A 144,179-nucleotide genomic window follows, 5' to 3' on the forward strand; every position below is an offset into this window, starting at 1 on the left:
TAGAATTTAATATGAGAGCTAATCTTAGATAGTAAATAGAAAGTGGTAACACATAAGTTTACAGTTAAAAAAAAGTCGGGATCTTAGGGCTTCCAGGATCTGAGGTTTTAAAGTGTATTTTATACTATAAAGACAGGAGCTAGTGCACCATGTGATGATAGAACTGAAAGTTATGGGAAAATGTTAGAAAAAAATCTGTAATGCATATTACACAGTAATTACCACTAGATACTGCTACTTGAAAGAAATGCTAAAAATACTGCTACTCAAAGAGAAATGCTTATTTCAGAGGTTAATGTCTTGTCAGCAGTAAATTTATGAAAACTAACGAGTATTATGTTATGAAGAACATTTTTCAGGTTTGCACAAAACTGTTAGAAATTTCATAAAATCTGCAATTTTAATAATTGTTTTCTGATGAAAATGCCATAAAAATTAGTACCTAATAAAACTTGTTGACATAGCTACTGTTTATATTTGATCTGCCAAATCCAGGACAGTGTTTTGTATATTTTTCTTTCCAAATTGTGCATAAATGAAATATGCTGTCTGTGTTCTTAATTAAGTAAACTTTTGTGTATAGATAATGAAGAATGGAACAGTATAGTTTTGTATAACAATCTAAAATAGGAAATTTGACTGAGGGGAGGTAACTCAAACAATTGTGAAAAACTGAAAGACTGCATTAGAATTTTGTGTATTCAGAGACCTGAAGGGTTTCAGAGTGAATGTTGATGAAAGAAATGTAATAAAATTGCTGTCAGTTGTTAAAAATTACAAAATTCACACATTAAAACAGAAATAATTTAACTTGTTATATGATTGCTTACCACCATTTAGTAAGCCAACCCTTTTTGTTGCTCTAAAGGTAGACCACAAGACATAGAGGTAGTATTCACGATCTTCAACAAGATGATGGATTTGACGTAGGAGAGTAATTATGTCTGAATTCAGTCATCCCTAGTCACTGATTTATTTTTGAAATTATCGCCGACTTTTAAAAAACCAGCTGATAATGGTGCAAAGTCTAGGGACACTGGTTATTATAACTGAATGCATAACAAATTGTGAAATCATTTATTTTCATGGTAGATTAATTTGTGTTGTTGGGCCAATCCACAGCATGTAATTTCAAGGAAGTAGTAAATTTAATTTAATTTCATAATGATTGAAATACATTTTTTGCAAACAAATCAGACAAATAAAACAGGTGTCAGCTGTCTGAGTCTGGTTTCTCTTCTCAATAATTAGTTTTCATGCACATGCATTTAAATTATTTTTTAAAAATAGGTATACCATACATTCAGTAACTTCAGGTGTATTTGTGTAGTTAGAACATTTTAAGTATGCTACATCATAGCTAAACTGATGTAATAATTTGCTTTCAAAAATAATAGTTACATTCATGGGATGAACCTGTTCTTAGCATCAATCATTGAAGAAAAAATGCTCATTTATTATTTATCTTTTATCTATTAGTTTTGAATTTATCCACCATATGTGTTTTTTTTTCAACTGCAATAAATGGACCATAACAGATAGAAGTGTTATGTTGTATATGTGTGTTTAGGAACAATTCCCCCCCCCCCAAAAAAAAAAAAAAGAAAAAAAAAGAAGCTGCATTCCTGATGTACTTGCAATTCGTTTTTGCATTAAATAAGTAAAAAAAAAATACTTAAGAAAACTTAGATTTTCACCCTATAGGAGAGATCGCCGTGACGTCACGCGTTAACATCTGTTTATCTGGTGGTTGGCAAAACAAATGATTTTAACACCGTTTGCGTATTGAATCAGAATTTTTAATTTTTAATAACTTTTTTGCTCATTTATGGATTTTCAAAATTCAAAAAGATTTGAAATACTAACAATCTTCATATTTTTGTATCCAAATATCTTTTTTCAATCAATAACCGTTTTAAATGACATATAATTTTAAAAGCGGCGTAGTGATTTTCACAACCTTTAGAAAAACAGTGTAAGTTAAGCGTTCATAATTAATCCATTTTATTTCGAAATAACAATTAAAAGTAATCAATAAATTGCTTGTTTTATAACCTTTCAGTTGATCAAAAAATTATTTATGTAATTTGTGTTTTAAGAAAGTTTAGACCGTTAGAAAAACATCACTGTTTACAAAAAACATGGACGGTCGGCTTCTGCCCACCCGATCACTGTCTTATCAGTTCTAAAAATAGAATTTGTATACAAACACGATCTCTCCTATACCAAACAGGTAAACATAGCTATTTTTTGTCTGCCAGTATGTGTAGGCTTAGTCAGACTCTTAAGTATATACAAGACTGTGTTTGTTTGTTACTCCCAAAGTAAGGAATCGCAGATATTCTATAATAGTATGATCTTGTACCAATGTTGAAAGGATGGTTTTGATAGTTTTAAATGTTATTTACAAAGTAAATGCCAAAAAAGAAAAAAATCCAAGATACCTGTACACTAACTATAGATGTTTTCAGATTTTGATTTCTGATATGTTCACATGCCATAATATTCTGCAGGAAGTTTCTTATGTTGCCATAAAATCAAAATGGCCGTTTCATATCTCCAGAATATTTAGCTTATATTATTTAAGTTCTGGAAACTTTAGTAAATGCAAAACAATGCAATCACAGAACTAGTGGATGAACTAGTAATTTGCTATGTAAATTTAACAAAAACTGTTTCACAAGCTTGTATTCACTTTTTAGCTCACCATCATCAGATGGTGGGCTATTCAAATCACTCTGTGTCCGTGGTCCGTCGTCCGTCCATCCTTCTGTTAACAATTTCTTGTTATCGCCTCTCCTCAGAAACTGCTGGGGGGATTTTGACCAAACTGTCAGAATGAAGTATTGGTACCCTAGTTGTGTCCCCCTGAAAATCAGACTGGTTCAACAATTTTTGAGTGAGTTATGGCCCTTTGTTTATTTTTACAATTTACATAGATTTATATAGGGAAAAACTTTGAAACACTTCTTGTCCAAAACCACAGGGCCTAGGGCTTTGATATTTTGTATGTGACATCATCTAGTGGTCCTCTATTAAGATTGTTCAAATTATTCCTCTAGGGTCAAATATGACCCCACCTGTGGGGTCACATGGTTTACATAGACTTATATAGGGAAAAACTTTGAAAATCTTCTTGTCCATACCACAAAGCCTAGGGCTTTGATATTTGTAATGTAGTATCATATAGTGGTTCTCTACCAAATTATCCCCCTAGGGTCAAATATGGCCCCACCCCAGGGGTCATATGGTTCATATAGACTTATATAGGGAAAAACTTCTAAAATCTTCTTGTCCATAACCTAAATCATTCAAATTTGGACCACATGTATAGTTTTGAGTGACAAGATGAGCCTTGACATGAGTTGACCATGATCTTGACCTAGTGACCTACTTTCACATTTCTGTAGCTACAGCCTTGAGATTTGGACCACATGCATAGGTTTGTGTACTGAAACAAACTTTGACCTTGACATTGACCTAGTGACCTACTTTCACATTTTTGAAGGTACAGACTTCAAATTTGGACCACATGCATAGTTTTGTGTTCCGAAATGAAATTTGACCTTGATTTTGACATAGTGACCTACTTTTACATTTCTCAAGCTACAGCCTTCAAATTTGGACCACGTGCATAGTTCTGTTTACCAAAATGAACTTTGACCTTGGGGTTGACCTAGTGACCTACTTTCACATTTCTGAAGCTACATACTTCAAATTTGGACCACTTGCATAGTTTTGTGTTCTGAATTGAAATTTGACCTTGATTTTTACCTAGTACCTACTTTCACATTTCTTAAGCTACAGCCTTCAAATTTGAAGCACATGAATAGTTTTATGTACCAAAATGAACTTTGACCTTAAAATTGATCTAGTGACCTACTTTCACATTTCTCAAGCTACAGCTTTCAAATATGGACCACATGCACAGTTTTGTGTACCGAAATGAAGTTTGACCTTGATTTTGACCTAGAGCTAGTCTTAAATTTGGAACATTCAAAAATGGGTCAATGGTGGGCGCCAAGATCACTCTGTGATCTCTTGTTCTGGTATACATCTTGAAAGTTTTGGACTGTTATAGTTTTAAGAAGGCACTTTATTAGGCGTAAAAAAAAATTGTTTGTTTCCGGTATCCTGACCTACCTGAAATTTTTGGACCGACCCTAAATGTTTTTATGGCCTTGGAGAATTTTTTTTTTTCAACTTTTTAACGAAAAGTTGAAAAACTGCCTGAAGGGACATATTATGTTATACGCCCGGTGTTCATCCGTCTGTCCATCCGTCCGTTAGCAATTTTGTGTCTGCTCTGTAACTCTTGAACCCCTTCAAGGATTTCAAAGAAATTTGACACAAATGTTCACCACACCGAGACAACGTGCAGAGCGCATGTTTTTGATGTCTCGCTTCAAAGTCAAGGTCACACTTAGGGGTCAAATGTCATATCAGTTTGTTTTGTGTCTGTTCTGTTACAGTTACTCTTGAAGTGCTTGAAGGATTTCAAAGAAACTTGGCACAAATGTTCACCGCACAGAGATGACGTACAGAGCGCATGTTTCAGATGACTTGCTTTAATGCCCTTTTATGTTACTATAGATAGCTTATTTTGAAACTTTTTTATTATAAGCCGTAGGGAAAAACCAAGACCACTTTTCTGTGGTACAACATGGATGGTACCTCCAATTTTTAGGTGTATTTTGACATACCTGTACCTGGTAAGGATTTTTTTGTGGACTTAAAATTTTTTTGGAACTTCTTCCCTTTGCTGTTCCTCCCCTTTGGGCTTCAACAGTCAAGTTCTTTAAATTTTGCTCCCATCCTCTGATGTAACCCTTCAAGCGTATATTGCCCCACTTGGCAGAGATCTTGTTATACTTTAAACATGGTCAGTGATTTTAGAAATTAACTTTCCGATGCTCTAAAGGCATAACCCCCTTATTTGTATTCATTTTTTGGCACACAAAAAATTTCCGAAAAGTCTCACTTAATAAAACAAAAATCAAAAAATACAAATTTTTCTGACCTACCTACCCTAACTTTTTTAGCATGTTACCAGAATCAAAGAACTTTTTAGTCCCCTACTAGCTGAAAACCAGGTTCGGAGATTATAGGACTGCACTTTTCCGTCCATCATTCTGTCCGTCTTTCCGTCCATCCGCAATTTCGTGTCTGGTCCATAACTCTGAAGGGATTTTAATATTACTTGGCACAAATGTTCCCCATGATGAGACAACATGTCATGCGCAAGACCTGGACCCCTGGCTCTAAGGTCAAAGTCACAATTGGAGGTCAAAGGTCAATAGGGCTTTTTTCCTGTCTGGTCCATAACTCTGCCATCCATGAAGGGATTTTAATATTACTTGGCACAAATATTCCCCTTGTCACGTACAAAACCCGGACCCCAATCTTAAAGGTCAAGGTCACAAATATACTTCATAATAAGACGATGTGTCTTGCACAACTTTCAGACCCCTAGCTCAAAGGTCAAGGTCACACTTGGCAGGCAAATGTTTATTTGGCATGAACAGAGTCTGCTTTGTGTCCCGTCCATAACTCTGTCATTCATTAAGGGATTTTAATATTACTTGGCACAAATATTCCCCATGATGAGACGACTTGTAAGGTACAAAACCGGACCCCAATCTTAAAGGTCAAGGTCACAATTTGAGGTCAAAGGTCAACAGGTTTTTTTTCCGGTCCGGTCAATAACTCAGTCATTCATCAAGGGATTACAATATTATTGCCATAAATTTTCCCAATGATGAGATGACGTGTCATGTGCAACACCCAGAACCCTAGCTTAAAGGTCAAGGTCACACTTGGAGAACAAAGGTCAATAGGAATTTTTTCTTGTCTGGTCTATAACTTTGTCATGCAAAACAGGATTTAAATATCAGTTGACACAAATATTCCCCTGGATGAGACAACGTGTCTTGCGCAAAACCCGGGCCCATAACTGAAAGGTCGAGGTCACACTCAAAAGGGCTTTTTTCCTGTCCAGTCTGTAATTCAACAATTCTTAAAGGGATTTTAATATTACTTGGCACAAATGTTCAACACCATGAGACAGAGTGTCATGCACAAGAACCAGGTCCCTAGGTCTAAGGTCAAGGTCACAAGGTCAGATACAAGAACGACTTTGTCCGGAGCATTTCTTCTTCATGCGTGGAGGGATTTTGATGTAACTTGGCACAAATGTTCACCACCATGAAAGGGATTGTCCGGCACAAGAACCAGGTCCCTAGGTCTAAGGTCAGGGTCACACTTAAGGTCAAATTCAAGAATGAATTTGTCTGGAGCATTTCTTCTTCATGCATGGAGGGATTTTGATGTTACTTGTCACAAATGTTCACCACCATGAGGCATCCTCGCTTTTAGAATTACTTCCCTTTGTTGTTACTATAAATATCTCATATTGTAACTTTTTTATTACTGCCTGTAAGGAAAACTCGAGACCACTTTACTGTGGTATAACTTGCATGTTATATCCAATTTTTAGGTGTATTTTGACTTATCTCTACCTGGTAAAGAGTTATTTTTGGACCTATATTATATAGATTTTGTTTTTAGGATTAACTTCCCTGTGGTGTTACTATAAACTGGAACAACTGATACGGGGACTGGAAACCGGCATTTATCTTATCTTATGCTGACGTCCAATCGAAGCGTATGCCGTAGGTTATTCTGCTATTACTCAAACACTTACGCCTTACAGTTTAACTCGTCCTTTCAGTGAAAATCTAGGAAAGCATTTGTTGAATTTTTTGTTGAAAACAAAAGTTCTGCCATGAAATTATTGCCTGCATCTGTTTTTAAATGGAAAATATCTACATTAATGTTACTTTTCGCCCTGTGAAAATATTTGTTTATTATATTGCTCTGTTCTTCACCATTTAAATGCGTGTTAAACCTAGATGATTTTCTGCAGTTTTATCTAAAAGTTCGGAATACTAAATGTAACTTCGTTGTCGGCCTATTTAAAAAAAAATATTGTTATTTTAATTTCATTAAATTGTATTTTTCACACATCAGTTTTAAGATTAATTTTATTAAACTATTTTTTGGAGTTTAAACAACAATTTCGTTTGAAACATTCCCTACTTTCAAGAAGAATGTTTGTTTCTGTATGTAGAAATCTGACATTATAAACAATAATTATAATTATGGCTCTACAAGATTAAGAAAAGTGTCAGCTTTCTGTTATTTTCCATTTTTTTTATTCAACTCCAACAAAAATCGGCCCCGTTGATAGAGGTTTGAAGTTACGTGGTAAAATATTTCTTCAGGGAAGTGAGCTCGAGTTAATTCATAATAATTAAGCATATCACCACATGCAGTCGCATGCTGTTTTTGCTTCAGAATCCCTTTAGATCAATCTCTGATCATCTAATTATCGCCACTTAACATGTGACTGGTAAACCCTTTGAACAATAAGTGTTATATAGCTCCATGATTAACATGAGGTAATATGCTAATTACACGCTAATCGATAGTGGCGAAAACAAAATATCGATCGCTGACGACTGGTCGATATTTATAGGTATGGACGACAGCATCATACAGATAAATGTATTGATTTATACGGAGTTTCTACTCCCCGTATTAGACCTTCCTGCTATAAATAACAATAGAGAAAATTAGGGGACTTTGTATTGCATGGCAATACTTCATTCACTTGTTTTTTAAGGCCTTATGTCTCCCACACCACTTTGTGGTGGGAGACATATTGATTTACTCCTGCCTGTCTGTCTGTGTCCGTCTGTCACAAATTTTGTCCTCAATAACTAGCCAAATCAGCACAGGCACTTTGAAATTATAGCCCTTGAATTACCAAAAACACTCGGGTCTTGGGGCACATAAAGGACTCGTACACTAATAATCAGTAGTATAGGAGTCATTTATGCCCCAAGACCTAATCATGTCAGATGATTAGACAGTTGAGGTCTTTGTGCATGTTTGATTCATATACTACTATTCAGATGATTAGGTAGAAATCAGCCCAGGCACTGCGGAATTATGGCCCTTTAATTACCAAAAAACGCTCAGGTCAGTGGGCACATAAAGAACTCGTATACTACTAAATATTAGTAGTATAGGAGTCATTTATGCCCAAAGACCTAATAATGTCAGATGATAAGGCAGTTGAGGTCTTGGTGCATGGCTTACTCATATACTACTATTCAGATGATTAGGCAGTTGTGGGAGACATACGCTTTCTCAAAAGCAGCTCTAGCTCATTATAACCCCACAAAACGAAGTTTGGGGGGGGGGGGGGGTATATAGGAGTGAGCTTGGCGGTCGGTCGGTCTGTTGGTTTTCATGGTTTCCGGATGATAACTCATAAAAGGCTTGACTGATTTAAATATTTTTTTTACACAGGTGTAACATCAGAAAATACAGGTCAAGTTCGACTTTGGGGTCATTAGGTCAAAGGTCAAGGTCACAGTGACCCTGAACAGTTAAATGGTTTCCGGATGATAACTTGAGAACACTTGGGCCTAGGATCATAGATTTTGTTACACAGGTGTAACATCATGAAATACAGGTCAAGTTCAACTTCGAGGTCAGTAGGTCAAAGGTCAAGGTCACAGTGACTCGGAACAGTTAAATGGTTTCCGGATGATAACGTGAAAATGCTTGGGCCTAGGATCATAATCTTTGGTATACAGATGTAACATCATGAAATACAGGTCAAGTTCGACTTTGAAGTCAGTAGGTCAAAGGTCAAGGTCACAATGACTCGGAACAGTTAAACGGTTTCCAGATGATAACTTGAGAACGCTTGGGTCTAGGATCTTAATTTTTTGTACACAGGTGTAACATGATTAAATACAGGCCATGTTCATCTTTGAGGATAGTATGTCAAAGGTCAAGGTCACAATAACACGAAACAGTTAAACAGTTTTCAGACAATAACTTCACAACGCTTCGGACTAGGGTCATGAAATTTAATAGGGAGGTTGGTCATGACCAGCAGATGACCCATAATTATTTTGGGTTCTAAAGGTCAAAGGTCATTTAAACCTTTTCCGGACAATAACTTGAGAACGCTTGGGCTGAGGATCATGAAACTTCATAGGGAGGTAAATCATGACCAGCAGATGACCTCTATTGATTTTGAGGTCAGTAGGTCAAAGGTCAAGCAAGTTCAGCTTTGACATTGGCTTAGTTCTGTGACAAGGCCATATTGTGGGGGTATAATTCGTCACTCCTGTGACAACTCTAGTTTTATCTGTACTTATCTGCATGCTAGAAAAAAAAAGAACTTCTGATTACCTATTAAATGAAGAGGGTATTTTATTGTTAACATTGTCAGTACAGTCAAACTTTATGATACAGCCAGCCTTTTGAGCAACCCAGACTGGCTGGTTGAGGCAAGTTGAGGGAAGTTAACTGACTGACTGACTGCTTATTACAGATGGCTGCTGAAGCACGTTCAGGAAAAATACAACACAATGAGTACTGAAGAGAAAAAATTTACTTAGTCTAGTAAACGTCTATAAAAGATGAAAACACAGGAATGTGAATATGGCCATGTAGCAAATATGATGGAATCTCCTTCTGTAACCTATCACTGCAGACATAGCTACATTGATCAATAGTATTTGAACTCAAAACAGTTATTTCTAGTTTTTATTAAACATTCATGTATGGCCTGTGATTTATCACACTGAATGAACTGCTTTTCTGAATTCAGATGTATCTAAAATGGAACTATCTATAGCCATTTTTTTCACTAGTTTTTAACTACACACAATATAAATCATCTTATAGCTTCTAACAACCAAAATTTACCTACACCTAATCAGCCACATCATCTGTAGACAAAACAAAGTTTGAAAATATTTTCTCATGTTTACACTTAAAAAGACTAGATGCATAGATTCGACTTGAATAAAGACATAGTGGAAACCAAACAGTGGTTTTATTTAAAGCTGAACTTCATGTGAAGGTTAAAATACACTTAAATGTTTAAAGCAGAAATGACCCTAATAGTTACTATAGCCAGGTCATCATTGTTCACAGTCTTAAATATAAGCTCAACTGTCTTTCAGCATAAGGTCAACTGTATTTTCTAAACTTTCACCCCATCTGCATCAAACAAAGCATATTTTCTGTAACTGAGCAGACAGAATGAAATTCTCCCATTTTCTTCTCGAGAAGAACTGCCTCAAGCTGGTAATAGGTTAGCTAGGCCTAAACGGGACTCTAGTACTCTGTGACATTAAGGTAGTATATCCAGTAGATCATATTGAAGATCCCGAACGCTGCTGGAAACATGACCCTTGACGCGATATCCAGGTACGCTGAACACAGCACCACTTTGCTCCTAGGCTGTTGTCGGCTATCTATTGATACACGGCCGTCCTGATCCACTGTTGTCTGCAGCGGAAAAATAGGGATTCATTAGAAAAGAATGAAATGTTTGATTTGACAGGGGCAGGCGTAGGAACGAGAAGCCCATGCTAATGAAAATGATATATCTGAGGACATGGCATCAAAAAATCATGAGCTGACAGTGATTGCGTAACAAACAAACAAAACTTGCAATGTACAGTGAAATACATGTTATTTTGACATACTGTCTAAAAACATAATCATGTTAACATTGATTTTATATCATCAATAATTAACTCGGAGATTTTTGATGTTTGTTAATTTTCTCAATATTATTTCTATTACTGAGTCTGTTTCATGAAGCATACTTTTGACAAAGCTTAAACTATGTTAGATTGGTTTTAGGACAAATTTTAAGATATTTTTATGTAAAACTGATCCAGAATCTATATTCACAACAGGTCAAACTCTTATTTAAACCTTTTACAATGCACATACTCGTGTTTCGTTAAACTGCTTCACCTTTGGCTGAATGGCATCAAATTTTGATACGCCGCTCCAAATCACACAATACGGTTTCAGTATGTATCAAATTTTGATACGCCGCTCCAAATTACACAATACGGTTTCAGTATTAGACGGTGCCAAGCTTTAATGAATCGTTTCATTTTACACTGAACGAACTCGTGTTGCGTTAAACGTCTTTACACTGGACTGCATGGCATCAAGTTTTTATACACGGCTCTTAATTACACAAAGCGGTTTCAATATGCATTAGACGGCGTGAAATGATTTATTAAAACTTCACGCCGTCAAATGCATATTGAAAACGCTTCGATTAATTTGATCCTGTAATTGACGAATATATAGATTTTTCAACATATCACCATACCATTACGTCGCTAGTCACTGATACTACTTTTGGTTCCCACCTCTGTAAAGAAATTCGTATACAAATCGGCAAGTAGAAAGAGACATTGACAATCTATCGGTATAAGTACCTCTATTCATATCGCATAACCTTCATAAAACTGAAACCACGGAGGCATATAATAATAATAATAATAATAATAACTTTATTTTAAGAAGGTGACATATTAAGAGTACATAGTATACATACAACTTATTTCCAATATGGCCTTCTACATAAATGTTAAAACACAGTATCTACAACAATAAGAATATCAGTATCACAATTTTAACGACAAGCACACTTTAAGGTGAAGAAGGTGTAATTCAGCGACGTCTGGCGGAACGCCAAACGTTACGCTTCGCAACGTCGCGTCATTACGTTCTATTAAGAAACAAAATGGCGCTGAGCGATGCGGGAGGGCGATCGATACACTGGAGGTGTTATTTTGTTTGTTTGTTTTTTCATTCTCGGCTGGATAATTTGGTGGTTATAGGTGCCAAAAAAACATCTGTTTATAAAAACTTACATCTTTTTCGTCTTTCTCACCCTGTACCAGGAACAATGTCGCGAGAGAGAACCGTCGCCCTGGAACCTTTTGGCTAAGCACATTAACCACAGCAAACTCTATTAATGCTGCGAATACAAACACTAGGCATGTTGCCATCCATACATCTAAAACAGAAAAAAAAAGGTTGAAACATTTCATTAAGCGATCAGTATAACAGCTGCATATAATTCACTTGGATCTTTTCACTCGGCAACACGATTAAAACAATAAATTCATGGAAGCAGGAAAGGAAAAAGTGATAACAAAATTTGTAAGAAGATTTTTTGGAAGCATAGACTGCAACCAAGCAAAAATTATAGCAGGCTCGGTTTAAATGAGTGTTCATGAGAAATACTGGAAATTGCAACACCCATCACGCCCCTAGCACCGTCTTAAGCGAAATTCTGTTACATAGATATTGAAAGGACTGACTTCGAATGATAACAATTAAGAATTATCGAAAAAAAAAACTCGATTTGATCATTTACATGAAGGGTTTTGCCGGCATGGGTAAGATCACCGGAAACGGCATGGCAGTCCGGTGTGCAAGAAATTCGCTTCTTGGAAATTAATGGTACAGAGGCTTTTCCTTGCCAACTAGAACCGTTGCACCGTTTGTCTTAGGGTAAAGCAGGATTTACACAATAATGAGTAATTTCTTATACCTATAGCCTTCGTGTAGCTCACGCGAGGGAGTGATGCATTGACGCTGGAACTCTGAGTGGATATAGTGAGTACAGAGAGGACGCCGAGTGTGACACGCCCAGGGATGGAATTGACGTTCAACCAGAACGACAGCCAGGATAGCGTTACTATCAGGAGACTGGGGACATACATCTGTATAACGTAATACCCAATGTTCCGTACAAGGTGGAAGTCGGCTTGCAGACAGCTGTGGTTGCCTGGGATAAAAAAAAAAATAGACAAAATTTATGGTTAAAGAATATGAAATGAAAAATATATAGTTACAAATTTCATTTGAAGTCCCACTTTCTTGTCAAACTATTTTATAATCGGACCATTTCTACAGAAGCTTGCGGTCTGAAGGATCAGAAAACAGCTGATTTTAGGGGCAACTTAAGTCTTGAAAAATTCTTTCACAAAATCGGTTTTTATTTGCCAAAAATTTGTAGGTTTGAACAAAATGCTGCATGTCCGCTTCTTATGTTTGTCATCATGTAGCGGAAATGCACCATGCATGCTGTCACAATTTGATTAAAAATTTAATTACTTTGACGTCTGCTTTTGTTTAATTTTCTAATTCTAAACTGAAATTTGTAATTTATTGATTGGTAAATAATACACAAATGTTCAATATCATCTCTGAAATTATACTGAAAATTTTCCAGTTCAAAAATGTACTATATAAGAAAAACCTGATTCCATACTTTTTTCAATAAGATTATTTACATCTGAAGTATTTATTTACCAGTGATGTCGTGGAATCTGAAGAAATTCTTATAGTCTGTATCGATCATTCTGAACTGCCGCAGTTCCTTTATGTTGGCCGTAAACAGTGGGCTACTATTGTTCTCCGACTCGTCCCAAAATAAAATCAACTTGTCTGCTGTGTATCCAACTGAAGTACAGATAATAAACAGTCAAAAACTAAACTAAAGAGCCTCGTTACCGCAAAACAGTTACCCGAGAGCCAGGTATTTCCATCCGCACCTTCAACCAGTGATAGATTATTTTTCTTGCATAGCATATTATGAATTGCGATAAAACGAATGATTTCTTTTAAGCACTATTTTGTTATAGCAACGTATTAATTAATGCATTTATTCATAAATTACAGCACACCCCGGAGTGTAAGACTGAAATCATTCGTCCTCCACCTCTGATTCATGTGGGGAAGTTGGCAGTTACTTGCGGAGAACAGGTTTGTACTGGTACAGAATCCAGGAACACTGGTTACGTTAACTGCCCGCCGTTACATGACTGAAATACTGTTGAAAAAACGGCGTTAAACCCTAAGGCCACACCAAATTGATAAGTTGTTCATCGGATTTTTTTCTGAAAAAATTGAGGCGGCGAGCGAAAAAATAATTGAAATATTTGTTTAGGTTTTTGAGAAAATCAGGAGCGAGCGAAGAGCGAAGAAATATATTTATCTTCATTTGGCTCTCGGCTGACTAATAAAAACCTTAAAATAGAATGCATAGCATTTTTAAATTAAAAAGTAAGTCCCCAGGGATTGAGAAAATCTGAAAAAAATGTATTAACAGTGTCATACAGTACACTGTAATCAAATAATGCATGCTTTTGAAAATGCTGTTAGAAAATATGTAATAAACAACAATGCATATATAACCTTACACCATACTTATCGCATACATAATTATGTGACTTGAATATTTACTGCTATAGATGAAAATGTAGCATTCTTAGCTGACTTTACAAAGTTTTTGATACATCAAATATTAAGTTTTATATAATGACCTATAGCTCTGTACTTTCAAAGCTTCTGACTATCATGCCCCTTTTACTGGCAAAGCTCTAATTCAGAAAAGTCGAGCATGATGTCTTCTTGTAGCCTACAGCTCTTTTTCTAACTTTAAACTTTCATAACATATTAAATTTGTTGAAACAAAGTCTCAATTAAAGTCTGAAATGGAGATTAACGTGCATTAGCATTAACATTAGTCAACTAAATGATTGGAAAATTTGAAAATCGAAACGGTTCTGAAAACAACTCATAATGTAAATTCCTTACCGCACCAACTTTCGTATGCAAATCATTTGCCAAATGCTGATCATTTGGACAGGAAAAACAGATAAGTGACATGCATCAATAAGTATTTACCCTTACCAAAATAATGTAGATTGATGTTATCAAATAAAGTAGTAAGCTTTTCTTCATCCAGTTTTCAATGAAATAAATCGATTTTTTAGCATGTAATTTGGTAAACATTTGAAGAAAATGGCATACTGCATAAAGGGGAAACAACTTTAATGCAACTAAATATAACTGTTATGATTTATTACAGACAATGTGTGCGTAGTATGTATTTATTTTGATTAAAATCCATTTGAGAACAATCTAGGACTGGAATTATAAGCATTTATACACTTTTACGTCCGTAAAAGGTAGCACACCAAAAAATTTTGGATTGATTTTTTTCAATGGGGCGAGCGCAAGCCAAAAACAAAAAAAAATTATTTTTTTTGTGCTTCTGAAAATATACGAGCGGCAAATCCGATGAACAACTTTTTAATTTGGTGAGGCCTAAACAAACAAAACTATAAGAATCTGTCACTGGTTGAAGGTGCGGGTGGAAATATCTGGCTCAAGGGTAACTGTAAGACAATAAGGAGGCTTTTTTTATGAAAACGACGTGCATGTTCTCCATATTACATTCTTTCTATGCACCAAATTTAAAGAAAAAATCTCTTTCTTTTAAATTATCATAAGATCAGCATTTTGTCATATTTTTGGACTATTTGTTGCCATAGCAACAAAATGAAAGGACGGCCATGCTCTACATATTGCTATGTATGTACAAAGTTATATAAAAAAAATAGCTTGTACTTTTAGTAATTGCAGGATCCCATCTTGGCATTTTTGTCATATTTTAGGACTAATGGTTTAGCAACGAAATAAACTTGAAAAAAATACGCATAATCTTCGTACTGCAATCTATCCATGTACCAATTTTAACGAAAAATATCTTATACTGCATGATCCCGCTTTGTGTGACGGATTGACGGACAGATGGAGGACAAACCATATCGCCTCGATAGCCTAGTGTTAGAGCGTCCGCTTAGAGTGGGAAAGGTCGTAGGTTCGATCCCCGGCCGCGTCATACCAAAGACGTGAAAAATGGTACCAGTAACTCCCTTGCGTGGCGATCAGCATTAAAAGGTTAAATGGCCTCTTCTCTCATACTCTCCTGGCGATGGATTCCATCAGGAATGAGGTGTCGAGAGTGATTAATATAAGTTATAGAACTTCCTTCACAATCGACCTAAAATAAATTATGTATAAACTAAACCATATGAGCCGTGCCATGGGAAAACCAACATAGTGGGTTTGCGACCAGCATGGATCCAGACCAGCCTGCGCATCCGCGCAGTCTGGCCAGGCTCCATGCTGTTCGCTTTTAAAGTCTATTGGAGTTGGAGAAACTGTTAGCGAACAGCATGGATCCTGACCAGACTGCGCGGATGCGCAGGCTGGTCTGGATCCATGCTGGTCGCACACCCACTATGTTGGTTTTCCCATGGCACGGCTCATATATCAACGGTAAGGGACTAAAAGTTCACTTACAGCTTTCCATAAGGATAGAGCACACTTGTTTGTCAAATGGATATTTCCGTAGATCCATCTTACAGCTGAGGGTTACCGACACCCTAGAATAAGTATAGTTTACACATTTTTACTCGATTGTTTAATAGTGACCAACTGTTTGTAGAAAGACAAAATCTTAACATTTTTTTTGTCAAAATAAATAAGGATTCTATCAGTGCAAAGAAGAAAACCAAGAACGAAAAGAGTGTAGCACATTTTTTCTTGTTTACATTTTAGATAGTATCACTTAACTTTCATATGTAAAACAAAACAAAATCAAGAAAACTATTACTGATTACGCGTGTGAGGACTTTTTTGTCCAAAGCTTTTTTTTCTTTTTCTTTTTTTTTCTTTTTTTTGGTTGGTGGGGGGTTGAAGATGTCGGGAGACCCTACTGAAGTAGCCCCTCCGGACACTAGTTCAGGCATCAGCGGGCACATAGGAAGAACAACCGACATTCTGCGAACCAACGGGATGACGTCCACACATGATGACATGAACATATCTCGAACCCTCAGAGGTGAGAGGCAACTGCTTCAGAATCCGGGAACTGGACCACCCGACCACGAATGCTTGTGTCAACAAATCTATCTAATATCCCGATGATTCCGCAAAACTATTATGACGAAAGAAGATACCTTATTTTATAGCTGACAGTATTGTCCCTGTATAACCTCAACATTTTATTTGCCATCATGATGTTATGTACTGCGGCTTTCTTCTCGTTGGGAAAATAAATATCCGGCACCCATACCTTCTCCATATTGAGAGCATCGAAGTCGAGATAGTCGATGTCAATGTTCAGCCGGCTGATCTGGTTCATTAGTTCGGCATTCTTCCATGTCAAATGGAGACTCATGTCCACAGTGAAATCCTTTAAAAAGCCAAAAATAAGCTAACTAAAGGACGTGTATGTACGGTTAACGTTAAGCGATGATAGTTTATCTTATTTTAGCTCGATTGTGATAAAACCTTAACGGAACCCCTCCCGAGTCCGCTTCCTGGAAAAACCAGTACTGCTGTCATATGAAAAACACGTGGTCGTGACCCTAGTAGAGCATAAACCCACGACCCCTGGGTTGAGCGAGCGACACCACCGCCCACCTAAAGCAATAATGCTAAACTCAACACCAGGCACAGTTTGGAGCGCAATCTCTAGCATTTGTCTTAACAATGACCGGTGGTATTGTTGCATGTAATGTTGAATCAAATCTCCAAACTCCGTTTGTAAGTTTATAATAAGGTGTTCCGTTTGGACCATCGATATTCTTATCTCGAAAGTCGAAATCACAAAATACGATGATGAAAACTCGAATCTACGGCGGTGCAAGTCGAAACCACGATGATAAAAACGCGATATCATTTCGAGTTTTCACCATCGTGGTTTCGTCAGCGTGCTTTCGACTTTCGTCATTGTAGTTTCGTGGTTTTCGCCATCGTGATTTACAACGTAAGTTAAACCATCGCGGTTTCGACTGTCATCATCGCAATTTTGTGATTTCTACGATGACAACAGTCTAAAAATGAAAGCACGATGATGATAGTCGAAACTACGATGATGAAAGTCGAAGGTTTGATGATAAAAGTCGAAAGCACGATGACGAAATCACGATGGTGAAAATGCGAAATGATACCGCGTTTTCATCATCGTGGTTTCATGATATCGACTTCCACCATCGTAGTATCGTGTTTTCGACAACGTGATTTTGACTTTCATCATCGTAGTATCGTGTTTTCGACAACGTGATTTCGACTTTCACCATCGTGTTTTTGACTTTCATCATCGTAGTTTCGTGTTTTCGACATGATTTCGAGATTCACCATCGTGTTTTTGACTTCCACCATCATAGTTTCGTGTTTTCGACATCGTGATTTCGACTTTCACCATCATAGTTTCGTGATTTTGACTTTCGAGGGTATTGGATTAAGGAATTAAAACCTCGATGGTCCAAACGGAACACCTTTATATAACCTGTCGTGCAATGTTACATTTTGTTTTCCCATTTATCCGCGCAAAGAAATAGACCACCTGTTCATTTTCAAAACTTTGAGGAGGTATTTTAGTTTATAGACATGTATTTATAAACTGTAATAACAGAATTCTACATAATATGAGTAAGGTTAAAGTAATTCAGAGCAGATAAAGGAGGCAGATACAGTCTAACTTTAAAGACCAATAAATAGTAGTTTTATTTCCGATTTACAATATTACAAAACATGTATATTTTAACCACTTTTGTGCCAATACAATGTGTGCCTCGCCCCAGCGCGGCATCATAAACATATTATATATACAAATTATAATGTATTCAACTGACCATGTTGGCTTCACGTATATTGTCCACTTGATTGACATCTAGGTAGCAAAAAACCACTCCTGGCTCGGCTGTAATACATTTCAAAAAAGATTACAAAGACATCAACAAATATATCTACACAGCGAACCAATATCGTTAAAACGACATATGTTTATGATACTGGTTTGACATTACCATGATAACACCCACAGATACAGGCATCGGACCTAGAATGTAAAACATATGACCAACAGATAAAACCCTCTTCATCTGAAATCAAGCCAAAATGAACAAGAGCCATATCAGACATGGCTAATCCCCCCACCGGGCATATCATAATTGAAGGATGTGGTCCGCATCAGGGGTTTTAAGATGTGGAAGAAAGAATAAGTCAGTAGTGAGGTGGTTTACTGCTAAATTTTATTAATTTTCATGAAGAGTATAACTATGATGTTTTTCTATATGGCTACTGTAAAAAGAAGGAATGGAAAGCTAACAGGGAACAAGAGTGCCAGAATGTCACAATATATGCCCGTCAAAGCAAATTTCTTTACTCTAGCAGCTGTATTTGCAAATGGAATGTTAATTTTGTGGTTGTTTAGTAATCATTGTAAGTCTTTTGTTTTTTAAAGTCCACAAAAAACTCCTTACTAGGTAGAGATACCTTATATATAATAAAATTAATAAAATACACCTAAAACTGGAGAGTAACATCTATGCTGTACCACAGAAAAGTGGTCTTGTTTTTTCCCTAGGGTCAATTATAAAAATGTTACAATATAAGTTATTTATAGTAACAACTAAGGGAAGTTAATCTTGAAAAAAAAAAAAAAAAAAAAAAATTGCAAGTCCACACAAAAATCTTTATCAGGAAGAGACTGGTCAAAATACACCTCAAAATTGGATTAAGCATGTTTGTTGTACTACAGAAAAGTGGTCTCGATTTTTCCCTACGACTAGTAATGAAAAAGTTACAATAAAAGCTATTTAAAGTAACAACAAAGGGAAGTACTTCTAAAGAAGGGAACTGCGCATGACACTTCGTCTCATGATGGTGTATAATTGTGCCAAGTTACATCAAAATCCCTCCATGCATGAAGAAGAAATGCTTCGGACAAAGTCATTCTTGTATCTGACCTTTGGCCTCTTAGTGTGACCTTGACCTTAGGCCTAGTGACCTGGATCTTGCGCATGACACTCCGTCTCGTGGTGGTAAACATTTGTGCCAAGTTATATCAAAATCCCTCAATGCATGAAGAAGAAATGCTCCGGACAAGGTTTTTATTCTTGTATCCTTTGACCTCTAAGTGTGACCTTGACCTTAGACCTAGGGACCTAGTTCTTGCGTATGACACTCCGCATCGTGGTGGTAAACATTTGTGCCAAGATATATCAAAATCCCTCCATGCATGAAGAAGATATGCTCCGGACAAATTTCTTTAAGAAAATATGATAAAGGGGAATAACTCAAAAAATAGGCAAGGTAGAGTTATTGTTCTTGCACACTGCACTTCCTCCCAATGTGTTCTATCAGTGTATGAAGTTTGAAGAAAATCCCTCCAGTACTTTTGGGGTTATGCTCCGGACAAAATGTTTTAAGAAAATATGATAAAGAGGAATAACTCAAAAAATAGGCAAGGTAGAGTTATTGTTCTTGCACACTGCACTTCCTCCCAATGTGTTCTATCAGTGTATGAAGTTTGAAGAAAATCCCTCCAGTACTTTTGGAGTTATGCTCCGGACAATTTTTTTTAAGAAAATAAGATAAAGGGGAATAACTCAAAAAATAGGCAAGGTAGAGTTATTGTTCTTGCACACTGCACTTCCTCCCAATGTGTTCTATCAGTGTATGTGCCAAGATATATCAAAATCCCTCCATGCATGAAGAAGATATGCTCCGGACAAATTTCTTTAAGAAAATATGATAAAGGGGAATAACTCAAAAAATAGGCAAGGTAGAGTTATTGTTCTTGCACACTGCACTTCCTCCCAATGTGTTCTATCAGTGTATGAAGTTTGAAGAAAATATCTCCAGTACTTTTGGGGTTATGCTCCGGACAAAATGTTTTAAGAAAATACGATAAAGGGGAATAACTCAAAAAATATGCAAGGTAGAGTTATTGTTCTTGCACACTGCACTTCCTCTCAATGTGTTCTATCAGTGTATGAAGTTTGAAGAAAATCCCTCCAGTACTTTTGGAGTTATGCTCCGGACAAATTTTTTAAGAAAATAAGATAAAGGGGAATAACTCAAAAAATAGGCAAGGTAGAGTTATTTTTCTTGCACACTGCACTTCCTCCCAATGTGTTCTATCAGTGTATGAAGTTTGAAGAAAATCCCTCAAGTACTTTTGGAGTTATGCTCCGGACAAATATCGTTGCGGACGCACGGACGGACGGACGGACGGACGCACGGACGGAGAGCATTTCTAATATCCCCTTCACCTTTGGTGGGGGGATAAATAATCGAACTTTCTTTCTTACATCTGCAGGGACGACAGTATGACAGTGCGATGGCCCTATCGGAACACCGTAAATAGCTTTAGTCTATGATTAGTTTATGTAGTTTATACTAATTTATTTTTTTGCTCGATTGTGATGTCGAGTCAGCTTACTGGAAATATCAGTACCTGTGTCCTATGAGAGGGCGTGGTCGTGACCCCAGTGGTGCTCCAACCAACAACCCCTGGATTAAGCGTCCAACGCCTTAACCCCCCCCCCCCCCCCCCCCCACCACCACCACATACACACCTTTAATAATTAGACAAAACGTCTCAAGACCAATTTTAACTAAATTCTGTTGAGCATGTTCCAGCTTTAGTATCTTCTTCGGTGAAAACCAATACTTTCATAAACAAGATCTCACGAAAACTGAGTGGCTGAAAATTCAGCGATTTTGAATTTCCTAAGAAACTACATGCTTCACATCTAACTGATAACCGTTTTGATGGAATTCCGCAATGAAAATTTTATTTTGAGATGAAACGGAAACTTATGACACAAGTCCCTATGCCGCCAATAAGCAATAAAGATATCAGGAACAAAGCAGACAAAATACAGTGCTTTAGAGTATAGCGGATATCTAACTATTTTTTCCTGCATTCTAATTCAAAGAACTGAACTCTAGTAGTTTTTATCAAGTATCACCCTCATCCAACTATCATAAATGTTCATTCTTCCCTCGTACAGTATATCATTCGAATGCCTTGCCTTCAGATGTTGTCAACTCGTCTGGGCCAGTGTTCAGTCAGGCTGTAAGACAGATTGAGCACATCTCACCTTAAATACAACTGCCCTGTTTTTAACCTGCTTTTAACCATTCTCCTTCTTGTTTTTTACCGCTACCTTTTACTCGTTTAACATTCCTGCTAGTTGACGCGCAAAGTCTAGGTCCCCAGCAGGTGTTAAATAAAATGGAAGATAGATATCAGACAGAAAACAGCTATTCTTTTAAAAGCATTCAGCTTTTTATAGAAATTCCAATGTTTACATGTGCCCTGATTTAAGGTGAACAGGATAGCTTTGGTCATTGTTTCAATTATTAGTTTAAAATCCACATATAAAGAAACTTCCCAAGATTTTTTTTTACTCTAAATCAGAATAATAATGTCTTCTCTTTCCAAAAACAGTCAGGTTTTTAAATTTCTATCAAACACTTCATTCACTGATGTGTTTTTACTTATACACTGATTTAGTCAGTAGCCTCGATTTTCATTTGATGACATATGAAAAATAACACAATAAGCAAACATTTAAAAAGTATGTCAGAATGTATGTCTGCATGCCAGTAAAAGAATGATTATGAAAATTTAAAATAAAGTCTAAATACAAATGTTATCAACCTATCCTCTATACCCTAAAATCCGCTATGCCCTAAAGCACTGTCTCACAGATAAGGATTATTTCTGGTAATTCAATCATTCTGACGGAGTCATCAATCATATCTATTTACAGAAGACTATATCATAACGGATTTATAGCAGTGATCTGAGACTGATAAATACTGTAAATCTTGGATATATATAGCCATAAAGAAGAAATCATTTCTTGTCTTTCAACTTTGGTACTGGTTCTGAAGCAATTTTTCTTTTTTAAAACACTTTTTATAACATTCTTAAAGTGAGAAAACCAACCACCTGGGAAGTTCTACCCAGGTGCCCAGGTGCCCGCCCGCGATGAATTAATACCCGAATGGACCTCTGGAGTCTTCCTCCTCAAAAACGAAAAGCTACGGAAAACTCGCCATATGACTTTTATTGTGTCGACCTAACAAAAAAACAACAACAACAAAAAAACAAATAAAAAGACAAAACAAAAAACAGAAATCTATTTTTAAAAATAAAAAATTCAGCTGCCTAAGTGTCCGCATGCAGTGTTGCGAACTTTACTTAGAAATACCTTATCATTTTTTATATTAACATGCATGTGCTTGGTTTGATAAACCTTTACGTCAGAGGCAGAACGCTTCAAGCCGCTTCAAATTTACCTTGTATTTATTTGTACTTAATTGTTTAGAAACTGCCGAAGCTTTTTTATTTTTCCTGGAAGAAACCCAGAACTTTCAGCATCTGATAAGCAAAATCACACGATTTCTTCAAGGAGCGGTTGAGAATTATTTTCAAACATTCAGTAAAATCAGTTATTCAAAATGTACAAACATTGAACAATAAAAACTGGTTTTTCTCTCTCCTACGTGACTGAAATATGAAACAACCTGCGCTTCGAGCAATATACCCTAGCTACTAGCTACCCCTTTTGCACAAGGTACCCTGTAGCCTGAGTAGGTACCCTGCCTTGCTTGTCAGCAATAAAAGACTGTTGTCTTTAACTATATGGACCGTATGGCACCAATTAATGGATGGCCCTTATTAATCAGTATTCTCATAACCTTCTCAGTACTGTGAAATACTGATTCAATGCTGGAAAAGTGATATTTTCAGGAACAGTGTACCTTGTGCATAGGACTGTAGCGTGAAAGCAGGCGAGAAATACTACCGAGGCTTGTCACGTGATCTAACAGATAATGATTATTCTGGGAAATTCATTCACTCTGACAGATTATCAATCATATCTATTTACCGACGCCTTATACCATCTCGATCTACTTAAAGTAATTTATTGCAGAACTGTTTTAAGTAACTATGAGAAACACGATCATAAATCTTCAATAAATAGCCATAATGTAGAAATGAGCCGCGCCATGGGAAAACCAACATAATGCGTTTGCGACCATCATGGAGCCAGACTAGCCTGCGCATCTGCGCAGTCTGGTCAGGATCCATGCTGTTCGCTTTCAAAGCCTATTGCAATGAAAGAAACCATTTGCGAACAGCATGGATCCTGGCCAGACTGCGCGGATGCGCAGGCTGTTCTGGATCCATGCTGGTCGCAAACGCACTATGTTGGTTTTCTCATGGCGCGGCTCAATTCTTTAAAATGCTTCAATTTTTTTTCTTAGTTGCAGTTTTGATTCATTTTAGGTGGATTAATTTTACAATGTAGAATAATTACCTTAGTTTCCAGTTTTCTTAAAAATGACAGTGTCTCTATTGAGGTCAGATTTTGTTTAGTATTGCGATGTAACTTAAACCTTATGAAAATACATTTTTAGTCGTAAAGTATAAATAATTTAAGATATCTCCCTTCTTTCACTGAAGCCGTATAAAATAATTTACCACATGCACTTACAGCTGGTTGTAGTATAACTTAGAAGAAAGGTTTGAGAAAAAAATATGTAGAATCTGACAACGTTTGCGTGCTTCTCTGGTACGCAGTGAATATATAATTTTTTCTGAGATTAAACGAAACGTTATTACTCAGATCTAGTCCCTCGCCGTCTGTACCAGAAGAGAAAAAAAAACCGGAAGCGTGCATCACACGATATATAAACAGATCATTCCGGCATTTCATTCATCTGACAGATTATCGATTATGATCCATTTCCTGAAGCCTATAGTATAACGATTAATGAAATTATCTTAAGGTCAGAGTCTGCCCTCGACGATGAGACCTGGGTTCAAGGTAACAAGACTTAATGCGGAGGCCAGTCTCAACTTGACTAACTGTTTCTGAGCACAAATGGCAAGAAAACTCTCCAAACTCAGTGTTATACCTGAAATAACATGTTTTGTATTATCTATACAAAACGCACCGAGCTTACTTATCTTTCCTTAAATATCCGAAACAGTTTGTTTACACCTTCTCTAACAGATACCAACATTCTTTGTTCTGATAAAAACATCCCCGTTACTTTAGAGGTCTTGAAAGCATATATATTAGCATTAAATTGTCTAATGATTTAATTTTTCAGTAGTTTCATTTCTTCGCTATCATAATAATTATACACAATATCTGAATTTAATGATCTAATAGTTGAGCCGTGCCATGAGAAAATCAACATAGTGGCTTTGCGACCAGCAGTCTGGTCAGGATCCATGCTGTTCGCTTTCAAAGCCTATTGCAATTAGAGAACCTGTTTACGAACAGCATGGATCCTGACCAGACTGCGTGGATGCGCAGGCTGGTCTTGATCCATGCTGGTCGCAAACCCACTATGTTGGTTTTCTCATGGTGCGGCTCAGTTTATTTTTCGGTAGTTTTATTTCTTTTCTGTCAGACTATTATATATAAAGGAACTATAAGGCTCTTACCGGTATCATAGTTTGGTGGTGTTCTCGTTATCGCCACCTTATTCAACAGATTCAGAATATCGGTCCTGAAATAGAAACAAGAGGGTCAAGGTGGGCCTAAATAGCTCAACTGAGTTTATAGATTGCTTAAATGATTTTCTCAGAGAGTCGTACATAGAAAATATCTGTAAAATTACTTTGAAACAAGGAATATTTGTAAAGTTTCCACTATATGCATGAAGGAAATGTATACATACAATTATGAAAAGGCGACGCCTTGTGGTGATGTTTAGACCAAACTGGAATAATTTGAACGAACTTGGTAGGGAAGGGGCACTTCTGTGAAATTATTTAAAAGTAGAATTCATACATGCTCTTCATGTTTATCATGTAAATCAGGTAGGTCATTACCCAAGTAACCCAGTTAAAATCATCATAGAGTTTAAAGAGACAATCGTTCTGACTAAGTTTCAAGAAGATCGGGTAGAAAATGTGACCTCTAGGGCTTTCTTTGATTTGAACTTGAGATCTAGTTTTTGACCTAGATAATCCAGTTTCGAACTTGGCCTAGATTTCATTGAGCCAAACATTCTGACAACGTTTTATTAAGACCAAGTAGAAAAGGTGGCCTTTGGTGTAAACAAGATTTTCCTGTTGATTGACTCAAGTTAGTGACCTAGTTTATGATCCCAGATACCCCAATAACGAAGTCGTCCGATATTTTATGGAGGGTAACATTGTGACCAAGTTTCGTTAATGTTGGGCCAAAATTATGACCTCTACAGTTTTAACAGTCAAATAGTTGTCGACATACGACGACGAGCACAGTACGATCACAATAGCTGATCTTGGGCATTTTGTGCTCATGTGAGCTAACGACAATTCATGTACATTTTTTTTTCACTAGTTTTCTTTAAATGACAAAACTTAACTTTGAATATGCAGGTTTTTGTCGCTTCATCTGACTTTATAAAATAATAAACCTTTGATGATAAGTGAGGATTCTATATCCCGAACGGACACGTTATATTATTCCCGTCACCCAACTAAGACTAATCTCCCACTATATATTCTTTATATTGTTTGTAAAACCACTTTGGACAACTTCCTACAAAAAACCTTTTACATAACTATAAATGAAAATCTAAACTAATCTTACCTTTTTTTGATATCCTGGCCATGTACGATGTTTACGCAAAGAAATAGCAACAAAAAACGCATATTGATATTAACGTATCCCATTGTTCAAAGACAAAATATTCTCCATAATCACAATGTATAGAACATTTTGGCAATGGCGGCCAGTGATCGACTCAGTGAGCTTTTCTGAAATATTTCATTATCATGTTTTTCCAATATTCATGAAGTTGATTGTATATCCAGCATTTCCGCAGACAAATTCTTCACAAATCTGTACTCAGTTACTCAGATACACTGAATCTTGAGAGCCGCCGGTATCCGATTAGTTAATTTGAAAATCTTATTCTCTAGAATATAGACGATTTGGACAGATAATAGACCTTTCTAACGTAAACGTAAATCGGAAACGGAATACTGAATTCGTAAATGTTATTTGCAAATAATGGTCTAAGGGAGATACTATTGCATTACTATTGGATGAAATTGTCTCCCCTAGACCACAAATTAGCCTAAAATTTTACGAATTCAGTATTCCGTTTCGTAATTACGTTTACGTTAGAAAGGTCTATTAGGGGTATAAGATCAAATTCACTACACTACTACTCCGTACATGCATCGTTCAAACGTAAACTTTAAGTCGAATTTTCCAGACATATTTCTTCTTGAAAACTGAATAATGGTAATGGTGGACTTATTTAAGTTTGTAAAAATAGCACTAGAAACGGCAATTCAGTTTTTTGTTCATTTTTCCGTAACGGCAACGTCTTGAGATTTACACGTTAACAGTAAATGTTGCAATCAATGTCCAGGTACAAACATTTCGCCATTTTTATTTGTTACAAATCAGATGGAATATTTTTTGTATCTTTTATGACAAAGTTGGCTTTGTTGTAACAAGGACGTAAACAGATGAGTCCTTAATTGTAACATTTATGGTAAGGTTAGAACAGTGTCATTCGCTGTTACCATTAGGACAAACAAGAACTGTCAGTGGACAGCGCGCTCGATTATTCTCAGTGCTTGATAGTGTAATATAAGCAATGAGTAAAACTTTAACATTAAAATAAGCATATTCTAAGTCGAAAAGGGGCCATAATTCAGTCAAAATGCTTGATGGAGTTGTCTCCTCCTTTTTACAGACTGGGGTCATGATGGTAAACAAGTATGCAAAATATGAAAGCAATATCTCAATGGACTTTGGTAATATTTGGGGTGGTACGCAAACTTAAACATTTATTCTAAGTCGAAAAGGGGCCATAATTCAGTCAAAATGCTTGATAGAGTTGCCTCCTCCTTTTCACAGACTGGGGTCATGATGGTAAACAAGTATGCAAAATATGTAAGCAATATCTCAATGGACTTTGAAAATATTTGGGGTGGTACGCAAACTTTAACATTTGTGTGATGCCCACGCTCACGCTTACGCTCACGCCGACGCCAGGGCGAGTAGGATAGCTCCCCTATTCTTCGAATAGTCGGGCTAAAAATGTAACACCCAAGTTCTGCTGATACAGATAGTGGTGGTGTAACACGTGATAACGCGGCCCCACCTGAAGAATGAAATTATTGCCAGATATGGATGAGGCGTTTTTTACGTACTTGAATGTATGTATACATGTCACCATGCCCAGAGAACACTTGACTCATCTGCTTCAAAAGAAACATCGATATGAGCTGCGAAAACCTCCCCAAGAAAGACTTCAGGAAACGTTGTTGTTTTATTTTACATGGACACGATGAAGACAGAATATTATGATTATATTAATTAACAACGCAACACTGGTTCCAAATTGCCGCCATGATTTACAGCTGTTTCAAGCTGTTAGAACAAACTGTAAGAACAGGTGTTTTCTCAAATACCATAAAACCTTTCTCCCAACAATACAGGTAAAATTCACAATACGTATAAATATTGGCATTCAGCCGAAAACGGATTCGAATGTTGACGTATATGCCTAATTTTCGACGTGAGCGGTAATAAAATCCAGAGATCATGATAAACTTCAAATAAAAATTATTTGTTTTGTGCTATTTGTTTTGTGCTATAAATAATCGGCGAACATGTGTGCAACATAGCCAGGGCGCGGTAGTCTAGTGGTTATGGTGTCAGCTTCTCATCTAGGAGCGCGTGGGTTCGAGCCTCACTCGGGTCACGACCATATCTTGCGAGTCCACACCTGTTCACGCCTTGGTAAATTGTTTTTCGTTTATTTGTTATGTTATATGTATTCCATGCACGTAAAACGAAAATAGATAGCCTTGTAGCAAGAGAGAGAGAGAGAGAGAGGGTTTATTGCTGTTAGAAGTTTCACTAGCATATACATTGTGACTTGGCTATTTCTCGTGGTTCCGATTTCATAATATTGTGTGGTTACATGTATATCCTATATGGAATCGGTTCAACCTGATATTAACCCTTACTGTGCTAAATATTTTACAATGAACTTTTCCATCTTTATAAACTGTTTAAAGGAGTGCTTACCAAACAAGTACTGACTGAATAGTGAACAGTGCAGATCTTGATCAGACTACACGGATGTGGATGTGCAGGCTAATCATGATCTACGCTGGTCGCAGATGCAGAATCAATCGTGTTCAGCATGATAAGGGTTAAAAGAGTTTTTTTTTTTAATTTTACAAGATACAGTCATGAGTTATACATTGTTCTGCAGGTGTCGGGTGGGGGAAAGGGAGGAGGGGGTTAAAAGAACTTTTTATTTATTTTGAAGATTCTTTAGTGTTATGTCTGGTCCTTAAAATTTATATTTATATATCCTTTTAAAGTTTTAAAGTTTTTACATGAACATTTTCTATCAATATCAATCAAAAATTCAAAAATGTCTTATCATAACCTTTGGTCTGGAGTTCTTTAACAAATGATCTGAAGTAAAAATGATATTGTCTTATAATTAAAGAAAAATTAAGTGAAAACCTTGTAACGGAAAATGTTAATCAAACTGTAGTGCACATTTTGCCAAATTACAAAAGTCAAAGAGCTATAAAAAGTGTATTTTATAGTTCTTTGCGAAAGTCAATAACTGGGAAAAAACGGGACTTCCAAAAACTTTGTATACATACTGTCGGTGATCATCTTGTTTTACCACATGATAAACAAGTCGAAAGATTTCCTGCGGCCAGAAGTTATACAGACCAGAAATTGTTATTAATGTATGTGTGACCACTTCGTCTAAAAAAGAAACTTATGGGTGACAAACGTGCTTGTTTTTTTATTATACAATTACGCTTAGATGTAGGAAATAATACCCCATTCTACTAATTTACAGGTAGATATATGAAATATGTATTTCTTAATTCTGAAAGTTATTGTTTTGAGCAAAAAAAAACTATATTCCCTTTCATGTATAACATAACTTTAAGCTCAACTCACATTCCTTGACTATTGAAATACTTTACTAGAGCTATCGCAAATGTGATTCATGCTTTCATCTGGAATTAGTTCATATATAGAGCAAGACAACACAGGACCATAATCCAGGAAACTAAAGAGCAATTTGAAAAATCCTTTATGCACAACTAAATATCAATATTGAACATTCCTGAAAGTTTGAATAAATTATATGAAATAATGAATGAGTAATGCAGGTCACAAATATTTCCCTATATATCATATACAGTGCCAGCTTTATTGCAAAAACGGCGTTCCATAAATTCGATAAGCCAATCGCATATCGGTAAAAAGTCACGTGAAATCATCCAGTCCCCATGTGCTACACTACTTGTTGCATTCCAATATACCTGCTCCAGGCCGCAGGTAATGAGTTCGACAAACACGAGTTCATACTTTTGAGCGAGCGAAACTATCAATAGTCCATCACTCAAAACAACTATTTGCGCCATAGATGAACAACCTTATTGTGCTGTGAGCGATGGTAATGACAGTGGATTCATCACGATGGCTTTAAAGCATACCTTCACCGTCGGGTGGACCAAGACATAACGTTACTATAAACGTCATCTAAAATTGTGAAGTGGACTCTGTTAATTAAATTCTAATTTGTACTATGATAAAGTAATGCAAATATTAAAGCGTATGTCCCAATACCCTGTCGAGTGTAACCGGCTGCGTAATTTTCAGTACGAAGTATACTTTGACCTTAACCTTTGACCTAATGACGCTGAAAAATAGCAGTCGTCTACAGACTGCCATGCTACGAAGTTGATGGCAATAGGCCAGAGCGGTATCCACCAAAAAGGTCCAGTCATTTTAGTCTCGGTGTCGCTGTGACAATGACCTTTGGCCCTAAAAACGGATCATCTACTGACTAAAAACAATTTGATCCCAAAACAGGAGGGATAAGCTCTACCATAATAGTCTTCCAGTGAAGTTTGATAGTTCTCAGCCAAGAATTTATCATTATTGACCATCAACTGTTTTCAATCTCGGTTTCACACAGACCTTAACCTTTAACCATTTACTGACCATAGACAATAGTACTGCGTGTAAATAGTTTGATGGTCATAGGAAACTACTTTTAATCTCGAGGTCAGTGATCTTCAACTGTTACCTACTGATCCCCATTACAATCTTCGATCAAATGAAATCTAAAACAACAGGGGTAATCTACTGATGACTAAAAACCATGGGCCAAAGCTTTCTCCAAGAAGTGGAAACCATTTAGATTCCAGTCACTGTGATCAAACACTTAAGACACTGACCCAAACACAATACGAGTCATCTCCCGCCCACATGCGATCGTTCTACGAAATTTGAAAACCCAGGAAAGGTTTCCGATATTGACCGGGAACAGTTTTCTGTTACAAGGTCACTGTGACCCCACCTTCGACATACTGATCCCAAAAGGCAAAATCTGTGAAACATAGGCAATACTTCTCGAGACCAATGTAACCTGGACTTTTGACCTACTGATCCTAAAGACGTAAGACAATCATCTAATGAAGTCCGACAACTCTATGCTAAAGCGTTCTGCATTTATCTAGCAGAAACCGTTTTTCGACTGTAGGTCTCTGTGACTTCTACCTTTGACCTACTTACCCCCAAAATAATAGAGATCATCTACTGACCTCAGGCAATCACCTTTTTAAGTTTTTTTTAAGACAGCTGTAGGGCAATCTCTTTAGTAAGTGGACAGAAACATTTATTAGTCCCCGATGACTCTGCGATCTTGACCTTTTAATCTATTGACCTTTAAAACAATAAGGGTCATGTGCCGACCAAAGGCAATCATCCTGTAAAGTTTGGAAATCCTTAGACCTAACAATCTTCAGTTACTGACAGACAGACCAGCCAACGAACAATGAGCAAAGCAATATACCGTGCTTTTTTTGATGGGGGATTTTTACTGTAAGCTAAAGCCTTCTGCAGTTATTTATCAAACACTTAACAAGTTGTCTCCTGAATAATCAATGGACTGACCAACCTGCATAAAACAATACAATTCTCTTCTTTTGAGAGTGGCACACAAAACACTTCAAATATCTGGGAGACTGACAACTTTCCTTTCATAATAATAATACTTTGTCTGGCTTTAAACAATATGGCAGTATACAATATACTGGTATGCTGCAGCATGGGGAAGCTAAACAGACAAAAAAAAGAAAACATCAAACAGAAACCTCAATCGTTTCACTGTTTATGGTAATCATAACATACATATTTAACAAACTGGAGTTCAAATACTGCATACAAAAAGAACAAATATATGCTCAATACCATCAAAACTTATTAATAATCAACATCAAACTCTCTTATCATCACAGTACATAATTGTGTTGACTTTACTTTTACCTGCTCCCAAAAATTTGCCATCTTCCATCAGAAAATAGCTGGAACCTCCTTCATTAACAAAGAATAACTTTTTGATTCATCGATTCTATGTGTTCCAAAAACCAACCCATTCATTCTTCCTGAAAACCTCAAAATATATTTGTATCGAGGATATTACTGATCAAGTTTTTTTTATCAAAAAATAATTTTTCATGCCCGAGTAAAACGACTTTACAATGATGCTATAGACTAAAGTTGATGAAGATCCATCAAGTGCTTCAAGAGAAGTAATCATTTAAAAGGTGTTCTATTTTTAGCTCTGGTGGCCCATAAATGGGGCAAAGATAAATTCTTTACAAAACTTGATAGATGCTACTGACCAAGTTGGGTGTAATTTTGACCAATGTTTCTGAGAAGATGTTGAAGGGTAAAAGTTTATGCAGGATGATGGATGCCAAATCATTCAATTATACCACTTGAAAATGTTCATGTGAGCTCAAAAAAGGAGTCGAAATATAAGCTGTGTGAAAAAATGGATGTCAACAATAACTGAATGCTGTTCCAATACACCTACATAATGGACTCAGTTGGAATTACTTAGAATATAAAAATGGTTCTTCTATCCATCTTTAGAGTTACTTGAACTAATAATAAAATAATACCTTTCATCAAGTATTCAAAAAAACAGAAACAATGTAGAAAAACTTGTTATAAAATTGTTAAATGAAGTACGATTGGAACAACTGAAGACAGATGTCAAGTAAAAGTAGATAAACCCAAAAAGAATGTAAGCACATGCCAATTAGCATAATATGCACGTAATATGATAAGGGCTGGGCCGATTTCAAAATTTTGAAACCAGTTAATCATCTGTTTGAAATCAAATCAAACCAGTTAATCGGCCGCCATATTAAAAATGCTGTTTCATTTCCTGACGACCATATCAAGGTACTTCCGGCAGCTGACTTCATTAGTAACTTACCGACTTTATCGTTTGCAAGCAGTACGACAATTGATAAGTCATATTTTGGTGTATTTTATTTCAAATATATCACGACATGCAAATCCAAGATTATTGATTATGTTCAAGTTGATGTGTTTTAGCGGAAATATACTGTGGATCTATGTGCTGGTCAAAGAAATGTTTAAAGATAAAGTACGACTCGTGATGTTTATTTTTTGAGAGCGATTAGCAGTTTTGCAAAATTGAAACCGGTTTTACCTAGTAATCGAATCGAATCCGATTAACCGAGTAATCATCTCTGTCCTAAATATGATACATTAAAATCTGTAATGAGATCATCTGGAAGCATAGAACACAACTAAGCAAAATAATTGCGGCCTGTTTATGGCTGGAAGACTTTTAGTGGTCATGGCTCTCTACTTATATTTTCTGATTTTTTTTTCACACCTGCAACTCAAAAATTAGCTCAGTATCGGAGTTAAGGGTGCAAAACTATATAAAACTTCTCAAGTGCATTCGTCATCACCTGACTAGCAATTTTAAGAGTGGAATCAAGTTTAATCTGTAGAAACTTACTATACGCCAACCAAAATTCAACACAAAACAATCATGGTGGGTGAAAACACAAGAACATAAAAACTTGATATGTTGGTCCTCATGACACTCATTCTCATCAAATGGTTTATATTAGGTCAACATCTGCATGTATGGCAAAGAAAATGTGGATATCTCATCTAACAGAGACAGACAGACAGACAGACATCACTGTAACATAACTCTTGTGAAGAGATGTAAAACCACAACAATCCAACACTTCAAACTAGCCTAGCATATCTCAGTATAGATATTAATTTCAATTATTAGCCTTAGAACAGTCAAAACACCCAAGACAATTAATTATTTCAACAATTGCTTGTTAGTAGAATTAATATAATTTAACATGATTTAGCATAAATTATATAACAAGAAGAAACACTGGTCAAAACAGCTAACAATCTGGATTTTGGACAATAAAATAACTGGTATTTTGAACTTAACACCCATGATTATCAATTTTTCAAGATTTTCTTTCATCAAAACTTGTTTTTCAGCCCTAAGGTCACTGCGACAGTGCCCTTTGATGTTGTGAACCCCCAACACAATGCCGATCATCTTCTGTTCACTTTCACTTATCAATCTTTAACCAAATGGTCATCTGACAACCAGAAATAAGCAAAACAATATACCACCTCTTCTTTGAAGGCGGGATGTGTGTCATAAATATAGGTCAAATATCAACCAAAATTGTGGAATGCACAGCTAGGTAAGGCTGGTACCTTGCACAGCTAAGTAAGGCTGGTACCTATCAATCTGAATTTGATGGGAACAAGATGAAAGAGGAGAAGCCATCCAGAGAAGCAGGCACACACAGCAGGTTTTTTATCCACTACTTCATTATAACTTTACCAGATCCTCACCAAAAATCATAATGATATGTGTGACAGTATGTTTATTATTCACACAGAAAACAACTACAAACATAACAAACTTCAATGAATTCAAAAACAATGGCTCCTTGAGCATACTTTCCGGACCAAAGGGTGTAAAACTGTGACATTGTTCATTGCAGAGCTGGAGCGGTCTTCTGCGCATGTCTGGAAGTGATTATCAATAGGAGCGCATGACAAAATTATGCAATTTATTGCATGACCATGTCAGCACGCATTTAGTGTGTAATATGTATAATATACTGACTAAAGGTTAGGGTTAGTATTACTATGGTTATAAAATATATATATTTATGATACTTTTCGTTCAAAATTGTTTGAATCCGGTATTTACCGGAGTCTGTAATTCATACAGACGCTCCAGGTCTGCATTGAGTCACACTCCCAATTTTTAGAAACCAGTCTTAATAAACAGAGTTTGGAGACCAGTCTTAAAAGTCAGCATCTGACTGGTTGGTTGGGAGCTCCATAAATGACAACATGCAACTCTGTAACTGGTCTACAAATTCCCTATTAAAGATTTCTAGCCATTCCTAGTTTGCAAACAAGTCTATGGCAACTTTCAATGTGATAATGAACACTTCTGTTCACTGTCTGTCACAATACTTTTCAAGTTCTTTCATGACTTCCTGTTTGATCACTGTTTTCTTTTGATGATACACTACTTTGTGATACACTATCATTATTTTTGTCATTTTCTACAATATTTTGATCTTCATACTTTGATATCTGTGGGCTGTCTGGTTCTTCCCATTGTGATTCATCTGATATCGTTCCTGCATTTACAAACTCCCACGATGAGTAGGTCTTATGGTCCTAAAAAACATGAAACTGTGTGTTTTATGTGATCTCCAAAGCATCAAGCAAATTTTCCAAGACATAACATTGAAGTGAAATTCTCACCAGTAACTATGTAAATGGTTATGAAACAAGAGCACCACCTTGCGAATGCCGATGCTCATCTGATTTTTTTTGTGTAATAGAAAAATTGTCCTACCCATGATTTTCTGAGTCCAAAAAGGGCCATAATTCTTGCAAAAAGCAGGATGGAGTTACGTTTCTTGATGTACAGAGTCAGCTTATGATGGTGAACAACTGTTGCAAGTTTCAAAGCAATAGCTTTGAATAGTTTAGGAGAAAAGCTGACCTAAACATAAAACTTAACCAATAAATCTGATATTTTATAAGTCCAAAAGGGGCCATAATTCTTGCAAAAAGCAGGACAGAGTTATGTTTCTTGCTGTACAGGGTCAGCTTATGATGGTGAACAAGTGCTGCCAGTTTTAAAGCAATAGCTTTGATAATTTATGAGAAAAGCTTACCTAAACATAAAACTGAACGAAGAAATCTGATTTTCTAAGTCCAAAAGGGGCAATAATTCTTGAAAAAAGCAGGATGAAGTTACGTTGCTTGATGTACAGGGTCAACTTATGATGGTGAACAAGTGTTGCAAGTTTCAAAGCAATAGCTTTGATAATTTAGGAGAAAAGTTGACCTAAACATAAAACTTAACCAAGAAATCTGATATTTTCTAAGTCCAAAAGGGGCCATAATTCTTGCAAAAAGCAGGATGGAGTTGTGTTCCTTGCTGTACAGGGTCAGTTATTGATGGTGAACAAGTGTTCCAAGATAAAGCAATACCTTTGATAGTTTGGGAGAAAAGCTGACCTAAATATAAAACTTAACCAGGCAACGCAACGCTGCGCAGACAATCAAGTGATGACAATAAATCATCATTTTTTTTCAAAAAATTAGATGAGCTAAAAACTATAGTTTCAACAGGGAAAAAGACTAATTGTCACAATTCAGAACAATTTCATTATTTTAAAGCATCATCACTTAAAAGTAATATTTCTGACAAAATCTACTGTGGGGTAATTTCTTACATAATTTTTCATTTTGTGTTTAGGCAGCCTACTGTATCTGGCCTCAAAGGCACTCCCTTTAAAGTACAGTGCATACTTTTGATCCTAAGAAACAAAATGAGCCGCACCATAAGAAAACCAACATTGTAATGCATTTGCGACCAGCATGGATCCAGACCAGCCTGCGTATCTGCGCAGTCTGGTCAGGATCCATGCTGTTCGCTTTTAAAGCCTATTGTAGCTAGAGAAACTGTTAGCAAACAGCATGGATCCTGACCAGACTGCACGGATGCGCAGGCTGGTCTGGATCTGTGCTGGTCGTAAATGCACTAGGTTGGTTTTCTCATGGTGCGGCTCAAATCATGAAATCACTTACCTTAACAGATATTTTACAATGAGACAATTCAGATCGAAGGTTATCACAGCTTGTCAACAGCGGAGAGAAGAAATCACTCTCCAGTTTCTTTCTCTCTTTCTTTGGAAGTGATTCTGAAAAGATAATGCAAGTAAATCATAGCAAAAAGCAAAGATTCGGAAAACACAAAGCTCAAACCTTTAAACTCGCTCTACTATTATTTACATAAGAAAATGGGGAAGGGGTGGGGTGGTGGCATAGCTGTCTTTGTATATGGCAATGGAGTCTCCATAGACATTATTCTTACTGTCAAACTTGTAACTTGTTTGATCTTTCTTTTTTGACAAATAATGCAGGGGCAATGTGCAATGATTAAATTTGAACGCAGACTTGAATTATTGTTTTTATTAAAATTCCTTTGATCTCTAAAGACCTTATGTGTTATAGCAGATGTGTACCTTCCTCACACATGTTGTTCTAATTTTATGCTTTTCAGTGATATACTGTTTTATTTACTTTATTTTGTTTGGTTATTTCATCACGAGCGGGCACCTGGGTAGAACCACCGACCTTCCGTAAGCCAGCTGGATGACTTCCTCACATGAAGAGTTCAACGCCCCGAGTGAGGCTTGAACCCACCTCGGTGCGGGGCAAGTGATTTGAAGTCAGCGACCTTAACCACTCGGCCACGGAGGCTCCCAGTGATATACTGGAAAGTATCTGTGAGATATAATCCATATCAGTCACTCTGTGAGTGATCTACTTGTACATTGTATATTGATTTCCAATATACTGAAACTGTACTCACACTTTGTTCTTTACTGTACATTTCTCTATTCAAATAACATTTCTTAAAAAGAATTTCACAACGCTTTGCTGCAAATTATAAAATAAAACAGAACTTTGTTGTGTGCGACTTTGTAACATCAAAAGATGTCCAGTATTTTCATATACGCATCTCTGTTTTCCATACTGGGATAAAGTGTGTTACAATTAATTTATGAAAATATTAAAACTGACTCACTTCTCAGTGAGATATATTACATATTCATGAAAACAGAGGAATATATCCTCTACTTATTGTATAAGTAAAGTGAAGTACCTGTTCCTGGGAGGGACTGTTTGATTGCAAAATTTCTCACATTCCACCTGAACTTGACTGTATTGTCCAGTACCTCTTTTAACTTCATATTGTCGGGGTCTTGGGACATCTGTAAAACAGTAAAGTTGTAGTTTTGGAAATCAAGTCAGAATCTCCCAAGGCAGTATTCAGATTCTATATATAGTGAAGCTAAAAAGGTTTGTTTGTTTTGAGTGGTGTGTGTGTGTGTGTGCGTGCGTGCGTGCGTGCGTGTGTGTGTGTGTGTGTGCGTGGGAGGGTGGGGTGGGGGGTTTAAGAGTAAATACCCAAAAGCCAAATGCATAACTTTACTTGCTGAACATTCCTATCAAAATTTAAAGTTAATGACTTCAGGTCATACCCTTTTTGAGGTTTGTGTTTTTCTCCCATTAATGCATGTTTTTGAATAATTCATGGGCACTAACTCTGGTTCTTTAGAGTGTAATCTAAAATCCCCAGATGCACAATTTCTTATGCTGAGTTATATTCCTACATGCTTTCACGATTCTAGGTAAAATTCTTTTTGGGATGTATGTGACACAAACTTTTAGGCCCTTAAGCATATTTTCAGAATTCTGGTCTGTCTGACAGAAATCTCAAGCAATACCCCAATGCATAGCTTTGCATGCTGAAAAACAATCCATGTCTTATGACTCTAGGGGAAAATATTTTTTTGACAGACGTGTAACACAAGCATTTTGACCCTTATGTACATTTCTGGCTGTATAAAGGGCCATAACTCTGACCTATCTAAGTGAAATCTTAAACAAAACCCTAGGTGCACAGCTTCAAATGCTGAATAATATTCTGACATGGTTTCAAGACTCTAGGTCAAATACTTTTTGAGAGACATGCAACACATTAACAGTTTGGCCCTTAATGTGTATTTCTGACCGAGTCATGGGTCATAACTCTGGTCTTAAAATCCCAAATAAAATCCGAGATGCACAATTTCAAATCCTAAATAACAATCCTAAGATGTTTCATGACCTTTTTTTGAGATATGCATGGCAAAAATTTAAACAGACAGGTAAGCATCAGACAGCAATACAGTCATACAGACAAAGGCATATCGAAGTGCCCAACCACTCTACCCATCAAAAACTTTTGAGGCACAAAAAAATACAAAGCTTTAAGGATTTGGGTGAATAAATTCCAGTAAGTGTCATAGACCGCCTTAAACTGTGTATATTCTGACTTTCTGTGCTAAAGCATATTTTGATGTGTCATTCAAATTCTTCAATGTTCAAGAGTAGTTCCACAAGAACGAAAAACATATTTGACGTTTTTCACTATTATATTTCAATACTTTACAGAAAAATGTAATAGATGGTTTAACTTTGATTCAATCCAAAACAAATAACTGAATACTTGTTCAAATGCCAAACAGTTATTCAATTAAATCCCCTACTAAGGTCTAAACATTTTAGATATCTAAAGCTGCTAGAGTTACAGATCTTGCTAGAGAATGTTTTACCTTCCAGCCTTTCTTATGGAAGCCAAGTTTCTTACACAACCTTTTGACATAGACCTGCACAGCTGCTACCACACCAGGACTTCTACATTCACCATCAGTCTGTAAACATACAACTCTATAATTAATCTATACACAATCAATAAACTACCAAGGAGTTTTATCATAATTTTACTTACTGTATTTCATCACTACAAAATGTGATTTCAATCAAATAGAATAAATTTGGGATTATATTTGTTTGCTGAGATCCGATTTTTATAGACTGGAGCAACCTTAAAATTCACGAAAATTAGTCCCCAAAATATTTCTTTGAACCTTTTTTTTAATAGCAAAAAATCATAGCCTACCTTTACATATGGAAGTAATGAACATTATGTGTCATTTGGTTTCGTGTTAGAACAACACAGAGCATACTGTGACATTCCCTCTTTCAATGTTTGCATTGCTGTGATCATCTGAAGCACAGACTGGCACCCAAGTTAGCTGGATGGCTTTTTTACCTCTCACAAGGAGGGTACATACAGAGTAAGGGGGGTGGGGGGGGGGGGGGGGGGAGAAAGAAGAGATTTAGTAATACAAGTAAGAAAACACTTAACTACAGCAGCCTATGTTAAATACAAGCATATTTTACCTGACTAAAGCCTACTGTCATATTTGATATTAAGTCAAAGAGGGCTGTCATAGCTTCAGGTGTGTTGAAATCATCTTTTAGGTGTGTCCTCACTCTTTCCTCAGTCTCTGCCAGCCTGCAGCATAAAGAATGTAAATTGTAAGTGGAGGGAATAGACTGAGAGGGCTTATACACTTCCTTAACTTCTTCCACTGTTGTGTATCCTTTAGACAAAGCTTCTTGTTACAGTAGACTAAGCCTATCCAGCAATGACCTAGTTACCAGCCAGCTTCTTGGAATAAGGTATAATTGGTTTTAATAGCTCTTAAAATAGTATCACTCAAAAATTCTACAGAGGCTAAGATAACTTGCCGCAACTTTACAACCTTGAAACACTCAACTTTATTCAAACCTAGTTATTAATCTATGTTACATTTCAAATGAAAAATAATCCTTGCCTCAGCTTTTCCCTACATTTGCAAAAAATTTTCTATGACTTAAAAGAGGCACACATCTAGATGTGCATCAAATTTATCAAAGCAGCATCAATAAAATATCACAAAGCAATATTCAGTTGCGTTAAGTTATTAATATTAAATATTTATAGCAGCATATCTTACGTCAATTTTTCTACTGCTAACTAATGCATTAGATAAGGGTTTTTCACATGTAGTGCTGAAACTCTGTAAATCAATATGTTTACATTTTGATTCACAATTTCTAAAGATTGTATGAATTTTCTAAATTCAGAAAAAAAACTGACAGGACTTTTGATGTGTGCCTCTTTCTTTAAACTGATATACTAACTTCTGCATTGTTTCTGCCTCTGGTATATTGCCCCCTGGTGACTGTCCTTTTATGTAAGCATTACATAACTGTAGAAAATTGCCAATCTTGTTGTCCAGTTGTATTGCTTTTTCCATCTTCAAATCAGTAAATTCTATATCTGTAATAAATGAACATTTTTAAATCTGATGTAAAAGTTACAGCAAGGGCACTGCAGATGCTCATCTGATTTTTTTGTCTGTATAAAATTTTCTAAGTCCAAAAGGGGCCATAATTCTTGCAAAAAGCTGGATGGAGTTATGTTTCTTGCTGTACAAGTTCAGCTTTTGATGGTGAACAAGTGTTGCAAGTTTTAAAGCAATAGCTTTGATAGTTTAGGAGAAAAGCTGACCTAACACAAAACTTAACTAAGAAATCTGATTTTCTATGTCTGAAAGGGGCCATAATTCTTGCAAAAAGCAGGATGGAGTTATGTTTCTTGCTGTACAGAGTCAGCTTGTGATTGTGAATAAGTGTTGCAAGTTTTAAAGCAATAGCATTCATAGTTTAGTAGAAAAGCTGATCAAAACATAAAACTTAACCAGACAACGCCAACGCCGACTCCGATCAAGTGATGACAATACATGTAACTCATTTTTTTTTTCCCCAAAAAATCAGATGACCTAAAAAACTGGAGACATTAAATAATCAACATAGAGGACTAGCTTCTATAGACGCAATATGTTTTCCAGACAGAAACTCCTCAAAAACATTTTAAACTTTCAACATTCTCCAAGATGAATTTTTATACCTTGATTTAAGATATTTTTGCAGTTATCATACTGAACCTATTGACCTACATTTATTTGACACCGATTTAAGTCACAATGACACTGTGACCCCATAAAAACAATAGAGGTTTTCTGACCATAAGCAATCATCCTTTGAAGTTTGAAGGTAATAGACCAAAGTGTTCTTATTGGTCAGAAACCAGTTTCAGTCTCAAGGCTATCATGACTTTTACATTTAATCTGCTGACATACAAAACAATAGATGATCGCAGGCAATCATCCCAACTGTAGGTGCATGCATTCTCCAGTTACTGACTGGAGGCCATTTTGGTGCAAAGCTTTGATTTTGACCTATCAAACCACAAAATGTGGTCATCTACTGACCGCAGGCACTCATCCTATGAAATCTGATGAAAAAAGACCCAAACACTTTTCAGTTACTGAATGATATTAAAGTTCTGTCTTCTGTCTTCTATCTCAAGATCCTTGCAACCTTGACCTTTGACCCTGCTGACCCCAAAAACCATAGTGGTCATATACTTCAGGCAATCATACTATGAATTTGACTGCTGTTGGCATATACATTCTCTAGTTAGCGATGTGAACCCAAATAGTTTACCAGACCTGACAAACAAACCGACTAAAGACAAGAGAAAATCCTAAAGGGATGTAGTAATTAAGGTAGTGAAAAACCGAAAGTGATGGCGTAACATCATTTATCTGGAAAACGTAGAATAAAGCCTGGGTTTGGCGTACGGAAATGAAAATCAGTTTATAGATAAAATCGAAACCTGTGCGTAAATTTATTACAATGGCACTTTTGCTATATTTCTAAAGTCAAAATATGATATTAAAACATATGGTACGTTAAAATATTTAAAATAATGTCTTAAAATCAACGTGAAATGTCCGGTTCTCTTTAATCATGGTCAAATATCTCAAAAATAAGCACACGGACCTATACATTTTATTTCACCAAATAATAGGCTGTGTGTTTATTTACAACTGTGAGAAGTTTCATCAAAATCTACATTGTACAAAAAAATCTATTCGCAAAAATGTTATGAAAGTTATGATTTTCCCATAGACTCCCATTATGAAATATTGCGTGAGGTCCAAATTTTTCAAATCAGTCTAGCAAAAAATCAAGCACACGACCCTATCTTTTTTATTTGCTGTATTTTCAAGGTATATTCTGAAGTTTTGAAAAATTGGAGTTTAATCAAATTCTACATTGTAGAAAAAGTTTCGATCCAAACGTGCAGAACTACCTTAAGAAAACATACTTACTATTTCTGTAATGTGTGAGCATACAGAACATTCTGAACTGATTGGCCGAGTACTTCTCCAGTAGTTCTGATGTTGCAATAACATTGTTCAAAGACTTGGACATTTTATCCGGATCATACTGCAGGTGAAGATGACCTACAACCAAACACTTCAATGTTTAATTATGATGATAGTAACACCATTATGTTAATCCTTACCATGCTAAATTTCTTTAATGAACTTGTCCGTCTTTCAATTTGGACAATACTATTAACAGTTAAAAGGGGTGTTTACCAAAAAGATACTGACTGAATAGCGAACAGTGCAGATCATGATCAGACTGCATGGATGTGCAGGCTGATCATGATCTACACTGGTCGCAAAGGCAGAATCAATCATGTCCAACAAGATAAGTGTTACATTGACTGTCATTTATTGGATATAAATTTAAACTTAAATTCATGCTTTTACCATGTGACTTTGCCCTGCTTTGTTTCGTTCTATTTATTCACTATATATTGAACTAAAAGTGCAACATTGTGAAAAAGGTAAGTAGAAATGTTTTTTAGATATCATTTTTTTTTCTTCAAAAATGTTGCAGCCCAAACAAGCTCTAAAATGACCTATAACCCCTAAATGTGACATTGACTTCTGAGATAGGGACCTTAGTATGCATGCGGCACTGTCTCATGGAGGTGAACATTAATGCTGAATAAAACGAGCTGTCAATGATGATGACAAATGTCCCCACAGTGCCTTGACCTTTGACCTGGTGATCCCGAAGTCAGTAGGGGTCGTGTACTCAGTAAGTACTATCAGCATGCGGAGTTTGAAGGTCCTTGGTGCAGTGGTTTGCGAGTAAAGTGCCTTCATGCAAAAAGTTAACATTTGACATGGTGACCTTGACCTTTGACCTGGTGACCCCAAAGACAGTAGGGGTCATGTACTCAATAAGTACTATCAGCATGTGAAGTTTGAAGGTCCTGGGTGCAGTGGTTCGCAAGTAAAGTGCCTTCATGCAAAAAATTAACGTTAGACCTGGTGACCTTGACCTTTGACCTGGTGACCCGAAAGTCAGTAAGGGTCGTGTACTCAATAAGTACTATCAGCATGTGAAGTTTGAAGGTCCTGGGTGCAAAGGTTCGCGAGTAAAGTGCTTTCATGCAAAAAGTTAGCGTTTGACCTGGTGACCTTGACCTTTGACCTGGTGACCCAGAAGTCAGTAAGGGTCGTGTACTCAGTAAGTACTATCAGCAAGTGAAGTTTGAAGGTCCTGGGTGCAGTGGTTCGCGAGTAAAAGGCCTTCATGCAAAAAGTTAACGTTTGACCTGGTGACCTTGACCTTTGAAATGGTGACCCCAAAGTCAGTAGAGGTTGTGTACTCAATAGTACTATCAGCATGTGAAGTTTGAAGGTCCTGGGTGCAGTGGTTCGCGAGTAAAGTGCCTTCATGCAAAAAGTTAACGTTGTGACGAACGAACGAACAAACTAACAAATGGATGGACAGTTGAAAACTAATATGCCTCCCTTCGGGGGCATACAAAAGATTGCTCCATACTTACCAAATTTATGGCCCGAACAAGCTCTAAAATGACCTTTAACCCCAAAGTGTGACCTTGACTTTTGAGATAGGGACCTTGAGTATGCATGCAACACCCTGTCTCATGGAGGAGGTCATTAATGCTGAATAAAAAAAAGATTGCTCCATACTTATCAAATTTATGGCCTGAAAAAGCTCTAAAATGACCTTTAACCCCCACTTGTGACCTTGACCTTTGAGATGGTAATCTGAGGGTTTGTGAATGACACTCCAACTCATTGAGGTAAACATTCCAAAGTTATTGTCCTTGGAAAAAAGAAATTGCACTAATGCTGTAATGCAAATACACCAAACAGCCATTTGGATGACTATGTCTTCGCTCTCCGCAAGCAGCCTTGCCAAACACCTTATTAAAGATACTCCTTCTATACCTGTATGCATCCAGTAGTTTGCCCATTGTCGAACATCATGATAGGAACACGACTGGGCAAGCTCATTTTCATGGTGAGGAAACATTAAGTCCATACCTCCGGAATGGATGTCTATGCTGCTTCCAAACACACGGCTATGAAATAATCAAACATCTTCTGTAAAAAGTGCTGTCTACAGAGTTATAGGACAATTATTCTAAGATAAACGTTATATTACGAAGTCTAAGAAAAGTCAAATCTAAGGCGGCAATTGGGTAATGAATAACCATGTAATCCTCCACAAATATTAGTGTACTGAAGATTTTTTTCTACCACTTTTAATTATGGTGTGTTAGGTAATCATAGCTTCTCTTTTATCTGAAGCATTTTTATACTTAGCTGTATGGACATAACAGAATAATTCAGTAGTGGATCTGTTATGATAATCAGCAATTTTTCCCTCCCTTAACCTGCTAAATTTCTAAAACAGACTGGTCCATCTTTCAAACTGGGCAGTACCACTTGTTTATCAAAGGGGTGTTTACTGAAAATCTACTGACAGAACAGCGAACAGTGCAGACCATGATCAGCCTGCACGGACATGCAGGCTGATCCTTGGTCTGCACTGGTCGCAAAGGCAGAATCACTTGCCGCCAGCAGGCTAAAGGTTAATAAAGTGAAAACAGATATCAGAGAAAATTGTTGTGCAGACTACCAATTCAACATAATATAATAATTCATGAATTTCCAGTGTTTAGCATTGACAGTTTTACTATTTTAAACAGCTATCTCTACAATCTGCTTTATTTTACCTTGCCATTGCAGAACACTCTATATGCCAGCCAGGTCTGCCAGGGCCCCAAGGTGAAGACCAGTACGGCTCCCCAGGCTTTACAGATTTCCACAAAGCAAAATCTCGAACACTTCTTTTTACTAAAAATGCAGTAGTTTATATTAAATACTGAATATTCAAAGAGACAAAACTATCATAATATTTCTCACACTTATTGATATAAAAAAAAGAGATCATTATTCACTTTGACGTTGTGTGCACGCAATTTTTAAGATTTTGTTATCGGCTCCAGATACCCAATTTCTGGAACCCTAAAATAATACCGATACATATTTTTTTATGTTTAATATAGACTGCAATTTTGAAAATTCTGATATTAACCTTTACCCGGCTATATTTCTAAAATGGACTGGTCCATCATTCAATTTTGGCAATACCACTTATTATTCAAAAGGGCGTTCACTGCAAATTTTCTGACTGAATAGCGACTGAACAGCAAACAGTGCAGACCATGAACTTAGTCTGCACTGGTCGCAAAGGCAGAATCATTTGCTGGCAGCAGGCTCAGGGTTAAGATTTAAATCTGCAGATGTGCTTCTTTAAAAAGAACTATGGCAACTGACCTCCCGGGTCTCCTGGAGTTGCTGTATTGGCCAGACCGGGCACAAACTTGTCATAGTTACCATACTTGACTACATCAAAATAAACACTTTCTGTAATAAAAACAGGATATAAAAATATAAGTTATAAAATTCTTATATGTTATATCAATACTGGTTTGAAGTATACACTTAATGCCACTATAAAAAAAATAGAAGTACTGTGACACTGTGTTAATGACACTCAAAGTAATGCTTCATAAACTGCACATGAAATGTGCTTGTAAGGTGGACCTCATATGATTTGATATTTCCAGTTAACTGATAAATAAAATTATATTTACTTCTATTTCATATGCTTTGCTAAATTGGTTTTAGTAATAAAAGGACACATATATTTCTAAATAAGTGAAATCAAAGTTTCTTCACTTGTTTTGTGGGGATTTATGTCACACTGACAAACAATTCAAGTCTTATGACCCAAGTTGCATGTCTGGCATTATTTGAATTTCAGGCAAAGAAGGGCTTCTGGGAAGACCAATGACCTTCCACAAGCCAGCTGCATGGCTTTCTCACATTACAACCAGCTTGGCTCGAACCAAGGTGAAAGGCAAGTAAATGGAAGTCAGGGGTCTAAACTGCTTAGAAATGGTGTTCCCTTAAGTCAAAATGAAAGAGATTTAAATCATAACTCAAGAACTGTGCTTACTGTCTTCAGCTACGTATGCATGTCCTTTGTTTAGTATAGTCTGTATGAAGTCTATAATCTCCTGGACATAATCTGTAACCCTAGACGTGGCTGTTGGTTGCATGATGTTCAGCGCTAACATTTCTTGAAAGAATTCCCGCTCATAGTGAGATGTTATAGCCGTGAACTCCTGCTCAAGCTGTAATGTAACAATATTATGTGCATCAATACATCAATGGACACTAAATGTAAATTTGTAGCCATCATAAAAGTTAATTTTAAACTAAAATATTCTTTTTCATGATGAAAATCCATATCAAGTGACTACTTAAAATGCACTGAGCCAAACCAGTGTACTTAGTACTGATACGATTGGCTAAAACTTAAACTGTAATCTAATTTTCGAGTTACAAATTATCAAAGTTTGTGGGGGAATAATTTTTTCTGCATTTCATGTTTGTGCCAATCCATTAATTAAATACCAATAAAGAAAAGTTTGTTCTGCTTTTTTATGTTTAAACTCCGAAAACAACAAATTTAAGCCAGAGCAAAGTAGTTTTTAAATGAGGTTAAAAGCACAAAATTTTACGTCAAAGAGATTATACGATTTTTCAGTATTTGCAACTTGACTTAACAATATTCTTCTTTTCAATGTATCAATATTCTAGACATGGTAAATTGCCAATGTAATGTACTTACCAAGTTTGCTTTTGTGATTATCTTGTCATCAATGTCAGTAATTCCCATAAGATAGATCACATTGATGTCAAAGAAATTTGTCAGAATTCTCCGGACGATGTCGTATCTAACATAGTTACTGGCATGTCCTATGTGTGAAGCATCATAAACTGTGGGACCACACACATACCTAAAATCACAAGAATTTGTAACAGAGTTATCTACATCCCCCGCCTAAGGTCGTTTTTCAGAAAACATATTGCAAAAAGCATGCCAATACAACATCTTCTAAGTAATAGAGCAACATACTAACAATGTATATAAACTACCGGTATATGTCATATAATTCATGAAGACATTATGAAGTTTGAAAATGTCTGTAAATCTATAATTGGTAAATGCTTTCAAATGCTAATATCTGTATTTTAAAGATTTTTTTTTAATTGGTAAGGTAAAATAAATAAAAAATATAATGACAGAAATATTTTATCAGGGAGGTAATTAATAAACAAATAAAATGCATGTCACTTGCATTGTACCAACAAGCAAATTTGATGAATTGGTATCGCCCGCGGAATGGGTTTGTGGTGAGGAATGGCAAAGAAATATATCAGGCAAAAAGTTTTTAAAAGGATGTTACTAAAAAGCAAAATATTTCATTAGTCAGGATCAATTTAACAGAAAACGATTTTAAGTGTACATAATAAATGTATGTTAAGTTGATCCTGACTAATGAAATTATTTTGAATGGAATATGTTAACTGTAATAGGCTTAGCTTTTAGAATTTATTTGAAATGTGAGCTTGAAGTATAACAAGAACGAAATATTGTATTCGAGTAGTTTAATAAGTGAAGAACATAACATTTACATTGCACATCACTTTGTGTACTGCAAGACATTTTACTTGTCCAAGCAGTGCATAGTTGAGTGGTCTTTGTATGGAACTGGCTGACACAATGTATGTAGATCTGTAATCGAGGAGATGGGCAAATCCAGAGTATCACCAAGGATATGAGTTGGTGATTTTGTATGTTGCTATTTAACATGTACATTTGAACTTAAAAGAACAGATGTCCTTTTAAAGAGAGCACAATCTGGAAAGTGGGGAGGGTACAATATTGCATGTTGATAAATTGTCATGGAAGGTTTGTTTAAAAAAAAGAAAGAAAAAAATGAAAAAAAAAATGTGTGACCAAGGCCAATATGTTGATTTTTAAATAATTACTTTAAAGGGCAATAACTCTGAAGTTACTTAAGCGATCCTGACGAAATTATGTGTTGATCTAAATTCAATTTAAGTTTCATAGTTCTAGGTCAAATATGTCACAAGTTATGAAGCAGAAATTGCCATATTTATAGTACCCCATATAGTTAACACTAGAAACTACTATGGGCCATAACTCTGGGGTTACTTCAATACTTGGGCAATCTGACTGAAACTTGACGGGCCCCATTTCCCTATAGTAATGAATATGAAGTTTTATTTAAATATTTCAAACCACTTACTAGATATGGCTCCGGACAGACGGACAACGCCAAAACTGTATCCCTCCGCCTTTGACATGGGATAACAAAACTTGTTTTTAAATTACACTGTTGGTCAATGCAGAGCTGTACTACATAACAACCTACAGTAAAAGTTTAGTGCTGTTTCTTTTTGTTGGAGTGAAAATACAACACACAGTTTGATTTAGGTTGTAAATTTTCAACATGACTTAATTCTATTACAACTAATTTGACGCGATCCTAGGAAATATTGATTTATTTCCTTATGGGCAATATCTCCACTCGCGTCAGAGAGGAAATTTCCGATGAAATTTTCATCGCTACCGACACTTTGGATCATGCCAGGAATTTAGTAAGAAACTTGAAACTTAAGTTGAAACTTGACACTTATAATGCTGATAGAAAGTGTCTGAGAAAATAAACCAAAGTGTTGGACTTGCATTTGAACAAAATTGGACAGAAAACTTGTTAAGCAGTTGGAAACTGGTTGTGCACAAATATATCAATTAAAAAATGAAATAAGCCATGCTATGAGAGGCAACCAGCATGGATCCAGATCCATAGACCATGCTGGTCGCAAATGCACTATGTTGGTTTTCTCATGGCGCGGCTCAAATGTTACATTATACTGACCAAGAGAGTGTATTTCCTTTTGGAAGAATCAGTTCATCCTTTCGCTTTGTTAACGAGTTGTAAACCAAAAGTCCAGTTCTTTTCCCAACTGGCTCAATCCACTCATGTTCTGGTTTTGTGGCCACAGACATTGTCCGAACTTGATAGACATTGTTTAATATATTTAAATTGCTCAAAGTTTTTCTAAAACGATCAGATTTTCTAATCAAACATTTCAAACAATGAAAACACCGTGTTACTGTAGGATTCATAATTGTTGAAGTTTTGTTTTGGGTCAAAAGGTCACAAATGCTGCCGAGAAATTTCCATGAAACAAAAATGCGATTAGGTTTTCATTTTGTTAAGAAGTTATTCGGGATTGCAGATTTCAGGTGCTATCTTAGGAACAAAACTCGTGCAAACACCATATCTTTTATTTATCGTCTTGATTGGAGTGTCCGAAAAGTCGCCGATAGAAATTCGATTCGTACCAATGACAACACGTCCCCGAGTGACCTCGTACATTCTAGATATATTTCATATTCGGTCTATTTTCGTTTTTGCAAAATAGTTTGCATTTATAATAATCATTGATGCAGATAAGAGTAACGTAGTTGATATAATGCCTTATAAGTGTATCTATACTGGTTATCGAAGTTTGGTACGTTTATTATGGTTACGAATTAATTTAAATACGAATCCGCGTAAATGAACCCAACTGATTAAGTCTCCCTTTATACAGTAATGTAGAGTAATGGAGCAAACTAATGCGTAATGTAGCAAAATGTTGTGTATATAAGTGCGACAGTCGTAGTATAATTCGGCTGTATATATGTTGAGCGCAAATAACCAATCTGCGCTATTTACCAAACGCGCAGTGCATATAACAAATTTTTGTACGTTGGTTATATGCTGCACAGGATAAATTTACCCTGCGCGATTTACCAAACGTACAGCGCAAATAACAAATGTAACTTTAAATATCAGTAATTTGCATTTCGTGTTTGATAAATCATGCAGTTGGTCAATTTATTAATAAATATAAATGTCAAATGTTGAATATCTTGTTACTTAAATTATGTGTCATAAATTTGTTTCTACATCAGTAAATTCACAGCAGTCGGTCACCAGGTTTCAATATCTCCGATCTGATACAAGATGCAATAAAACTCAAACATGCGTGAAGGTGTGATTTCCTCTGGCTTGCATACGTCATCCTCTGGTATGTTTTAGGCTATTCTTATCATTTTCTACTTCGACCGAGCACACACTTAGCAAAATATCGTTTTTATTGTAATAAAATATATATCTTGAAATGCATGTACTTGTACCTAATTAATTTTAATTACAAGTCAATGAAGCATTCCCGAAGTTGTGATTTCATGTACTAGCACATGACATTTAATTAAGAAATAATTTATGGCAAAAGAGCGTTTTATCACTATTTATGTACGACGGGCGGTTATACGTCGGGCGTAATAATATCACGAGTGCGCAGCCCGAGTGAAATTATTTGTATGACGTATTAATGCCCGAGTGTATAAATAGTGTTAAAACATGGTTTTGCTATAAATTATTTCGATTCTAATATGCCCTTAATCTAAAACAGTAGATAAAAAAGAGAAGCTCTCTTTCATCCCGCGCAGGTTACAGATGTAACAAAATATTCATTTCATATTGGCAAAAGCTACAATTTCAGCCTGTAATAATAAAACAATGGTAAACTTAATATGGTTTATGAAAGATATTCAAGTTATCAGGATTAATTCCAGATTTTTTGTTAGCGCAGGGCACACATCTTGCGCAGATAACAAATGTAATATTTCGTTCTCGTTGTGACGAAAATCACTTTTTCTTTCAAATTATTTTCTACTCTGAAAACATTTTTAAAAAGTTACATAAATAGTATTTTTTTAGAATTGAAATATGTTTGAAATATCGGCGTCATTTCAGGATTTGCTATTAGTGCAGGACCGACATCGCGCGCAGGATACAAATGTGAAAAAATATTCATTTTGGCAAAAGCTACAATTTCAGCCTGTAATCGTAGAACAATGGTAAACTTAACATGGTTTATAAAAGATATTCAAGTTACCATGATTATTTCCAAATTTTTTATTAGCGCAGGACACACACCTTGCGCAGATAACAAATTTAATATTCCGTTCTCGTTATGACGAAAATCACTTTTCTTTCTAATTATTTTCTAGTCTGAAAACATTTTTTAAGAAGTTACATAAATAGTACCTTTTTGAATTGAAATATGTTTGAAATATCGGCGTCAGTTCAGGAATTGCTATTAGCACAGGAACAGCATCCCGCACAGACTACGGATGTAACATTATATTCAGATTTGCAAAAGCTACAATTTTAGATTGTAATCGCAAAACAAAGTTAAAGTTTACATGCTTTATATAAGATATTCAAGTTATTAGGTCATTTTCAGATTTTCTGTTAGCGCAGGACACACATCTTGCGCAGTTACAAAAAAAAGTGTAAAATTTTGTTCACATTTTGACAAAAATTACTAGTTATTCTATCGATCTTACTTTAAAACATTAAGCAAGTCGCCCTATGACCTATCATGTGTCGGTGCGACGTTAAATCCAACAAACAAAAAAAAAATAAAAAATAAAACATTAAAGGATGATATAAGTATTAAAGATCTGTAAGAATAGTCTTTTAATACTGCTTATTTTTTATTTTTTATTTATTTATTTTTTTTTAACCTAAGCCATGTCAAGAGATATGCTCACGTTGGTAAAAAGAATTGCGCTTTTTCAATATGATAAAAGCGATATGGTGAAATGTGCTAAGTGTGTGGCAATTCAATCTTTTACATACGTCTCCTTTATGTTCAATATCCGGTATAAAATGACTGTATGTGATCGAATGAAGTAAAAATACTTTAGTTATAAAAAATAGAGAGGATGATGTGTGTTATCCGAAGGAAATCACACCTTCACGCATGTTTGAGTTTTATTGCATCTTGTATCATATTTTAGATATTGAAACCTGGTGACCGACTGCTATGAATTTACTGATGTTGAAACAAATTTATGACACATATTTTTAAAACCAAGATTTACAATTTTAGTCTTAATTGTTAAACAATGTAAAGCACAGCGACCAAGTCAATTCACACCTTTACGCGTGCCTGATCACCGTCAGTTTTAAAATTAAACAATTTTATGTAGGCCTACAAGTCTAGCCCTCTTACGAGATTAAATTTTATCGGGAGATATCATCCATATGTTAAAAGCGCAGACTCATTTACCAAACGCACAAGACAGTTACCCTGCGCATATAACAAATGTAAATAAGGTTGCCCGATTTACAAATCGTTGCGCAAATAACAAATTGGTTATTTGCGCTGCGCGATTTACCAAATGCGCAGATTGGCTATATGCGCGTAACATATATAAAGCAGCATCTAAAGTATACTTATTGGGCTAGAGGACTTGTGGCATACACACGCTCGTTTTTACTGCTAGGCGCTTTGCTGTGATAGGCCTGACATATCGTGGTGATTGATTCATATAAAAAAGGAAGTGTCTAGGGGTACGGATCCGTACCTCTAGAATCTGATTCTAGAGGTACGGATCCGTACCTCTAGACAAGCCTGTTAGGGGTTTTCTAGGGGTACGGATCTCCGTTCTTCTAGAGATTAAGGGTCATTTACAGTTCAAATTTTGTTGAAAATTAAATAACAAATAAGTCTTCATCAGAATTCACCTTAAACTTGCATCTTTCGGAACGTAATTAACCGAGTAACACCAAATAAATCACAAGGATTTGAACTTGCAGAAAAAAAAGATATAACGATTAAGAAAACAAAACAATGTTAAATATTTTGGGAAAAATATTTTTAATGATAATTAATTCTTAGTGTTTTTATGATTTCCACACATTTGGTAGCCGTTACGAGATACAAGGGACGTTTTCAGAAACAGCTTCTTTTATTTAATGTCGATTATTAAACAATCAGTTTCGTGCCGATTATCAATATAGTTTGCTAAATAACAAAATAAATAGGTGTATATTATCATGCCTAATTTATTTATTAATGTATTTTTTGCTAAATTTCAAATAGAATTCATTTAACATTAAGAGTAAGATTCACCCATTAATCAGTGTATTCATTTGGAGTTCCTCGGTTATTTAGGTTTTGAAAGAGAAGGTAAACAATCTGGTGAACGCTGGTTTCTGTAAACCATTTAAAGCCAAGTTTTTAAGTGAACACTGGTTAAGTCTTATTTGTTATTTCATTTTCAACAAAATTTAAGATATAAATAACCCTAAATATCTAGAAAAAGGAGGTCCGTACCCCTAGAAAACCCTTAACAGGCTTGTCTAGAGGTAGGAAAACCCTTAACAGGCTTGTCTAGAGGTAGGGATCCGTACCCCTAGACACTTCCTATAAAAACATAGAAAAAGTGGACACTCCACACGTCGCTCAAAAACGAAAATGTTGCGGGCTCTGTTATGCTACCGTCCACGCCCCCTAGCCCCGGGTTGAGCAGAACTCAACATTTACACACGTTGCAAGTACAAAAATAATTCATAGACATCCACAGAAATCATATATGGCTCATTTTCTGTCCAGTTTGCCAGGAAGCTACATATTGTAAGAATTACTTACAATCTCTTTCAGTGTGTGTACGAGTTGTAAGATCTTTTTAAAGCTGCATGAACAGGCTATGGCAGATCAATTAATTCTTTAATTAATTTTCTTTCACACTTCATCACTTAAAAATACATTCTTACAAAACATCCTTACTGCGAAAAGAGTGGGGACTAACGCCCATCCAGCTCTCACTTCCCTTATATTCCCCTTATGTTAGTGACAATGATAAGAGTTCATATTTTTCAAATTTCACCACTGACAAAACATTTCTTACTGTTCCACAAATGCTCACTATTTTTATAAATTCCGATTAAAATGTCACTGCTGATTTGTGAGACATGATAACAGAGATTTGAGTATGTAGGGATAATACACATTTTTTTTTGTTTATTAACGACTGCAAAAGTCCGCAGAAATGTTTGTGACTGAGATGTTCTTCTTATTCCATTGTGAATCTTGACGAGCAATACTGATAAACTATTTTAATATTGGTATCTCCATAACATATGCATGTGTGTGTAGTGGAATATTGCAGCTAAAATAAATACATATACTTCAGGTAGTGTGTAAACTTGATCTTGTAAACTTACGTGTACACAGTTATGCAATTAATTACAGGTTACAGGTTTTAAATACAAATTATGCTTACCAGGTTGTGGACCTAAATGCACCACGTCCTTACAACCATATCCCAGCACATCACATTTGTGATCTGGGTAGAGGTCTGTAAATGAATAAATAGTTTACAGCGCAAATAGTGAATGAGAAAGTGATATAAGATTAAGAAAACTGCCATTTATGAAACATATATTTTACTAAAAATATTTAAAAAAACTGACTTAACAGTATGAGCCAAAAGTATAAAAGATAAAATCATTAAGTACTAAGCACTTTGAGACCTTTGAATTGATAATTACAAACTGTAATGAGTAAAATCAACAAACCTGTATTATAATCCAATATTAATCTAATTATTTTAAAATGAAAAACCCAGTACATGTTTTCAATTACATGACCCTCCAGACAATGACCAGGTATCTTTGAAAAGCCTTAACCATTAAAATTAGAGCACTTCAGAGGAACAATTTTGATCTAGGGTCAATACAGGTGGATGCATACAAACCTATCAACTTTTATCCTACTGTATATACAGTAGAGGAACTTTTATTTGGAAGAAGGCAGTCATGCCTGCTGTGCATGTGTAAAATAGTTTTATTCAGTTGCGAATATACTCCATACGGAGGGAGGCAAATTTTACTTAAGATGATGATGATGATGAATGTGAAAAATGGCAAATACATGTTTAATAAAACCAGCCATAATAGTGAATATAATTTTTGTACAAATTACGAAACAGTAATTGTAAAAAGGTATCAATAAGAAATTTCATAGCATCTCTCAAATATTTAGCATTTTAGCAACCAATATACATGCGTAGTGGACACATTGGTCGAGATGGCTAAGACGCTTTCCTACGGAGGTGAAGGCCCCGGGTTCGATTCCTGGCTACTCCCATTGCAGTGTGTCCTTGGTCAAGGCACTTTATCACGATTGCCTCAGTCGACCCAGCTGTAAATGGGTACCAGCAAATTGCTGGGGGTAAGGTATTAATTGCTTTTCACTGTTCTTAAAATAGAATCGTTCAAAAAGCTCTACAGAGCTTATGTTGATTAATTGTTTCACAAAGCGACGGTAAATAAATTTTACCTTTACCTTCCGAATTCCCCCATTTACGCCTCATTACGCCACATTTGCACGGTACGGTACGTGGGATAGGGAATAGACAACTCCAACGTACTTACTACGTTACGACAATACTTCCGTGCGTACTCAGAAAAAAATGAATTCGTTTTTGGGGAAAAGGTATTTTTCAGACATTATATCGACAAAATGTATTTCATGCAGGCTTGTCTGAGTAACGAGGATGGGCATAATGTGTTCGTAGTAACTTGAATTTCAGTAAATTTACTAGCGAATAATCGGAAAATAAATTATTATGGCAGTGGCTACGATTACGATTACATTCCGATTACGGTACCGTAATCCTAGCCTCCGGTTCTAGGATTACGGGAGTTCCGTATTCCTAGACAACCCTATGAGAATAGACTAGGATTACGGAAGTATTTAAGCGGCATCAAATTTATGTTGGGACATGCATAATGACATTGTACAGGGGTTCCACTAGACCTGAAAACCCAAGAGTCCCAGGACCCTTGGGCCCAAATTTTGAAGGGTCCTTTTCCAAAATACAGGAGTCCTGTCCCAACACGTCCATATAATTGACTATATTTTTTATTTAGTAATACGTAGATCTTTACCTTAGAAAACAATAAACCCAAGATCATGTTACAGCATAATAAAAATGTCAGTTTCAGGTCATATATTGTAAACTAATATTTATCAAAATTCATGTTATTTTGATTAGGTTTTTCTTCTATGTTTCATTTAATTTTTAATAACAGAACAGTGCTATTCATAACTTTATCATGACATCACAGTACATTAGGGGTTCTAACTGACCAATCAGAGAGCTGCATTTTCAAGTACCTGCCAGTTTCCACTTGGGTATAACAAAGTATATTTACAATGAACATATAGTGACTTTAGAAACAAATATCACAGCATTTTAGAAATCAAATTAAGATTTTTCACTGCTCATGTCCCAGATGATGCTACAAACGACAAAACTTTGAAGTTTCATTGAAATATCATATCGATTTAATAGCTTTATTTTAGTTAAAAGTTTGAGATTTTACACAGGGAGTCTATGATAAAGTCCGAGTAAAATGTAATCAATACCCAAGTGAAATAAGTATCATTCCACAATGTTTTGGACATGTTAAAATTATGAATAACACTATAAAAATGTACCCAAACTGTACTGTCCGGATACTGGTACACTTTCGGAATGTCATCGGAAAGTAGTTTTTGCTCAGTTTACTTGGCCGACTAAGCTAAATCAGAGATAGTTCCTCAAATAATGATGCTACTTATCATTAAAAACTGCATTGAAAGTCAGTTTTTTTTAAGGAATTTTGGAAATATGCATATAACATCGGGTGTAATTAGTCTCGTGAACGGACATTCTAAAGTTATTTTTGATTTCAAAATTCATCAAAATTTGTGAAGCTTCTTGTTGAAATTACGGTATGATCACTAAGCAATGGTCTAATCTAAAGTTTGCAGGAAAAAATCTTGCAGGGCACTTTTCACATGCTCGGTAATCAGCTGCTTACGATAATTTAATAATTGGCGCCTTTTTTGACAGTACACAGGATCAATACGCTTTATCAATTAATTTCAACACTTCATTGATTCTGGTTACCTATGTGCACTCGCCGTGACGTAACTTGCTGATAAAAAAATCAGCAAGGCATGTCTACAGGAGAAAGGGCGGGATTTAGCAGAAGATCAAAGGCAGGAGGGCATGACCGCGAGTGTTTATTTTGGAATACACGTGTCTATCGTGGAAATAGTTTTACTGAAGGAAATGAATGATAAGAGAAAGGATTATTAAAGGAAAATGCCTCCGGGTCCCGAAGGACGCACAGGCAAGTATCATGCCGGGTCCTTTGAGCGTCTTTTGAAAATCTCCCGGGTCCGGACCCGGGGTCCCGGGTCAAATGGAACCCCTGATTGTAAACTTACTCATTTCACTTAATTTCACTAAATATTTTGTGCTATCGATCGGCCGTATTGGGTTAGTATATAATCTTAATGGCGGTGGGCGGAAATATAGAATTATCTATGTTTCATATATACCTGCATTTTTTTTTCATCAAGTCACCACAAATGGTCTTTAATAATATACAGTATGGTTATAAATCATAAAATTCAAAGTATGGAATATTTTTTCTTATAAATCTAACTTTGACACTCATATTTCTATATATTTCCGCGCGCCGCCATTAAGATTATACTAACCCAAAAGGACGGATAGAAAACACGAAATAATAAGGCAGGCATGAAAAACATATACATTATGCCTCTTAAAATCCTTCCGTAATCCTAGCCTATCCTCATAGGGTTGTCTAGGAATACGGAACTTCCGTAATCCTAGAACCGAAGGCTAGGATTACGGTACCATAATCGTAGCCACTGCCAAATAATATTCGTTCCAAATGTTTTCGACCACATACACTTAGATGTGAAGCCCTGCCATGGACATGAAATACATTATAGGACCCATGTAGGGCTGTCTAGAGGACCGGTAATCAGTATGAATACTTAAAATGGTACATGCAGAGAATACTTTCATAATTATCTATCAAAAATTTGCTGTCATTCTTCGTGGTTTTAGAAACAAATGCAAATGATGTGAAACAGAATCCTTTAATCACAAAAAAAACACAGTCATAAATTTGATAGATTATTAATAGTAATTAGCCAGTTATGTGTAGTAATTAATGGAATCTTGTATCAATTTCATGTTTTCGCGGGTTTGAAGGATTAAATCAATAAACTTATGCTTTTCTAGAATTGGATAATTTTGTGCTCTTAAATTCGAGTGAGAGATCATAAAAAAAACATGTTTACAAAAAACTACGTTATAACGTCAATTTTATGAAAACTATGTAATTATAACTTTTCCCCAGCAATTGCTTTATATATTTGTAACACAGTGCATAGCAGTATGCTGTGTTCTCGTAATTCCGTGGCTCTTAATTGCCAAAATTGCGCATGCGCGTTTGATGTTAGGTATTGACATGTTGTTTTTTAACCAAAAGTAGCTGCAACCTTTCAATATAACCATGCTGAGTCGAAAAATCAATAAGATATGACAGAAAATGAAAAATCTAACCACATGTATGTTGACCTACATTGGTCTGGATCAGCTGCCAGCTTCTCGTTGAATCCGTGGCTCTGACTGGCTAATTGATGGTCACTATGGTGAAGGGTACCTTGACAAATTACACTGCTCAGTATTTAGTTAGGGGACTGCTTAATGTGTTGCTACAATTTTGTCACAATCGGTTTGCATGTTTGTATTTTAATAAAAGTTTTTGTATGCCACCCTCTTTTTCCTTAGCACTGAAAAGTTTTTTTTTTTCACATTTCCATATGTTTAAGTAAATAAGCTATACTTACCTGTTTATTGCGCATTTTTGGATGCTCACAAATCTTTGTTTACTTTTCTGAGAAACTTGCATGAATTTCGGACATGCGCGGCAGCAACACAATCGTAATTTTGAGAGCCACGGAATGAACGAGAAACCACAGAATATCGAGAATTAGGTATACAAGTATATTGTTAACCGGCCCTGTAGACTCTGGGTCTAGAGGTCGAGTTAGTTACCGGACCCCTAGCCACTTCCTACATTATATACCTATAACAGTTGCTGAGTGAGGCAATCACTTAAGAATTTAGATGATGATGATGAAAATGATTATACATTTTGAAATATTTATGATAAAAAAGTTGTTTACATTAATTAACCGGAATCGGTTCCCTAGACAGCGAACTGATTCGTCCAGAAACCGGTTCTCTAGCCAAAGTACCATGCATAGGCTAGTGAACCGGAATTTATTTCTATGCATTAAACTACGAAATTCACTTTGTTTCTTTTGGTATGTATCATGCATGTTATTATCTTAATTAATTTTACCATATGAGGAAGCCATGCCCTTTCATTTATCTGTGTTTACTGTATATCCAAAAGTGTTCTCGCCGCATACATGTCCGCAATATTGGAATGATAAAATAAAGTACGAATGAATGCGGAAATCGTCGGCACTGGAGCAAGCCGAAATAAACTTAAAAATTGAACTTAAAAGGTACAATAAAAAAATAAAGGAAACAATTATAACAAATCAAGTAATTTCTGTTAATTATTTGAAATTATTCAAAATAAAAATAACACGTACAGCCTTCTCTATTGGTTTAATAAACGTTTTGTAAACAATTCTATCATTATAACAAATATGTCAATATGAAGACATCGATTTAATTATTAACATCTATCTCCTAATCAATATATTTTCATCTTAAGATACATTAACCTTCTCAACTGGACAGGGTTCACGCGAAGGCACCGGTCGAGCTGATTTGAAGGTTAACGGATAAACAATTCTATTAATTGTATTCAGTAACAAAATAGATTTGACATAATAAAGTCATATCAATTAAATGTTTGATACCTATAATAACTTCAATGATAAATATGCATTAATCTTTTCAACGAGACAGGGTACACCAAAAGCTCCGGTAAAGTTGGTTTGAAGATTAAAACTTAAGTTCGTAATTGAATCTTTCAATACTCAAACAAGATGAAGTAATCAAGCAAGATAATGGGATAATCAAACAAGATGGGTAATCAAACAAGATGGGTTGTAACGGCCGCTCTAATTAAACTTGGAAAAAACAAATTCACTCGACAGAAAGGAGACGAAGCGTGACATGTCAATCAGTCCGAATAAACAGTAACCATACCCGGAAAATAACGAAAAAATATTTAACTGCAACACAGTGCGACAAACTGAAAAGAACTAAAGAAAAATACCGCTTTTGGTTCGCGCTATTACAAAGTAGTTGCCATTATAAACGGACAAGACTCACGCATCCCAGGATCGCAATCTCCACTTCCGACGGTGGCACCGAAAACCAAAGTCAAAAGGAAAGACCAGTAATCCTAGATTACCTTAACTTAATACTTACCACAAAGTTTTATATCAATTACAGATGCCCTTTACTTTTATGCAACGCAAAGCAATCTAGGTCCTACTTTACTGTAAGAGTCGGACCTAGTGACCCAAAACAACTTCGAGTCATAACACTTCAAGAAAATCAGATAATGGCATCAATACTGAGATATATCACTGGAATCTTAGACTACTTAGCCAAATAATCACAGGCAAAAAACTTAACTCCATTTACTGATGCCCTTAACGCAACGCAAAGCAATCTAGGTCCTACCGTACTATAAGAGCCGGACCTAGTGACCCAAAGCAACTTCGAGTCATAACATTTATAGAACGGCATCAAAATTTTGGTATTCCAGTGTAATCGTTGACTACCTAAACCACATTTTTGCAAAAACTTTATAATATTTACTGATGCCTTTTACGCAAAGCAATGCAATCTAGGTCCTACCATACTATAAGAGCCGGACCTAGTGACCCAAAGCAACTTCGAGTCATAACACTTAGTGGGCGGCATCAAAAATGTAGTCTTCAACTGCTAATGTTTAAAACATGCCAGTTACATACAATATTCTGTATTGACATTTTAAGCTAAGCAAAGCAAAGAAACACAACAGTGATTCAACTCGTACAGGCAACGGTTTGTAATAACGTAAATGGCAAATGCGATGCGACCAGCAAACTAATTTTTGAAGCTGCCATGTCCCCTCGGGTACAAATTGGACACGATCCAACGAGAGATGAAAGCTGAATGTCTAGCAATGATGCTCTAGATTAAAAATAATTATGAACGAATACCAAATACCTTTAACATTAGATGTCATGCATAATCTCCCATCCGCAAGTACATTTCTCCATAATTATATCATGATAACGTAAAGAGCGACAATAAATATTAATTAGAAAGTTAAAATAAAGAATGAAATAAATAAAAAACATATTCCTTTCAAAAGTAGGTTTCCACACAAGCTTTAAGACCGTTTATATGTAGTGACTATTATCTGATTTAGAACTAAGAGTGTCTTTTCCGTAGAACATATTATAAAAACACTTGACACTTAAACGCACAGAATCGATAACACACATGAAATAAAAACTGTCTATTACACTGGTCTAATGTTACCATTTGTCTCCACACTTGCTTGATTATGTTAATGGCAGATTGTGTTCCACAGCCCTACAAACACACTATCGTCAGAGGTCCATTTACTTTCAGTTTCAACACTTGTATGAGATCGTCTTTGGAAACCATTTTGATTATGCACTCGTCTTCAAAGAACTATCTGAAACATATAACTAGAGCAGCAAGTCTGCCACAAAATCTCCTATGAAACTGGAAGAAAATGTATTTATAAAGCATAACATCGTACGCAAAACTATGCATGATCTCATTATGGGGTGTGGCGGGAGGGAAAATAGTCAGCTTACATGTACTGGTTCAATCAACGTACAAAAACAGACAGAGAGCTGCACGAGAATTTTCAGCTTTTTTATACCAATTTGACAGGCTATTTACCGGTACCTGATTAAACTACATACCAGCATGTATAAACACAGGAACCAATTTATAACAATAAAAGCAAGGGCGTACCGATTCCATAGCAACGGACATAACATTTATTTCTCCAACAAATAAATCAAATTATTTCAAAAGGAATAATTTTTATTATTATTGATAACATATCTTTTCAGTTTACTATAAATCACTTGTAAACTTTAATCCAATAAAAAAACTGTTGCACATGAAATGCTGAGGTGTTACAAACCAGGATTTTTAAAGTGATCAAAAAATCCGCATGAAGCTTTATCGGCAATTAAATTATTTTGTACATTAAGACTTAAGTTTACATGTAATGACGCAAACACAAATCAGTATTAAATAATTTAAACATATTACATGTTAAAAGCAAATTAATAAAATTTAAAAATGGCAAATTAGTTTTCACGCATTCATTCGTACTAGTTAATATCATTCCAATATGGTTGACACGATATGCGGCGAGTACACTTTTGGAGACAGTAAACGCAGATAAATGCAAGGGTATGGTAAAATTAATTAAGATTATAACATGCATGATACTACCCAAGAAACAAAGTGGATTTCAGCAGCATTATGCATAGAAATAAAATTCCGGTTCCCTAGCCTATGCACGGTATTTTGGTTAGAGAACCGGTTCTGGACGAATAAGTTCGCAGTCTAGGGAACCGATTCCGGTTCTCTAGCCACTGCCTAATCAAAAATCATTACATATTGTGTTTTCCGAATCTGTTCTATTCTGTACCAAATAGTTGTTTATTTAATAACTTGTGCCACAATTCTCTTTCACCACTGTTAAATATTCAGCTTGCCAGTGCTACTGTATTGCGAATGTCTTGAATCTATGTCAGCACCATTTTACATGCTAATATGCATTACATTGAATAATGGTTTGTTAAAATCAATAAAAATTAATGTGTTTGTAAGCTTTCTTTATTAATGTTCTTATTTTTAGCTTGACTATTCAAAGAATAGTCTAGCTGTTCTACTCACCCTGGTGTTGGCATCACACTTTGGTTAAAGTTTTGCGTGCAAGTACATATTGCTATCATTTAAAGGCATATAGCTTTGAAACTTATTTTTTCTTTTTCTAGGTCGATTACCAACCTCACTAGGTCAAGTCCCATAACTCTGACATGTACTTTGGCCAAATTCTGCCCCTTTTGGACATAGAAAGTTACTATCTCCAAAACTAATGCAGGTATTAAATTGAAACTTCACATGCGTCTTCGGGGTTATGAAACTAGGTGATAGCATCAAGTCCCATTACCCTGACATGCATTTTGGCCAAATTATGCCCCTTTTTGGACTTGGAAAATCCTAGTCAAAGTTTTGCATGTAAGTACATATAGCTATTACTTTAAGGCATATAGCATGGAAACCTATTTTTTTCTTTTTCTGGATCAATTACCAACCTCACTGTGTCAGGTTCCATAGCTCTGACATGTATTTTGGACAAATTATGCCCCCTTTTGGACTTCGAAAATTCTAGTTAAAGTTTTGCATGCAACTTACTGTCTCCAAAACTATTGCAGATATTGGTTTGAAACTCTATTGATATTTTAACATCTAAGGTATAAAATATTCCTGCTTCGGAACAACAATTCGAACAGGCGAGCATTGGCTGTGACTGTCTTACGGACAGCTCTTGTTTAAATTTAAACCTAATTTTAAGGCTCGCAAAGTTGACACAGTATTCCAAAGCATACATCACTAAACTTGTAAGTAGACCTGAGTGTGTTTTGTAATTTTCAGAATACTTTGAATCAAAGACTGAAGTTTTCATTTGATACATGCACATGCAAGTTAAACTGTTGGCAAGTACTGGCAGCAATAATGATGATGTTATTTTTTGTTAGGAGGTGTTTGTGTGTGTGGGGGGTGGGGGGAGAGAGGGGAGGGGTAATGCATCATTAGGAACTATTATGATAGTGCAAATACAAGATCATAATAAAAGAGTCTTTTACATGGATTTTCAGGTTCCCTAGAGATGACTTACACATTGCAGACCAAAACTGCAAATTGTTTTCTCATTTCACAAGTAAAAACAATTAAATATTATTGGAATTTCTGGCACAGTTTGAACCCTTACTGGAGTGTAGGACTTTTTCTATACATGAAAATGTCATAAAAAATGTTATTTTCCATAGACTGCCATTAAGAAAAATTCATTGCAGTCCATTTTGTTCAAATCTGTCTGGCAAATAATTAGCATATTTAATTGATGGAATTTTCATTGTATATCTTGGAAAATAATGGTTGAGTTGAGTTCTGCTTTTAAGAAAGAAATTGATCAGAGAATCCCTTAAACAGAAACATTGTAATTACTTTTGCAGTAAGCCAAGTGCCGAGAACTTCACATGTCAGAAATGTTTAGAGAAAGGACACTGGACATACGAGTGTACCGGCAAAAGGAAATATGTGTACCGAGAATCGCGCACTAAAGAGATGACGAAGAGGTTAAAGAGGGAGGAAGAGAAGGAGAAGCTGGAAGTTCTGTAAGAAAATCCTTAAGCTTTAAAGATGTCATATTTACAGTACTTAGTCTGTTTTAGTACTTTAAGTTTGGTTTGATATTGGTTCTGAACAGGGCTCCGGAAATTTTGATAACTCAATCGGTCCAAAACGAAAATCCTGACATCGGCGCTACCCCACCCACCGCATTCCCAATATTACATATTTTGTAAAACGTGATAGGGTAAAGAAATAAGCATGTCATGCTTTAAAACTGAGTTACCAGTCACCGCGCGTTACCATACAATGAAGACAGTTATTCAGTGTTATGTGTGATCGTTACTTTGTTTAAATTTCGATGTTTTTCCGAGATAATACGAGGCATTGACACCGTGTGCGTAACTAGTCTAAAAGCCAACGCACGTGACTTCAATACCGTATACACGGCAGATACTTTGTGATGTTTCCTCATTCTTTGACGGAATTCTATAAAATACAATGCGTCAAAGTGGGTTACACGACACATATTCTCTGCTAAACAGCCTCAGTATTTAAAGAATACTCTGCCGCGGACTGAATGTGTACGTTATTTGAACGCTGAGATCGATTTTCCCGCATGTATAGTACCAAAACGTCACACGGGTTGGCCACGGATATTTCATTTTGATTGTAGGACATTTGCCCCCCAGGACATTTGCCCCCCAATGAAAAAATGAATTGCTGGACATTTGCCCCCCAGTTGAAATGGCAGATAGGACATTTGCCCCCCATGGCTAATTTTTGGAATGGACATTTGTCCCCCAATATTTTTGTCCAATATGCCAGTATATATAACTGTATTTTTTGTTGTTTTATTATCAAAATTACTCTAAAAGGCAATTTTCATTAAAAAAAACTGTTTTATTAATAATAATTTAATAAATATGTTAATTACTTTTAGGTGTTACGGTAAATAATAGCATATTATTGAGTAATAAAAGTGCTCATAACAGCGTTATAATTTCTTAATTAGTGCAATGTTTTTAACACTCAAACTTGTTAATTTGGCTATTATCTACTACAAAATTGTATAAAACAAAGATATTGTACCCTAAAATATGATGAATGTTTTGTACAAAGTTCCTAAAAAGTCAGTGGGGGACAAAAATATTGGGGGGCAAATGTCCGTTTCAAAAATAAGCACTGGGGGGCAAAAGTCCTATCTATCATTTTAACTGGGGGGCAAATGTCCAGCAGTCCACTTTTTCATTGGGTGGCAAATGTCCTGGGGGGCAAATGTCCGTATCCCTTCATTTCACTTACGTTGTACTTCAATAAGCAACTACATTTTATAAAGTTATATGTTCTCTTCTGATGTAAACAAAATTTCATTTTGAAACGTTTTTTAAAAGACCGATTTGATAAACAGTGCCACTCCGGTTTTCTTTATCATTCGTGGTTGCCCTTCCATTTTTTTCTTTTTTGTACAGTCGGGTTGCAAAGACGATTTTCTGCATTTGTTTCAACTGGAGCCCCAACAGATGAATCATGTAATTTTTTCAAATCAAGTAATTATAAAAATTATTTTTACCGGTTTTCCATCTGATGTCTCATTAAATCAAAGACCTATAATGTACAATTATAGCTCTTTGATTAAATGCAGCGACCATTTGTTTGTTACCGTGATCAAACATAGCCTTTTGAAATAAACCATCTGTCGGATTCTAAATAAAAGAAGTGGATCCCCGTCGAAATGATTTGGATCCAGTCAGAAACGTTAGGAAACCAGTCAAAAATGTTTAATACACCGCAGTCGGCTGTCTGCAAACATTAAAGGATGTGCCGCGCGAGCACTGATTGCGTCACGCGCTAATTACGGACCGATTATCAAAGTGACAATCAGACTGATTGACACGTTTATTGATTATCTGAAGGTGCGATCAACAATTTCCTACTTGGCAGGTGATCGTATATTGAGATATAAGACCGAAATTTATACTTTTCTCCATTTTTACGGAACTGATTTTTTCCGTTTTTTCACTTCACGAATCGGTCTGAAAAGTCAAAAATCGGTCCAAAACCGACAAACCGGCAAATTTCCGAAGCCCTGGTTCTGAAAATATTCACGAATTGCCAAAAGCTGAAGTTTCAAAGCTACAGTAACTGTTTTTTTATCTTTACTTGACTTTTATAACATATCATTGTGAATGTGGAAAGCTTGCTGATATTTATGCAAATTTTTTAATTCGTGAAAGTTGCAAACATTTCCATGTCGCAAAATTTCCCACTAATACATTAACCTGTCTCTGTTTACTGTCAACTCATGTTATATTATTCACATATTGAATGGCTTGCCGGTCAATAATCTAAACTATTGCCCAAGGTCAGAAGGGCCGTGGGCCAGTAGTTTTGATTATGGACTGGCATTCCATTCAGTGTGTTATTATATGAAATCAGAAAATTATTTTCACCATTTTTAATTTCCAAACTTTTGATGAATCTGCTCAGAAACATGTTTGAGTATAGACTGTTGATATAGCACAAACTATGGCCGATTAGCTGCCTCCCCCTCCCCACCCAATTTTGTTTTCCACTCCTGCTGGCCAAATGGTGGGCGGCACGACCTCTTGACCATCACTTGTTTTGGGACGCTCTGACAGTGAGCTGCGTCCAGTGGCCTGGTCCCCACTGTCACCGACTGCCCGTCTCCTGCTCCGTCTGTCACCCCCCATTCTCGCTGTGATTCAGCGAGATGGACCCTTGCAGAGACCTCCCTACTAATATAGTGTCATGTACCAGTCATAAATACCAGATATGACTTCTGGATAATCTGTACCAGTACTGAATCACTTCTCAAGTATCTTTCTAGATAAATAATGTAAAATTAGTTAAATGTGCATGCTCAGTTGATAATTTATTACCATTTATATATAAATGAAAACTTCAAAAATAATTGAAGACCCCTTAGGATATATATGTATATTAAACACAGATACATTAATCTGTTGGTATCTTGCATCAGAAAAGTTGCTTTTGTGTTATTTTTCATTTGTTTTTGTAGTGCCTTTTATTTTGATTTATATTAAAACATGCAAAATTGGTACTTTTTCAGGGCCAAATCCAGGGCTGTACTAGACAGTATCAGGAATAACAAGAAAGAGAAGAAAAGGCGAAAAAAGAAGAGGTAATGGAAAAGTAGAGATGCCATCTTTAAAAGCAATATAGATTTATTGACCATATACTGTGTAATATTGGATATTTTTGTTTAACCAAACTTAGGCAGAGTCTATTAATGCAAGGTTGAGTTTTGCTTTATTAAAAGCCTTCACATTTTTAAGCAGTTAAAATCTTTTTTCTTGAGGAATAATTTTTGGTAATTGATCTGATCAACACTATTCAGTAGGTAAAAATTGATCCCACAAGAATATGTTTGATTTTTTAGCTCATCTGATTTTTTGAAAAAAAATGATGAGTTATTGTCATCACTTGAGCGGTTGTCGGCGTCGGCGTTGCCTGGTTAAGTTTTATGTTTAGGTCAGCTTTTCTCCTAAACTATCAAAGCTATTGCTTTGAAACTTGGAATACTTGTTCACCATCATAAGCTGACCCTGTACAGCAAGAAACATAACTCCATCTTGCTTTTTGCAAGATTTATGGCCCCTTTTGTACTTAGAAAATATCAGATTTCTTGGTTAAGTTTTATGTTTAGGTCAACTTTTCTCCCAAACTGTCAAAGCTATTGCTTTGAAACTTGGAATACTTGTTCACCATCATAAGCTGACCCTGTACAGCAAGAAACATAACTCCATCTTGCTTTTTGCAAGATTTATTGCCCCTTTTGGACTTAGAAAATCAGTTTTCTTGGTTAAGTTTTATGTTTAGGTCAGCTTTTATCCTAAACTATCAAAGCTATTGCTTTAAAACTTGCAACACTTGTTCACCATCATAAGTTGACCCTGTACAGCAAGAAACATAACTCCATCCAGCTTTTTGCAAGATTTATGGCCCCTTTTGGACTTAGAAAATATCAGATTTCTTGGTTAAGTTTTATGTTTAGGTCAACTTTTTCTCTTAAACTATCAAAGCTATTGCTTTGAAACTTGCAACACTTGTTCACCATCATAAGCTGACCCTATACAGCAAGCAGCGTAACTCCATCCTGATTTTTGCAATAATTATTGCCCCTTTTGGACTTAGAAAATCATTTTCTTGGTTGAGTATTATGTTTAAGTCAACTTTTCTCATAAACTATCAAAGCTATTGCTTTAAAACTTGCAACAGTTTTTCACCATCATAAGTGGACACTGTACATCAAGAAACACAACTCTATCCTGCTTTTTGCAAGAATGATGGCCCTTTTTAGACTTAGAAAATCATGGGTAGGACAATATTTCTATTACACAAAAAAAATCAGATGAGCGTCAGCACCCGTAAGGCGGTGCTCTTGTTTAGCTCACCTGTCACAAAGTGACAAGGTGAGCTTTTGTGATCGCGCGGTGTCCGTCGTCCGTCCGTCCGTGCGTCCGTAAACTTTTGCTTGTGACCACTCTAGAGGTCACATTTTTCATGGGATCTTTATGAAAGTTGGTCAGAATGTTCATCTTGATGATATCTAGGTCAAGTTCGAAACTGGATCACGTGCCGTCAAAAAGTAGGTCAGTAGGTCTAAAAATAGAAAAACCTTGTGACCTCTCTAGAGGCCATATATTTCAAAAGATCTTCATGAAAATTGGTCAGAACGTTCACCTTGATGATATCTAGATCAAGTTCGAAACTGGGTCACGTGCCATCAAAAACTAGGTCAGTAGGTCTAAAAATAGAAAAACCTTGTGACCTCTCTAGAGGCCATATATTTCACAAGATCTTCATGAAAATTGGTCAGAACGTTCACCTTAATGATATCTAGATCAGATTCGAAACTGGGTCACATGCCATCAAAATCTAGGTCAGTAGGTCAATTAATAGAAAAACCTTGTGACCTCTCTAAAGGCCATATTTTTCATGGGATCTGTATGAAAGTTGGTCTGAATGTTCACCTTGATGATATCTAAGTCAAGTTCGAAACTGGGTCACATGCGGTCAAAAACTAGGTCTAAAAATAGAAAAACCTTGTGACCTCTCTAGAGGCCAAATATTTCATGAGATCTTCATGAAAATTGGTCAGAATGTTCACCTTGATGATATCAAGGTCAGTTTCGAAATTGGGTCACATGCCATCAAAAATTAGGTCAGTAGGTCAAATAATAGAAAAACCTTGTGACCTCTCTAGAGGCCATATTTTTCATGGGATCTGTATGAAAGTTGGTCTGAATGTTCATCTTGATGATATATAGGTCAAGTTTGAAAGTGGGTCACGTGTCATCAAAAACTAGGTCAGTAGGTCAAATAATAGAAAAACCTTCTGACCTCTCTGAAGGCCATATTTTTCATGGGATCTGTATGAAAATTGGTCAGAATGTTCATCTTCATGATATCTAGGTCAAGTTTGGAACAGGGTCATGTGCGGTCAAAAACTAGGTCAGTAGGTCTAAAAATAGAAAAACTTTGTGACCTCTCTAGAGGCCATACTTGTGAATGGATCTCCATAGAAATTGGTCAGAATGTTCACCTTGATGATATCTAGGTCAAGTTTGAAACTGGGTCACGTGCCTTAAAAAACTAGGTCAGTAGGGCAAATAATAAAAAAACCTTGTGACCTCTCTAGAGGCCATACTTTTCATGGGATCTGTATGAAAGTTGGTCTGAATGTTCATCTTGATGATATCTAGGTCATGTTTGAAACTGGGTCAACTGCGGTCAAAAACTATGTCAGTAGGTCTAAAATTATTAAAATCTTTTGACCTCTCTAGAGGCCATATTTTTCAATGGATCTTCATGAAAATTGATCTAAATGTTCACCTTGATGATATCTAGGTCAGTTTGGAAACTGGGTCACGTGCGGTCAAAAACTAGGCCAGTAGGTATAAAAATAGAAAAACCTTGTGACCTCTCTAGAGGACATATTTTTCATGAGATCTTCATGAAAATTAGTGAGAATGTTCACCTTGATGATATCTAGGTAAAGTTCAAAACAGGATCACGTACCTTCGAAAACTAGGTCAATAGGTCAAATAATAGAAAAACCTTGTGACCTCTCTAGAGACCATATTTTTCAATGGATTTTCATGAAAATTGGTCAGAATTTTTATCTTGATAATATCTAGGTCAAGTTCAAAACTGGGTCACATGAGCTTAAAAACTAGGTCACTATGTCAAATAATAGAAAAAACGACGTCATACTCAAAACTGGGTCATGTTGGAAGAGGTGAGCGATTCAGGACCATCATGGTCCTCTTGTTTAATTCAGTAGTCATGTGTGTTATATCTACCTATACAGAATTACAGAATGTCAAAGAAACAAGATAAAATGACAAAAAAAAAGAAGAAAAATTATTCCCCTTGGTCATTTCTGAAAAGCTTGACTTCTGTTATTACTTATACCCTACTTTAAAGTCTGAAATGTGTTATCTAAATTTTTAAATTAACTGTCATAGATTTATTTTTTCCTGTCATAACTTCTGCATAAAAATTTCATTGAAGTATTGTCAGTATTTGTTGACGCACAATTTTCAATTTTAAAATGACATTTTCTTTTTCTATTTCAGACGTAAAAGTGATGGAGAATCTTCATCTAGCAGTTCCAGCAGCTCTAGCAGTGACTCAGATAGCGACTCAGATAGTTCTTCATCGTCATCATCATCATCAAGTTCATCATCTAGTTCATCATCAGGATCATCATCGTCCTCATCATCTTCTAGTGACTCTAGTGATTCATCATCCTCAGATTCTGACACAGGAAAACAAAAGGTTCATTCCAAAAAGAGATCAAAAAAGAGAAAGAAAAAATCATCATGAATGCAGGAAGTGGAAAAGATAATATTCACAAAATGAGCCACGCCATGAGAAAACCAACATAGTAGTTTTGCAACCATCATGGATCCAGACCAACCTGCGCATCCGCGCAGTCTGGTCAGGATCTATGCTGTTCGCTTTCAAAGCCTATTGCAATTAGAGAAACCGTTAGCGAACAGCATGGGTCCTGACCAGACTGCGCGGATGCGCAGGCTGGTTTGGATCCATGCTGATCGCAAAGCCACTATGTTGGTTTTCTCATGGCGCGGCTCAAGTATTTAGGTCGCAAAGATCATGTTAATATTTCGGTCCTTGGCTGATTCTAATGTATTGTTGCTCTGTAAAGTCAGAGACATAGTTAATTGAAGTTCACAGCTAGAACCGTACTTGCGAATGATTGAAAGAAGCCCTCTTTAAATAAATCATGGCAGTGATCAAGGCCAGAGCTGGATCCAGATTGTTATATTTTCTTAGAATCTAGCTGATTAGGGAATCTAGGAGAAGAAGGCAGTCTGTATGTTGTCATCTGATATTAATCATGGAATTTAAAACACAATTATTGAAAGCGGCTTAAAGTCCTTTGTACTTTTAACTTCATTGAGCCAAAGACGAGATGAGCTGTTGTGATTTGTCTCTGTCTGGTCATTGTGATTTTTGACCATTGTGTCGTGTGACCTGACACCATCGTGTCGTGTGACCCGACACCAAAGTATCTAAAATGAGGATTCCTGCAGAACTTTGGTAACTTCCCACAGAAAAGTGTTTAAAATAATGATTTTCAAAGGGAACATTGTTTAAACTAAAACCTGAACTGTGCTTTAATTGACAAGTAATTTTTTTTTATGAAAAATGTTTTTATTTTATTGCACACAAATACATATGATTATACCTACATGACAATGTTCCTAGGAGACTATAGTACAAAAAGTATGCAGGGATAAATACTAGCTTACCTGTTTGCTAAGAATTTAAAGGCCTACTTATCCATCAGTAACTAGGCCACTTAACCAACGGTGACTTGCTTGAAACTAACTTAAAATGTGATTTTATTGAAAAATTAGATTTAAACATGTTTATACAGAAGATTTTGTCTGTTTTTTTACAGGCCATATGTTATGCCATTTTTGACTTTTAAATTTATTTGAGACACACATTTTACCCTCTTAGTTTGTTACCTTGTGTACAGACATCTTGTAAAGGCCATGATTTTATTAGCTCAACTATTCAAAGAATAGGTAGAGCTATTGGACACACTGATGTGTCCGCGTTGGCGTCCCGATTTGGTTAAGTTTTTGTATGTAAGCTGGTATCTCAGTAACCACTTATGGGAATGGATTGAAACTTCACACACTTATTCACTGTGATAAACTGGCTTACATTGCACAGGTTCCATAACTGTATTTTGCTTTTTTACAAAATTATGCCCCTTTTTCTACTTAGCAACAGTTTTTGGTTAAGTTTTTGTATGTAAGCTGGTATCTCACTAATGGGAATGTATTTAAACTTCATACTATTGTCCATTGTCATGAACTGATATGCATTTTGCAGGTTCCATAACCCTGTTTTGCAATTTTACAAAATTATTCCCCTTTTTCAACTTTTATTTTCATTCAACTGACAAGGCTGTTGAATAGTCAAGCATTGCTGTCCTCCGACAGCTCTTGTTATATCTGTTGTCTCAGAAACTATTTTTGGCAATTAATTGCAAGTTTACTTACTTAGTAACTGTGGAGCACAGGTTCTACAACTCTTGTCTCACATTTTTACAGTGTTATGCTCCTTTTCCCACTTTTGGTGTTTATTTATTTTTTTAGTGACGGGGCTTTTGAATAGTCAAGTGTTGCTGTCTGATGGCTATTGTTAAACAAAATATTGTTTATTATGTTTGAAAATATTCCTTTTGCTATAAAATGTCTATTTTAATTTATATGTTGTGATAGAAATAAATAAAAAAATTATACAAGTATACAAATGATGTACTATTGCTTTGATTATTTTTATGATTATTACAGTGGGAGAAATTTTGTCTCGGAAATGTGTAGTTTGCATTATATCTTCCTTTCAAAGGAGGGTGCATACTTCTGTTTTGGCCAGAGTAAAAAAAGTATGATGTTGGCAATTTAGACACTCTTTCCAGGTAGTACGACTTACAGTTCTATTTAGATTTTGATAAAACTTGGTAGAAATGTACAGCCTCGGGTAAAATTACGAATATTGTTGGTATTTAGTCCTCCCATTTGGCTCAAAGGGTAGAGCAAAGTAGTAAATTTGATTCCCAGTTGAGGCATATGCTGAATCTGATAATTGTCATGTGGGGAAGGTGGCAGTTACCTGCAGGAACAGGTTTGTACTGGTACAGAATCCAGGAACTCTGGTTAGGTTAACTGCCTGCTATTACATAACTGAAATACTGTTGAAAAGCGGCGTAAAACCCAGAACAAACAAACAATATGATGATTAACAGAAGGTGATGTGTCGTAGGTCATTTAACCCTCTTCGCCTCCTATTCATGTGGGGAAAGAGTGCTAGTAAAAAATTCAGGGACACCAGCCAGGTTATCCAACCATTGTTCATTAAACTGTTTCAACCAGTTATGTGGATGAAAGGAGGGGATAAATAGTAACTAAGATTAAACTTCCATGCCTAGACATACTGTAAATACATGGCTTACATATACAATATGTACTTAAATTCAATACAGAGATAAAAAATGAAGGAAATAATGATTTATAAAATGGACCAAGATTGAAAACTGTTCATGAGATTTAGGTTTCTTTTACAGTGCAGGTCCACTAATTGCTATTATTCAGAAATGACAGACAGCTGTGAGATAATAGAACATAGTTCCTGCTCATAAGAATGTACATGTATGTCTTGTTCATACAAAAACATGATCATGTTCAGGTAGCTCTGAACACACCACTACTGGTAAAAAGATGTGGAAATTCCCCTGAAAACCAGATTTTTCAAACATTGTCTTTGTTTAGCAACAGTGACCACAAAATTCCCCAACAGCAAAACATCCGTTTTTTTTTACCCCAGTGTCAAAGATTACAGCACTTTTTCTTACCCCCCCCCCCCCCCCCCCCCTCAAAAAAAATAGAGTTGCCCTTGTCTATCCATCTGTCAATCCATCCAAATTTGTGTCGTTCATTTCTCAAAAAGTATTTGACCCATAGTCATCAAATATCACATGATTGTTATTCAGCAGGGGAAGTTGTGCATCAGGGGTTTCAATTTGGATCTCTTACAGTCAGACAGTCAGACCAGAGCTACGGCCCTTGACTTACATGGTAGTCAACAAAAATAAAGGGCCTAAGTATGTGTTGCATGTATCTCAAAAAGTATATGACCCAGTATTATGAAACATTACGGGAACATTATTCAGCATGTGAAGTTATGCACCTGGGATTTTTTTAGAGATGTCACTCAGTCGGACCAGATTTATGGTCCTTGACTTAGTCAAAAATATACATAAAAAAGCATAAAAGTTGGGTCACACATATCACAAAGTATTTGACCTTGGGTCATGAAACATCATAGGAATATTATTCAGGATATGAAGTTTTGCACCTGGGATTTTGTTCCGTATTGCTTTCAGTCAGACCAGAGTAATGACCCTTGATTGTCAAAAATAGGCATAAATGGGATACAAGTTTGAGTCGCATGTGGCTCAAAAAGTACTCGCTTAGAGTCAAAAAAGGCTATTGGTACTTTGCGAAACGGAACGAAACGAAACGAAACGGAACGAGGGGCACCATATGGGGGGAAATAAAAAATCAAATTTAAATTTTAAAAATCAAAATATTATAGTAAATTACATGAACCCTGTATAAACATCAGTTGTTGAATGATGTATAATGTCCGATGAAACTAATGATATGCAAAACATCAAATATGAAACATGTTTTGTCTTGTTTCGTTCCGTTACGCAAAGTACCATTACCCACACAGGTATTCGTATTTTGCGAAACGGAACGAAACAAACATTAAAAGGGGTTAGATATATCAGTGAAAAGGAATAAAACCCTATGTTTTCTTTGATATACATTCATAGTAGTTAAAAGCATAACACTTAATGATTATAAATGCATACATCTGTTAACAAGCGCAATAGTATTTAAACTAGAGCCACCCTATATGATGTCCCGGATATATATAAAGTCTTGTAAACATAAACTGTCGAATGATGTATAATGTCCGATGAAACTCATGATACGCAAAACATAAAGAAATGAAATAGATTTTGTCTTGTTTCGTTCCGTTTCGCAAAGTACCAATACCCACACAGGTATTGGTACTTTGCGAAACGGAACGAAACGAGAAAATTTTAATTTATTTACATGAAATATTTCAGGAATTCATGTCTAATAATCGTTTATGTTTGCGTGTACAATAATGGTCAAGCCTGGATCTGCAAGTCATTATTTTCAAGTAATTGGCGACTGCTTAACAAAGCCATATCCGCAAATCCCTGGTACCATGCAACCAACTATAACTATGTACATAACCTATGTACCTTCATAGATACATGTACCATTAAAAGATACATTGACATGCAATAGAGTCGGACATATGAAATACTCATTTATGATTGTATGCATGTATAATTGCCGAGCCTGGATCTGCAAGTCGCCTTTTTATGTTTAGAGATAATAGGACAGTTTGTATGTTTGTAAAGGAAATACTTTTTGCATATTTCCTTGCACGTAACTGCGTGTTATAAAATCTGATTCTCTTTCAAACTTTTTTTTTGATTTGTAGTTGTCAGCATCTTTAATTACATAATATATATATATAACCAAATTAGCCTTTCCTCTCTCGTTTCGTTCCGTTTCGCAAAGTACCAATACCCACACAGGTATTGGTACTTTGCGAAACGGAACGAAACAAGAAAAGTTTAATTTGTTTACATGAAATATCTCAGGAATTCATATCTAATACTAGTAATCGTTTATGTTTACATGTACAATAATGGTCGAGCCTGGATCTGCAAGTCATTATTTTTCAAGTAATTGGCGACAGCTTAACAAAGCCATATCCGCAAATCACTGGTACCATGCAACGCACTATAACTATGTACATACCTACGTACCTTCATAGATACATGTACCATTAAAAGATACCTTGACATGCAATAGAGCTGGACATATCAAATACTCACTTATGGTTGTTTGTTATACTATGTATAATTGCCAAGCCTGGATCTGCAAGTCGCCTTTTTATGTTTAGAGATGATAGGAGAATTTGTATGTTTGTGAAGGGAATACGTTTTACATATAACTGCGTGTTATAAAATCTGATTCTCCTTCTAACTATTTTTTTTTAATTTGTAGTTGTCAGCATCTTTAATTACATAATACATATATATAACCAAATTAGCCTTTCCTCTCTCGTTTCGTTCCGTTTCGCAAAGTACCAATACCCACACAGGTATTGGTACTTTGCGAAACGGAACGAAACGAGAGAAATTTATTTACAAGAAATATTTCAGGAATATTGGATAATTTATTTACAGTTGTATGTTTGTATAACTGTCGAACTTGGATCTGCAAGTTATTTTTTATGTGTGAATATTACAGGAGAATTTTCATGTTCCTGAAAGGAATACTTTTCGTATATTTCCTTGCATGTAACAGCGTGTAATGAAATTTGATTCTCCTTCTAACTATTTATTTTTTAATTCTTAGTTGTCAGTATCTTGAATATAATCGTATCTAACCAAATTAGCTTTCTATCTCGTTTCGTTCCGTTTCGCAAAGTACCAATACCCACACAGGTATTGGTACTTTGCGAAACGGAACGAAACAAGACATTTTTTATTAATTTACATGATATATTTCAGCAATATCGGATAATCATTTACGTGTGTAAGTTTGTATAACTGTCGAGCTTGGATCTGCAAGTTATCTGCAAGTTATCTTTTTATGTGTGGAAGTTACAGACTTGTATGTTCGTGAAGGGAATACTTTTCCTATATTTCCTTGCATCATCTTTTTATGTGTGAAGATTACAGGAGAATTTGTATGTTGGTGAAGGGAATACTTTTCGCATATTCCTTGCATCTACTGCGTGTAATGAAATTTGATTCTCCTTCTAACTATTTATTTTTAATTCTTAGTTGTCAGCATCTTGAATTACATAATCGTATCTAACCAAATTAGCTTTTTCTATCTCGCTTCGTTCCGTTTCGCAAAGTACCAATGCCCACACGGGTATTGGTACTTTGCGAAACGGAACGAAACGAGAAATTTTTAATTTGTTTACATGAGATATTTAGGAATATCGGATAATCATTTATGTGTATATTAAGTTTATAGTGTAACCGTCGAGCTTGGATCTGCAAGTTATCATTTTACACACTGTGAAGATTACAGGAGGATTTGTATGTTCGTTTCGCACATTTCCTTGCATCCTTGCATGTAATAAAATTTGATGCTCCTTCTATTTATTACTTGTCAGAGTCTTGAATTAAATGATGCATATATAACCAAATAAGCTTTTTCTATCTCGTTTCGTTCCGTTTCGCAAAGTACCAATACCCACACAGGTATTGGTACTTTGCGAAACGGAACGAAACGAGAAAATTTTAATATATTTACATGAACTATTTCAGGAATACATATCTAATAATCGTTTATGCTTGCATGTACAATAATGGCCGAGTCTAGATCTGCAAGTCATTGTTTTTCAAGAAATTGGCGACAGCTTAACAAAACCATACCCGGAAATTACTTGTACCATACAGCACACTATAACTATGTACATATCTATGTATCTTCATAGATACATGTAGGCCTATCCTCATAAGATACCTCGACCTGCAATAGACCCGCACATATCAAATAATCATTTATAATTGTATGTATGTATAATTGCCGAGCCTGAATCTGCAAGTCTCCTTTTTACGTTTAGAGATGATAGGAGAAGTTGTATGTTTGTGAAGGGGATACTTTTTGCATATTTCCTTGCATATAACTGCGTGTTAAAATTTGATTCTCCTTCTAACTATATTTTTAATTTGTATAATATATATATATAGTTGTCAGCATCTTTAATAACACATATACATATATATAACCAAATTGGCCTTTCCTCTCTCGTTTCGTTCCGTTTCGCAAAGTACCAATACCCACACAGGTATTGGTACTTTGCGAAACGGAACGAAACGAGAGAATTTTAATTTATTTACATGAAATATTTCAGGAATTCATATCGTTGTTTGTCAGTATAGTAAACCGTTTAAAGCTGTGTCAAAAGATACGATCGCAAGATGGATCAGATACTAGATAGTGCAGGAATTGACACTAATCTCTTTAAATCTCACTGCATGAGATCTGCAGATCTCATGCTTCACGAATAAATGTTCCCATAGGTACTATAACGAGAACAGCAGGATGGTCAAAATAATTAACATTTAGGAAGTATTATAAAAAGCCTATCACAAATGATATGTCTTTTACAGACGCTGTACCGAATAAAGAATTTCTTATATTATTAAGTCCGTAATATTAAATGAAATGAGGCCATAAGGGCTAATGTGTCATATTTAAAGGTTCAAGCAATTTATTTTATGTCTGTGAACAGCGAATTTTAAGATCTGTTTCATATTATAAACAGTTACCGTCATAATAATACTTCATGAAATATACTCATGTAGTAATCATAGTCAACACTTTGTATTTAGAAATAAAAGTAGTTTAGTCACAGCATTATTGTATTATATTTTTTAGCTGGATGTCCTCTAAAAGTCTCACATGTGGCGCTATGGGATTAAGTGGGAACAAATGAAATTGATAAATTATATGATGCTTGATGAAGTATGATTTCAATTTCATGAAATCACACTTAAGCACATAGGTGTCACATACCCACCTATCCCAAACCCCGTATTAAATAAGCAACATGCTAGAATTCGACTACAAACATTTTGTGACATCCAGCAATATGCGTTGAAGCCTGAGCCTTTATCACTACCTAGCCATCTCACATGTGACACCTATGTGCTTAAGTGTGATTTCATGAAATTGAAATTATCCTTCAGCAAACATCGTATAAGATACCTCTACAAACAATAGAGCCGGACATATCGAATAATCATTTATGGTATTATGTATGTATAATTGACGAGACTTGATCAGCAAGTCGCTTTTTCATGTTTTGAGATTATAGGAGAATTTGGGAATATTTTTTTTGCATATTTCCTTGCATGTAACTGCGTGTAATAAAATTTAATTATTTTAATTAACGGAACGAAACGAGAGAAAAAATGATAACTACGGAATGAGAAATTTTAATATATTTTCATGATATATTTCAGGAATTCATATCTAATAATCGTTTATGCTTGCATGTACAAGAATGGTCGAGCTTTTAACAACACCGTACAGGATATTACTGGTACCCCAAAACACACTATAACTGCACAAACCTACGTACCTTCATAGATACATGTACCTTTATAAGATACTTCGACATGCAATAGAGTCGGACATATCGGCTAATCATTTATGGTTGTATGTATGTATAATTGCCGAGCCTGTATCTGCACGTCGCTATTTTAGCTCGACTATTCAAAGAATAGTAGAGCTATTAGACTATCCCGTGCGTCGGCGTCCGTTCCGATTTGGTTAAGTTCTTTTTTTTGTATGTAAGCTGGTATCTCAGTAGCCACTTGTGGGAATGGATTTAAACTTCACACACTTATTCACTGTGATAAATTGACTTACACTGCACAGGTTCCATAACTCTATTTTGCTTTTTTACAAAATTATGCCCCTTTTTCGACTTAGAAATTTTTGGTTAAGGTTTGGTATGTAAACTGGTATCTCAGTACCCACTAACGGGAATGGATTGAAACTTCACACACTTATTCACTGTCATCATCTGACATGCAATAAGCAGGTCCCATAACTCTACTTTGCATTTTTTTTAAATTATGCCCCTTTTTCACATAGCAGTTTTTGGTTAAGTTTTTGTATGTAAGCTGGTATCTCAGTATCCACTAATGGGAATGGATTGAAACTTTACACACTTATTCACTACCTGTCATGATCTGACATGCACTGTGCAGATCCCATAACTCTACTTTGCATCTTTTTAAATTATGCCTCTTTTTCGACTTAGCAGTTTTTGCTTAGATTCTTATAATGAAGCTGGTATCTCAGTACCCACTAATGGGAATGGATTGAAACTTCACACACATTTCCACTGTCATGAGATGATAAGCACTGTGCAGGTTTCATAACTGTGTTTCCCATTTTTACAATATTATGCCCCTTTTTTGACTTTTGTATTCATTCAGTTGGTAAGGCTGTTGAATAGTCGAGCGTTGATGTCCTCCGACAGCTCTTGTTATGTTTTGAAATTATAGGAGAATTTGTATGTTTGTGAAGTAATGAAGTAGATAAAGACCAAACACGCTGTCAGTTTCAAAATTTACTATAGTTTCAACGTTTCAGCCACATGCCTTCTTCAAGGAATAATGATAATAATGTTTGTGAAGGGAATACTTTTTGCATATTTCCTTGCATGTAAGTTCTGCGTGTAATAAAATTTGATTCTCCTATTTTCTTTTAATTTGTAGTTGTCAACATCTTTAATTACATTATACATTTATGTTTAACCAATTAACATTTTATCTCTGGTTTCGTTCCGTTTCGCAAAGTACCAATACCCACACAGGTATTGGTACTTTGCGAAACGGAACGAAACCAGAGAGTTTTCATTAATTTACATGAACTATTTTAGGAATATCGGATAATTATTTATACAGTGTGTATTTTTGTACACATGTATAACTGTCTAGCTTGGAGTTATCTTTTATGTGTGATGATTACACAGGAGAAATTGTATGTTCGTGGTGAATACTTTTCGTATTTTTCAATGCATCTTTGCACGTAACTGTGTGTAATGCAATTTGATTCTCCTCACTGTTTAATGTTTAGTTGTCAGCATCTTGAATTACATAATACATATAAAACCAAATTAGCTTTTTCTCTCTCGTTTCGTCCCGTTTCGTATAGTCTGGCTACCGAGTAGATAATCTTTTTTTTAGAAAAAATAATTCTTTTATATATTTTGACTTTAAAAGTCTTGGCTCTGATTATCTACAGCATCTTGAATTACATATTACGTGTAAATAACAAAATTAGCCTTTCCTCTCTCGTTTCGTTCCGTTTCGCAAAGTACCAATACCCACACAGGTATTGGTACTTTGCGAAACGGAACGAAACGAAGGAATTTTAATTTATTTACAATGTACATGAAATATTTCAGGAATATCGGATAATAATTTATGTCTGTATGTTTGTATAACTGTCAAGCTTAGATCTTATGTGTGAAGATTACCGTAGAATTACCGTAGAATTTGTATGTTCATGAAGTAATGCAGTGGATAAACAAGAGCTGTCACAATTGAGGACAAATGCCCTCGAAGCAGGCATATCATTTTGTGACCTTGACCATGACCTAATAGACCTGGGTCATAATCGTGACACACCTCAATATGGTTAACATTTGTGTCAAATTATTTTCGAATTCCTTTATGAATGGCAGAGTTATGGACCAGAGAAGATGCTCAGATATTGGTACTTTCCGGTTATTGATCGGAAACTGTTTTCCATGTTCAGATCCCTGTGACCTTGACCTTAGGTCAAATGATCACAAAAACTTGATATCAAGATTTTTGGGTGTGTGTGTTTTCTTATAACATATTGATTGTATATATAGTACAATATTGTTTATACATCATTGACAGATATCAGTTCATTATTCTATACTGCAGTAGAAAAAATTAGATGCCTTCCAGTAGAGGACTGTACTGCATGACAATACACTTGTCTTGCTAAGCATTAGACTAAGGAAAGTATAAAAAAATCTAAAAAACAGTTTTATGAAATCAAAGCAATTACATTCATTGTATACCTTATAAACATATGGATTTTATGAGGTCCAAACGTGGAGGCTATTCGATCGTTCTTAGTACGTGCAAATGAAAATGGATGTACCATTAAACTTTATACCATGCGCTCAATATATTTTATCTATAAATCCTTTTGTTTAGACTTTTACAACTATAATATTCCTGTAATTTTTTGCTGCCTTATGATACATTTATGATGTTAAGATTACTTTTAAAAACAGTGCTGAGTTCATAAAGAATAAAACAAAATCAAAAACAAATATGTATCATTGTTGGAATCTTTTTATAAGTGAAAAAATTATAAATCATGTATCTGTTCAGTCTTATTTCTACAGATAGGAAAGCCATGCCGTGGTTTCTTAGACCACTATGAGGTGAAGCATTAATTGCCACCGATCATATCTGAAATACTTCATGTAAGTAAATTAAAATTTTCTCGTTTCGTTCCGTTTCGCAAAGTACCAATACCCACACAGGTATTGGTACTTTGCGAAACGAAACGAAACGAGAAAGGAAAGGCTAAGTGTGTTATATACATGTATTATGTAATAATTGATGCTGACAACTACCAATAAAAAGATAAAAGGAGAATCATATTTTATTACACGCAGTTACATGCAAGAAAATATGCAAAAAGTATTCCCTTCACAAACATACAAATTCGCGTATAATCTCAAAACATAAAAAAGCGACTTGACCGTTCCAAGGCGGTGCCCCACTGTGTTTCTGTATTTGTTTGTTTTGTCCTTGCATGTTTGTTTTGTTGTTGTTGTTGTGTGTGGTGGGGTGTGTTGATCGTGTGTGCCTTTTGGCGATCCAGACCCGGAAATTATTCAAACATAAATGATTATTTGGTAAGTTCAGCTATATTGCATGTCCAGGCATTTTAAGAAGATTCATATGTAGGTATGTACATAGTTACAGTGTGATATAGTAATTTCCGATTAAGGTTTTGTTGTCTCCAATTAATTGAATAACAACGACTTATAAATCCAGGCTCAACCATTGTTGTACATGCAAGCAATAAACGATAAATAGATATGAATTCCTGAAATATTTCATGTAAATATATTTAAAAATTTCTCGTTCCGTTTCGTTTCGCAAAGTACCAATACCTGTGTGGGTATTGGTATTTTGCGAAACGGAACGAAACGAGATCGGAAAAGCTAATTTGGTTTTATATGTATTATGTAATTTAAGATGCGGACAAGTAAGAATTAAAAAAATAAATAGAAGGAGAAGCAAATTTCATTACAAGCAGTAACATGCAAGGAAATGTGCAAAAGGTATTCCCTTCACGAACAAACAAATTCTGTAATTTTCACAAGTAAAAGGATAATTTGCAGATCAAGGCTCGACAGTTAAACATACATACACACATAAATGATTATCCGAAAGTTCTGAAATATTCGTTTCGTTCCGTTTCGCAAAGTACCAATACCTGTGTGGGTATTGGTACTTTGCGAAACGGAACGAAACGAGAGAGGAAAGGCTAAGTTTGTTATAGACATGTATAATTTATGTAACGAAAGATGCTTACAACTACTGTAAAAACTGAAAAGATAAAAGGAGAAACAAATTTTATTACACGCAGTTACATGCAAGACAATATGCAAAAAGTATTTCCTTCACAAACATACAAATTCTCGTATATCAAATCTAAAAACATAAAAAGGCGACTTGCAGATCCAGGCTCGGCAATTATACATACATACAAATATGAATACATTTTTGTAATTATTCGGTATGTCCGGCTATATTGCAAGTCCATGTATTTTATGAAGGTATATGTGTAGGTATGTACATAGTTACAGTGTGTTGCATGAAACCAGTAATTTCAGATTATAGCTTTGTTAAGTCGTCGCCAATTATTTGAAAAACAACGACCTACAAATCCAGGCTCAACCATTATTGTACATGCAAGCAATAAACGATAAATAGATATGAACTCCTTAAATATTCCATGTAAATATATCAAAAATTTCTCGTTCCGTTTCGTTTCGCAAAGTACCAATACCTGTGTGGGTATTGGTATTTTGCGAAACGGAACGAAACGAGATCGGAAAAGCTAATTTGGTTATATATGCATTATGTAATTCAAGATGCTGACAATTAAGAATTAAAAAAATAAATAGAAGGAGAACCAAATTTCATTAAAAGCAGTTACATGCAAGGAAATGTGCAAAAGGTATTCCCTTCACGAACAAATTCTGTAATTTTCACAAGTAAAAGGATAATTTGCAGATCAAGGCTTGAAAGTTAAACATACATACACACATAAATGATTATCTGATATTTCTAGTCAGTTTCACTGATCTGTCTTATCGAATAGCTGTCGTTAATATGTAGTATCTAACGCGTGGAAGAGTCTACCGATATTTCTGAAATACTTCATGTAAATGAATTAAAACTTTCTCGTTTCGTTCCGTTTCGCAAAGTACCAATACCTGTGTGGGAATTGGTACTTTGCGAAACGGAACGAAACGAGAGATGAAAGGCTAAGTTTGTTATAGACATGTATAATCTATGTAATTAAAGATGCTGACAACTACTTTAACAAATAAAAAGATAAAAAGAAAATCCAATTTTATTACACGCAGTTACATGCAAGACAATATGCAAAAAATATTTCCTTCACAAACATAAAAATTCTCGTATAATCTCAAAACATAACAAGAGGGTCATGATGACCCTGGATCGCTCACCAGAATAATATGTTTCAAATGTCAAACTGATGATTTTTAGAAATTTTTTGGAAAATTTTCCGATGTACAATCAAGTAACCACTGGGGCGGGGCCAATTTTACCCCAGGGGTCATGATTTGAACAAAGTTTGTAGAAGTCGACTAGGCAATGTTACATATCGAATATCTAAGATCTAGGCCTTCTGGTTTATTTTAAGCAAATTTATGAAGATTTCCCTATGTACAATAAAGTAACCCCTGGGGCTTGGTCAATTTGACCCTGAGGGGGTCAAGATTTGAACAAATTTTGTAGAGGTCCAATAAGCAATGCTATATGTCGAATATCTAAGCTCTAGGCCTTCTGGTTTATTTTTAGAAAATATTGAAGATTTTTCTATGTACAATCAAGTAACACCATGGGGCGGGGCCAATTTGACCCCGGGGTCATGATTTGAAGAAATTTTGTAGAGGTCTACTAGGCAATACTACATGTCAAATATCTAAGACCTAGGCCTTCTGGTTTATTTTTAGAAATTTTTTGAAGATTTTCCTATGTAAAATCAAGTGACCCCCGGGGCGGGGTCAATTTTGACCCTGGGGTCATGATTTGAACAAATGTTGTAGAGATCCACTATGCAATGCTACACGTGAAATATCTAAGCTCTAGGCCTTCTGGTTTATTTTAAGAAAATTTTTGAAGATTTTCATATGTAAAATCAAGCGACCCCTAGGGCGGGGTCAATTTTGACCCGGGGGTCATGATTTGAACAACTTTAGTAGAGGTCCACTAGGCAATGCTACATGTCAAATATCTAAGCTCTAGGGCTTCTGCTTTTGAGAAGAAGATTTTTTAAGGTTTTCCTATGTAAAATCAAGTGACCCCTGGGACGGGGTCAATTTTGACCCCGGGGGTCTGATTTGAATAAATTTTGTAGAGGTCCACTAGGCAATGCTACACGTGAAATATCTAAGATCTAGGCCTTCTGCTTTATTTTTAGAAATTTTTTGAAGATTTTCCTATGTAAAATCAAGTGACCCCTGGGGCAGGGTCAATTTTGACCCCGGGGTCATGATTTGAACAACTTTAGTAGAGGTCCATTAGGCAATGCTACATGTCAAATATCTAAGGTCTAGGGCTTCTGGTTTTCGAGAAGAAGATTTTTTAAGATTTTTCTATGTAAAATCAAGTGACCCCTGGGACGGGGTCAATTTTGACCCCGGGGTCATGATTTGAACAAACTTGGTAGAGGTCCACTAGGCAATGCTTCACACCAAATATCTAAGCTCTAGGGCTTCTGGTTTTTGAGAAGAAGATTTTTAAAGTTTTTCCTTTCGGTTGCCATGGCAACCAGAGTTCTGCATGGAATTCAATTCTTTGCATAATTTTTAGAGAAGACCATCCAAGGAAGATCCCTGTGAAGTTTCATCAAAATTGGCCTGTTGGTTTAGGAGGAGATGTTGTTTAAAGGAAAGTGTGGACGGACGGACGGACGACGGACGGACGGACGACGGACGGACGGACGGACGCCGGACGGTGAGCGATCACAATAGCTCACCCTGAGCACTTTGTGCTCTGGTGAGCTAAAAAGGCGACTTGCAGATCCAGACTCGGCAATTATACATACATACAAATATGAATAATTATTCGGTATGTCCGGCTATATTGCATGTCCATGTATTTTATGAAGGTATATGTGTAGGTATGTACATAGTTACAGTGTGTTGCATGAAACCAGTAATTTCAGATTATAGCTTTGTTAAGTCGTCGCCAATTATTTGAAAAACAATGACCTACAAATCCAGGCTCAACCATTATTGTACATGCAAGCAATAAACGATAAATAGATATGAACTCCTGAAATATTCCATGTAAATATATCAAAAATTTCTCGTTCCGTTTCGTTTCGCAAAGTACCAATACCTGTGTGGGTATTGGTATTTTGCGAAACGGAACGAAACGAGATCGGAAAAGTTAATTTGGTTATATATGCATTATGTAATTCAAGATGCTGAAAAGTAAGAATTGAAAAAATAAATAGGAGAACCAAATTTCATTACAAGCAGTTACATGCATGGATCGAATATGCAAAAGGTATTCCCTTCACAAACAAACAAATCCTGTAATTTTTCACAAGTAAAAGGCTAATTTGCAAATCAAGGCTGGACAGTTCAACATACATTCACACATAAATGATTATCCTTGGAAGAGTCTACCGATATTTCTGAAATACTTTATGTGAATGAATTAATTTTTTCTCGTTTCGTTTCGTTTCGCAAAGTACCAATACCTGTGTGGGTATTGGTACTTTGCGAAACGGAACGAAACGAGAGAGGAAAGGCTAAGTTTGTTATAGACATGTAAAATTTATGTAATTAAAGATGCTAACAACTACTGTAACAAATATAAAGATAAAGTTTGTTATAACTTGTATAATTTATTTTATAAAGATGTTGACAACTACAACTAAAAGATAAAAGGAGAATCAAACACGCAGTTACATGCAAGACAATATGCAAAAAGTATTTCCTTCACAAACATACAAATACTCGTACAATCTCAATACATAAAAAGGCGACTTGCAGATCCAGACTCGGCAATTATATAAACATACAAACATAAATGATTATTCGGTATGTCCAGCTATATTGCATGCCTATGTACTTCACGAAAGTTCATATATATATGTGTGTGCAGGTATGTACATAGTTACAGTGTGATGCAGTAATTTCCGATTATTGCTTTGTTAAGTTGTCGCTAATGGGAACCAGATTTCATTACAAGCAGTTACTTGCAAGACAATATGCAAAAAATATTCCCTTCTCGAACATAAAAATTCTCCTGTAATCTTCATACATAAAAGGATAACTTGCAGATCCAGGATCGACATTTATACATACATACACAAATAAACGATTATTAGATATGAATTCCTGAAATATTTCATGCAAGTAGATTAAAATTTTCTCGTTTCGTTCCGTTTCGCAAAGTACCAATACCTGTGTGGGTAATGGTATTTTGCGTAACGGAACGAAACAAGACAAAACCTGTTTAATACTTTATGTTTTTTTGCGTATCAGGAGTTTCATTTGATATTATACATCATTCCAAAACTGATGTTTATACAAGGTTCATGTAATTAAATATTATATATTGATTTTTATTATTTAAATTTGATTTTTTAATTCCCCCCATATAGTGCCCCTCGTTCCGTTTCGTTTCGTTCCGTTTCGTTTCGCAAAGTACCAATAGCCGTCAAAAAACATTTGGGGATTGTTATATAGCATGTGAAGTTGCGCACCTGGTGTTCTGCTTGGGATTTTGGGATTACACTAGACCAGGCTTGAGTTATGAGTCTTGTCTTAGTTAAAAATACACAAAGTTCTTTAAAGTTTGTGTTGCATGTGTCTTCAAAATATTTCTCCTAGAGTCATGAAACCATGTACAATGACAGGGGCACCTGTGTCCTATGGACACACTAGTTGAAATATTATATCTACTTTAGAACATTGTGTTCTCAGCTCCTACAGATTCCACCAAACTGAAATGAAACATGGTGTACTTCATCAGCATGAAGTGGACATGCACATATTTGGACTATTATATCTGACTCATTTTCTGAACATATTACAACTACATCAGAACTTTGTGTACTCAAGTCCTACAATTTCTAGCCCACTGAAATGAAATTTGGTATGCGTCAACATGAAGTAGACATGCTGCCCATCCATCCACTAGCCCTGTGACATCCCCAATCGAATATACATGTTTACAACCTTGAAAACTCCAGTCAAAAACATGTACTTATACTCTGTGTTTTTTGTACAGCCTGCTTTTGGTTAGCTAAACAGTCCTCAAAATGATTGTTTAGTGTATGCAAGTGTCAGATTTTGTCAGGAAAATAACTTTGACATGCTTGAAGAGATCTTTTATATATTTGTTATGAATGTATATTTCAATGAGTCAGTGTTTCACTCAAACCCAGGTTCCTATCTCAAAGGTCAAGATCACATATTGGGATCAAAGTTCACGTCGGTTCCTGTCTGGCCCCTGTGACATTGACCTCTGAAAGAGTGGCCCTAAGATCAATAGGGGTCATCTGTTAGGCATGTTCAGTCATCCCGTGAAGTTTCAACGTTCTGGGTCAAGTGGTTCTCAAGTTATGGATTGGAAACGGTTTCCCATGTGACCTTGACCTTTGATTGAGTGAATCAAAAATCAATAGGAGCATCTACTCGGCATATCCAATCATCGTATGACGTTTGAACATTCTGTGCCAAGTGGTTCTCAAGTATATGATGGAAACGTTTTCTATGTTCAGGCCCGTGACCTTGACCTTTGATGGAGTGACCCCAAAAACAATAGGGGTCATCTACTTCATAAGCCCTATCCCCCTATGGAGTTTGAAGGTTTAAGGTGAAATGGTTCTCCAGTTCCTGATCAGAAATGTGACGGACAGACAGGGCAGAATAATATGTCTCCCCCTTGAGCATCAACATTCTAGTCTTGCAGTATTCCCACCCCCACCCCACTTGCACCACAAGTAGTATATGTCACTGTACATACAGTGACCATAAGAGAGGAAACCAGTGCACACATAACTAGTTTTCTTTACAACTGAAATTAATAACAATAAATCAGTGTGTTTAAATAATTTTATTTACAAAACATATTTTGTATACATTACTAAATATACAATCACAAAAATGCAAGCATTTAATATATTGTGATCATAAAACTGCATCACATTATAAACTGGCATGTACTGACTTAGGTCATTAGCTACATCTTGGTGATGGAAAAAGGTTTTCCAGACCAGAAATAGGAATGACGGAGAATGATGGAACAAGCAGCAATGAAAACATACACAAATACAACTGAATGAAATGGCACTGCTTTTAAAATTTAATGGTTCTTCCAAAACGAGGTCAGAAATAATTTTTTTTTTTTTTTTTGATAAACTTGAAAAATTTTATGTTTGTGATCTGAAGTATCAAAGATTTGTTGAGCATAATTATAGTCATTTTAGACAAGGCATTAGAAAAACTGATTACAGTTGATGTAAAGTTGAAATTTAAGCTTTTCATATGATGTTTGTTATATAAGGCACACATTTATTGTACTCTGGATAAACAAGTAACAGCCTAAAATGGGCTCTCATAATCTGAGATGTTTTTCTTACGGAAAAAAAAATTTATTCGTCTTTATTGTAGAAACAAGACAAAATTGTGGAGAACAAAAATATCCAAACATTTTTACGCAAATGGTGAAAGGAATCTTGTTTTTTATCAGTGCTTAGACTACAGAAAAGTAAGTACCAGTTAGATGATCCAAAACTATGACAATGACACTTGTTAATATCAGTACATGAGCAACCTAACACCGGTAAACATGAAAGATTTTTGTTGTGTTTAGAGGTTATTGCTCTTGAGAGGTCAAATTACTTAGAATTTTTTTTTTTTGTATACACCTTGACACTGTTGAAAGGTGTTTGCTCATCAAAAGTGTCAGTATTGGAGTTTTTTTTGTATACACCTTGACACTGTTGAAAGGTGTTTGCTCATCAAAAGTGTCAGTATTGGAGTTTATACCATATATCTGTATCAGTTTACAGATTTTGTTCTTTTTCAAAAGCAAATTTGGAGTAACTAGAATAGTTCCTCTACAGACAGAAAATATCACATCCTGTTAATTTGTTAAATTATGTTTGAAATAAAATCTTGGCAATTTCACTGGTAACTTCATTATGTAAGCACCTTTAAATCACTGGTAAATAGTACACCCTGACTAACCAAATAATGTCAAAAATCCTAATTTAAAAAAAAAAAGTACAGAGTACCAAAGTGACATAAATTGACATTTCTACTGTAACCTTAAAAGTAATGTTAAGGTTATAATATTTTTCATCACAGTTTGATATGGTGTTACCATATTTTAACACAGAAGAAAGTTCTTGATACATCAAACAACTTCACTAAACGTAAATATGAAATACTGTCTAAAATGCTTTGAATCACTGTACAATTTCTGACATAAACATACAGTTTTCCAAAGTTTAGAATTTCTTGCATAAATCTGCAGTTAAGTCCTAACTCTCCATGGGTGGTGACTTCAATACCAAATTGAGCTATGACATAAATAAAATAAACCTGTTATCTTATTTGATATCTTACAAGAAACAAAAATAGAAACATGAAGCACGGCAGTGCATAATATTATGCAAATTATTTTATGAATATCGTTTCAGAGGTCAGGTTGAGCATAAACAACTTTTGTTATTCAAACACGACATATTTTATTGTATATAATCAAGCAAGTTCACTGATGGTATAAATTAGTATGTGTTTCAGGTACACAGCAGAATGAATACCGTAATATACATGTATGATTTAATAATTTCAAATATGTAGGGAAGAATGGTAACAATCGTGTCATTCAAAAATAATCATTGGACCGTAAATTTTCGTCTAACAATTTTTATAATTTCAAAACCCAATTACCATGCATGTATAACCTTATAAATGATGAGCCATGCAATGTAATAACATCTCTCATTTAACAGTAGGTATTTTCAGAGCAATAGAATCATTACAATAAATCCCAGAAGTCTTTCTTCAAAGCTAATTGATATTGACAATTTCATACCCTAGTGAAAACAAAAAAAGTAATATATATGGCTGTAAAACTTTCACAGGAATTAAAAAATAATGATTTACTTAAACAACTTCCAAAATTCTTCTCTGAGTCAATTCATAACCAAGTCCTTGTGAAAGTGACAAGATTAAATACATTTGATTTTTGTTTTGGTCATTTTACATCGGTTAAACAAATATTATTTAATCAAGCACCACTTGCATGAATATACCAAGGAAATATCATCACAAAAGCTGAATTTGCTCAACATGCCTCCAAGTGCCTTACAAATATACAGTCAAAGTTTCAGCTTAAAAAGGCTAAAATGGACAGTGAATGATTAAATTGGACATAACACTAAAGATCAGGTTGTTCACAGATGGTCTTTAAAGAAGGTTTGACTGTACATTTAGGGTGGTCCATCTACCATACTGTCTACTGGTTGATTCACATATTCTGTGGCAGCAATTTTGGTAATTTTCCAAATTTTTTGAACGATAAAATCAAAAAGACATACAGCATTTTTAATGTTTTAATTAATATTCTATTAAATTTTGTAAAAGGTATTTTTTAATTTAGAAGAAGACATCTTAAAAGCTGTTTTCAACTGATGGCAAAAAATATCTTTGAAGGAAAAATCTGCGTACTTTTCCATCTTTATATTAAATTGTAACTTTCTGAGAATTTTTAGATGAACAAAAAAAATGGTCAAAAGTTATTTTCCCCTCAAACATAATGATAGCTCAGAAATGGCTTAGTACCTAAATGAAAATATCTGTTAAAAATGACATTAAGTTCCATTCATACACACTGAACAGATTGGAATTGATATAAACCTCTCCTAACCACAAAAAGTGTTCTCTACAATGCTAAATAATGATAGAAATAAGAAAGAAAAAACATCTTTTACAAAATATGTGAACCAAACATTAGATTTGCATTGATTCATATAAACATACTCTGACAGAAGAACACAATGAAGTAAAACAATAAAACTGTTTCCTCTTGAAAGAAAAAACTTTCTGGAATTTGTTCAGTAAACTACAATAAGTGACTGGGACATAAAAAGTAAAATGCCTCTAATCTATGATAAATTAGTTCATTTAAAACCTACTTCAAACTTTCAAAACAAAAGTCTGTAAGAATTTCATACATTTTATCTAGTGTATTTAGTTTATGATGATTTAGATACTGTAAAATCCTGATTTTTCATGGGAGACTTAATTCTGTAGGTCCCATGGTTGATTCTGTCCATGACATTAATTGAAATTTTGTGATAAACCTAATCACTGACAGAATTACCTTTCTCTTATATTAACGAATGAATGAAATGATAATCAAAACATTTAAGAAAAACTGACCAGACATGGGTAATATGTTCAACACGAGTATTTCATTTGTTATTGAATTGTACCATCTTCAGTCATAGCGAGTCTGACTTTAATCATGATAAATCAATGATCATGGTTTTTTCTATACTGACTAATCAACTTTAAGATTTCTGTTGAAACTGCTAAAATGCAACAAATAGGATTTAACAAATTCTATAAAACATACGAAAATAAATATGTAAATCATGAAAATGACCTCAAGCACTAAATTTCATTTGTCCTGTTATACTGAAACAAGATCTTTAGCACTATATTTTTCTTGTTGACTGAAACATGACCATCACAAAACTGCAAAAAAATTATACAAAAACAAAACAGGTCCATCCTGTTAAAATGTAAAATAGTAATAAACAGAGCTTTTCTAATTGTACAAGTTGCTGACATGATAAATGAAAACAGTACAAATGCAGAAAAATGATAACATGTGACTCAGGTGACAGAAATTTGATAGAATTTTGATGTAACGGCGAATAATAACGTTTCTGGTCATACTAAAATTTGTTACCGTATAAAACAGAAGTTAATGGCTGCTGTAACGACTTAACACTACCTTGATAAAATATATCAGACGTAGGTAGTGCCATATAAAACATGGCGGTAAATTCGACTATAATATAACTGTATTATAATGTCATAATACCTGTACTTGGGAGACAAAATGTCAATATTTAAAGAATGATAATATATGTTACTTGACCATAGGCATTTCCGTACCAAAATTGTCTTACAAGAATCTTAATCGTTCCATTGACAACCTTTTTCTTGCATAATTCTGTCCCATTTAGTCTACTCCCTGAATCTCTGAATGACCAGAAAAAGGATTTTTGGCATTTTAACCAGTCTTTTAAAATAAGCAAATTTCAACTTCTAATAAATAAACACATCTCTGATTCTCTGAGGAATATAATTGGAACACAACATTATTTTGTTTGGGCCCAATTTCTTTTATTTATTGCAAGAATGACATTCTGAAAATTGCTTGCAACAAAATACAATAAATCAAAACAAAAGTTATCAAAACTAAGATAATGATTCCTAAATGTAATACTCTATTTTCTCACAGGCTTTCATAAAAACACAGTGCTGTGATAGAAACAAAAATAATAACAAAACATTTTATAAAAATATTTTCTTTGTTCAAGGGGTTACATTAAAGTTTGCAAGCATTGCATATGATCATTTGGTTCAAAATTTTATGTGCACATATTCAGCACTCACCAGTAAACACATGGGAAAAAATATGCTGATTGCTGTCGAATGAAAATATGAAATCTAGTGGTCAGAAGTTATGGGTTTTCTTTATTTTTAGTAACTACATTTTAGCAGACGAGAATTCCATCCACAAAACAACAGACAGCCAAAGATAAATCTCTCAACAATGACATTGTTACACTTTCGTAGATTTGCCTAAATCTCCAGTTAAAAGGATGTGTTTGACAAATTGTTATGATGCAAAGACAGTTTAACAGCATCTGATAGTAGGTGATATTAAAATTTACCATGACATTTCCTCTTATCAAAATGATTTTAAGAGAAATGTTTTTTAAAACCTAGCAGGTTGACTCGGCGACCATCTACTTTCGATTTCAAAAAGTTACAGGAAAAGGTAAAGCCAGTATAATTTCTAATCTAAATTTGATTGAATTTAATTAGATATCTAATGTCTGGATTTTAATTTCAATTGTGACACATTAATCAACACCTGGCTTTGTTAAATCGTGTAATAAACAATAATCAGCACGGGTGGAATAAGGTGCGAAAATATCCGAAAGCTGTTGTTTACAGACTCGTCAGTAGTGATAAAGTATCAGATAGGCGCAAAGAAGTGGATTATTTCATAATTTTTGTGTTTTTTTTTTGTTGTTTATGTTGTTTTTTTTTAATCGGGAGATTGAGACTTCTGATCGGGGTGATCGGGTTTTACAACCAGAATCGGGAAAAACCCAATCAGATCGGGAGAGTTGGGATGTCTGCAATGTCAAGTCAGGATAGGATGGCAAGACACCTGAATTTTATTCAATATATATGGTCTTTAAATTTTATTTTTGAAAGTTACTTTAGCCTGCTAACGGCAAGTGGTTTTGCCTTTGTGATTAGTCTGCACTGTTCACTATTTAGTCAGTAAATTATCAGTGAAAACCACTTTGAATAATAAATGGTATTACCCAAACTGAATGATGGACCAGTCCATTTTAGAAATTTAGCAGGCTAAAGGTTAACTAAATAACATTATCACACCTTCACATCAAAACTGACTAGTGCGCACGAGACATTCAGTCTGAGACGATCTGTATTACAGCTATACTGACTGACATACAACATGGCTAAGTTTATGATACGTAAGTAAAATCTGTTTTTTTCTTGTAATAGTTTATACAATTTTACTTTTATATAGAAATGACTGATGGATTTACGTTTAACTCTTATCATGCTGGGCACAACTGATTCTGCCTTTGCGACTAGTGTAGATCATGATCAGCCTGCACATCTGTAAAGTCTGATCAAGATCTGCACTGTTCGCCATTCAGTCAGTATCCTCTTGGTAAGCACCCCTATTAACAGTTAATGGTGCTGTCCAAATTGAAAGATGGACAATTCATTATTAAAATTTAGCAGGGTAAGGGTTAAGCTCCTGCAGCTATATCATATCTAAAATTTGTCTTTATTTAAGAGTAAAAGTCCATTTACCGTGTACTGCCATCCCACCTTAACTACTGTAAACCTATGATCTAATACTGTTTATTCTATGATACTTGGTGAAATAAATTATATACTTTTGGTTGCTGAGCTAAACATATTGCAAGGAAGTCAATGCCCTTCTTAGTTATTGTAAAACTTAAGTTTGGAAACCAGACTGGCTGTTTGCAGCATCTGATTGGCTATTTCCAGCACCTGATTGGCTGTTTGCAGCATCTGACTGGCTATTTCCAGCACCTAATTTGCTGTTACTGAGCAAGATCATGAAACTTGCCAATGGCAGTGTACCATTCAAAAAAGTCTCCAAAATGCATTTAATATATTACCTGTGTTTCTTTAGAATCTAATACATTTGAGTATACACAGAAGAAGCCTACATACATGTAGGTTCAAGATATATAATTGTTTCATATCTAATCAATTCATCATAGCATCCAACCAAATGTCAGCAAAGTTGGCTTCAAAGTTGTTTCATAACCTTCGTTCACAACTGAATACGTTTCCTTGACCCATTCCGTCGCATTTTGACAGCTGGGAGATGTAACAACCATCTATATTGCTGTCTTATTTCTCTATGATGCTCCTTACTGACTATCTGAACAGCAGAGGAACTTGCAGTCACATTTCTCACATTAGCTCCCTAACAATGATCTCAATCTTCGGTGGAGCTACAAAACATTAACTCGAGACTGCGTGACGGAATAATAAAGTACATAGTTTTTCTATCTGATTTACATTTTTGTTTCAGTGCAAGAATGATTTTTCCTCTGGATCTGTCACGTTACGTTTCACTATTCTTGACTGATATAATGGTAATGAATGACATGCCTTGTCAGTTTCCAATGACTCCAGATATTCTTGTCGATGCTCATCCTTTCTTGGACCCCATTTCTTCGATGGCTTCGATATTTTACGCAAACGCTGCAAATAATTTAATATATGTTAGTATTAGCACTGATATTCATTTATACAGTGACATCATTATGACATTGATATTCATTGGGGAGGACTTATGTCCCTGAATATCTAAACTTTGGCAGATGCACAAAACAAACGAATATTAATTAAATTCTTATTTCATTTGATAATTGGAAACTAGAGTTCACACAATCGAAAACGCATTTCTGGAATTCCTCGCTCATAAATGTAGTTTGTATGATAAAAGACTGCTTTCCATATCAGCTGAAGAATCCAAGATCACATTCCAACCCACATCGGTGAAAAGCAAGTGATTTGAAACCTTAACCACCCGGCCACGAAGGCCCCCCTAAAGCACTTAAAGGGGCGTGCCTCTAACTTTATATATTATTTTTGAAATTTAGAAAATGCTTTCATTCATAAGTAATTGTCAATAAAACATAAACATACTTTAGTTTGTTCTATACAATATTTTTTTACGAAAAAACCTGTCAGTGAGTAACTGGTAAAATATCTCAAAATGGTATTTGTCATGCAACAGATAAAGAAATTCTGTGATATTTTACACCTTTGAAATGTAAGACACTAGAAAAATTAATATTTTAACATTTTTATACTAGCAGGTGGGTCTCTCTATGTACATGTATAAATGTTCGCATATCATTAGTATAACAAAATGTGGTATAAATACTTACTTCCATAGCTGTGCCGTCAGCCTTCAGGAATTGGTAGATAGCACATACTGGTATAGGTATGATTGATACACTACCAAGACACCAGCCGAATGTGACCGCCCACTGTGGGTACGACTTCTCTCCGTATGTTACTGGGCCCAATGTTATGATACTGAACAACCAGACAAACTAAAAATACAATAATCATTTATTTATCACTGAAATACTGTTAAATAAAAAAATACACATCAGCCACACAATTAAGATTCAGAGCTGTGTAAAATCAAGTACTGTGAAATCATTAATATTCGTGGGGGACTAATTTTCGTAGATTTCGTGGTTGAGTCAATCCACAAAATTTAATCCCAACGAACAAGTAAAATTCTCATTCATTTTATGTTCAAAAGTTGAAATCCACGAACTCAAATCCCCATGAAATTGTCATTTTGACCAAAACCACGAAATTTCATGCCCACAAAATTAAATGATTTTACAGTATTGCATTAAGATTCTGATCAATGAGGCAACATTAAACCATACAGAGGAACTGTGGATTACTTAAATTTCCATTTATTACAATCATAATATGCATTTCAAATAAATATTTAAAAATAAATAAATACCGCCATTCTGTCTGAAGTTGCCATGGTGTCAAAATGGCTGCTTTAAAAAAGAAATATATAGCAGTGTTTATATCGTCTTATTTTTAAGCCACTTCTGAAAAGTATTTCAGTTCCCACATTTAAGTAAGGACAATAAAATAATGACACATTGATGCCAAGGTAAAAAAGGTAAATAGAATAGTGTACCAGTATAACACAAGGTGTAACAAATCTCCAAGCAAATTTCCACAGACCACTGGGCTGGAAACCAATCATCAACTCTATATCCTTGTAGAAACGATCAACGCCTTTAATGATAAAAACAACATATGTTACCATTTATCTGACTCATACCATTTGCAAAAATACATTATTTTTCGATTACTTTAAGTTTCAATCAAAAGTAAAATGAAGCCATAGTATCTGTAAAACTGGTTTGAAAAAACAACAACAAAAAAACTTAGTCAAATCCAAATACAATATAACCTATGTTCCTGCGTGAAAGTAAGTCTTAACTTGAAAATAGTACATATAATTACACAATTTAGCAAGTGTACATAAAGAAAAATTACTTAAAAAAAAAGAAATAGTCAAGAAACAGAACATAATTTTTTTCAGCAACTTGTACATACAGTATCTATTAATTAGAGATCTGAACATAGATATTTGAAATCTTAATGTGCTATAACATACCATAAACCCATGCAATGGCTATACATTCAGTAAATGAGATCAACATCAGTGAAAAACTGGCACAATACCAGTCAATGATCTGTAGCACATAGATGCCTCCCTGAAAACAGACATACCACGTTTTACAAGTTCAAATTCAAATATGAGCCGTGCCATGAGAAAACCAACATAGTGGGTTTGCGACCAGCATGGATCCAGACCAGCCTGCGCATCCGCGCAGTCTGGTCAGGCTCCATGCTGTTCGCTTTTAAAGCCTATTGGAATTGGAGAAACTGTTAGCGAACAGCATGGATCCTGACCAGACTGCGCGGATGCGCAGGCTGGTCTGGATCCTTGCTGGTCGCATACCCACTATGTTGGTTTTCCCATGGCACGGCTCAAATATAAGCAATGAACCAATCTATTTACCACTTCAAAATGAAAACTGCTTGTTCTGGCACAAGGAACCAGTGTGGGAGCCATCTGGTTTAGTCAGGTAATGCTGGCATGTTATTGAACACTAATGTTTCATTTGGGATGGCCACAGAGGCCTAAATTATGATTAGTTTTTTTTTTAAATTTCATCTGGGATATAATTTTGTCATTGTATTTAGTGAAGCAAAACTCAATTTTAGTACATGATTGTAGTAATACCAGCCAGGTCAAAGCAGTGTGAGTTTAAAGTGTCAGGTTTTGCATTAGCAAAAGTGACAGTAAATTTCTCCATGTTTCGAAGATATTTACCCCCAACTTTTCTCTTCGTTTTGTTAGTTTAGGATAAATCTTGAATCTTCACCTGAGGTAAAGATTTGTATTTTGAAATAGGTCTAGCTACGTGTGGCAGCTCAGTGAGAATTGTTCATTCATATAGAATATATAGGAAATAATATATATTATGGTTCATTAAACCTTATGAACTTTGAGTGACAACTTGTGCACCAGTCTGCATAATAATTGCTTCTTGTTTGATTCATATAACTCGATAGTAGTTGTATTTTCAAACTTCAACATAAAACCTGATAAAACTTGGCAACAGTCTACGAACATCTTCAAGACAACTGCCACATAATGCTGATTTTATTCACTATTTCAATGGCAACTGAGATTAGCATTTCTTGTTTTGAAAACATGTTTGCACTTAACAATTCTAAGGGAATTTTATGCGAAGATATGTTATTCAAGGAGGTGGACCCATAACTACAACCTCCAAGTTCTGTGTGATTTCCAACCCTGTCCGCTTAGCTCAATAGGGAGAGGGCCGCAGATCTATGGATTGCGGGGTCGTGAGTTCGATCCTTAGGCGAGGCGTATGTTTTCCAGGACGATTTGATAAAAGACATTGTGTCTGAAATCATTTGTCCTCCCCCACTTATTCATACATGTGGAGAAGTTGGCAGTTACTTTGGGAGAGGAGTTTGTACTGGTACAGAATCCAGGAACACTGGTTGGGTTAACTCTGTGCCATTACATAACTGAAATACTGTTGAGAAAATGGCGTTAAACCCCCAAAAATACAATTATGGTGCAATTTCATATTCTTTTATGCTATTTCGAACATAACATACAGATTGTCAATACAATTTCCTTTAAAAGTGGAAATCAACTTACCTCAGTGATGAGTGGAAGCCCGAGCAGAAATTCAATAAAACATGCGACGGCTGACACAAGGACTCGTCTGGAACGCAGAGTTTTCGGGAATTCATCCATAAATGCACTTAAGCATGTTTCAAACATTCCAAACTACAAATAAAGAACAACCCTCAGTTAGCAATTTTGGCACCGTTCTTCTATAAATGATTTATAAATACAAAAAATATGATGGAATGATTGGTCAATGATACATATGTAATTTATCTCAATATGTATACACACACATATATATTTAAGGGGTACTTTTTGGAAAACAAACCTGTTGAGGAATTACTGCAAAAATATTCGTTTGAGTATACTGCAACTGAATGCAATCATGTTTGGGTACCAATATTAGGTTTGAAATCAAATTTGACGTTTGTTTCAGTTAGGTTTCTAAATATAGATCAAGAAATTCTGCAAGGAAATTTTATTATGTTGTTTCACTTCTATTTGTTTTGGTGTTTTTTTGCTAAAAAACAGGTTTGTTTTTCATCAGTTCCAAATATCTAAAAGGAGTAGGAAAAATTCTAAAATGTGACTTATGCCCTTAAAAATGTATGGCTACAGAAGATGGGGAAAAACTTAACATACCTATATGCTGTGTAGATGATATGTTGTGTTGTTATGATTCATATGTTGTGTAGGTGCAGAAAGATCGAGCCTAACTAAAATGTTAAGAGCTTGAGTATACAGAAAATTGCGCTAAGTGCAAATATGACAAAAGTGAAACTGAGAACATCCACCCTCCCTAATAGCTATACCATGTTGTTTTAAGCAATACAAGTGTGTTCTTCGAGCGCACTACCGTAGATAATATTATAGAAGCAAATGATTCATTTAGCTGTTAAACTACTCAAAAGCACTCTTGTTTGGCTGTTTGCTCGCTGATACTACGGGATCCTGATCAATTAAAAGCTGTTAATCTAGCAAGAATGGGAAAATATCACAGACAAATACGACATTTCGTAAAACCACCTGAGGCCAAGCATTTCCTCAAACAGTCTAAGAACCATATTAACTCTGGAATATCAATGTAACCTTAAGAGGGGCCCATTTAAAATCTATCAAATATTAGTAGATTACAGCAAGTTTTTTTATTCAACAAACATATCCAAATTAGCAAGAATTTTGTAAAATCATATGTCCCAAATGGTAAAATATCAATTATCGATTCTGCTTATTCATAATGCATATATACATTTTGCATACATCTCACAGCAGAGATTCGGTCAAATATGTACCCATAAATTCATAATCCACCACCAACTTGTTATTGTAAGAAATACTGTTATTTCAATGAGGAGTAAGACAAGAAGAGTTCGCAGGCGTTGCCCAACCTTTATATGCTAAAGCACAGTGAAGACGATATAACTTGTGCGGAAGCAACTGCATAGATGTTACCAGATCTTAACTTAAGTTATCTTAGAACCAATGAGCCTGCAAAGTTTAAAGGTTCTAGATCAAAGCGTTCTCCAATTTAACGATTGATGCAATATTCTACTCTTGACAGATTGGTCCCCTGTGTATCACTGAACACTTTTTGTTCATTAAAGATGGCCCCGACCTTATGGGGCAATATGGCTTTTGTAAGCCAGCTTTCTATTGGTCACTTTTCATAAAAGAACCGCCATTTTGTTTTAGGTTTCTGGCTTGCACTTTGTAATTGAAGGAAAAACTTAACACCAAATGGGTCTACCTTTCCAATCCAAAAGAATGGGATTCAGGGAAGATCTTCATTACAACAAATACCATGTAATCACTGCACGTGAAAGGATTAGATCTGATGATGTTAAACATGTGGAATTGTTGGAAACAAGGAAGGTATTTTAAATGTTAAGAGGAAAGTAAAACTGATCATAGTAGAGAAATTTTGGGTAAGCAGCTGAGGCAATTCTGACCAGTAAGTTTGTGCACCGTTAATATAGTAAAAGCAAGACAAACATTAATTTGTATCAGGAAATAAAGAGTATCGTTATTATATTCTACCGCTGCCTCTGGATTGGAAGTTTACCGATAGTGGATACAGGTACCATTAGTGGATACAGGTACCGATAGATGATACAGGTACTGTCAGATATAGGTACCATTAGTGAATACAGGTACCGATAGATGATACAGGTACCATTAGTGGATACAGGTACAGATAGATGATACAGGAACTGATACAGGTACATAAGTGAACACAAGTACCGACAGATGATACAGGTACTGTCAGATACAGGTAACATTAGTGAACACAGGTACCGATAGATGATACAGGTACTGTCAGATACAGGTACCATTAGTGGATACAGGTACAGATAGATGATACAGGAACTGATACAGGTACCATTAGTTGATAAAGATACAGATACTGGACACAGGTACCAATGGTGGATATAGGTACCGATATTGGGCACAGGTACAAACTATGGATACAGGTACCGACCATCGATACAGGTACGGCTGATGTATGTTCAAGCCCGACTGTTCAATCTCTGTAAAGATGCATTAAGGGAAAATGGACCTTTTGTATAGAGGTTACTGCACTAGGGAGGTTAATATACAAATAAATCAGTTTATATGGAAAGGAAATTTAAGCAAAATAGAGAATGTTTGCTCTTCAGGGGTTATATGGAATTCATTATGCTCAGTCATGTAGTAAAATGTTGGTTTAAATGTGGGTGACTGCAAGGTTATGTAAATTAAAGATACAAAACCATCATAATAACATATATTTCTAAAATGAAGATTTTGTAAAAATGTGTATACATGCACTATCATGGTGTCCCCATCCCCATGAAGAACTGTCTTGTATACAACTTTCAAGAAATAGATACCGTAATCGTACGAGTATAGGTCACACCTTTTTTGCATCAGTTTAATAGGATTTTAATGTAAATGTTTACTTAGACAATCTGTTTTCTCGTGAGAATGTATACAAGACAATTTTTTGTGATGAGCATGATGATGATTTTATATGATATGACTGGTTCAAATGATTATATGAAAATTTATAAAATGAAACATTGATGAAGCATTTCAAACAGAGTTATTTCTGCTCTCAAATCAAGAAATTGGTACGGTTTCTGATTAAAATAATGACTGCAGGAAGCAACATTTGCTGTACCCTTTACACTGGTAAAAAAATTCAATATGCCATAAAAAAATCAATAAATTGTTTCTGTGTTAACTTTAAAAATCATGATCATGTGGATAATATTCTTTGATACATAAAATCTTTCATGCTACACATCTTTCATTCCAGCACATAACAGCATACACTCTTTAAAATATATTTCTACTCCCTCTCACTCTCTGAAAATATAAGAATATTTTCCACATTTTACTTGAACTTCCCTTGAAAACAAGTAAATATTAATACCTTTTTTTTGGCAGTAAAAAGGTACAGCACCATACACTACATGAAACAAGTTTTAATATTTCTATCACAACTTTTTACATACATAAAATTAAAAAAAAAATGTATTTTCAACTTCTCTCTGGTCAAATATGAACACTGCATAAATAACAATAGCAAAAAATGTAGACATGCGAGGGTCAATGTTTTAAAATGTTTACTAGTTACAGCGAACTACTTTTCCCACAATTAATTTCTATTAAAATACATTTTTTGTTCAATTTAAGGTACTGAGGTTTCTAAATCACCAAAGATCTTCGTAGTTCTTTCACCTTTCTTGTGCGACTATAATGCAGCTTGGGTAAAAATTAATAACAAAGATAACATTGTTCAATTTACGCGTTAAATTATGCAGTGTACATACTTGAACCATTCAATCAACATATTGTGTATTTCTACACTATTTAGTACCACTTGACGTGCGTGTCAGCATATTTAAGGCCGTCTTCACACCCGACGCTGACGACAACCACTTGGCCCTGACACGTCTTCCGACACGACCCCCACGACCCTGTGACTGAACAAAAAATGCCAAAAATACAATTGAAAGTCCAGTCATTTTATATTTACTTCAGTACCTGTATGTTTTTTTTTTAAATGTTTACAATTTTACACCATATTATGTTGATTTAAATTATCTAATTTCCAACTTGTTTTTTTTTGTCTATTTATACTACGTATCCAGTACGTCTGTTAACTTATATGTTTTTTTAGTCTGGACATATCTAAAATTAAGAACAAAGATTTTCTTTGCTTAATAATGCATTTATGATTTTACTTCTAAATTTAGTAATTTATAGGAGAGATCGTGTTTGTATACAAATTCTATTTTTAGAACTGATAAGACAGTGATCGGGTGGGCAGAAGCCGACCGTCCATGTTTTTTGTAAACAGTGATGTTTTTCTAACAGTCTAAACTTTCTTAAAACACAAATTACATAAATAATTTTTTCATCAATGGAAAGGTTATAAAACAAGCAATTTATTTATTACTTTTAATTGTTATTTCGAAATAAAATGGATTAATTATGAATGCTTAACTTACACTGTTTTTCTAAAGGTTGTGAAAATCACTACGCCGCTTTTAAAATTATATGTCATTTAAAACGGTTATTCATTGAAAAAAGATATTTGGATACAAAAATATGAAGATTGTTAGTATTTCAAATCTTTTTGAATTTTGAAAATCCATAAATGAGCAAAAAAGTTATTAAAAATTAAAAATTCTGATTCAATAGCAAACGGTGTTAAAATCATTTGTTTTGCCAACCACCAGATAAACAGATGTTAACGCGTGACGTCACGGCGATCTCTCCTATTGGATGAATTAAAAAATTCAAATTTATGAATAAAGTTATTTGTGAAGAACATTTTGTGTCCTGGGATTAGCTCCCTTCCACTGTAAACTTTGGCTAAGAGTTATAAGCTTTATCAAAAATCTTCTTCAAGTGCATTAACATGACAATTGGGGTGTTTTCATGAAGTAATCAAATTCTATATTTTACTGTGTGCCTTTTAGATTATCTATATGTTTTTTTTTCTTAAGTAATTGTTCAGAATAAACAGTGCTTTCTTTAAAATATCAATTACCTTTCGGTAAAAGACTGGTTTCAATATTACAGTTCTTTAAAAGACTGGTGTCATATTATGGTTGGGCAAAAAGACTGGTTTCAATATTACAGTTCTTTAAAAGACTGGTGTCAATATTATAATTGGGTAAAAGACTGGTTTCAATATTACAGTTGTGTAAAAGACTGGTGTCAATATTATAGTTGAGTAAAAGACTGGTTTCAATATTACAGACCTGTAAAAGACTGGTGTCAATATTATGGTTTGGTTCCAATATTACGTACCCAATAAGTAAGTACCAGGTGACATTTTAATAAAACTTTTGTTCGTAATTTTGTCTTTTTAGATGGAAGAAACTCTATCAGAAAATGAAGGGGTAAATCCCATAATGCGGCTAAAAATGATTTTATGATTTTTCTGTTTATCTGTAAATAAATAGGTTATCATGCATGGGTAAAATCTGATGATCATGCAGAATTGCACTTGTTTGCAGGGGTCACCTGGGGTGGCAATTGTACGACTTGCCCATGCAACTTGTCTCATAGCCCATACGAACAAGTAAAATTTCACTGTATTTTTCTATATAAACATTTACACGGACAGGTAGACAGTAGCTCTTGGCAAAAATGGACAAGAAAATAAAATCCTATTTTGCCGCCACTGGCTTGATACATGCATCATTTTATCATTTTATAGCAATGTTTTTTTTTGTATTTTAGTTACAAGGAAAGAAAGAAAATCTAAGTTTGCAAAAGTTTGTTGAATAAAACCTTAACTCCATGATAGAAATTGTATGAATTAATTTTGTAACCTTTTATCATCTCATACAAAATACAATGTCTTATAATTGACCTTTCATCAACCTTCCAAAGTCTGAATATAATGATATCTGTAACTGAATCAAATGATTAATTTATGTCTGACATTAAGTCTATAAATTATCGAAAAAATACATCATGGTATGGTACACATTTATTTGGCACAAGGTTAATTTAAGATTGTAATAACTGAAGATAAAATCTACATGTTTCCATATATGAGCCGTGCCATGAGAAAATCAACATAGTGGGTTTGCGACCAGCATGGATCCAGACCAGGCTGCGCATCCGCGCAGTCTGGTCAGGATCCATGCTGTTCGCTAACAGTTTCTGCAATTCCAATAGGCTTTAAAAGCGAACAGCATGGAGCCTGACCAGACTGCGCGGATGCGCAGGCTGGTCTGGATCCATGCTGGTCGCATACCCACTATGTTGGTTTTCTCATGGCACGGCTCATATGTATCACCAGTCCACAATAAAGCTTTTACTGAATGAATTTAAGTTTATAGTTCTAATCATCTCAAGTAAGCAATAATGTAACTTGACCACTTGTTTCAGAATTCATCTTACCGGTAATGTTTTGTTTGGTTTTTTAAAAATAATAAATACTTCTTTTCAAATCAAGATATCCTTTCACTTATCTACAAACAAGTTATATGTTTTATGTTGAAAACACTGTCAAATTATTATGGGTTTTTTTTTGTTTTTTTTTTTAATTGTTTTTCTTCTTTTCTATTATGTTTTGTTTACATTCTACATCAAGTAAATGATTCTGGACATGTACAATAAATTTAAAATGCATACAAACTAATCATCACAATGAAAGAGAAAGTATATAACATACATGTACTAAAATGAATATCAATGTATTTATCAACATTGGGTTCATATACAATACAACCAAACTCGCATCATATATTTATAAAAAAAAAAATTGAAATTTTAATCTCTAATCTTACCATATTATATTAATCTCTAATCTTACCTTGTTACAAGCTTACAGTATCAGGATACAATCAATGTTTCTGGTTAAATATAGTATAAGACTTACCAGTGTAATAAGAAAGCAACGTTCAAAAGAATCTTATAAAACTTTTGATCATCTTTATTCTAGGAAAAATTTAAATTTTGGCTACCTTACCAGTCAATTGTAATTCTTTCTTAGGTAAAGTACAGACAGAATGTTAAGCAGGCATAACTGGGCACTGCATAACTGTTATATAAACACGTTGTTTCAGAGATGCCTTCACCCTGGATTTCATTGCGACCATAAATGATTTTTCTGTCCTCAGTTCATACTACTCTTGCTTCAACTGAACTATATTAAATAATTATACCTAAATTAAGATAAATAAAGTTTATTGTGTACCTGTGTAACACTGCACTTGGAAAATTTGTAAGTTACATAATTATAAATCATAATTATACTTACATGAAATGGTTTTGGACAATATTACGATTCGTCATATTAACCAGTATTTAGGTTTTTACACCTTGAGGATCTGCTGACTTACAGTATTTTTATAAAACTGAATGAAGTCCTGGATGAATGCTGTTTCAAACCGTGTCCCACAATACTCTAGGCCTGACTGGTCCGACACAAAAATCAGGCCTAATATTGCAGTCTACTGGTTTTTTTTTAACAGAATTTCAACATAAAACAAATATCTATTTGAGCCGGTCTGGTTTTACTTGTACAACTTTTGATTTGCGCCAGATCATATTTCTTAAAAACTTGAGTCACTTGAGTCAGACTGGTTTTATCTGAGCAAGTATTGCTGTGAGCCAGACTGGTTATATTTGTACAACTTCTACTTTGAGTCAGACTGGTTCTATCTAAGCAAGTATTGCTGTGAGTCAAACTGGTTATATTTCTACAACTTCTACTTTGAGTCAGACTGGTTCTATCTAAGCAAGTATTGCTGTGAGTCAAACTGGTTATATTTCTACAACTTCTACCTTGAGTCAGACTGGTTCTATCTAAGCAAGTATTGCTGTGAGTCAAACTGGTTATATTTGTACAACTTCTACTTTGAATCTGACTTTTGCTACTTTTGTTTTGAGCCAGCCTGATTTTGTAAGTATTACACGGAGTAAGAGTGTCTTTATTTTCCACTAGATCTGAAATATTGCTTCTTTTATTTGGACAGGTCTTATTTGGACAAGTACTGCTTTTAGCAAGACAGCTTCTTTTTGTGTAACAGTGATGCACTTTTCCCGGACTGATCCTATTCAATCAAGAACTGTTTTAAGCCAGGCTGGTTTTGCCGGACTGGCTTTACAACCACAACATCTTTACATAAATGTTATTCGGAGATTAAACACTGGTTGTATTGTAAATGAAAACCCTTTTTATCCCATACATAAGTTCTAACCATACAAATTTATCTTACCTGAACCACTATAACAGCACTTCAGAGTAAAATAATACCAATTAGTAGCAATTGAAACATCCAGAAATAAAAGTCTCTAAAGCAAAATTCATAACAACTATGTTGCTATGACAAATTTAAAAAGTAAGTGATTTGAATATAAATTTTTACAATTACAGGATTATATTTTGATTCTATAATTTAGTTAGAAAAAATAAAGTTCAAAATAAAAAGCAAGTAAACGCTTTTTATATTTATAAAATGTACAGAGGTTATTCTATATAAATTTGAAATTTCACAGAAGAAATGTTTGAACAGGCTGTTCATGGGTGATCTAAACTTTTATGAAGTCAAAAATGCTGAGGGCTAGAGATAATTAAAATTGTGTACGTTCACATGAAGAAATGCAAGCAAATTTGGACAATATTTCCTGCAAAAAAATGGTCCCTGAAAACAAGCGCACCTGATTCTAACCCATGTTTCTTCTCGGCAAAGTCAGAGACTCGGCTTATAAGAAAATTCATATGTTAGAAGCAGTTGTACTGGAAGCATGTACATGTATATGATATTACAGAAAGGATTTATCGCTGTGAGCTGTTACCACAGGAATCAATGGTACATTACAAAGACATTTCAGGGAAACTGGAATCAACTGTTAGAAAAAAGGCAAAATGGCAGCAGTTTTACATTACACTGTAACCTCCCTAGAGCGGACACCACCAAGGAAACATAACTAAAATATGGTTGTTTCTCTATGAGGTCAGTTAACCACTGCAGAAGTGTTTTTACTATAGGAACCTTCGTTGAAAGGTGGTTGCTCTTTAGAGGTGTTGTTAACAGAGGTTCTACTATATAAATTTTTATTCTCCAGGATTCTTTTGGCAGCAGCAGCTATGAGAACATACTTTTAATGACTTCTGGTAAAAATCTATATTTTTTTTTACTAATCTGATATTTCAAGGCACTTAGTTTTAATGTCAGGAGATTCCAATTTACCTGTTTCAATTGTGCTGAAATGTCAAAACATATCAACAGCTTGGATAATGCCCAAAAATATCACACTCACACTTAAACCAAATGTTAAATTATAATGAACAAAATTCTTCCGAAAGTTTTTTTTTCCATATTTCTTTTTTTTTTCAAAATCTGATATAACTTTTAAGTAATTACATATAATCTGACAATACTTATAAATTATTGAAAAACAAAAAATTAACAGCACTTCTTAACTGTTATATAAAATTTGACAGCACTAATAAATTATTACATCAAATTTGACAGTAATGTTAATTTCAAATAAAATTTGACAGCATTTCAAACAAATTTTGAAATTAAAAAAATGTGAAATTGTTTGAAAATTAAGAAGAAATGTCATACAGAATTTTGATGAACATGGATGGAATTTGAATGAATATGTTTTCATTGGCCGATTAGAGCTAAGGAAACTTTGAAAACGGACGGTCATGGAGATGGAATTGTCGTTTTACTGTATATGACACATTACATAATATAATTTCAAAATAGCTGACATACAAAGATATGAACCGGACACGCCAATCAATTGCCACTGAATCCTTAAATATGACCAGTTAAGTTTTATTGAACGTTGATTTTGAGCTAAACTTTTGCGTGCATGTAAGAAAAAGTTCTTCTTAATTGACTTTTAAGTTTTTTGTGTTTTTCTGGTCATTGAAAAGTAATGAGTACGGACAGAAAATGCACATACAGTTGAAAAAATTTGACTTTAACGTCAGTATTGCAACCTTCAACTTTGTGCATTAAACTCAAAACCTGGGTCTTGCCGCGCAGCACTTACGCATTACACAGATCAATGCCAAGTTTGAAAATCATAACATCTGATGGACTACAAAAATTAACGCTGGACAGTTTGCATTATTCATAAAAAATTATCCTTTTATGGATATTATGACTTGACTTTGAAGTACGGACTGGGTCTTGCGCCAGGACAACGTACATTTTATGTTGTACACATTCATGAAAGTTATTGAAAATTCCATCATTGATGAAAAGTATAAAGCGTCACGGAATTTTAATTGACGACAAAAAACAGATGAGATTTGGACTGAAAACCACAACTGAAGCATACGACATTTTCGTTCAAAATGTATATGCTTGCTTCTTCATGGGGCATAAATTAAAAATTTGTGATAAATCTCCAAAATAATATTTCATAAAAAAAAGACAGAAATAAATTTGGACATACAGAATTGATATAAAAATGGAAAAATGGAATTTGTTAAAAAATATGACATATGTACCTATTCATTTCCTACACATTAAGAGCTAAGAAAAATAGTGAAAAAGGAGACTCATAGGGAAGATGGAATTGATCTGGATTATTTCTTATACTGACTAAATTAAAAAAAAAATATGAAAGTAATTAAAAAGGTGCACATAAAAAAATTGAAAAGTGATATTGTTCAAAGCAGAATCCAAGTGTTTGTCCAGCTGAAATCCTTATACATAGTACTGCAGTATGCTTTTATTGAAGTGGTGGATTTTGTCTTAAAACTATTTTGAACTGTTGCATGTTTAAGAAAAAAGTTCTTTACATTAATTCAGAGCTTTTAAGTTTTTTGTGGGTTTTTTTCTGTTTTTTTTTCTACTTGAAAAGTAATGAGTATGGTTTCAGATAAAAATAAAAACATAGAAAAAAAATTGTTAGAAAAATATTCTTATCTCTAATCTGTGCAGAATAATTGCAAAACTCCTCAAAATTTAGTTGCATATAAACTCTAAATACTCTGAAAAGAGTTCTCTCCCCTGAGCAACACACGCCAATTACCAACAGATAATGAAACCTAAGGTTGCAAAAATACATAACTATTCTGTGATTTTTAGGTTACTAATTCAAAAAATTAACGCCTGACAGTTTTTGCATTATTCATAAATTCAAATTATTCATATATTTACTGGAGTATTATGCACTTTGACTGTATGCAATTGTAGTTAGACTGATTAATATGCATGTGCTTCCAAATATGGACAAGGTAACATTTCTAATGTAAATCTGAATAAAATCATCTGAAGAAAGTTGAGTAAAACTTCATCATTTATGAAGGAACGTAATAAAGCAAGTCACTTGGTAAATTTTAATTTGATAAAAAAAAAAAGTGATTTTTTTTTTGATTTTGGACCTGAAAAACCACATACTGAAAAAGCATACTGCAATTTTGTCACAATGGTTAATAGCTTGCATTCTTCATGGAACACTTTTGTCATAAAACTTCCTACGGTAAAGATTTTGGTGGTATTAACTCCTCTTTACAAATACATTTATTTTCATTAATGATATAAAACTCTGCATGTAATTTCATTCATTTTATGGTGAAGTTACTTCCCTTGGACTGCCAAATGGTACTCTGATTTTAACTGACTATGCCTGCATCAAACACTTTTCAAGTCATCAAAATTTTATTTGAAGAAGATGACAGAATGTGTAATTTATATACAGCGATCCACAAACAATCTATCTGAAATTAACCCGATTTATTAATAATGTCATATATGAAAGGTGTGTTTGGAATTTTGAATTTAAAGTTCTAGTTGACAAATTATTATGCCAAGTCACAATTATTTACAAAAATTGAAATCTGTCAACCATGCTGTGTAAACATATTATCACCTTTAAAATTCTACATCCAAATTTTATAGGCTTTAATAAATTATTCATAACCATACCTACAGATTTTCACCTCATGGAAAATTTTCCGAAATAAAATGCGTTAAATGCAGATCAATTAAATTTCTACCTGGTTGAACAGAAAAATCATTAATAAAATTGTTTTTTTTATGACAGCAGATTTAATGTACCGGTACTTAGGTTCTCTTAAAAACCGCATGTAATGGATCATAGATTGATAACATGCAGAGTTTTATGAGAATTTTTTTTGTGTCAGCCAATGAATTAAGCCCTAAACATTTTTGACGATGATATGTGTTGATAATGAGGGGAGCGAGAAAATATTGGTTGTCATGGTTACCTGACTATCCAGCCCGATAATAAACAACATGAGGAAAAATAACACCGACCACAGTGGTGAGATCGGCAACATGGACACAGCTTCTGGGTATGCTACAAATGTCAATCCTGGACCTGTAATTGAAATAGAACGAAAGTGATGAATCAAACAAATTAAAATACAATCTGGATCAAATACATTCATTTGACTTAAAAATAACTTTGATGTCTAAGTAAGAACATATTTGCCTTCTTCGGGAAATTATGTCATTTGGTAAATCTAAAAAGAACAGATGATCTGACAGATGTTGGGATGGTAGTGGTCTGGATTGCTGTCGCAAACTCACTATGTTGGTTTCCATGCAGTCGTATGTTGATAAACTTATAAAATTCAGAATCAGAGTGAATTCCATACCTTGTGTAACCCCATCTCCACTGACTTTCCAGTCTCATGAGCCATAAATCCAAGAATGGAGAAAATCACAAAACCGGCAAAGATACTTGTACCACAGTTGATAAATGGAACTAACATGGCATCTCTATAAAGACAACATAACAATAAATGCAGATTACAGAAAGATAGAAATATTGCTTTTCTTAAGTCTAGAAATATAATTTATAAGCATGTCCATAAAATATTTTCACAGCCTGACTCACAGAACCATAGCTTGGTCAAAATATAATGCAAAATTAATGGAGGTAAAAGGGCACATGGGGGCATAAGAATCTCTGACATTTGCCATTTGTTTTCCTACATATCAAGAAGTCATTAGTGAGGGTTTTTTTAGTGTTTTTTATTTTTATTTTTGTATTATATAAAAGTTTGTTAGTTTTGTTGAGTTTAAGGTCACAACGACGAAGCTATAGGTCATATGGCGACTTTCCAGCTTTTGATGGTGGAGGAAGACCCAAGGTGCCCCTCAATGAATTATTTCATCACCGGTCGGTACCTGGGTAGAACCATCGACTTTCCATAATCCAGCTAGATGGCTTCCACATAAAAGAATTCAACACTCCAGGTGAGGCCCAAACTCAAATTGTTGAGCGGCAAATGATTTGAAGTCCACTCAGCCACAGAGGCGAATAAAAAGACTATCCGAACTGTTAGAGCAAAATTTTGAAAAGATAGAGATTATAATAATTTATGACTTTCTCGCAACAGTTAACAGTTAATAACCCATCTATCCCGTTAATTTTATTACCTTTTTTGAAGTACACATTTAATTTTTTCAAGTTCAAAAAAATTAAGGACTGTAAACATGAGTGTTTGCACAGTTAGAGCAATGCATGGAAATATATACTGTAGTCACTTCCCTGTTTAAAAAATATTTCAAACATGTCGATACTGGCAGGAAACTAAACTGAACTCAATTTGATTACCTGTAAGTCAAGTTAGTATTAACAAAGTTATGAGAACACAGTTAGGGCCTCTGTCATTGTTACAGCAAGTTGAAGTTTTTCAATCTATCATGTTACATCCTGAGTTAGCAACACTTGACAATTAGTAGGAAGATCTTATTTATCTTATCCTCTACAACTTCAAAACAGTTTGCACAAAAAAACATAAAACTGTATTCTCCCAAATAAACACCCCATGAAGCTAAGAATTTTTCTGAACAGCCAGCTTATTCGATACCTTACTCTGAAGTAAAGAATATGGAAAAATTCGTACATCATGTTCAGTTAACCTTCAATCTTAAATAACGTAATTTATTTGAATGAGATTTTGCTTTTTGTTTAGCATTTTATAATGTTTTTAAAATATTATTACATTTTGTTGTATATTGTAACAAGGAAGCATCATTAGGGATAGTACGGTATTTGTCCTCCATTTCAAAACTAGGTAACTATTGTTGAATATGCAACAATGAAATACTTTTTAGAGCAAGATGAATTAGCGAGTTCAAAAAATATTTTTAGAATCAATTCAGTATGACCAAAAATAAAGGTACATTAATTTTTTTTTTTATAAAATTTGATCTGATTAAGATACATTTTACATGTACATTGAACATTTGTTAGCCGAATGGTTACATGACAATGCGTAGATGGGGCATTGTTAAGTCATAAGAATAAGTCAGCCGATTCGGACTGTCCTTGATGAAGACAATATGAACTATTCATTCATGATTCATCCACGTCACAATCACGAAAATCTTTATAATAGCATACCATTCTTATCATATTAAATATCCTCAAGTCATCGACTCTTGGCTACGTTGGAACCACTCAAGCGTTTAAAGTAATTACAAACCAGCAATATTATCAACTATATAATGTGACATTAAAAAATCTAAAAGGTATGGCCAGTAAAGGTTAAAGTTTCACACATATTTCTGCAATAATATTCTTGAAATTTTGTAAATGATGATGCTGCTTAGAAACATTAGTAAATGTCCAACAAGAAGCACTAAAAAATCTTTTCGCAGTTTCTGGGATATAAATAAAATAATCTGTACATTATTTTCAATATACCCCCCCCCCCCCCCCCCCTAAAAAAAAAAGCCCTACATCATCATGGAAATGAACTTGTAATATTCAGCTATACCACTGACCCCTATAGTGTGGCTGTATTAACAAGTAAAGTCCATCGCTGCAGATGTTGTGAAACCCAGTTTAAAGACAGCATCCTTGACACTACCAACGTATTTAAATACAGATTAATACATCATATATTTCACATTCTCCGTGACAGAACACCTAAACATATCAAGGTGACTGCGCATATAAATAATTTTGCATTGTTTCAATTACATTTTACCTGTAATAAAAGCATTTAGAAGTTTAATATTCATGAACGGTTGTTAGACAACAGCTATGGTTTGCCTGGGAGAGCTCCACATAAGGCTATATGCAAAGCAGAGTTATGGCTCTTGGTCTACTTGAACATTTTTAAGGTTATACATGTAGCTCTTAAAGTATTCTAGGAAAGTGGACTGTAAGAAAGATTTATCCAAGCAAAAATACTTTTCACTGTATAATGTCAAAATTACAAACATGTTAAGATCACTGAAGTTAAGGAAATCTACACAAGAAATTGGGAAAACTACAAAAAGATGAAACCGACGGAAAATCAACAACAGGAAAAACAAATTAAAATGCTTTAAGTGTTAAAATGTAGTTCATGTATAAGGCAACCACAGTGTGCAGTTCAATGTGTTAATAATAACTTTAGTTTTGACAAATTTACGAGAAAATTCAAGGATAAGTATCATGCAGAAGTTTTATGAGACTTTTTTTTTTGTCAGTTTACAGTTTATTTACAGTTTCAGCCAATGTCATATTCAATCTTCCTTCTAAAGTACCGACAAAGCAACTTTCAATTTGTTCTGTTAAAAAATGTTAACCATAATCAAGAACATCAAAGCTTGGAAATTTTTATGACTTTGGTGTAAAATCTGAATAACTAGATTTTTTTCTGTCCTTGAAGCTGTTTGGTAAACAAACAGAAAAACATCTAGACAGGTATTCACACTCTACCTAAACAACCTGGTAGTTTGCCAAAGAAATGCACTTAATCCACAAAACATCCTGGGAAATATTACTGGTTACCTGTACAGTTCATTGACAAGATTTTATCATACCAGAATATCTGTGCAGTGAACAGATATTTTGTCCGGGAGGTAAATCTTAACTGTCAAACATATTGTCTCCTCAACTTAAATACCATTGTATACTCAAAATATTAGATATTATTAATGAACCATCAAACTATTACACCAGTCTAACTTAACCCTTAGCCTGCTGCAGGCGAATTTAACAGCCTTTGCAAACAGCTTGGAACCAGATCAGACGCCGATTAAATCGGCGTCTGATCAGGTTCCAAGCTGTTTGCTACTCTGACAATATTTCTTCCAATTTTGGAGCAAAACTGAATGAACTTTACAATTTTAGCAGACGACATTTCCAGCAGACGACAATTTATCTAGCATGCTAAAGGTTAAAAAGCTTGCAACAATTTGTATCATACAGATATACACATCTCAAATGCATGACTGTGTGAAAACCATGCTTGGCTTATCAACAACCGGTATTTAAGCCACAGCAAGGTTTCAAACTTGTAACGTATGAAACAACCGCAGCACCTTAAGCAACAAGAAAATCAACTACCAGTTTAACTGTATGAATAACAATCTGTGCTGTCAGAGCCATCTCTAGGACTCTTTCTTATTTGCATGCTGTTCAAATATTCGCATACAAAATTACAAATAACCTACTCAATCAAGTTCAGACCCTTGAATCAAAGTGATCTGGCAACATTGACGTAATAAAAGATAACAGAAATTCTGTTGTTTTTTACCTGTAAACATTATGTTTGAAGTCATTGTATGACGCCATAGTGATGATACCGCCCCAAGCCATTCCAACACTGTAGAAAATCTGCAGAGCAGCATCTCCCCATACCTGTAAGCAGAAAGGTGTGTTAGTACGTTCCAATTCCAGAAACTAATTACCCTGGTTTATCTGCATGCTTGCCAGGTGAAAAGCATCTTTATAAGGAACTCTTTTCTCCGAGAATAATATCATTTTTAACCAGAGTAATAGAAGCTTGAATTTGCAACCCCTGATTATGAAGACAAGCATCTGTAACCAATGAGGCTATAGAAGACCTGCTTTTCAGTAGTTGTTGACACAAGGCTTAAACAAATCACTTTTAGCTATGACCTTGACAAGCTTGTGCAGTTACTATTATTAGAACATTGTCTTGATAGAATGAACACTCTATCTTCTTTCAAGGGACTAAAAGATCCTGACCAGATGAAAAATGATGAACATGAATTAATGATGATGATGATGACAAAAAATGAAAACACTTGTAACAGAACTGAATATTGATATGATGGCAATTATCACCATAGCAACCACTTCAAAGATATATTTTTAAATCAAAGTATTTCAAAGTACTGTAGGTGCAGTAAATTAAACATTTACTGAAATTGAAAGAATTTCTCAAGGCATGATGGGAGTTCAATAAATACCTTTCTGCAGTATGAGATTCAGCTTGCATTTTATTCCCTCTATCAGAAAGTTGAAATCTAAATTGTCTATTTCATCGATTGGAGGTAACGTAATTACATAAATACGAAATAAATACTGTTTAAACCAAATTGATCTGAAAGTTATATTCTTTCTTTTTTTATACAACGTCTGCTCATAAGATATTTTACAGGTTCAACAGCTGTTTCTAATTTATTCCATCTGTTATTCCTCTAAGATTTTATCATTTCAACAGTCTTTTAAAGCATTTTCAGCAATGAAAATAAAAAGTTATTCTACCATATCTTAAGGGAATTGAATACCTTACATATTTTTCCAGCATTAACTGAATTTGTACTGGAAAACTTGCCAAGTTTTTTATACCTACATCCTAATTAGTATAAGTTACTGTATTTTCTCTAATAAAAGCAACAGCGATAGGAAGTTTTGTTAATTAGGATCCAAAGTCATTTTCTCTGTTACAGAAAATGTTAAAAATACAATGAGTCTAAAATGTTCTCTCTTCCCCACTTCCAAAAAAAAACAACTTTACAAGTTTTTTATTTCCCTTTGTCCAAATAATGAATTGTTTTCTCCAGATATCAAGACACGGCCTTTCCCCTTTTAGGTAAAAGAAATTGGAAATGTGTTCTTTCTGAATGTGAGCAGGTATTATAATACAATGTAAAAGACATAAACAAGGGCAACCAAAGCCTGAAGCTTTTTATAATGTATAAAAAATGTTCAATTCTTACTGAAAATGTATCAAATTACTCCTAGTAGTGTATGAATAACTGACTGTAAAAAAACATCATTTCAGAATTGTTTTTGATGAGTTTTTCTAGTGCAAACTCCTCCTCCACACATTGTGAACATTAAATGTGAAATTTCGTGATATTTACCTGGAAAGTTGCAAGTTTTTCCCAGCGTGGTATAATGTAAAACTTAATTCCCTCTATAGCACCATCTAGCGTCACTCCACGTATCAACAGCACCAGCAAAACCAAGTACGGGAAAGGAGCGCAAAAATGCATCACCTGAAAATGAGTATGTATTGCTATTACGTAAAGCACACAAAATTTGAGAAACACTTAGCAACAACAGGTGCTTATTTGGTAAATATATTAGCCCCAATGGGTGCTTAATTGGTAAATATGGTATTCTTATTTTTCCTACCAATGCCTGAATTATTAACTTTTGCCGAATTACTTGAACCTGATACAACTTACATCCAATACCTAATTATCAACAACATAGTTAAGTAAGCAGTTTAGGCTGTTCAAGCAGTTTATTCCTAGATGCCTGTTTGTCTGCTTTACTGAGGTATGCAACAGTATGCAGTCCATTTTACGTAAGTATGCAGTTTGTTTTACTGAGGTATGCAAAGTATGTATTAAATCTGTTTTATTGAAGTATGCTGTACCTTCAGCAGAAATCTATGTGTTGGTTGGGATTTGATTTCATTAAGAATAAACCACAAATTACAATAACAGAATTTCTGCATCCTCTTGTGAATGAACAAGGCAGCATGGAAAATTCCTCTCGCTACTAAATATAGCAAAAATCAATGACAAGACAACAGAAACAAATGGTATCACACTGCAATCCAGTGATACGTAGCCTTTAGTTCGTCACCTTTAGTTGTCACTGTGACATTTGTGCAGTAATGATATTTTAGGCATATCAGTATTTCTGGCAAATACAACTGGAATTCTATTTGGATAATTAGTCAGGAGGATTTTTTTATATCCTCAAACAAATTCTGTCCATTAATCTTGGAAGCCAGTTAATAAATCGAAACTGTTTTGGTATAGCAAGGAATTCTTGTTTGTGTTTTTTTTCATTTAAATTGAGGAATTTGTCTATTTTAAACTCAAGACTTGAGATCTTGCTCAACGACAACAAGTAGTGCTTCTGTAACATGTAAATCAATATGACTTGATAAATTTATATTTATACCTTCACTTTCATAATTACTTCAAAGCTGTTACCATAGTAACAGACTGTCATATTATCTACAGCAGCTTATTTTCCAAAAAAAAACAAACTCAAATTTCAGTAGCTTGATAGCCCCTTGTACATACTTTGTTAATCAAGAGTTAAATTTCAGTCAGGGAGTTCAAAACAAGTATAAATTTTTAAATATGCTTCATTTGAAACTGGAAAATTTTTTAGAGTCTCTTTTTCTGTTTGAGGATCAGCCAGATTAAATTTGTATTTATGGCAAAGATATACAGTCTTGGTAAGGCTCTGTTCACACAATGATTGTAGGTAACCTTTAGCCTGCTGGCAGCAAGTGATTCTTGCCTTTGTGGCCAGGACAGACCAAGATCAGCCTGCATTGTCTGCACTGTTTGCTATTCAGTCAGTACTAAGTTTTCAGTGTACACTCCATCAAATAATAAATGGTATAGCCCAGATTGAATGATAGACCAGTCCATTTTTAATGATTTTAGAAATTTAGCAGGCTAAGGAAACATTTTCAGTCTTTTGTATATACTAGTGCATGATTTATCAAATGATTTACAAGTATGAAACTGAATTCCAATGATCATGAAAATGTTGAATGATTGCTAAATTTGTATCATATATATTGTGTAATAGTTTGTTCTTTTCTACGCGCTACTTAGTTGGTCAAGTATTACAGAACAGGTGTACTTGTAAACTGATCGATTTCACTGAAAAACTGACTCAGCAAAAACACACCATCCCAACATGCCCCCTGTTGAAATTAAAGGTGAAGTGTAATACAATAAACTTAAACAGTATTTCATTTTTTTGCACAAAATTGAAAGTCAGCCAACATTTAGGGATGTCTCTCTGGTGCACCCTCTCTGGTGATATTGAGTTATCTTATAAAAGACAATGAGCTCCTTGTAGTGATGACCTCCCATTTTGATTAAATTACTATTAAGGGGAGACCAATTTATCAGCAATGGGGTATTCTCAGGTTGGTGGGGTAATAATTTGTGTAGATTTCAGTCTTCTTATATTCAAACAGTGTAACTGGTTGCTAACTGAATACTTGGCAAAATCTAGTGGTGATTCATTAACAAAACTTGCTGTGTCTTAAAGCTGCCAATAGACATCAAAATTCTTTTAATCATTTCAACAGTATGTAACTCACCTTCCCAAGGACGGCAACACCTTTAAACAGACAGAAGAAGACACAGATCCATGCCAAAGCCAGTGTTAAAACAAGCTGCCATCGCAGAGTACCCAAATTTTCAATTCCGTCAGTCAACTGTAACACATGGTGCCTGAAATGTAGAAAGTTTATACTCGTTTCAGTTTTTAAAGGTAAATGTCGTGCAGATAGCATGCATGAATACAGCTTTATATTACCAGGGAAAACATCTGGTTCATCAAAAAGGGGCACTCAGTGACACTCAATCTGTGACCAGCCACTGCAGGAGATTTTCAATGTAGCAGAAAGTAATAATTGATTGTGAGAACTCTGCTACCTAACCCTCTTCAAGCCTGGACACGCATTTTTTTGTTTTACCTTGAAATTCCTACAACATTAGTTTTTTGAACTATCCGCAAAACTTGACGCTTGCAAAACAAGCCGTGGCCATGAAATTCTAAATCAATACTGCATTGAAAAAAAACTGGATAATGATTTAAATTTTAAATAAAACATGAAAAAGGAGCAACTGACACTATAAAAAGAATTGATAAAGAAGCCTAACGAAAATCAATACAACATCAAAAACAAGCAAACTGCAATGGAAATTTCCACAAGTAAAAATCAATAGCAAATTTATACAGGTCAGAAATATATTGGGAAAACATTACTCATTCCCTGCACAAACAACAACAACATTTGTATTCACTATAAGCCTTGCATGTGAATAGCTTCTCACTATGTACCAACTGATAATGCAACTTTTAAAATATAAGCTATCCATGTTTATCGGGTGCTAAATTTGGTGTTTTAGTAAATGCAGCAGTGTTATCCGACTGAAAAGTCTGGTACCCCAGACGTTAACCTCAGACATGAAGTATGCTTGTAAAAAGTAGAAAACATACACACAAAAAACAGGTATGTCAAACCAGCATCTGCCAACTCAAAAATTGACACAAAGTACCGCACTTATCGCTTATAACAAAAAATTTTATGTACGCCAGTCGTGATTTTTTTTAATCTGTCAATTTGATTTACATTTAAATGCAGAGACCTTATCTTAATTACATACAACATTATACTGACAAGCAAAAATGAAATTAATTCATAGTATATAACTACGTTCTATTGATATCAGGGAGGGATATATTATATTTATTTTTCTACTACCGGTAGTTACAATTATTAAATTTCAGGTAATACAGTTCTGGATGAAAAAAATACTTTTTACCTTAACAAGACCGCTGTCAACAATAAACGTGTATAAATCAGTACAATGGTTTATTTTCTTTCAATTACGTAGTCAGAGGTTATTCACCCCACCTTAGGCGATATCGGGTAACCTTAATAATTAATAAAACATTCACTTGACATTTGTGATGGTGTATAAAATAACATATTATCTTTCATTATTATCTCTTGTCATGTGCTTGCAAAATGTGTTTAAGTAACATAACATATAGTTTATTCGTTTAAGTACTCTTTTACGTCAATGCAGTTAAACCCTTGTTCCGCTGAGGTGATGACTTATATTATACTTATTAACATTCAATTATACATTAATTGACATATGGCTTAAAAGTAAATGTATTGTGCTAAAACAACAAATATTTAGAAACCAAGAGCTATTTTAAATGAAAATATTAATATATTCATATAAACATAAAAATGGAACAATTTTGTTTTAAATCGGTCAATCCTCGTAACATACGTTTTGGGACTTAAGAACAAAAGTAATTATTTACAAACTCCTATGGCGATTAAATATTTCATTCTTTATTTGTGTCTCAATGGCCTTGATCTGAATACGATATGAAACGTTAGGAAAAATCCCACTCTTAACAAAAGGTAAACATAGTACACTCCTTTCTGATTAAAATCTCTCTAGCTGTCCATTCATGCCTTTACTCCCCCAAAAGAGGTTAAAGCTTTAAAAATTTTTGGACTATGTTTTATTGTCTGTGTAATACGATAGTAACCTAGTTATCATAATCAATGAATAGTAAGATATTTCAAAATGGTAGAACCTTACAGCCTACATTAAAAATTTAATATTTACTTCTTTTTCTTTTCTATATATCTGGGAAGATTTTGAAATTATTATTATTAATCCTTTCAAATTTAACCTACTAAATCACCCTATTAAACATTATATGAATACATTTTGTAACAATTAAAGTAAAATATATATATATATCGTATACAAATAATCTTGTGAGTATCAAGATATTCTTTTAACAATCAGTAAGTTAGTTACCTTCAACATCAATCAAAACCATCTCAGTATTATGAAATATAAATAATTTACTTGGTGTTGAAAGCACTTCGTGTCATCTTGTATAAATGTATGCATGTGTTTTTGCTGCCATTAATGAACTTTCTCTTGTGCAGAGTTACTGTTCCTTAAACTAATGGGTGTTTGAGTGTCTGTGTGGTGAGAAGGGTGTGTGTGTGTGGTAAGACAGGTGTAAGGGAGAGTGTGCAGTGAGATGGGTGTAAGAGCATGTGATGAGACAGGTATGTGTGTGTGTAGTGAGCAGGGTGTATGTTGTTGAGGCAGGTGTAAGGGACTGTATGTGTGTGGTGAGATTGGTGTAAAGGTGAATGTGGTGAGAGGTGTGTTAGTGTGGATGGGTATGTGCGTGTGTGAGAGAAGGGTGTAAGTGTGTGTGTGATGAGACAGGTGTAATGGAGAGCCTGTGGTGAGATGAATGTAAGGGTGTATGAGGTCACAGTGTGGGATAAGAAGGTTGTGTGTGTAAGAGGGGTGTAAGAGTATGTGTGTGGTGAGATGGATGTTTGAGTGTGTGTGTGTTGAGATAGGTGTTACAGAGTGTGTTTGTTGAGACAGATGTAAGTCAATGTGTGTGGCAAGATGGGTGTAAGAGTGTGTGCTGACAGACAGGTGTAAGACAGTGTGTTGTACGAGACGTGTAATTGTCAATGTGTTTGACAGAAGTAAACAAATGTGTGATGAAATGGCTGTCACAGATCTTTTTATTTTTTTTTTTTGGGGGGGGGGGAATGTTTTTGCTACTATTCATGTATCCATTATGTACTGCATAATCTTCAAGAAACTACATAATTTATATTTCCTTATTCATTCACCATTTAAGAAGGACACATATTTCAATGACAATGATAACATTTTAGCAGGAAGTGTAACTTACGTTTATCTGTTTACTGATTTAACAAAATATTGTTTCTCTCAAGTCCCTATTTCCCTTTTAACAAAATGGAAAATTGAGTAGTATTTACATCTGGCCTGCATAATATCATGTAGTGGTTCACTTAAAACTGTCAAATAAAATCGGTCAATTTAAGCCCTGGCGGTACCTCATTTTGCACAAATCCTACTAGCGCCACAAAGGTTTTATCGACTGGAGATTAACTTTTGTAAATGTGAAATAAACAATACTTCCGTCTTAACAGCTATTGTATAATGGGTAGTTATAACCTTGAAAATCAATCGTTCATTTTAAACAATCAAAGGTCAAAAGAATTACATGAAAACTAAACAGTTTATTTCCTTCCCATTTAGAAAGCTTCCATTCAAAGAAGACAAATATTTAAAATCATCAACCTAATATAAAGTAAAATGGGTACGAAGTTATATAACCTTGAAAATCAATCATTTATCTAAAAATATCGGAGGTCAAGAGAATTACAGTGATACACTGTTTATTTTCTGCCCAAGCTTCCATTCAGTGAAAGTCAAATATTTAAAATTATCGCCTTAATTCACATTTTAAATTCAGTTTTATTCATTCAGCCAGCTTTCACTTTTAAGCTCAAAGTAAATGATTGTAAACATATGATATGTGCATTTCAAAACAGGCATGAATATTAAAATATTATTAACCCCTGTTCTACTGTAGAATTCTTGAAACATCACAGAGACTGACAGGATCCTGTTTCAATTTTTTCTCATAACTCTTATAAAGATTAATACGACATGTATTAGTTTGTGGGAAGGTTTTTCTGTTAAATGCTGTTGTTTTTTCCCCCAAGAAAACACAGCCTTTCAACAATTGACATCCTGAAGATAATGTTTCAATGACAGATGTTTTACAATTTAATTATTTTCCTTAACAACAGTTCTTGACCTTTCAGTATTTTATATAGTTGTTGTACACAAATATTTGAAGCAAGTCACCATATATTGTTGTATAATTGTAAATCTATAGATATGATATTCATGCATGAAAATAATGAAAGAATATTACAAAACTTGTTTTTCAAAACAGTACAACACCATATACTGTTGTGTAATTGTAAGTTTACAGATATCATGCCTAAAAAGGATGAAGGAATATTACTTAATATTCTGCTTTTCACCCATGTTAAGACTGGTAACAAGTGAACACTGGACTGACTCCACCATTGGCATAATGTAGGACACTTTTGATTGCTACAGTTGTCAAGCATCTTAACAATCTGCTACATTCAAAGTATGCCAGTATATTAGCTTGCATCTTCATACTAGATCTATGGAATAACATGAGATCACTTAATTATACTGGTGTCTGCTGCATGGAAAATAACCACTGTTCTTTTCAATTGGCTTCTTGATTTACCAGTATATGTGAACTCTTATATTACTAAATTTTCTGATGTATATTCTGAAACACTAATAAATATCTGAAATTCAACAAGCTAGCTCTTGTAAAGTTTTAGAAAATTTCAAAAAAAAGGTACCAGATGGTCCTGATCGTCATCATTCATTACATGACCAGCTTATGAGATATGATCTTTTACATATTATGACATATGTGACTATTTTTTTGAGCTATGTGCCAAAGACTGACCAAACATTAAGCTGTAAAACTGCACCAATTTCTGAGCATTCCATGAAATCAATATTGAGGTCTCTAAAGAGTCACAAGAGTTTTCTATTTTTGACCTATTACCTAGTTTTACAGGTATGTCCTCGCTTTTGGAAAGTTTACTAGATTTAAGTTGAACAATACACAACCACAAATTACATGAAGAAGTATAAAAATAATGCCTTAAATCAAAGGTTTTTCTAATTTGTTATACCCACTGCTAGTTTTTGACTGGTACTGAAGAAATTTTACAAATTCTTTTTTTAATTTCTACAAAATGTGAACATTAAATCAATTATACATGAAGATATGAATATAAATATGGCCTCCATATAAGTCAAAACATTTTTTACACTTTTATACCTACTGACTTATTACTGTTTTCGACCGTTAAGTTGGTTACCGTGTTACAACACCTGGACTAGATTTTACATCAGAACAACATGCTAACTTTCAATAAGTACAATTTATACAGCCAATGAAGTATGGCATCAGAGGGTAAACAAATTTTATTTTAGCTATTTGAAACCTTACTGAAGTTTCTTGCACTGACCGAGTTATCAAACACTATGATCCTTGACATTGATATCAGTGAACATTTCCGCAATCATGATGACCATTAGTGGGCCCCCTAAGAGTACACAGAGTTTTACTATTTCTTGCCTACTGACCATGTTTTTGAGCGCATGTGACACAGTTTAACTTGACCTATATAACATCAAGATAAACATTCAGATCAACTTTCATACAGATCCCATGAAAAATATGGCCTCTAGAGAGGTCACAACGTTTTTTCATTATTTGACCTACTGACCTACTTTTTGATGGCACGTGACCCACTTTCGAACTTGACCTATATATCATCAAGATGAACATTCTGACCAGTTTTTATGGAGATCCATTCACAAGTATGGCCTCTATAGAGGTCACAAGGTTTTTCTATTTTTAGACCTACTGACCTAGTTTTTGACCGCACATGACCCTGTTTCGAACTTGACCTAGATATCATCAAGATGAACAATCAGACAAACTTTCATACAGATCCCATGAAAAATATGGCCTTTAGAGAGGTCACAAGGTTTTTCTATTATTTGACCTACTGACCTAGTTTATGATGGCATGTGACCCACTTTCGAACTTGACCTAGATATCATCAAGATGAACATTCAGACCAACCTTCATACAGATCCCATGAAAAATATGGCCTATAGAGAGGTCACAAGGTTTTTCTATTATTTGACCTACTGACCTAGTTTTTGAAGGCACATGACCCACTTTCGAACCTGACCTAGATATCATCAAGGTGAACATTCTGACCAATTTTCATGAAGATCTCATGAAATATATGGCCTCTAGAGAGGTCACAAGGTTTTTCTATTTTTAGACCTACTGACCTAGTTTTTGACCGCACGTGACCCAGTTTCGAACTTGACCTAGATATCATCAAGATGAACATTCAGACCAACTTTCATACAGATCCCATGAAAAATATGGCCTTTAGAGAGGTCACAAGGTTTTTCTATTATTTGACCTACTGACCTAGTTTTTGATGGCACGTGACCCAGTTTCGAACTTGACCTAGATATCATCAAGGTGAACGTTCTGACCAATTTTCATGAAGATCTTGTGAAATATATGGCCTCTAGAGAGGTCACAAGGTTTTTCTATTTTTAGACCTACTGACCTAGTTTTTGATGGCACGTGACCCAGTTTCGAACTTGACCTAGATATCATCAAGGTGAACATTCTGACCAACTTTCATAAAGATCCCATGAAAAATGTGACCTCTAGAGTGGTCACAAGCAAAAGTTTACGGACTGACGCACGCACGGACGGACGACGGACACCGCGCGATCACAAAAGCTCACCTTGTCACTTTGTGACAGGTGAGCTAAAAATGTACAGTGGCACTGGTGGTCATCATTTTCATTACATATTCAAAGCTTATAGAGATAAAGTTGCAAACATATATAAATATTGTTGATTTTCTTTTGACTATATGTGCAAAGACTGACAAACATTTAAGCTGTAAATACCTGCACAATTCTCCTGTATGCATTCAGTAACATCAATATTAGAGGGCTGCTCTAAAAGATTCAATACAGAGTTATGGCTCTTGTGCACTGCATTTCCTCTTCTGTATCAGGTTATGTCAACTTCGCTTCAGTGGGGCAAAGTTATTGTTTTAATATGTTTCAGAACAAATTGAAGGACAGACAGACAGACAAGATGGAAAAAGGAAGATATAAAAATCTAAAATCATTCAAAGTAAAGTTATGATTCTTGTGCTCTAAATTTTGTTTCACCTCCCACCACTCATACCGGCCATTGAAGTTTGACTTGGTATGAAGGAAATTTTTTACACAATTCTTTTTTTTGAATTTCTGACATATATTTCCGAAACAGTTAAACTATATACAGTACATGTAAAATATGATATATAAATTAGACTGTGCCTACTACATATTAATAATAACATCTTTTTTTCACGTACTTTTTTTATCATCTGACGTTATTAAAACTGTTTCTCGAACATTGAATTTAATCTGGGTTTAGTCCGTGTTACAACTGACTGGCGCTGAAGGAGAATAAGATTCTTTAAACATCAGAACCACACATGCTAACTTTCATATTTATAGTACAATATTTTGGACAGGGCCAATTTTTGAGGGTATGTACATGGCATCGGGAGGGGAAACAAAAATAAAATTCTATTTTAGGCCTAATTAGATGATAATACACTTACTCCCAGAATTCTTCACTTGACGAGATCAAATCATCTTTACTGATCCTGCTGACATTGGATATCATGTCGGAAGCATTTCCCGCTAACATGCTGACATTGCCTCCTATCACAGTATAGTTGAACACAGACGAAACATTTGATAAAAGACTTGTTATGTTCGTTTCCAAACTGCCATTGTTTCCTGCCATTATAACAGATCTCTCGACATCGACACAGTGTTTGGTGTTCCACCAGTTACCACAGGTACTCCATGGTAACACGGCACGGAATGACATGAAAAGGTAGTACAGTGTCCAGGCAACAATCACATTGTAATAGACACAAACAAGCCCTGATACTATCACCATTCCTATACCAACACCTAAAATATAAAATTCAGTTTTCTTAATCTTTTTTTGCAGGATCTTGTACAAACTTGTTTAAAAACAGAAAGGGAAACTCTCACATCCCAAGCAGGATTAAAATCTATGGAGTTAAAGGTCCAGTTTTGAAAAAAAATTCAAACATTACCAAATCATGGAAAGACAAAGTTGTTTTACATGAAAATTGAACAGCATATAAAAGCGTCATCAATTTGCTCACATAATGAAGGGGCCATACTTCTAGACAGTTCAACACCTTTAAACACTCACCATTTTTAAAGAACTGTTACATGTCTTTGTTTTGATGCAATTGCAATAATGTCCCAGTGCTTAAACTTCACATAACTAGGTTAAACTTTTATTTCTTTACAAATGGCATTCTTTTATAAAGGGGGACAACTTTTGATAATATTTTAAGAATCCGGTGGTACAGGACAGTAAGGTGTGTGTGTGTGTGTGTGTGTGTGTGTGTGTGTGTGTGTGTGTGTGTATGTTCGGATTTAACGTCTTTTTCAACAATTTTTCAGTGATATAAACGACGGTGTCTACTTGTAGCAGTGAGCACAATGCCCAATTTTATAGTGCTGCCTCACTGGAATATCACGCCATAGACAGGTAGCGTGATACCCCACCCAGTCACATTATACTGACACCAGGCTGACCAGTCCTAGCATTATCCTCTTAATGCTGAGCGCCAAGCGAGGAAACTACTAGTACCATTATTTATGGACAATAAGGTAAAACATGTAAATTAGACAGGTAGAGTGTTGGTAAAAATGTTGTCCCTTTACCAAACATTTCTGTGGTTTGGTGATATACTGCTAAACCTTAAGGTTTTTTTTAGTGTTTTCATTACTTTCTGGTCTTTTGGGACTGTGGAGTTCATTCAGTGTTACTTTATTAAGTCAAAGCAAAGATGGCAGGAAGGTATTCACATTTCATTACCTCTCTTCAAAAGAACCCATCAAATCAAGTCTGCTATCAATTTACTTGGTTGTGATATGCCCTTCCAGAAGATATTCAAATATTTTTTTTCACTCATTTTTTTGGTGGGAATTAAAAGATAATTTATTATGTACATCTACATCTTGTACAGTTTCGAATTTGCTGATAGGAAAGTGGAGTCTGCATGTACAGAACATTATAAATGTATGTCTGCTATGGGTAGCTACCTGGATTCTCATGTCTGTAAATAACCTTTCTACACCTAACAGTTTTCATTAACAAGCTTGGAGTAGCCGCCAATCATTAATTTCGACAGATGCCAGTCATGATTCTCACGAACTACATGAAGCCTGGGAATTTTCCATGTATCATTCAATACAAACACAGGTTCTTGATATTACTACAACAAAGCCAAGGAGTGCCAATCAAAACAGATTATAACTGTACCCATGACCAGCTGACCTCGAGGAAAGATTAAAAGATTGTTAAAGTAAAACTTTCAATATTTACATTTTCATTCAATATTTTTAGAAAAACACTTCAATTTTCAATTCATTTAAAATAACAGAAACAAACGCATGTGGGGGGTGGGGGAGGGGTATAAATCAGCAATATCTTGAGATAAACTTGTTCATGTACTTCATTCTATAGTAAGGCCAAAATTTTTTAAAGTGTTTTGTAATGGTAGCTAAAAGGTAGGCAATGCTATATATATTTCATTCTTGTTCCTAAGGTTCTTTTGTTGTTTTTTTAATCCCTGTTTACCCTAACAGAAATATCGGGAGATCTTACTCTAAACAAACCATTATTTAACTTTCTACACATTATTTTGTTTGGCCTTTAATAAGATTAAATTTATACCTTTGAACAGTTTACTTTATTTTCTACACCTTTTCAGTATCTTAAAATTTTAAAGCAGGGATCTTACCTTTGAACATAGGGCTGATGTTCCAAATGGCAATAGGGCTGAGACTGGAGAACTGGCCATACACAGTCTCCATGAAGAACAATGGAATACCACATAAACACAAGAATATCACATATGGAATGAAGAAAGCTCCTGAAAAATAAGCAAAACAGAAATTTATATGCAATCTGACTGGATAAGTCTCATTTATTGTTGTGGGTTTGAGGAAGCGGGGCAGGGGGGAGGGGGCAGACATTTAATATTTTTGGGGCCTTTTCTTAAAAAAAAACTAATTGCAAAATGTTATTTGTACCAAATCCAGGCTCAATAATTACTTTTTGAAAACTAAAGCTGGTTTCACTTATTAATTACGGATAAGTACATGAGAGCGGGATGTGTGTAAAGGGTTAAATGGTAATATTATTTGTTAACTGTAGTTGAAAACCAGTTTCATACTTTTAAACCATTTGAAACTAACTTGTAAATAACTTTATCTTACCTCCACCACTCTTGTAGCAAAGGTATGGGAATCTCCAGATATTTCCCAGACCCACAGCATACCCAATGCACGTGAGTATGAAGTCCATCGTCCCCTTCCAGCCCTCTCTCTCGGTGGCCTTTACTTCCGATTTTGCCATTGATTCAGTACTACTGGTTGCAGAACTGGGAATGCTACTCTCTTTTTCCTTCTAAAAAGAATTAACCCTTATCATGCTAAATTTCTATAATGAACTGGTCCATCCTTCAATGTGGGCAGTACCATTTATCATTTGAAGGGGTGTTTACTAAAAATTTACTGACTGAATAGCGAACAGTGCAGACCATGATCAGACTGCACGGATGTGCAGGCTGATCTTGGTCTGCACTGGTCGCAAAGGCAGAATCACTTGCCGCCAGCAAGCTAAGGGTTAAAACCACATCAGTAATGCATGATACATACTAACTAAAAATCCCTTTCTGTGGAAATTTAGAAAGGTCTATTTCATATGTATATATTATTAACTGATAAAATGGGTTTGTTTGGGGGAATCTCTGTCTCACAGTTATTCTTTTGGATGGTATCTTTGTGTATGCACCACTGTGCGAAAACCAACTTTTAATATTAACACTTACTTTTTGCTTAAAAAATGAACAATTGTAGGTTTTATTAATTTTCTGGGAAAAAAAGTGATATATATATTTTACAAGACCTTAAACTGCAACAGCATTACATTCATTTCAGAATATCACTTAAAAAAGGACACAAGTGACAAATTAAACGTTAACGAAAATGAAAAAATTGAAAAATTCTATACTGATGTTTTTTTTTAAATTTGCTGCAAAAGCATTTTACATTCTAAGTTTCATATTACACCACACTTCCTTATAGCTTCACTATTTTACTTCCTTAACTATGTTTTTTTCCATGAAAGCTAAAGGAGTGCCAATTGTAAGACAGTAGAACACCAATTGCTTTAAAGTCGAAGATAAGAAAAATGCTCAAGTTAGCCAGGGTTTCGAGTCACCCAATGTAGAAAATTATGACTAGGAATAACCTCCAGGGACCACATTAATTGCTGGAGTCAGCTCTCGGATGCTTGAGCAACTGATGCTTGAGACAGCGGCATTTCACTGTATAATAAAATTACATTTTTATGTTGTAAACATAACTGTATTATAAAATTACATTTTTATGTTGTAAACATGATTGTATTATAAAATTACATTCTTGTATCATGCATAACTGAAAAGAAAAACTAACAAACCCAACATACTTACACTGTATATATATCATAAAATATTACGTTAATATAATGATGTAGTGCTCAATTTTATATATATATATATATAATACAGAAACTCGGTTAATCTATTTTATGTATGCCTGGTATGTGAAATCTACGAAGTAAATAACAACAATATTGTTCAGCTGTGCAGCTCTAAGTCACATAATTTGAACCAGAATAAAGACTTCGTATTTAGTAGCGCTGTGGGTTATATGCATGATTGTAATTTAAAAATCTGTTGTTACTGTATATTAAATGAATAAAACTCTTTTCACAGTTATTATAAATTTATTTGTTATTTCATTTTCTAAATATTTATTTGAAAAAGTAAGAGAAGAAAATTTACCAGATATCCTGAGCTGCTCTGACAATAATTTGTTTATAATTTTATTTGAAGCGGGCATGTATAAAGTTGAATTGTGTGACAGTACATAATGATGCAAGTAAAATTCCATCTAATATATGCAACAAAACAAAATCCCCATATGACTGTGTACTGAATTAATTCTGAATCAAAAACAAACAAGTACAAAATAAATAATGTATTTAATGTCTTTTTTAAAAAACGTTCTTTCTTATATGAAAATTTACTCATCATTTTTTTTTTTATTTCTTGCAACATGAAGTACATATATTTTAGAAGTTAAGGACTATCACAATTATATAATTCAAGGCCACACTTAATTTTTATTTCTGACATCATATTTTAGAATTTTCTCCAGTTACCAGTATATTAAAGTATAATGAAAGATGGATTCTGCTTTACATGTTTAATGATTAAAAAAATGATTTTCACAGCATGACTGTGGCAGTAAATTATATCAATAAAAGACCTCAATTTTTAAAGGTCAAATACTGTATGCCAACTGCCTCTTTAGACCCAGATTCTAATGCGTTTATACATATTTTGTTCATATTCATTATTAAATTTTCATATTCATATTAATTTCAAATAATTAAAATTCAATCAGAAAAATTTCAAAAACAAGAACTCCTTGCTGAAACTGCTTTTTTTTGTACGTGGTCTGTGGGGATAGCTACCATACAATGTCGAAACCTCACATTGCGGTATTTGTTGAACCGAAATGAACTGACCGACTTTTTTTTCCAGAGCCAAGTTCGCTTTAAAATGCGCGCGAAAAAAAAGACTGCATAATTTAATGGTGGATACCTAAAAAAAATATTTTGATTTAAAGGTACAAAATAACTTACCGGATACATAATAGAATATCTTCATACAAAATATCACTTTGTAGATCTATATTAAAAGTTGAACACAGAATTAAAACAATTAGACACTATATAGAAGATATTAAAGCAGTGCTTCAACTAAAAGTCCGCGAAGTGTACAAAACTTCTACTCCAGTAATAATGAAATTTACGGGGAAAGATCGATCCATTTGTATAACACGTGGTTAGTTTTTGTTCTCTTCAGAAAATTTTCCATGACGAATGCAGACGAAAGCGAGGCCCTGGCTGGCTGCATGATGTTTTGATATCGATTTGATACGCTACATTTAAAATGTTATTGTTCATGTTGAAGATTTTTATAATTATCATTATTTTTCTGTATCCCTCTCTCTCTGTCTCAGTCTCTCTCTCTCTCTCTCTCTCTCTCTCTCTCTCTCTCCAAATTGCTGTTAATGTATTATATGACAATCATTGTGACTGCTGCTGCTGCTGCTGCTGCTGCTGTTGTTGTTGTACTATATGACACTCATTGTGATTGCTGCTGTTGCTGTTGTTATTATTATTATCATTATTTGACCTATTTACAGATCCTATCTGAATAGGTAATATAATACTTTTAAGAAAGAATGAGGAAATCCGGGGCTGACAACGGGTCTCGTATGCATGTTTTTGCCGAATAAACTTTGGCAGTTTGTGGGATGTCTTGGCTAAAATATGGTGTATTTATCGCATAGTGCGGCAATTTTCCTTTGATCTTTGCAGCATGTTATACATAGTAACACACATTATTACTACAAAACTGTGCTGATATCTTACAAAACTGTTGCGATATATATCAACACAAAAATCTCTATGGAGTTTCATAAGAAAAAAAGTGTTCCGATATATATCAGCACAGTAAAACTGTTCCGATATATATCGGAACACTTTTTCTCTATTGAGGTCCTATCAAGGGGGTATAATTTTTTCCTTTCAAAGAAAAGGTGATTTTAGCTCCAATTTACAGTTCACAGAGAAAGAATTGTCACAAACACCTACATTTATAAAGTAAAAGAATAAATAAACTAGAATATTTCAAAAACTTGATAGTTATTGCCAAATTCAGAAATACATGAAATATATGAAATTCTGAGATTTCTCAAATGTTTCTTTTTCTTTGATTTTTTTTTACAAACAAAACAACAAGTTTTACAATATGTCTGGCCAATGAAATGCAAAGATTTAAAACCAATGCAGAAATTTGTTGGGTACTTTTATCTGGGGAACACATTTTCTAAAACAGAAGTTTTAGTGTTTCAGTCAGCGAGGCGCAGAAAGGGAATCAAAATAGTAAAAATAATAATAAACAAATTTAAATGAAAATAATATATAAATTTTAATGATAAACTATGCGATAAAACAGTTATAATATGTAGTGCTCGTGTGTTACCAGGATATATCAGAGCTAGGGGTACATCTCGTTATTTTTCTCTTCACATATCTGTCTCGGCCTACCGGCCTTGACGATATGTGCAGAGAAAAATACCCTCGATGTACCCCTAGCTCTGATATATCCTGGTAACACACTCTCACACATACTATAACTATTACTTATTAGACACCTTGAGTTCGTTCAAAATGTAGATGTTTACCATAGTTTGCAATATTTTGTTTTTGTAAAAAAGTAAAAAAAAAAAAAAAAACAGAAGAAAAACGATTGTTTTAAAGATATGAACATCTCCAGAAATTTAACTAGTGCCCGGTTGAAATAAAATGATGTTTCCATTAAATGAAATTTGGCGCGCACTCATTGATCTGCGTAACAAATGCGTGTATTATTTCGTATCATTAATACTGTGTTCAGACTACGTTTTTAATCCTACATTAACACGGGTGGTAAACGCGCAACCCAATTCCCGCCGGGAATACGCTTAAAATGGGTTGCGCGACTTCCGGTGCTGGTGTTGCGCGTAAAAATAGACGAAATTGAGATATGTGAAGTCATGATTTTGCTTCGTATGAGACAAGAATATTTTTTCTCGAAAAAAGGAAAATGCTATTCGACACAAATATGATGATACATCGTATATATAAAATATCTGGTTTGTAATTTATGATTCGGCTCTATTACCACAAAAACTCTGGCGACACGAAGTGTGAAAAAAGTATGAAATCAACAAAAATGGAAGTTTCTGACCTCATATACCTAATCTGAGGACATCTGATGCTTTTTATGATGACTCAACTGTTATATAGTAACGAATATCAAAATTATTTGCTTCAAATCCTGCTTACAGGGACATAATTGACAAAAAATCATCGGGAATGGGGTTGCGCACCGGAATGGAGTTGCTCGTATACATCATAATGTATATAATGTATACGCGCAACTCCATTCCCAGGGCGCAACCCCATTCCCGATTGTTTTTTTGCCAATCTTTCCCCCTAAAGCAACATTTCGTTCAAGTGTATGTAATATTCATGACTGTTATACACGTGTTTGATCATTAGAAGCGTCACATTTCCAGAAAGAAGGCACAAGAGTTAGAAAATTTGCATTTTTATGATTCCAAACTTTTCTGACAGACCGAGCCAGCAGAGTTTTCATGATATCAGGGCTGATTCTTAAATTAATAATTTCGCATTTCAAACATATGATCTTTATTCATTTTTGTGTCGAATAGCATTTTGCTTTTTTCGAAAACACTCATAAATGTGTCATTATTTACAAAAACAAAAACCCACCTACCTCGATTTTGTATATATTGATGCGCAACACCAGCACCGGAAGTCGCGCAACCCATTTTAAGCGTATTCCCAATGGGAATAGGATTGCGCGTTTACCACCCGTGATTAACTTGGGTTTATTTTTTAAACTCGTTTGCGTCCACACTATATGTGGTGTAAAACGTGAATTTTGTAAATGTCAAGTGGTTTCTGTAATGTAGCATTAAAACTACCTCGGAAGGTGGTTTTAATACAACATTAAAAAGTAATGCTACATTATTTTACAAATGTGAACGCAAATGTGGGTTATAACTGGTTTTACAATCCCAAATCCACAGATCTTACCTTTTGGAGGAAGAATACCATGTGTTTCTCTTTTGTATCAAACAATTGATTCTGTGGCTGGCAAAAGTAACTGGACTGTTGATGAAACAAAATCATTAAATTGCGATTTGGAGTCATGCTGACGCTCAAAATGGACAATAGATGGAATGAACAGAAATTTTTAGATGAACACAGAAGTTTAAATATTGATGACCTCTTCTTGTTTCTGTTAGATTCAATTTTTTGTAACCTTTTTTGCTTATTGCAAGATATTTGTTAACTTCCAACATTGAATGTATATATTTAAACCAAATTTCTTTGTCTAGTGTGGATGCAAACTAGATTATATTTTGATGGGTTTTGAATGTCAAATACCAATTATAGCCAATTAGTGCCTGATAAAAATAAAACCGTTTTGCTAGTGTGAACACGGTATTATATATAAGAAAGAGAGAGGTAATAAATAAAATAAGGAGCGTCAAAATCTACTTTATAACCTCAGCTGAAAACGATGGTGTCTTTTAATGCGAGCATGAATTTAATTTCGCCGATTATTAAACTATCTTGAGTGCTCTATAAATGAACTAATGCGAGCATGAATTTGATAGCACCGATCATTTATTTACCCTAGTTAATTAAAAGAACTGATGCGAGCATGCCAAAATGTATTATGTGCGCGCGTGACAGATTCAAATATTTAGGCTTTGAGCACAGATTGAACATGAGAGTATTAATTTAATAGCACCGACCATTTATTTACCTATCTAGAGCGCCCTTTAAAAGAACTGATGCAGGCATGCCAACTGATTTAAGCTATGAGCTCAAATTGAATTACACCGAGCATAAATATATATATAAATCATTCTTTTTGATTAATGCTATATATATACTCTAAAAAAGTTTCTAATCGGCCACTTTTTGCTCGAATTCTTATTTTCAGGGAATACATTTTTCATATGTTTTACTTTTAGTGCTTTTGCTTTTTGGTAAAGACTGTAAACTCAGATCGTATTACTTGTAAGGTATTCAAAGTGTAAGATAGTACCTAAAATCTCAGCTTGCGTAATATTGCAGTTTCGTTGAAATAAAATAAGCTATATTTCTTTTTAACATTACCGGGGTATAGTTCATTTATAAGAAAAAATGTTCGGAATTTCAGTTGATGTACAGCAAAAACTGCTCCAAAATTTAATTTGTTTCCAATCAAAATCAAGTATTTGCATGAAGAACTTTGTAAGTAATATATTCAATCCAAATCGCAAGTATACTCTTCTAGAGTGAGGCGATTACTGAAGATGATGCCTATTATGTCCCGGGAGTATATTGTTTTCCGTATTATCTGCTGTCGGTAGAAAATTTGGTTTCCAATCAATATTTTGAAAGTTCTTGGTATCACATACTTTCACAGTATGATTGCTTTAATATGGTCAGTAAATGACACTCTATATTGGGGGAGGGGGTAGGCCAAATAGCAAGGGCACTGTGCCGTTGGGACTGAAAACGGTTTCCACTAAAATAAACCCCTAAAGAACGCTTTGACCTACTGTCGTCAAACCTCAAAAGACGATTGCTTTTGGTCAATAGATGACCCTTAGAGATTTGGAGTCGGGACGGGGGCGAGTAGCTTAAAGCTCAAGGTCACAATGATATTGAGACTGAAAAACTGTTTCCGCTCAATTAGTAAAGAACGCTTTGGCCTACTGTCGCCAAACCTCAAAAGACGATTGCTTTTGGTCAATAGATGAACCTTAGAGTTTGGGAATCGGGGCGAGTAGCTTAAAGCTCAAGGTCACAATGACATGGAGACTGAAAAACGGTTTCCGCTCAATAAGTAAAGAACGCTTTGGACTACAGTCGTCAAATTTCACAAGATGATTTGATTGCATGTTGTCATTAGATGACCTCTATTATTTTTTGGGTCGGTAGGTCAAAAGTCAAGGTCACATTGACATCGGGAGTCGAGATTGAAAACGGTTTCCATTCAATAATTAAAAGTAATTTGGCCTATTACCATCAAATGTCATAGGATTATTGCCTGTGGTCAGTAGATTTTTAGGGATCACTACATCAAAGATCAATGTTACAGTGACCTTCAGACTGAAAACGGTTTCGGCTCAGCAGCAGTTCAAATGTTCACACTAGCACAATAAACGTCTGAAAAACTACTAAAACAGTATGGCGTACCATTTGGGTCAAAAGTAAAAAGAAGAGAACAAGGAGTATTAAATTGTACCTGCAGGTACAATTTTATACATGCAGGTATACTTTTTTATACTTTTTTATACTTTTATAAAAATATACCTGCAGGTACAAATTGGAAATGTACGTGCAGGTATAAAAGTGTACGTGCAGGTATAAAATTGTACGTGCAGGTACAAATTTATACCTGCACGTACAATTTTATACCTGCAAGTACAACTGTATACATGTAGGTATGAATTTTCAAAAATACGTGCAGGTATAAAATTGTACCTACACGTATAAAATTGTACCTATGTGCAGGTACAATTTTATACCTGCAAGTACATTTTTGTTTTACACTTACAGGTATATTTTTGTATATGCAGGTATTATTAGTTACACAGCTTGTCGGTGACAGGATACGGGATATCATGACGCTGTCGAGGAAATCCATATCAGGCGAGAGCGAAGCTCGAGCCTGATACGGATTTTCGAGACAGCGTATATCCCGTATCCTGTCACCGACAAGCTGTGTAACGATTTTATCTTGCCGACTACCCTTTACTTACTGTAATACATTCTATAATCTAATATTTTGTAAATTAACAAAGCGGCAGCCATTTTTTTTAATCAAAGTTCATATACTTGAAATGTACTAGCAGGATATGGAATATATCCTGTCTCCATGTGACGTCTATTGACCAATAGAAATGCAAGAAACTTCTAGCAGGCAAGATAAACAACTGTACCTGCAGGTACAGTTTTATAACTACTTGGTGTATCTCTTTACTTTTAACTCAGATGGTACGCCATAGTATTACTCAATATTATCTATCCGCCTCTTTTGCAACAGAAAAACTAAACAGCAACTTGAATATATTTCGGTATACGTACTTCACCAATTCGTATTTTCAAAATGTTTTAATCTGCCGTGTTTCTGTTGTATCGCATTTACATAATAATTTTGTAAATAAGGAATTATTTTTGAAGCATACCACTTCAGTATTAACATTTTGATGTGGACACATATTTTCTACTGGTATTGGCAATTTAAAAAAAAAAATAAAAAAGAGATTCGTCTGCCTTTCCATTGATTCGGATTGTAGCCTTCACATTTAATAGTCGAGCCATTGATTCGCAGTGTGCTCAGTACAGGCCCGGTTCCAGGGCCGGTCCCAGTTGGTTGAGGAATCACTCCCAGTTGGCTGTGAAGTGACCTATACTCATCAAAGTTGCATCCAACTTTTTGGCAAAGGAACAATAATTTCTCAAAATTCTGACCCAAAATGCACCACAGACCACCATTTCATTACTATTTTTCAAAATTTTCCAGAAAAAAAAAAATATGGAAGTACCCACTCACATATCTCAAAATCTGGACAAAAATGCATCACAGACCACCATTTTATACCTATATTTCAAAATTGTCAAGGGGAGACCCCCTGACCCCTAAAATGATGGCAGTACCCCCTCATGTACCTCAGAATTTAGACAACAAAATGCACCAGAAGCCACCATTTCATACCTTTATTTCAAAAATTTCCAAGGGGAGACCTGACTGACCTCTCTAACACGAGCGGAAGTCCCCCCCCCCCCATACCTACCCCCACTCGGCGCTACGCGCCTCGCCGGTGACGCCTTCATTTTAAACAGGTGCCCCAATCAAATATTTCTGGACCCGGGCTTGTTGTATGTATACCAAATTGGTACGACATTTGGGTGTTGGATAGTTTAGGCCCAAAGGCACTAAATAAATCATCTGAACATGGTCCACCATGTGTCGGACCACTTCGCTCTACACAGCCAAAGTATTCTCCGACTCTACTAACTGGCACGTACAATTTGTGCACTAGTATATTAGTTATGTTTGTGCATTTTCATGCTAATTAAGTTGTGGATAGGTTATATTTTCGTTCCGATTGTGACCTTCAAAGGTTACGGTATTCGTAAGGTTACATGCTGTGTTGAATAAAATCGTTCTATTTCTTCTAAAATAAGCTTGTTCGTTACATAATGTATCAAATGTCAGAATATATGAACTTTACAGATGTAAAAACAACATCAAAAACGTATAAAATTAAGATTTTCACAAAACAAAAACCTGGCCCGAAAAAAAATCATATAATTATCCTGTCTTTTCACTTGCGAATATTTTTATCATGATCTTTAACTTAACATTACATAACTTTAATTCTTCATTTTAAGCTATTTTCATTGATTTAATTTCTTCAAGATCAATTAAAGACGGCGTTTCTAAGGAACAACTTTAAAAAAAATTAAACTTTCCTCTGTGTGAGAACTTCAAATATATATGTCAGCGTCCTGGTGCCAGCGGACATATTTAAATGTCTCACATACGACTTAGTATCTCCTACGTCGGACATACTATCTCCTACGTAGGACATACTCGTACGTAGGAGTTACTAAGTCATACGTAGGAGACATTAAGTCCTACGTAAGAGATACTAAGTCCTACATAGGTACGTAGCAGATTCTATGTACTGGCACGCTTCCATCAATAAATAATCATGTGTATCGCGGTACTTAATACACAAAAATATACAACTTTTTTTTTCTTTAAAAAAAAAAAGACGCACTTTTCAGGACATTGCTATTCAAAGCCATTTTGTGCAAAATACCAAAACAATATAAAACATACCTTTGAACATCTTTTACTTCAGTTATTCTCTAGGTTTACGTAGCAATAAATTTTCAAAAAAAAAAAAAAAAAAAGAGAGTGAAAAAAAAAAAACCAAAAAAAAATGTCCACTAGAAAATTTCAACGATATGTCTTAATTTTGCGGAGTTAAGGCATACTGTGTCGGTAAAATACAAATGCAACAAAAAGTTCTCCTACCTTATTTGAAGCAGTTTATACGAGACAACCACTTGCTCTACATAGAAGCATAGCACAATAATAATAATTTTAATAGTCCACCGCTGTTGTTGCAAACAGAATTTTGTTTTTAAGCATGCGAATTCCAGAAATAGGAAATACTAATGAAATAACTATATGGCTTTTAATAAGTCACCTAATTTTGTGTACGTCACGTAATGAACTACTGTAATAAGTCAAAATATGAATACATGTTAGTTTAAACCCCTTGATGACCTAATTTAAATAAAAGACTGGTCACAACTGGTTATCGCAAGATACGGTGGAGAGTTTGGTACATTCTGATAACTTTTCTTGTTTACTCCTGTCAGAAGATGACAACACGTGGAACTCGCACGTGCAAATGTATTGATACTTGCTGTTTGATTGGGTAAATAATATTGCGTATAAATCACCGTGTAAAGTCTTTTCTGAAATAAATGCCATATAATATCTTCTTTTTTTAATACGCGTATGAATGAAACTAACATTGGTTTATTCCAAACAGGTTTCAATGTTGCACAAATTGAATACAATAGGGTTATTATAACAGTAGCTTGATCTGGGATGCAGTATTCGGCTCGAGTGGATTTTGCCAGATCGGATCTCATGAGGCGCGCAAGCGCCGAGTGTGATCCGACCTTGCAAAATCCACGAGAGCCGAATACAAAGTCCCAGATCTGGCTACTGTTATAATGACCCTTTTATTATATACCTTTACCATTTTGATTCTTGTTTTGTTCTTGAAAGAAATCTTCGATGTTTATCGATATTAAATGGAACTTAGTGAAATTTTCATGTGCGCTATTTATAGTAATGTGTCGGATCATGCATATTAATGAAAATAGTCCGGCAGCATGCAATACGGAAGGTACAATACGGAATTTAAAAGGTACAATACGGAATTTTTGTCTGTCTCTTCATATTTAATTGTGAAATACAAGCCGATTTTTTACAGAATTTATATAGGTATATAATAAAATCTGAGACTCGACAGTAGTGAAATTCCTCTCACAGCTCTCAAATCATGGTTTCTTTGTTCTTCTATTGTTGTGTTTTGTCGTTTTAGCACTGTTTTCAATGATTTGTCAATGTTTATATGAATCTCATTTTTCAACTTCTTCTATAGCCGTTCCATGAAACCGAGTCTCTATTTGTAATAGAATCAGAACCAAAATTTATATCTGTGGCCTTGAAATACATTCATCATTACTGTTTTTGCAGTCTGCTTCACAAATGATGCACCTGTGATGTCACACATTTCTATGCAGGGAGTTTAGCCTTGAAGCTTTTATTAATTACATACAGCACGTGAAACTGATGCGTCATAAAGGTATACTGAGTAATCTTTATGCAGAGATAATAGAAAATCGTACCTTTGAAACAACTTTAATACCCCCGATATATGGTGGCTGATTTAGGACAATTCGTTATGTCACGTTTGCTTCCGTGCGATTTATGCAACACATTTCGATGCTAATGCGCTTTAACAAATCTTATAGTTTTGGCGCGCACGAACGCGACAAAACAAAACTAACAGCGCGACATAACGAAACATAGAACGAAGAACGAAACATTTATTTCGGGGTGACATCAACATAAGTTTCGTGTTGGCGTGTTGCGACGCACGTCAATGCGAAACAAAATGTTACCTTGTCTCGCACTGACGTGCCCACCAGCCCACCAGGACGACACTAAGAAATGTGCTTCATAGCCGCGATCGCGCCAACGAGACATTACGTGGGTTTTGCCAAATGTTTACAGATTAACATTTCGACTGGCCAGCGACTATATAATCTTTTTTATTCATTGTATTTTTCTAAATTTCTACTTTCTCGCTTTTACTATTTCAGCAAAATTCCTCTTAGCTCTGATGAGAAGAAAAGAGCGTTATTGCACACAATTTGAATAGTCTCAGAAGTTATCTTCTATGAATAAAACATTGGGTCTGAATATAGACTAATTTACAGGCTTTTACCCCCAATACCCCTTACTCCCGACTTTAAGTGGATACCATAGGTCATCATACCGGCTTGTAAATGGAGATTACGTTGTTGTTGCCAAATGTTTACAAATTTACAGGACTAAGTGTAGTTTACTGTCTGTCGTCCTGTGGATTATATGGTTAGAAAACCATTTGAACTAGATTTCTATATGAAATTTAGCGAATAATTTTTCAGGGTTCATAGGACAAACGTCAAGGGTCAAAATGACCTTGAAATTGAAATCTCTTTCTGTTTCTGACTGAAGAAGACTTTATCCTACATGTATTTAGCTTGTTTAGTCTCGGTTAGTAGATGATCCTTTTGATATTTGGATCAGCAGGTCAAGATCATGGTCAGTGACCTCGCTCAGTACTTTATTATAATTATAAGGCCAAGGTCAAGTCATATGAAACCTTACCTTAAACAATTACTGAATAAAACCGGGACATGATAACTCATGAGGTGACTTTGACACCTACACGAAGTAAAACAAATGCCAATGGCACATTAACTCATAGCTTGATAAGAGGTCGCATTTGATCAATGGAAATCTCTTATTTTGTAGGGACTGTGAGAATCAAACTTTACATGACACTGGACAGAGACGAGTCTAGGATTTGGTTTAGGGAGATGGACGGAGTGTCTAGGGGAGTCCGGGGGACAAATTTGTTAGATCTAGGTTGGACAAATAGCTCTATAAAGTTTAGGGAAAATCCGTTAAAATACGTGCATAGGGGTAA

The 144,179-nt window shown here is 34.9% G+C and overlaps 5 protein-coding genes across 7 annotated transcripts in view; 2 read left to right on the forward strand and 3 right to left on the reverse strand.

Moving 5' to 3' along the window:
• LOC123557481 (anaphase-promoting complex subunit 10-like) overlaps positions 1-1,537 on the forward strand; it is an 18,781-nt gene extending 17,244 nt beyond the window's left edge. For all 3 annotated transcript variants that reach the window (XM_045348958.2, XM_045348960.2, XM_045348959.2), the window contains exon 4: positions 1-1,537. This exon is cut by the window's left edge and continues 233 nt beyond it. In XM_045348958.2, coding sequence (XP_045204893.1) covers positions 1-32 — 32 coding nt within the window. In that variant the 3' untranslated portion in view covers positions 33-1,537.
• A 7,920-nt stretch (positions 1,538-9,457) lies between these two features.
• On the reverse strand, positions 9,458-26,496 carry LOC123557482 (glycine receptor subunit alpha-2-like). Its single transcript, XM_045348961.2, has 9 exons — positions 26,172-26,496; positions 25,034-25,098; positions 18,405-18,472; positions 16,725-16,960; positions 16,066-16,148; positions 13,225-13,374; positions 12,461-12,697; positions 11,775-11,920; positions 9,458-10,380 (listed from the first exon to the last, which is right to left on the reverse strand). Exons 1-9 carry the CDS (start codon positions 26,252-26,254, stop codon positions 10,207-10,209), a joined length of 1,242 nt encoding a protein of 413 aa, XP_045204896.2. The 5' UTR covers positions 26,255-26,496; the 3' UTR covers positions 9,458-10,206.
• A 5,255-nt stretch (positions 26,497-31,751) lies between these two features.
• LOC123557483 (probable cysteine--tRNA ligase, mitochondrial) lies at positions 31,752-49,943 on the reverse strand. The gene is made up of 13 exons (XM_045348962.2): positions 49,450-49,943; positions 47,331-47,499; positions 46,653-46,830; positions 45,968-46,057; positions 45,364-45,484; positions 44,573-44,706; positions 42,623-42,757; positions 40,584-40,722; positions 39,798-39,912; positions 39,167-39,265; positions 37,672-37,780; positions 36,591-36,703; positions 31,752-35,165 (listed from the first exon to the last, which is right to left on the reverse strand). Exons 1-13 carry the CDS (start codon positions 49,698-49,700, stop codon positions 34,959-34,961), a joined length of 1,860 nt encoding a protein of 619 aa, XP_045204897.2. The 5' UTR covers positions 49,701-49,943; the 3' UTR covers positions 31,752-34,958.
• A 5,866-nt stretch (positions 49,944-55,809) lies between these two features.
• Positions 55,810-73,530, forward strand: LOC123557484 (zinc finger CCHC domain-containing protein 10-like). Its single transcript, XM_045348963.2, has 4 exons — positions 55,810-55,918; positions 64,568-64,729; positions 67,777-67,848; positions 71,309-73,530. The coding sequence occupies exons 1-4, from the start codon at positions 55,896-55,898 to the stop codon at positions 71,556-71,558; spliced, it is 507 nt and encodes a 168-aa protein (XP_045204898.1). The 5' UTR covers positions 55,810-55,895; the 3' UTR covers positions 71,559-73,530.
• A 16,272-nt stretch (positions 73,531-89,802) lies between these two features.
• On the reverse strand, positions 89,803-133,590 carry LOC123557485 (sodium- and chloride-dependent GABA transporter 1-like). The gene is made up of 14 exons (XM_053543801.1): positions 133,390-133,590; positions 130,911-131,100; positions 130,433-130,564; positions 128,198-128,558; positions 120,626-120,758; positions 118,401-118,535; positions 116,822-116,925; positions 112,952-113,060; positions 112,544-112,678; positions 100,357-100,488; positions 98,770-98,869; positions 98,284-98,384; positions 97,496-97,663; positions 89,803-96,803 (listed from the first exon to the last, which is right to left on the reverse strand). Exons 1-14 carry the CDS (start codon positions 133,396-133,398, stop codon positions 96,627-96,629), a joined length of 1,986 nt encoding a protein of 661 aa, XP_053399776.1. The 5' UTR covers positions 133,399-133,590; the 3' UTR covers positions 89,803-96,626.
• Positions 133,591-144,179: the final 10,589 nt, after the last annotated feature.

This window comes from Mercenaria mercenaria, chromosome 5, assembly GCF_021730395.1.
Source record: "Mercenaria mercenaria strain notata chromosome 5, MADL_Memer_1, whole genome shotgun sequence".
Lineage (NCBI taxonomy): Eukaryota > Metazoa > Mollusca > Bivalvia > Venerida > Veneridae > Mercenaria > Mercenaria mercenaria.

What these genes read in the sequence shown, in the direction of transcription:
- LOC123557484 (XM_045348963.2), top strand. Translation starts at nt 55,896, where the DNA reads ATGAATTCGTTTTTGGGGAAAAG. An exon ending in AAGGAGAAGCTGGAAGTTCT is followed by an intron (nt 64,730 to 67,776) that starts GTAAGAAAATCC and finishes GTACTTTTTCAG; the next exon opens with GGCCAAATCCAGGGCTGTAC. An exon ending in AAAAGGCGAAAAAAGAAGAG is followed by an intron (nt 67,849 to 71,308) that starts GTAATGGAAAAG and finishes TTTCTATTTCAG; the next exon opens with ACGTAAAAGTGATGGAGAAT.
- LOC123557482 (XM_045348961.2), bottom strand. Translation starts at nt 26,254, where the DNA reads ATGGGATACGTTAATATCAATATGCGTTTTTTGTTGCTATTTCTTTGC. An exon ending in ATATACGTGAAGCCAACATG is followed by an intron (nt 16,961 to 18,404) that starts GTCAGTTGAATA and finishes GGCTTTTTAAAG; the next exon opens with GATTTCACTGTGGACATGAG. An exon ending in CAGATTCCACGACATCACTG is followed by an intron (nt 12,698 to 13,224) that starts GTAAATAAATAC and finishes TTTTTATCCCAG; the next exon opens with GCAACCACAGCTGTCTGCAA.
- LOC123557483 (XM_045348962.2), bottom strand. Translation starts at nt 49,700, where the DNA reads ATGAATCCTACAGTAACACGGTGTTTTCATTGTTTGAAATGTTTGATT. An exon ending in GAGGCAGAAACAATGCAGAA is followed by an intron (nt 39,913 to 40,583) that starts GTTAGTATATCA and finishes TTTATGCTGCAG; the next exon opens with GCTGGCAGAGACTGAGGAAA. An exon ending in TCCATAAGAAAGGCTGGAAG is followed by an intron (nt 37,781 to 39,166) that starts GTAAAACATTCT and finishes ACTGTTTTACAG; the next exon opens with ATGTCCCAAGACCCCGACAA.
- LOC123557485 (XM_053543801.1), bottom strand. An exon ending in AGACTGGAAAGTCAGTGGAG is followed by an intron (nt 112,679 to 112,951) that starts ATGGGGTTACAC and finishes TTGATTCATCAC; the next exon opens with TTTCGTTCTATTTCAATTAC. An exon ending in TTACACCTTGTGTTATACTG is followed by an intron (nt 97,664 to 98,283) that starts GTACACTATTCT and finishes TTGTATTTTTAG; the next exon opens with TTTGTCTGGTTGTTCAGTAT.